The following is a 127674-nucleotide window of genomic DNA, read 5'->3' as shown; positions in this document are numbered from 1 at the left end:
AGTCCGATCCATGGAGGCCCCACCTCGCAGCTTACAGGACTTAAAGGAACTGTGTAGTAACTTTGGACATTTTGGACACCACAGTAATGAGTGATCATTACTGTGACACATGAAACGAGAAACACAACTTGTAATTAGAAAAAAAAGTACCGCTTCAGTAATTTACTTTTCATTCTCGAAAACTATATTTAGAACCCAATTGCAGGAAACGATGACGAAAAAACATGATTTTTGGCAGATCCATCAAAGGTTGCGTGCTGAACGTGCTGTCATAGCTTGGAATGCAAATGTAGTCAAGGCTCTGAGAAAATGGCTTTGTTACTTTCGTTCCGCGTTACATTTGCCCCGGTTCTCCCCTATGCGAATTGGGACGCAGGGATTGTTTGATTGGTCACTCCAGGTGGTGCCCCAAAATTTTAAATTGTGATCACCCATGGCAACAGGTGTATAAAATCAAGCACTAGGCATGCAGACTGCTTCTACAAACATTTGTGAAAGAATGGGTTGCTCTCAGGAGCTTGTGATTTCAAGTGCAATACGCCCAGTGGTGAATTTTCTTCACTATTGAAAATTCGACGGTCAACTATTAGTGGTGTTATAACAAAGTGGAAGCTATTGGGAACAACAGCAACTCAGCCACGAAGTAGGCCACATAAAATCACAGAATGGGGTCAGCGCATGCTGAGGCGCACAGTGCACAGAAATGGTCAACTTATTTAAAAAATTCCAAAAATGAGTTCATGCTAACTATTATAATTATGTACATTTATATGAATTATTAACATATTGAAATGAATGAGCATGGATTCAAAGAATAATTGCTTTGTCTATATCATGCACTTATATAATCGCCATATTTTGGCCTTTTTTGCATTTTTGACACAAATGTATGCCCACCCAATCTCTCTCTCCCTCCATTTTGGCATCTCCTCTCTGTTACTGCCAGTTCATAGAGAGAGCAATCTGCTGATGTGCTTCTCTATGGCAGGAGCCAGATGCCCTCAGTGACAGATTGGACGCCAGTGACCCGCAGTGACTGGCTCCAGTTAGGCGTACGGGAGGGAGCAGCACTGGCACGCTGAGCCGTCCGCTGCGGCGCACTGGCATCCTACCACCCCCCAGCTCAGTAAGCCCCTCACAGCCCAACGCTTATCGCAACCATGCCACAGCATCCAAAGTTGCACATGCACCCAATAGAACATTTAACCAAGTAAGTACAAATGCCACATGAGATACACAATAGCAGGGAAACGTTTTATGCTGCTTCTGTGCACTGTTAACCAAATCCATTAGAGGCTGTACATACTGCTGTGTTTATCCAAAAGCAAGGTGTTTTTTTATGCAATTTAATAAATAGAAATGCATCTCCCTTGTACAGTCCAGAGCTATATAAATTCAACATGAAAAGTCTTACAAAGTTTTACTTTCTTAAAACATTTTCCTACTCTTATCATAAATGATTAATCAGTACACTCCATTTGAAGGGGGAAAATGTAATCTTTCTAATCAAAATTTGTTCTGACGTGCCTATTCAGGTGATTAACAAGCTCTCATTGTTCAGCCAGTTCCCTCCCCCGCCAGAGAACACTTCAATACAGTATGTTGGTACCAGTACCAGCATATTGGTGCTGTGGTATCTGGCACCAAGATGTTAGCAGCAGATCCTATAAGTCCGTTAAGTTGCGAGGTGGGGCTTCCATGGATCTGATTTGTTTGTTCAGCACCTCCTACAGACGCTCGATTGGATAGAGATGTGGGGAATTTGGAGGCCAAGTCAACACCTCAAACTCGGTGTGCTCCTCAAGCCATTAACTTAACCATTTTTGCTTTGTGGAAGGGCGCATTGTCCTGCTGAAAGAGGCATAGCCACCAAGGAATACAGTTGAAAGAGTGTGCATGGTCTGCAGCATTGCTTAGGTGGTACATGTCAAAGTAACATCCACATGGATAACTGCACCAAAGGTTTCCCAGCAGAACATTGCCTGTGCCGGCTTGCCTTCTTCCCATAATGCATCCTGGTGCCCAAGGTCCCAAGGTAAGTGACGCACACACACCTGGCCATCCAACCCGATCACATGTAAATTGTTCCTTTGACCACTTTTGATGGATACTGCAGACCGGGAAAACCCCACAAGAGCTGCAGTTTTAGAGATGGATGGATGGATGGATGGATGGATAGATAGATATTGGTATATGTACATCATAATGTTGTGATGTCTAAATTCACTTTATCTCTTTTTTGTTTTTTTGTTTTGTTTTTGGGTGCATCATATATTACAAACTGGTTGCAAACACTTACTTTCAGCTGTACAAATACATATACGTTTAAATAATAATCCAAAGTTAAAAAACAACAAATAGCTCTCTGCCAGGATTTGAACATTCACACTTGTCTTCAATGCCCTTTGGTGCCCTTTTCCAGGCCATTTGCACAGCAGTCTCCCAGAGCGCATTGCTCTCGTAAAAGATTTCTGTCATCGAATGCCTTTTCTGTGCATCAGAGCACAACCTCTTTAGAGATTTCCCAATGAACAGTCAAAACTGCTCCTAAATGGCTCTATTATGTCTGACCTCAGGTTCCCCAGATGAAAAGGTTTGAATCGTTGCAAGTCAAACTGGGTCAGCACACCATTTCTACTTAGCTGCTGTTCTTTTATGATGCGTAAATGTCATCTGTGAATGTGTGCTAGGCTCTGGGATATGAAAAAGTTCAATTACATTAATCCCACAAACCGGTGATTAAAATACATCTGTGAATTCAGGGGGTGGTAATAGAAAATGATTAAAAGATCATTGTGATGCTAATTTGTTCCTCAGAGGGAATTTTCTGCTTAATCTTATTTGTGAAATGTGCTAAATTGAAAGCACGATAGTTCAGTCACTGTATTGCTATTTTATTATTATTATTATTATTATTATTATTATTATTTATAAATAACCATGTTAGTTAGTTAACATTTTATTTAAGAATATTTTCACTTTGATAAAATTAAAACTTTTATACAGCATAGGCTACTTTAAGATAGAATAAAATAGTTAATGGAAATCTGTAAAAGTCATGACATTTTAGGCCTTTTTAATCTTGAAACATTTTCAGGTTTCAAAGTAAAGATGTAAGTGTTTTATTTATGCATGTATTACATTATGTAGCTGTACTATGTTTTAAATATTGATACCCTGATTTTGTTAATGCAGGAACCCAATTTGCCTTTCACAGGTTCTTTGTTTTGAGGATCAGCTATTATGAATTATACATGTGTGAAATGTCCTTACCTCACAAGATACAGAGAACTGATATTATTAAAGTGAATTTATTATATCATAAAGAAAGAAATATCAGTGTTACATTTTTCTTATTAACATTCAGCATTAACATTCCCAATTTCTCTCTTTCTTCCAAAAGGATTTTGAGAGGGTTATCTATCCATATCAACAGAAGATAATGTTAAATATTCCAGAATACTGTCAGCTGTGCTAAATTTATATTCTCATAAAAACACATAAAGAAGATAGGAAGACATATAGGATCAAATGTCACTCGTGGGGGTCTAGATGAATCACACTGTGACTTTGTGACCATTTTCAAAAACACTATCGTCTATTGGCAATGCATCAAGATAAAAAAATGTAGATATGTACATATCTAACTTTGAAGTAATCGAACAAACCGGTGATTAAAATACATCTGTGAATTCAGGGGATGGTAATTGAAAATGATTAAAAGATCATTGTGGTGCTAATTTGTTCGTCGTCAGCATGAATTTGATTCTTGTTTGAGAAATATTTGAAAGTACAATTGTTCAGTCACTGTGTTGCTATTTATTCATCTTTGTTAATGTTAGTTAATAAAAAGCTTTGATTCCATTAATTGTTCATGTTAGTGCACAGTACATTAACTAATGTTAACAAATACAACATTTGATCTTGATAATGCATTAGGAAATGTTGAAATTAACTAAGATTAATAAATGCTCTAGATGTATTGTTTATTCTTAATTTGTGTTAACTAAAGTAGTTAACTAATATTAACAAGATGTAAAATACGTCTCGGATGATCCCAGACTGTGTATGTGAAGCTTTAGCTCAAAATGCCCCACAGATCATCTTTATAGCATGTTAAAATTGTCACTTTTTGAGGGTGATTTGTTTTTTATGTTTTTGTGTGTGTCCCTTTAAATGCAAATAAACTGCTGTGTCGGCCTAGCCTGACAAGCCAGACCCACATTAAGATGTTTGGTCTAGAAACTCACCATTGATAGGGCTCAATCCGAGGGGTCGGCAAAACTCAGAACACATCTTCCCTTTTTAAGAATGACTTCAGTGCCGTTCTTTGTTTTCTCAGAGAAGAGCTTAACTCCAAGTCTTCCAGAGTCGCGGTCAAAGCTGATTCCAAAGACCGCCGTTCGCCAGTTTCTGTGTTTACTAGAAGCACGCAAGCGCAACTCGGCGGTCATTATGTTAAGCCCCGCCCACCAACTCTATACACGATGTGATTGGCCCGTCCAGAGTTTGGCTATTACAGCTCAGAAGTGTATTGAGAGTTGCTAGACACTCGCGGCAAATTAGATTTGCTGCCGCTAGGGTGCGTCTAGATTTCTAGGCTAGTGCCGGCCCCCTTTCTAGACACTGAAAAGGTCAGAAAAAAATAACTATAACTGTTCAGTTAACTATCTTCAGGTCTTTGATTAGCATATTCTGTCATGAATCTATGCATTACTTGTGTGGAAACTGCTGTAAGATGCCTAGATGCCTAGAGCTATATATGATCCATGAAAACAGAACAGGTATAGTTTCGTTTAAAGGGTTAGTTCACCCAAAAATGAAATGTATGTCATTAATGACCCTAATGTCGTTCCAGACTCGTAAGATCTGCGTTCATCTTCCGAAAACAGTTTAAGATATTTTAGATTTAGTCTGAGAGCTTTTCTGTTCCTTCAATGAAAGTGTATGCACACTATACTGTCATTGTCCACAAAGGTAATAAAAACATCATCAAAGTAATCCATATGTGACATCAGTTAGTTAATTAGAATCTCTTGAAGCATCGAAAATACATTTTGGTCCAAAAATAACAAAAACCACGACTTTATTCAGCACTGTGCATTTGTTTTCAAACCTCAAATAAAGATTCAAATGGTCATGAATCAGCGGATTGGTTCATGATTCGGATCGCGTGTCAAACTGCCAATCTGCTGAAATCATGTGACATTGGCGATCCGAATCATGAATCAATACACTGATTTAATTTCCGTTTGAATCTTTATTTGAGGTTTGAAAACAAAGAGACGGAAGAGAAGAGAAGACAATGCTGCATAAAGTCGTAGTTTTTGTTATTTTTGGACCAAAATGTATTTTCGATGCTTCAAGAGATTCTAACTAACAAACTGATGACACATATGGACTACTTTGATGGTGTTTTTATTCCCTTTCTGGACATGGACAGTATAGTGTGCATACACTTAGATACGCTGTCGGACTAAATATAAAATATCTTAAACTGTGTTCTGAAGATGAATGGTCTTACGGGTGTGGAACAATATTAGGGTGAGCCATTAATGACAAAAAAATTTTTGGGGTGAACTAACCCTTTAATTACGGTTAACTTGTTATATAACTTATATTGTCATTTTGCTTTTATAACATTATTGCATTAGTTACGTACAGTATTGCAATAAATGTGAAAGGACTGATGTGACAGCTTGAGAAGACAGCTCAAGATGATAGCATTCAAGTTTCAAAATGTGCAATTTTTACCTAGGAAACGTACTCGGTTACTTTCGTAACCTCGGTTCCCTGAGAGAGAGGAACGAGTATTACGTATGGGGAAAAACTCCTTTTCTCGAGAATGTGAAGCAAAACTTTTAATAAAGGTATCTATGTAAAGCGCAGTGAGCTGCACGGCCATAGCCCAGCGCGAGGAGCGCTCTGATTGGCCGGGCTGCGGCAACTGCAGGAACCTATGGTGAGGCGGCTGAGAGGAACGAACCAATGGGGGGCGTTCCAGAAGCCCGCCGAAAAAGGTGCTTATATTTGCATACAGGAGGCTATATAAGACCCTAATTCGCCATAGGTGTCAGGTTTTAAGATCGACTGAAGCGATACCTGAGAAGCATAAACACGGCACGGAACGTAATACTCGTTCCTCTCTCTCAGGGAACCGAGGTTACGAAAGTAACCGAGTACGTTCCCTTTCGAGAGAGGTTCCTCGTATTACGTATGGGAACACAATGTAAAGCGCCGTGTGTGCTGACTGACCCAGTATACCCAAAGCACATGTTATAAACCCCCGAGACACCGACAGAGGCGGCTTATAAGGGGAATGAAGAACCGGAAGAGTCGGTTCGTTTGAACAGCTGATCGGACATAGTCGGATCTTATGATGAATGAATAGTGCTTAAGGACTAATGTGTACAGGCCAAAATGTAAGGCAATCTGTTTGCCAGGGTCAAGATAGAGCCTAGATGGAGAGAAGCCCTGCTTGTAGAGCTGGAACCTCCAACTTGTAGAATCTGATAAAAGTGGACGGAGAGGCCCAGCCTGCCGCCGCACAGATATCTTCCAAAGAAATGTCACACGACCAAGCCCAAGATGAGGCCATGCCTCTAGAGGAGTGGGCTTAAATGCCTGTAGGACAGGTTAGGTCCTGGACCTATATGCTAGTGGGACTGCATCCACTATCCAGTGTGAGAGACTGTTTCATGACAGCACAAACTTTAGTGCGGCCACCGAAGCAATGAAGAGCTGATCCGACTGCCTGAAGGGGGCGGAGCGCTCTAGATACAATCTCAATGCTCTGACTGGGCAGAATATGTTTGCGTCTTATTCTCTCTAAGACGCGGGTTAAGCAGTGCAAAGACCTGCATACTGAAGGGGTTGATAGCACTTTCAGCATAAAACCATGCCTCGGTTTGAGCACAACCTTGAAGTTGCTGGACCCAAACTCAAGACAGGAAGGGCTCACCGAGAGTGCAGGTAAGCCACCCACTCGGTTAACCGAGGCCACAGCCAGCAGAAAAACGGTTTTGAGTGATATGTGCTTCAAGCTCGTGTTCTGAAGTGGTTAGGAGGGGGAACCCTTCACGGCCTCCAAAACCATGGCGAGGTCCCAAATAGGGACCGAGGTAGGGGCAAGGCGAGCTGAATCTCCTGGCCCCTTTAAGAAAACACACAATAAGATCACTTTTCCCTAGTGAATGTGCCGCGATAGGAGCGTGGCTAGCTGCTATGGCGGAGACACACACCCCGAGTATGGAGGGGGGACGACCCGCATCCATTAGCTCTTGGAGAAAGCGAGCGGTTCCGCCAGTTCGCATGAGTGTGCGTCGATGTTTCGCGTAGCACATTGGTTAGAAAACCACTGACCACTTCAAGCAGAGCTGCCAGATAGCAGGGGCTCTAGCTTCCGAAATAGTGTTCATAACTTGTCAGAGAGGTTCCCGGATACCGTTGATGGGCCATACGTGGAGGGCCCACAGCTCGGGATTGGGATGCCAGACCTTCCCTTTCATTGGCAGAATAGGCATGGGGCTGTGTCTGACAGCTGAAACAGTATGGAGAACCATGTGCGGTTCTTCCAAAGTGGGGCTATTAAAAAGCACCGGCTGCAGCTGGATCGCGATCGGAGGGAACATATAGAGGGAGTCTGGGCCAACATGGGCCAGGGCATCCCTGCGTTTGCAGAAAAAATATTGGGCAGCGTGTGCTGTGCAAGCTGAATTGTTTGCGGGTAAAGGGACCATCCCCCTGGGGACATGGGTCCTCTGGATAACATGTCCGGACCCTGATTCAGAATACCTGGCACGTAAGCCGCCCTTAGGGAGCTCAGATTGTGCTCTGCCCATAAAAGGAGATGCTTAGCCATGCAGTGAACAGAGTCTGATCTCGGCTGCCCTAGCGATTTTATGTACATTATCAAGACGTGGTGGTTCTTATGCCGTAAGTCTTGAGTCTATGACAATGACTGTACTGATAAGCCTGCCCCTCGAAGGCGAATCTCAAGAATGGCCTGTAGTGGGGGTGGGGGGTTATCGTAACGTGAAGTATGCGTTTTTCAGATCTATTGAGAAAACCCAATCCCCGGGGCGAATGTGCGCGAGGATTTGTTTCACCGTCAGCACCTTGAAACGAGCGTGTCATAAGTGCTTTGTTCAGATGCCTGGAAAATGGGCCTGAGACCGCCACCCATTTTCGGCATGAGGAATTAGCGACAGTAAAAACCTGACTCGCTAGCGTCGGGTGTACTGTTTTCGCCGCTCTCTCCTTTAACAGTCTCAATGCCTCAGCGAGAAGCACGTGACTGACACTGCTTCTTACAGAGGGCTCGACCACGGCTTGAATCGCGGGGTCTGCGAGCAAAACTGTAGCGAGAACCTCATTTTATATGTTCAACACCCAATATTATATACCAGGAATGGCCTGCCAGGCCTGGGCTCGTAAAGCCAGGGGTTGAATTAGATTCGGGGGCTGGCCGCTTAGTAATAGGGGCCTGTTAGCCGGGTTGCTTGTGCTGTAACACTGCTTGTAACACTGTGGGGATAGTGTTAGTTTTGGCGGTGCAGGCTTTGCAGTGGGCGCACGCCTCACATTTATATTGTGTGTGCGAGAGTGAACTTTGTGAAAAGTGCTTGGGTGCAGGAGTGCAGACTGTAAAGTGGGCACATTTCCTACATAGAAAGCTCTTTTGTGTGTAGTGTAAACAATGTGCAGTGGCGCACAACCTACGTAGAATACCCACGGTGCAAACCAGTGAGCAAATCCACAGGGGTAAACGCACACAGCATTAGTGTGCAGACGAGCGTGTTTAACACAGGCTAGTTGACTGCAATATTTCATCTCCAGTCACTTAACTTAAGGGAACTGGGAGAATGTAAGGAAGTGCGGGTGGTATGTGAGCCATTCCACAATGCCGTTATGCTCTAGTCTAGACTGAAAGCGCGCATGCAGACAAGCGTGTTTGACCACAGGCTAGTTGACTGCAATAAGGCTAGTTGACTTTATATGGTGTAATCCGGCCGCGGCGGGATTTATTTGTGATTTTGTGAGGCTGAATTAACAGTGCTTATGTAGGGGTGCACACTGTGTAGTGGACACTTTGTCTACAGTGTAAAAACCTTTCCAGCCGCCTGAATAAAGGGGACTGGAAGTGATAGAGTGAAAAAAGGGCTTAGCTTGGCAGCCATTTTCCGACGCCCTTATGCTCTGACAGTGAGCGCGTGCTATGACGTAAGCCGCGCTCTAGTCAGCAACGCGCTGTGGAAGGGGCGCGCGCTATCATGACAAGGCAGCCATTACAACTTCCTTGGCAGTAAGCGCGCGCTGCAGCGACATTGTTCTTGACATACCCAACAGCCCGAGCTCGCTCGTCTAACTTACTCCAGTATTCTCTGTCCGCAGCGCTTCAGCACGGCGGCGGTAGAATGAGCACGGCGAGAGCTTCGGCTCGAGTTTGTTTATTCACTCTATTATTCTCTGTCCGCGGCGATAGAGCGACAGGACGAGAGAATTGGAAGCGTGAGGAAAAACTCTGTCCGCGGCGCTTCTAGCACGGCGAGAGCTTCGGCTCGAGTTAGTTTATTCACTCTAGTATTCTCTGTCCGCGGCGATAGAGCGACAGGACGAGAGAATTGGAAGCGTGAGGTAAAACTCTGTCCGCGGCGCTTCTAGCACGGCGAGAGCTTCGGCTCGAGTTTGTTTATTCACTCTATTATTCTCTGTCCGCGGCGATAGAGCGACAGGACGAGAGAATTGGAAGCGTGAGGTAAAACTCTGTCCGCGGCGCTTCTAGCACGGCGAGAGCTTCAGCTCGAGTTTGTTTATTCACTCTAGTATTCTCTGTCCGCGGCGATAGAGCGACAGGACGAGAGAATTGGAAGCGTGAGGTAAAACTCTGTCCGCGGCGCTTCTAGCACGGCGAGAGCTTCGGCTCGAGTTTGTTTATTCACTCTAGTATTCTCTGTCCGCGGCGATAGAGCGACAGGACGAGAGAATTGGAAGCGTGAGGTAAAACTCTGTCCGCGGCGCTTCTAGCACGGCGAGAGCTTCGGCTCGAGTTTGTTTATTCACTCTAGTATTCTCTGTCCGCGGCGATAGAGCGACAGGACGAGAGAATTGGAAGCGTGAGGTAAAACTCTGTCCGCGGCGCTTCTAGCACGGCGAGAGCTTCGGCTCGAGTTTGTTTATTCACTCTATTATTCTCTGTCCGCGGCGATAGAGCGACAGGACGAGAGAATTGGAAGCGTGAGGTAAAACTCTGTCCGCGGCGCTTCTAGCACGGCGAGAGCTTCAGCTCGAGTTTGTTTATTCACTCTAGTATTCTCTGTCCGCGGCGATAGAGCGACAGGACGAGAGAATTGGAAGCGTGAGGTAAAACTCTGTCCGCGGCGCTTCTAGCACGGCGAGAGCTTCGGCTCGAGTTTGTTTATTCACTCTATTATTCTCTGTCCGCGGCGATAGAGCGACAGGACGAGAGAATTGGAAGCGTGAGGTAAAACTCTGTCCGCGGCGCTTCTAGCACGGCGAGAGCTTCGGCTCGAGTTTGTTTATTCACTCTATTATTCTCTGTCCGCGGCGATAGAGCGACAGGACGAGAGAATTGGAAGCGTGAGGTAAAACTCTGTCCGCGGCGCTTCTAGCACGGCGAGAGCTTCGGCTCGAGTTTGTTTATTCACTCTAGTATTCTCTGTCCGCGGCGATAGAGCGACAGGACGAGAGAATTGGAAGCGTGAGGTAAAACTCTGTCCGCGGCGCTTCTAGCACGGCGAGAGCTTCGGCTCGAGTTCGCCTATTCACTCTAGTATTCTCTGTCCGCGGCTGTAGCGCGACGGAATGAGAGAAGAGTGGGAACAACTCTGTGGCAGCGGCGGAAGAAGAGCCGCGGCGGCGGCAGAGTGAAGAGAGCTTCGGCTTGAGTGTGCTCATGTCCTCTAACATTCTCTCTTTCCGCGGCGCTATTCAGCGCGACGGGACGAGAGCAGAGGGAGAGTGAGAAGAGCTCCGTCTTTCCGCGGCGCTTAACGACGCGGCGGAACGAGAGAGTCCTCGAGTAGAACAAGCCTGTAAGCTCTAGAAGTGGCGTTGCAGCGGCAACACAAACACATATAACACTCAACATAGACACAGTTTAAAGGATATATAACGCCGGATGGCGTAGCTGGAACGGCAGAGAAGGCGGAGAGGGAGTCCGTCGTCCTCAGCTGCAGGTTCCGCTGGTGCCTTTTCAACGGCGGTGCTTCTTCCGGAGACCAGCGAAGGTATCGCTGAAGGAGATAAAATCTGACACCTATGGCGAATTAGGGTCTTATATAGCCTCCTGTATGCAAATATAAGCACCTTTTTCGGCGGGCTTCTGGAACGCCCCCCATTGGTTCGTTCCTCTCAGCCGCCTCACCATAGGTTCCTGCAGTTGCCGCAGCCCGGCCAATCAGAGCGCTCCTCGCGCTGGGCTATGGCCGTGCAGCTCACTGCGCTTTACATAGATACCTTTATTAAAAGTTTTGCTTCACATTCTCGAGAAAAGGAGTTTTTCCCCATACGTAATACGAGGAACCTCTCTCGAAAGGGAACTCATATTTAATTCCGAGAGCATGTAAAGGCAGCATAAGTATAGGTATACTTTTTACTTCTGTTTTTCATCAAATATTTTGTTTTTAATTTCCCTTTATTTCAGTTACTGAAATTATTTTTTATAGCTTTAGTTTTAGTTACGATAACTATGGAAGTAAAACTGTGCCACTGGATTTTGAATTCTAATTTTTAGCACTGAATTTTTTTACATCAAATTTTTAACACTGAATTTTATTTTGCATCTAAATCAGACTTTGAATTTTAAAAGCCATCGAATTTCTAGCACTGTTTTTTTTGCCTATGACATTTTTTCAATGTTTTAAAAAAATTCAGTGTAAAAAGAAATTCAAAGTCTCAAAAAATTCAGTGTAAAAAAATTCAATGTCTCAAAAGATTCAGTGTAAAAAAATTCAACGTCTCAAAAGATTCAGTGTAAAAAAAAATGTATGTCTCAAAAGATTCAGTGTAAAATAATTCAACGTCTCAAAAAATTCAGTGTAAAAATATTCAGAGTCAACATCCGGGTAACCAAGGAAAAGCAATCGATCCCTGTATCAAATCATCCAACATCCAGCCAATCATTTACGCTCCATTGGTCATGTGACGCTGAAACAGGAAGGTGGGGAACAGGGCCGTTTCTAGCCTTTCTGGCACCCTAGGTGAGATTCATATGTTGCACCCCCCCACTCCCACCCCCACCCCCCCTTTTTTTTTTTTTAAACTACAACTTATTAAGTAAATATGACTTCCTTATTTCATGGGCATATTGTACATGCATTAATCGAATAATGTAGCTAGGTTTATTATCTCTGAGATCACAGATGTTGGGGGGTTCGGGGGCATGCTCCCCCGAGAAAAATGTGATTTCTATGATCTACAAATGTGTATTTTAAGATGTTCTGAAGGCCAAAAAATTAGATAACAATAGCTTGAAAACCATGTCACTCGGCGCCGCTGCGGATTGAAGAACACAGTGACACAAAGACTAAAACACGGGACGAAGCCGTAGCCGAAGCCTTGCGCCAGTTTCATGTTTTAAAGGTTAATCACATATTTTTTTAGGGGGGGCTGATCCATAAGTTCATAAAAAAGGGCCTAGTGACGCCCATGGTTATGACAGTATTAGCCTACTTGATCAATTTACACTAAACAGCTATCTCTGATGTAAAAAAAAAATTATTCAAATTAACTGCTATAATGTTCTGCACCTGAAATGAGCATGGCGTGTGGTCCGTCCAGTACTAATATTCAGTGTAATGTTTTGCTCAACGTTATGATAGAGGGACCAGCTTAGTAGAGAACAAGTAACCAATAAGTAGGCTATACCTGTATATTTCGCTTTCTTTTTACGATACTGAGCCCCTGATGGCTTTGACCTTTTCATGATGATGAAACTAAAGCACGCTGTAACGAGTAGAAATATAGTGTGGCCCCTTTAAGAGTTGCGCGCGCTCCCTGCAAATTTTGTGTATGTGCGCACTGAGTCTTGAGCTCCCATGTGTGGGGATTATTTTCTGTTTTCTGTTGCTAACAGTTATTTTGTTTTATTAAGTAATGCTGTGGACGGAAAGGGAGTTTGTGATGAGAGTTCAGCGGGGAATAAAGTGCGATCTGTTTGATGTTAATCGCCTCCGTGTTTGCATCCACTCCAGTTACATTAAGTGAGCTATCCGCATTTTTCACTCGGACACAAGCGTTACAACGCCACGGATGACGCCGTTCCCTGCCGCCCTCTACATGATCTCATTTCATTACAGCAGCTCCACTATCACCATGGCGACTTCACTCCAATAATCGCAACTAATCATAATGCCTTGAAATAGCAAAAGTACGAAATATTAATAATAAAATATATATGAAATAACTAAAAAATCTTGTTGGGGCGGGGACTCATTGACGCCCCCCAGCTGTTGGCGCCCTAGGCGACCGCCTAGTTTGCCTATGCCTAGAAACGGCACTGGCGGGGAAGTTCACTTCAGGTGAGCTCCAGAGCTCAGCAGCATGGCTCAGAACACACACGATGGCGCTTCAGTGAGTTTACTCATGACCAATGGAGCGTAAATGATTGGCTGGATGTTGGATGATTTGATACAGGGATCGATTGCTTTTCCTTGGTTACCCGGATGTTGACTCTGAATATTTTTACACTGAATTTTTTGAGACGTTGAATTATTTTACACTGAATCTTTTGAGACATTTTTTTTTTTTACACTGAATCTTTTGAGACGTTGAATTTTTTTACACTGAATTTTTTGAGACGTTGAATTTCTTTTTACACTGAATTTTTTTAAAACATTGAAAAAATGTCATAGGCAAAAAAAAAACAGCTAGAAATTCGATGGCTTTTAAAATTCAAAGTCTGATTTAGATGCAAAATAAAATTCAGTGTTAAAAATTCGATGTAACAAAATTCAGTGCTAAAAATTAGAATTCAAAATCCAGTGGCACAGTTTTACTTCCATAGATAACAACACTAAACTGTAGAGGCCAGAAATGAATTAAAAGTGACATGCCACATGCTTGTATTTTTATATTACACACATTTATATAAAATTTTATATTATTTTATATAAATGTGTGTAATTTCAGGATGTCATTTTATATTTATATTTTAGCAATGTCATTTCCATTCACATACGATCTGCTTGTGTCCCACTGATGATTGGGTTTATGGGTTGTGTTGCACCTTCAAGCTTACTTTTTTTTCTACAAATCATACGTTTCCATACAAATCACATCATGTGAAATTAATACGCTACCTTGTAAAATAAAAAGAGCGAGAATATTTTGTTATGAGATTGTGTTGGAGACATCAGGCTGTTTGTGAACACATGGCAACCAATCTGAAAATATGTACGGCAAAATAAAAAGTCAAGTATGTATTTGCAGTCAAGAATGAGCACAAATGACCATGAAATGCTCTGCCGTGTGATTAAAGAACGGGGACGCTGCCTGATGAATGTCCAGGCAGGAGAGAAATTGGAGTGGTGAAGATGAAGGTGCACATCAAACCCTGTTCAACAGACTGATAATATGTGAATGCGTACTCCAGTCCAAACCCATGATTTATTCATATAGACAGCAAGCGGAGAGCAGGAAATGGCAATGGTGGGAGCTGACTGTTGAACGGCTCTCAAGGACGCTGTTGTTTAGCGCAGATCCAGAGAGCGTTCTTTTACAGGGCCTCTCTGTATGCGCAATCTCGCTGTCGGTCCCCTAATTAATTCACACACAGCTCTCCCTTCACACGCCGCGTTCACACTACCAATGGCTGTCTGGCCCTCAGGGACCCCGGCAGAAACACTGTGGCTTTTGAAGAGTTCTTTTGGCTCACTTTGTGTCCTCAAAGGTGGGATAGATTAAACAGACTTCTGAATACAGAAAAGCATGGGGAAGAACCTCTGTAAGGTCCTTTGTCATTCAAACACAGACTCAATCTGGCTGTCAAATGGGTTTGATTTGTCAGGATAATGGATCCGTGCCACGTGGAAAAACAATGAACCGATGGCAATTCTCTTGTCACTGTGTTACCGTTAATCAAAAAGCTTTCTACCTTCAAGACAAACCTTGCCTCCGAAATCTCTTAATCTCATAGACTTTAAGATGGATGACACATCTTTACTCTCTTTCATTGTAGTAAAGTGAAGCCGCCAATGTCTCAATATGGCGCTGAAATCTTGTGCTGATTCTGAACCTGAGTCAGCGCAGTAGCGAGTGTGAAGTTGAGCCGCATCACATTATTACAAAACAGCCGTATTACCTCATTTCAAAACATTTTGGACAATTTCATGCTCCCAACTTTGTGGGAACCATTTGGGGATGGCTTCTTCCTGTTCCAAAATGACTGCGCACCAGTGCACAAAGCAAGGTCCATAAAGACATGGATGCTTGAAGTGGAGCCGCATAGAATTAAAAAAAAAATGCAAAATAAGCATTATCAAGTTCCCGCCCACACTCCAATCTAGAAAAATATTTGTTCTGTATTTTCTCCAATCCAGAAAAAAATCAATCATGACATCATACCTTTGAATTTACTTTGCAACTTAAAAATAAATCTACTCTAGTATAAGGGTATAATGTGAATGAAATGCAGATGTATCTGCCATGCTGCTACTGTTGCCATATTGTGGCCTCACAGCAGTGTTAATTTCGTTGACGAAGACTATGACGAAAAATATTCGTCAACTAACCTTTTTCACGGACGAAAACTAAATAAAAACTAAATAAAAAGTCAGATATGATGACGAAGAACGTGACGAAATATAACTGGCACTTTAGTCAACGAATAAAAATGAGACGAAAATATATGGGAGGGACGAATGGAGAAGAGATCCAATCATAAGTACTCTTTTTGTGGGCCGTGTTGGGCAGAAATCCAATCAGAGCGAATCTTTGAGGGTAGGTTGATCTATGCAGAAGCAGCCGAGAGCCATTTAAAAAAGCCGCGACAAATGCAAGCGCAACAGCTAAACAAACGCAGCAGCAGTTACACAGAAAAGACAGAACAGAAATGTCAGAGGCACATGAGTTACATGCCAAAGCACGCACGCCAAGTTTATTTTATCAGATAAACCACCGTGTTTCCGCTAGCTGCTAAACTTGGAATAAAATAGAAGCTAAAGAAAACCACGTCTGACCTGTATTGATTAGACCAGCGTTTCTGACCAGCGTGCGTGTAAAGGCCGGAACACACCAAGCCGACGGTCGGCCGTCGGGCAGTTTTTGTGCGTCGGCCAACTAAGTTTCCTCGGTGTGTTCCACACAGTTCCACGCCGTCGGCTGGCGTTGGTCCTCGTCGGCTGTTTTTCAGCCGATTCGACATGTTAAATCGGCGTCGCGGCATGTCGGGCAGTCGGGACATATGATCGTTCTGATTTGCTGTTCAGCTAGCGAACCAGTGCACGAGAAAATAAAACGGAAGTGACGAAGCAAGTAAACGACAGAGTCAAGAGGGAACACAGAACGCCTGTCTCCTCCATAGACAGTAAAAGAAAGGTGTCGTCTCATTTGATTATATTCCTCATTCCGATACATGTTAACACATGTTAATATATATGGCTGTGTAGACCGAGGCAAGTGAAGACAAACTGATCAGCATGATCCAGCAAAGGCCAGCTTAGTATCACACTACGGGAAAATGTTAACGTTATGTCAACTGTGTGGCGAAAGCAGAACTGTGGCGTGAGATCGCAAATTAACTTGTCATGTCAGGTAAGATTTCCTTTTTTGCAATAGTTTTTTCTTCTTCAGTAGTCCATATTTTTTTAAAAACTGCATGTTAGATTGTTGTGTGCAACTTTAATCTTTGCACAGCAGTTAATTTCACATTCAAAACGCACTAAAGATATCAAAACACTTAATGCATGTCTTCATGTCCAAAAACGCACTTGCACCGCAGTCCATCTTACATCTGATGATGACGCATCTTTGATATGGGTTGTAACTTGAAAATAATGCTTTATGTATGTTTCTGTCGATGGATACACGTGCTGGCTCCTCAGTGATAGGCTACACTACAACAACGATAATAAAAGAAAAACTGGCAAAACGGTTTCTCTTTGTAAACTGTGTTCAATGCACGCGAGTGCTGCCGTTTGTCCAGTCATTTCGCCTTAAACGGACAAACTCATACAAAAAGTATGTCAACATGTCCATCTTGTTAAGTATCCAAGCAGACATAGTCGGAATATGCCTTAAGAGGACTTTATACAGTCGAGAAAGACGACGCATACCCCTGTCTTAAAGGGGCAGCAACCTTTAATGTCAAAGAAAATATGAGGACTCACTGCTCTTGATTGAATAGCTTGTGTAAGTTTAATAAGGATTAATCTTTCATTTAAATAGTTAAATAAGTAGTTATTTTACATTTGATTATTTATTCTATTTCTCTACCTAAAACTAACGTTAGACCTACCTGAAAAACAGGAAATGCATTGTTCATTTTATCAGTATCTTTGCTCAATAGAATTTATTTGTGCTACTGCTTGTATTTAAGTTATTTGCTCTTATCTTTTTTATTTTTAATAGTCCTTTATTCTGTGAACATAGCAAATACCGAACCGTACTGAAACCGTGAACCTAAAACGTTATACAAACCGACCCGTGAGACTAAGACTAAAACTCTTATGATATTTAGTCGACTAAAACTAGACTAAGACTAAAAGATTTCAGATGACTAAAATGGGACTAAGACTAAATGTTGTGTTATTCAAAAGACTAAGACTAAGACTAAATCTGAATTTGCGGTCAAAATTAACACTGCCTCACAGGCAGGGGCATACCTAAGGGGGGAACAGTTAGGATGATTCTAAAGGGCCCATGAACTTTTGGGGCCTCCAGAGATCGCTTTTAGCCAGCGATTTTGTGAAGGATCATGTGACACTGAAGACTGGAGTAATTCAGCTTTGATCACAGGAATAAATTACACTTTACTATATATTTACATAGAGAAGTTATTTTACATTTGAATAATATTGCACAATATTACAGATTTTCTTGTGTGCTTTAATAACATAAATGCAGCATTGGTGAGCAGAAGAGACTTCTTTAAAAACATTTTTAAAAATCATATAGTTTTTAAACTTTTGTTTGAGTAGTGTATATATAATTAAATGGCTGACAACGATTTGGGATCGCTATAGGTTGGCCTGTATGTTTGGTACGAAAGGGATGCCCAACCTCATATTCTTTCATAGGGCCCAAAATTGCTACGCCCCTGCTCACAGGGATACTAAAGTGTCCATCAGATCTAATGGTGTATCCGAAATCGTGCACTGAGTAAGTACTACGTTTGAATTTGAATGTTCTATATAGTATGAATCTATGAACATATTACATCCACCATTTTTTCATTATCATTTGACTTCTTGACATCTTTTGCTTACTTTTTTGAATACAATGTATTCAGACTAGGGGTTGCACCGACTAGTCGACTAATCGACCTTAAAGGTGGGATAAGTTATATCTGGTAACCGTTGTTGTTATTTCAAATTACCAAAACAAACACGCCCCTACCACCAAAAAGGGTCTCGGCCCTATAGACGGTTTCAACGGCAGCAACATAAACAAACGCTACTGCGCATGCGCGCTTTTGTGGCCCAAACTTAACTTCCGGTAGACATCAATAACACCAGAGGATGCGTTATCTTTCTTATGCGTTAGCATCTTTAATTTTAATTGTGCACCATTATCTTAATGTATATATATTTTTTTGTTTCAGCATGTTTATTATAAATAATCTCCCATTTATGTCTTTAATATAGAGTGGGAAAACGCCCCACTTAAAGGGTAGGTCACCCAAAACTGAAAATCCTGTCATTCATTACTCACCGTCACGTTGATCGATCCCAACCCGTAAGTATCTTAAATTGTGTTCCGACAATGAACGAAGGTCTTACGGGTTTGGAACGACATAAGGGTGAGTAATAATGACAGAATTAACATGTTTGTGTGACCTAACCCTTTAAGGACCATATGCCGTTTTCTGTACAGTAGCCTATATAAATGCCTGCGCACTCGCCTTTCAATTATGCAATGCGTCGGAATAACATGTTTCTTTGTTTCATAATATAAGATTAATGTTGGGAAACTTGTGTCATGTGCTCTCTGCTTGATTTTTAATATTTATATCATGTTAACCAAGAATAGTACGTCAAAATGTATTTCTACTGAGTAGTGCGCCATACTATCCACTTGCCAGACCGATAAACAGACACAGACACAGACCGGAAGTTAACTTCGGGCCAGGCGCGTAACCGTAGCAACGCGCGTGCGTTCGATGAAACCGTCTTTGATAGCTCCGCCCCACACATACGTAACCCAGGCAACGACTATGGCAGAATCTGTGTGTTACTAATCCAGGTCGAATATTCAATGAAAAAGTCACCCCTTCCATCGCAAAAACACAAACCGTTCTCATGAACATGAGCCGACAGTCCAGCTAATGACATATTACAATTATGACAAGATTAGAGTTATAGCGATCACAAAACACAAACAGTTCTCATGAACAACTCGATAAAGTTAGTAGGCTATACAACCGGATGGGTAATATGTATGTAAAAAGGAAACAAACATATCGGTATATTAGGAGTATACGTATCTTACCTGTCGAACACATTTTGTGAGCTGACGCTTGAAACCTTGAAACACTGGGGGGATTTATATGCTCAATACGGTGTGGAAATGAACGGGTCTTTATCATCGCTGAAGTGAGCCCCAATACGATCGCAAATGGACTAACAAGCGAATATGACAAGAGCAAAATCAAGCAAAAGCCAGCATATAGTTCTTTCTTGGCTAATGTCCATCCTGTGTGACTTGAATAATGACTTGCACTGGGCCTCTCTTCTCACCATAGACACGCCCCTTACCTGCTGATTGGCTACAAGTTTGTTATTCCACTCGGCCTGAGTCCTTTGTCTAAAACGGGTTTGAAATAACACTTATCCCACCTTGCTTTAAGCTTGACGTCGGCTAGTCGCTGGCCTATAGAGGGCGCAACAGGATAAACAATTTCCTGACACGCAGCCACGCAGGCTCTGTTTTGAACAGTTGTTGACAAAATGACAAATAAATGCATACTTCAAGAGCCTCTCCACAAGACATGTTTGATTACCATCTGGATGCTCAAAATTGATCAGGAGAATGCAGGCTTATTGTACACGTAAGTTAATCATCATTGCAACGCACACACATAGCCTGATCACGCGGAGATCGCGCGCGCCTCACACAAAACCATTCAATAGCGCAGAAATGTATAGACCATTTCAGAATGTTTGTAAACAATCGCCTCAAGATACTTCCGGGTGGCAGAACGCGAGCGGCTTCTACTGACAAACTGAAGAGATCAGCCGGCTACTGTAAATAGTAACATAGTTAAGAACATTGCTGTTGTTTAAAGTTGAAAGTATGACGAAAACGTGTTGTGTTTGGGGTTGCGCCGTCAGATACACAGCAAAAGGTGTAGGATTTTATCGATTTCATTCAGAAAGAAGTAAATATATGCAGCAAAACCTGTGGGTGAGGAGGCTAAAGCGAGTGGACGTCGTCAAAAGTGGCGCTACAGAGAAGTATTCTCAAAATTGTCCATCTACAAAATCATAGCAGAGCATAATTATCTTCAGCTGGGGAATTTCGAGACTAATATTTGTAAACTTTAGATCTCTTTTAACCCCTTACGATTCAAAGATCATACGGCCTCAGATTACTATTGTTCAACATTCACTGCTCATCACACATTATCTGGACAAACTCAGTATCATCAGAAAGATTAAAGACTCCAGCTTTGATATTTGAACACTGTTTATGATAAAACTGGGTTGCAGTGACATTCAATTCTTAATTTATGTCAGGAGTGCATTATTATCGATCCGTTATGAACGATATTTTGAATAGATTATCAGACGCACTTTATTCTCTCGTCTTCACTGGCTCATTTGTGTTCACAGAGATCGCAAAGAACAGCTTGCAGTTTAGCTCTTAGTTTAAAAGTCCTCATATTTGGAGAAATATTGACATATCACGTTTGCAAAATATTTCGTCATACAGAATACCATTTCTATTCATTTCTCACGGAATTATTCGATATAAAAGAGTTAAAACATGCGCAGACCTCTCTCCCACTGTCTCGGACATTTCCTCATTCTGGCTCGAACGGGCCTATTCTAAATTTCTACGCGTGAACTAAGAAGCTAATAAACACACGATAACTATGGAATAAGGTTTTTGTGTGATTGTTCATGTGATTTCGGCTATTTTATATCAATAATGGATGTTTACATGACTGCTAACAGGTGTAGTGATTAGTTCCATATAAAATTATAAATATAACATATTTTAACATCGGGAGTTTGTGAGATATTGCAGATGCCACTAGTCATTAAAGTGGATCATTGCATCAAATCAGCTGGGAAACAGCATGACTGCACCGCGAGCCGGCCGCAATCACACAAGGTTTCGTGTTAAACACAGACACCGGAACTTTCAATGTTGCTGCTATAGCTTCAGATACAAAAAATAAAGAAAAAATGTGTGCAAAGGATTTGTTGAAAAGCAGAGAACAGGGAAATAGACTATCTACGATAGCCTAACATATTGTAATTCAAACAGCAACAGTCACTAAAATAACTACTCAATGGTAGGCTGAAGCTCATTTAAAAATTGTGGTATTAGACTAGCACTACATCTACTAGACCAAGGTTAGGCATTTCATGTATTGCTATCTCCTGAATTAATTAATCGGTCCCTCAATAATCATGTTAACTATGTCTGAATACTAGCGTTGCCATAGGAACGCTTCGGCTTTTGCCACCCGGAAGAACGTTTATTACTGTTGTGACATCATGGTGAATTGTCGTATTGTCAACACAGTTCTGGGATTTATCAAAAAAGCTTAGAAACTGAAAAGTTCTAGCATATATTTATTGATAACTCACAGCTTCACTATTAGTAGAGAGACGCTGCCAGGTAGAATTAATTCACACACAATCACTTATGCATTAATATACATGTAATCTTTATTGTGCTACTTTATCTGTATCTTATTCAGAAGGAGCAGAAATCTGTGAGAAAATAACGACCATAAGACAAAAGAACTGATACACAAGCTGTTGTGTAGGAGCAATAACCATATGGGCAGAGCTGTACCATAGCTGTCCTGTGCCCAAGCCCCGTGTCCGCGTCTCAGTTCGCCATATCATCAGCGACTAGTCGACGTCGACTCGACTTTCATCACAAAAATGTCGACTTAAAAAAAAAGTCGTTCAACCACTAATTCAAACATATACTCTTTTGGTGTACTGTTTTTGCATACTAGAAAGTAGGGAAGAATACGAATTTGGATGCAGCTGAAGTCTTCCTTTTGTGGTTTTAAAGATCATAAATATATGTTTTTGCTCATGGGAAATCCCCTTTACAGAGCACTGTTATGTAAAACACTTTTAATAATTTGCAGGATAGTTTGATATTATGACAGAATTGCACTTCTCTAGCAAAAGCAAAGTACACCTTTGAGAAAAGGAACGAGAGGAGAGAGACTCTGAAGCCATATCATTAGTGGACATACCAGGAGTGTGCTCAGCATATAAAGGTCTCTTGTGTCTTTTGTCTCACAATCTGGTTTTAACCCAGCTATTGTCAGGAAATTATCTCCCCTTGACTTACTATTAACAGGATACTGAATTTAGTAATGTGTAATGAAATTATGAAATATAAAAATATATATTTCTCATTGATTGTTTGTCATCTACATGTTAATTTAGATGAAAAACAATCAATGAGAAATAAAATGTATTTTATATTTCATAATTTCATTACACATTACTAAATTCAGTGCACCAGACCACACACCCCCATTTGGATGGTCCAATCACTTCCATGGCCAAAGGTGTATAAAATCAAGACCTATAGGCATGCAGACATTCTTCTTCTACGAATATTTGTGAAAGAATAGATTGCTCTCAGGAGTTCAGTGAACTCAAGCGTGTTACCCTGATAGTTTGCGACAATAAGAATCCTTATTACTAAATATTCTACGGTCAACTGTTGGCAATATAACAAAGTGAAAGCAATTGGGAACAACAGCAACTCAGGCAACTTTTAAAACTTTAGCAAGGCAAAACATTTTGGACAATTTCATGCTGCCAACTTTGTGGGAACAGTTTAGGGATGGCCCCTTTCCTATTACAATATGACTGCGGTCCAGTGCACAAAGCAAGGTCCATAAAGACATGGATGAGCGAGTTTGGTGTGGAGGAACTTGACTGCCTCAACCTCAGTCCTGACCCCCGATTAATTGAGATGAAATGAGTGGAGACTACGAGCCAGGCCTTCTCGTCCAACATCAGTGTCTGACCTCACAAATGTGCTTAGAAAAATGGTCAAAAATTTCCATAAACACATATTTCTAAACCTTGTGGAAAGCCTTCCCAGAAAAGCTGAAGCTGTTATAGCTGGAAATTGTGGACCAACTACATATTAAACCCTACAGATTAAGAATGGGATGTCATTAAAGGTCATGTGCAAAGGCAGGCGTCACAAAACTTTTGGCAATATAGTGTATGTTGCATCTTCCGCATCTATTGCATCTAACCATATTATGCATTTACTTTACTTTTTGCTCTTTTGTTTTACTGTATTGTATGTGCATTTTCTTTTTTATATAAATACATTTCCTTTACAGTCCTTATTTGAAGATTGACCTTTTCAAGTTCAATAGTTATTTATGGAAGGGGTATTGACCTTCCATTTTATTTGTTGACCACTAATCTGAATATTCACATCTTTCCACCCTACATGGTGGAACTCAGTGTTTATGCTGGTTAAGTCATTGTTTTATGGTAAGATTATGATTTTTTAAAGTTCATGAGTTCATCAGTAACCTTTTCCAAAGGGAAAAAAACATAAAATAGTGCTAGACCCCACCATGTTTATCCTCTATATGCTCCCCCTTGGCCATGTCATCAGCCGGCATGAGATTTCTTTTCACTGCTATGCTGATGACACTCAACTTAGGACAAGTTCATCCACCTCTGCTGACCTCACACCATCCACTTTGATCTCTTGCCTGGATGAAATAAAGGCGTGGATGAAGCAAAACTTTTTGCAGCTAAACAGCTCCAAGACTGAAGCTATCCTAGTCGGCACTCCACTTCAGGTCCAGAATTCTGTTATCACCAGCATTGCTTTCTCTGATCAGGACATTCCACTTTTTACATCAGTCACCAACCTGGGGGTCAGAATGGAATCGCAACTCACTTTTGAAGCTCACATCAAACATCTGTGTAAGACCTTCTTCTTCTACCTCAGAAACATTGCCAAACTTCATCCCATACTAACACTGGCAGATGCCGAGAAGCTTGTCCACGCCTTTGTCTCCTCCAGGCTGGACTTCTGCAATGCGATCCATTATCGGCATAATATCTCCAGAAGCTGCAGTGTATTAAGAACACCGCTGCTAGGATCCTCACAAGGGTGCGAAAATACGACCATATCACTCCCATTCTCAAAACACTCCACCGGCTTCCTGTCTCACTCAGAATCGGGTATAAGATCTCCATCCTTACCCACCAGTGCATCCATGGTGACGCACCCACCTATCTCAAGGAACTTTTCAGCACACAAATATCCACACGTAAACTCCGCTTCGTACTGTGGGAGATCGGGCCTTCTGCTCAGCAGCCCCCAGTCTGTGGAATGCTCTCCCTGACCACTTGCGGATCCCACAGACTGTAGATGCTTTTAAACGTGGTCTTAAACCCCACCTTTTTAGCAGAGCTTTTGATTGATTTGTTACTTCTTAATTTTTTCAGTTTTATTTAATTTATTTAATATGTTTATGCTGTTGTTGATTGTTTTAAATCTGTAGCACTTTGAGGTTTTGTTTATTATAATGTGCGTTACAAATAAATAAATAAAAATATTGTATGATTAAAATATTCAATAACATAAGAATAACCTGAGAATAACCCAAACCTCCAATTTGCTCACATCTATGATTACAGAACTGGGAAACTGTAGACTTCTTGACATTTAACACTGACATTTTTAATTAAGTCAAGAAGGGTAAATCTTGACTGTATGCTCACCCACCTAATCACAGTGCACAAAAACTAACATAGGCTACCTGTGTGCTTTCTCAGCTTCTGATTTCATAAAACAGTTTAATTCCTTTGTGCTAATTAAATGTGGCCACAGCTGAGAGTGAAGCAGGCCAAGTGATATGAACCACTTAACAGACTATATTTGATGATGTTGTGGGGTCTCAGGCTTAAAACAGCTGAGTTGGTGTGTAGTGTAGCCTATAGGTGTGTGAGTTTCAAGTCATCCCTTTCCTTTCTGCTTCTTTTGATGGCAGTAGTAAATGACCATGACACAATCTAACGAAGTCCGGAATCAGATCAGTCGAATTCACAAATTAATAATTCAAAGCAACAACAACAAAAAATCGGCTCAAAAGAATCATTTGTGCGATAGCGACATTGAGGAATGGGTCACTTGAAATCAACAAGGAACTTTTATGGAAATGTAGTGGAGTAAACAGCCTATATGATCAACAAAAATGTATAATACTTATATGCTTTGTCCCTCGTGATGATGTTTAATTTCCTCAACAAAGTCCCATTTATCCACTTGTTAGCAACCGCCTTTTTCAAAACATGTAACAGCTTAAAAAACTCACTTTCACGCTTTAGCCTACAAAGTGATGTCATACCTGCTCTATATCGATAGCGCAACACCAATATTATATGAGTACACCTAATGTCAAGAACAAGCATATACATGGAGAATTTTGAGCAACTATTGCTGTATGAGGATCAGATACGCACATTGTTTAGTTCACTCCATGTGTGAAATTGAATTCTCCCTTATACAAACGTAGTTTTACCTTGGCACAGGTTTATTTTTGTAAGTGTTTTTACCTTTCCCAGATGTATAATGTATCATGTAACGTTTTATGATTTACTGCAGCTGATGTGAACTGTTGTTGCTGGTGGTGGTGATGTAAGTTTGTTGTGGGCGGGAAGTGCACTGCTGCTTTTCTATTAAACTGAGCGTCCATCTTTCCCTATGTGGCTGTTCGTTGTGCTGACAGAAGAGAAGGGCATGGTGGAACATGAATAATTTTTCTTTGATAAATCAACCTAATTTTAAATACATCCGACAGTCATGTGTAAAGTGGACTGAATACAGTTTTGCCATCAGTCCTATGGTCATTGGATTTATTGAGTGAAAAGACAGTTGCTTGAAGGGAGATTTTGAGAGTTACTGTAAAGGTGAGTTCGTTCAATAAAAAGATTTTAGATGAGGACCCCCCTTTGAGCACTGGAAGGGCAAAAACAAACATATTGATCACCCTCCTGTTAACTTTGAGCAAGTTGTCTGGAAGGTTGAGACTGAGGCCACACAACACACAGCAGCGCCATCTTTGATTTTTCACAGGAATGAAAACAAGGCTGTGGGGACCCATTTCTTCAGTGGATTGTACTGCTATTTAAAGGGGTGGTTCCGTGGTGTTTTTTTAGGCTTGGTTGTGTTTATGGGGCGCATGTCTTAATATTCCTTCTTTTTTTAAAACGATGTATTTTTCTTATAGTTGACCTTTATTCCACACCGCTGTCTCCACGGCTCGTTTGCTTCCTGCTTCTATGAAGCCCATCCTTCTAAAAAATCCAATGGTCTTAAATTGGTTAGATGGCCAAATGTAGTTTCATGTATTTTTATTGGCTAAAGTGCCAAGCACAGTTTGTCCGGAAACACCACGCCCCTTACCATTACGGGCAGAAGTCACATCGGTGTAAATAATGGCGTCAATATTGCCATACCAATTTTTGTTACTGTAGAATGTATATAACCATATATGTTTTGCAAAAAATAAAAAATGATGAGCCCGTTACAACACCTAACCATGCCTCTACTAGTCTACTGCCAAATGAAACACAAACGTGTTTTATAAATAAATAAACGATGTTCGCGGGTGTGATTACATATAAGTTCGTTGGTGATTGTAGTTCGTGGCCTGTCACGATAACAAATTTTGCTGGACGATAAATTGGCCAATAAATTATTGCGATAAACGATAATATTGTTGTTCTGAGACCATTTTCATCTAAAATAATGATAATGGCATAAAAATGCAGGTACACCTTTTTAAAGATCAATAAACTTTAATTTCTAAAGACTATTTAACACTAAAAAGGGAAAACATTTTAAATAACCACAATAAATGAACAAAACAACCACAAAAAAATGCATTTAAATAAGTACCAAAAACAATAAATAAAATGGATGAAAACTGCAAATGATTGTGTTTTAGGGGCGGCACGGTTCACAAAACCCACGGTTCGGTTCTTATCACGGGTTTAGGCTCACGGTTTTCCGTTCTGTGCGGTTCTTGTTTTTTATGTTTTTTTTAAATCCAGAAATGTACTTCAGCATATGATATATTAATTATCCACAATTAGGATACAGTATTAAAAAAAAAAAATTATATCATAGCCTAATCATGCACAAACTGAACTTGACCATTTCTGAGGAAAGTTGATACAGCAAGAGAGAAGACATTGACATGCTTTTCATTTATTTGGCAAAAAAGGAGAATGTGTATTGCTATCTCTACAGGAACTTATGTGCCTTTTTAGCACACAAAGATTGAACTGAAGAATTAACTTGCGTTTATCAAACTTCAGTGTAGCTTTAAGCCTTGTTTATACACAACGCGTCCGCTGGAGCGCGAGGGTGCGCGCGGCAAAAATGACGTCGACGCGGAGTGCGCGAGACCCCATTTCGCTTGGCGCTGTGCACGTCAAATTTCGTAAGTTTGCGTGTGGCTCCGCAACCGAAGAGCCATGAGTTCCAGACGAATCTGGCCGAGAATGACGTCTCATCACGCCGCACCCGGTCTGCGCGTCGAGTATAAACACCTCCCCAAACGGACGAGGCGCGCGCAGTCAATGAGAGAGACGAGGAAAACAAAAAAGCATGCAAATGGCAATTATCGCGGCCGGAAAAATTTAGCTCATTTTTTTTATTGTGCGATTAATTGATTTATCGACTATCGCGACAGGCCTGCCTTTTTTCGGAGAAGTATGAAACAATTTAGTTAACTGCCTAGCGTAGCCAAACCGCGTTGGTCTTGATGCAACCAAAACACACAGAAACTACACATTTAAAAGACAGCAACTTCTGCCTTTAAAGTGGGAACTGCTTCATCTTTTAGTACGAGCCTTTGAGCAAATCCAGTATTGAACTCGTGAAGATTCTTGAAACTGTCTTCCTTGAAATGTGCCGCACACTTGGCTAAATTTAAATTGTAAGAAGCAGGAACTGAATTAAACACAAATGGTAACCATTGCTCCCGAAGTCCAGCGTTTTGAGGAAGGCCGAACACAGAAGTCGTGCACTTGGGATGAAAATAACATTGTTTCGATGCCATGTCTGCAACACTCAAGCCTACTGCAACAGCTTTCTCTCTTCCGTAACGACTGCGACGCGGCCTCGCCCACTTTTTTGCGTGTTCGCGGGGCAGTGTTTATGTTAATAGCAAGGGTTTATTATGTCACAAACCCGGAAAAGAAGTTCGTTTTAGTAGGCAATAAACTGCCATAACTTTAAAAGACAATCTCTCCGTTTGCATTGAACCTTCAGCGCTGTAACTTTGCAGAGTCCGTTTATGCTCAAGCAGCAACATTACACACTAACTAAAGTAAAAAAAAAAGTGAAATCGCATGCAACCACCCCTTTAATGTGTTTTTGAATTGTCCTGCTGACGAAACACTGCAAACTTTTTCAGAGAAATTTCAGTAGACAATATGAGCTGTGGAAAATTATAATGAATCTAAACGCTTTTTCCAGCAATATTGAAAATACATCGACATGCTTGTTCACAACAATGATAACTAGAAAGACAACATGATAAGTGTCCACACCAGAGGACGACATTGTTCTGTTGATTTCTGTTTGCTTTTCTGCCACCTTAAATGCTCGAGCTTTTTACAGCAAGATGGATTCTGATTGGCTGTCAATGTTTTTATCGTTCTGCAAAATGATTCCAACGATATCGTTTATTTATATCGTTATCGTTATAGCTGTGATGTGAACTCTCCTATTATTTCATATTGATAACGATTTTTAGAACGATGTCTTTATTGTTATCTTTATAGTTGCTAGGTTTCTGTACTTTTAGACGTTCCCTCTGCAAATCGTTGTCAGTGAACGACCTCGTAATGTGAAACACCCCTGCACCCACTGATTAAGCTTTTTTTTTATTAGTGGTATAAATAGAGGAGTAACTCTTTTATCTGATACCCTAGCAAACAAATTGGAGCACGAACACAAACTCAATTGAAGAAAGATACCGTACTTATCTAAGGTAAGTGTTATCCTCTTTTGTTTTAATTTACTTTTAGCAGAGCCCTCGCCATTACTGTACACGTTGTGCACATACAAGTTAGGATGGAGATTGGAATAATCATTTTTTGACATAAATAATGAAACTGTTACATTTTCTGAAGAAAAACTTTGACCGTGGTGGTATTCTCTAGAACGTATTGTTCTATATTGTTCACATTAATTGCTTGCATGTATGCATGTTCTCATGTGTCTGTTTGTGGGACAAATATTGATTTGTGCTCAGGCAATAATATTGTTTGAATTGCTGTAGCACAGGATTTAGTGCTCTACGGTCACAGCAGGAACAAAGCTTACTGCTTCCTTCCTTTCCCCCAAGTGAGAGCCGAGGCCGGTCCAGTAATAATGAAGGTCCAGTTGAAGCTGGAAGGTTGCACGGTCAGCTGGGACCAGACCTGCTGCTCCCTAATACACTACATCCCATAGCCTGGTATGACCTCAGCACAGTTTCTGCAGACCCAGCAAACTTTACACTCCTTACTGTTTCTGGTTTGATTGATCTAGCAAAGTCAATAAAGAAAGAGGGAACACAGGGGATTTGAAAAGAGGCAAACTAAGATGTATGTTTTAGTATCATTTTTAGTTAAGAAGCAAAATTGCAGCATTTTGTACCATTGCTGTCAGATTTTATTAAGATTTATTTGAAATATGTTACTGAAACATAACCTTAACAAATCTGAGCATTTCTGTCTTTTCTCATTTAAATAGATGGTGCTGTTCATGCCAAATTCCTACATGATAGCCTCAAAGAGGTGTTATTCCAAACAAGAATAACTCATGGGTAAGTTAAGTTTTTTTTATTTACATTGATACAGTGGATAATTGAAAGCGTCACATGAAAATACGGGTGAATAAAAGCCAGTTTTAAAATAAAAATTATACATTTCCTAAAATAAAATTACATAAACAATTGTATTAAATTATAAAGTATTTAACTATATATTTATAATATAATTAAAAAGATTACATGTTAAAAGTGCTGTAAGTTTTTAACTGTACTAAAGCATAAAAATACCATAATATGTTTGCAGATATTTAGGAAACAAACTCATACTAATTTCTCCGAAAAGCAACACTACAGCCATTTAATCTACTTTGAAATGTGAAAACAATTTTAATGTTCCTTGTCTGAACGTCGATGACTCATTTAGTCATGGGACGCATATTGTACCACTATATATTCATGTTTATTCCGGTTATGTGCCATTCACTTTCAATGTTGCTAAAATATGTTACTTTGCACACTTATTATACTGTTTCACAGTCCTGCTTATATGACAAAACATTTACTCGCATTTGCTGTCCTGCAGCAAAACATGAGAGCAGTTTAGACTATGATGTTGAGTGAGTGTTACCTGGACGCATTGAGATATTTTGCTAAAAAAAATGATTCTGCCAGAAGAATTGCGTGATAGATTTTTTTTTATGCCTAGTTTCATCTGATCTTCTCAGTGAGCTTTTATAAGGGTTTATTATGCATGCGCAGTACAGTGAATTTTGTGTTTTCTGATGTTTCAGCATGGACAAGAAACTTTTAGAAAACGCTTGACAACTCTAGTGTGGACGGATTTTTAAATGAAAATGCCGTTTGCAGATGTATCCAGATTAATGTAGATGTAGCCTCAGACTTATAGATTATAGAGGCTTTCCTTCATTACTCTTCCTTCTTGTCTCTCCTGTGTCTTCCTATCAAATGACCTTCGGATCATGTTGAACACGAGTGTGTTCTGCGGCTCATCTGGGGAATCTGCCCCGGGTTCATCATTAAAGAATTTCTCAGGCAGAGAATACAGCAGCTGCGTCTCAGTGGTCCAACATCTGGGGTCTGTTGAGGAAGGAGGGGGGAATGATGGGTTGTGAGGAGAGGAAAGATAATTAGTCATTAAGTAATTAGCACAACACTATGCAAAGAGAGAAGTGGTAAACGTGATTTTCAGAGGTACAAATTAGGCATGGAGGCTATTTCTGGTTGTCAATACCTGCCATGCTCAGTGTTGACATCCAGTTAATAAACTCATGGTGGTTGCTGGTGTGTTAGTGGTCTGCTGAGATGAATATAGAAAAGGGAGAAGAAGCAATATCAACGGAAAATGGGTGAGAAAAAAGTTTCTGAATAGTGACAAAGTTTGAGCTCTCAGGAAACCTTTCTGTCTGATTACATCATCTAAAATTCATAATCTTCCAACATTTTTATCTGAAAGATAATAACTTCATCTCCATTCATAACCTGCACACCATTCAATCGCAAGTTGCATCTCCTGCAAGACCTTATTATCATGACGTTCTTGGGCTTCGTACAATATGTGAATATAAACAACCTTCCTGTTAGCAAACAATACCCATGACTATATACTGTCTTCATTCGCATCAGTTGCTTTTCTCTCACAGTAGTTTCTCATTTAATGAACCTTCTCCCTCTGCCTTTTTACTACTATTATTATTATTTATAATAGTTTTTTTCTATGATATTCACATCTATGCATACATCAGATAATTCACAGAATGCTTTTTATGGAAATGTGACCAAGCCAGGGCCTCCAACGTATCAAAAAAAAAAAAAAAATGGACAAGTCACCCAACTGCAAGACTTTGAAATCAATATCAGACTGCAGTTCCTGGCTCTGTCTTTTCTGCACTAAATATTCATGCAGAAAGTCCACAGAGTGATGTGGTGGCCAGGGAGTTTGTCAGTCAACCTTCACTGTGAAATGCCCTGTCTATATATAGCTCTATCGATTCTAGATGTTCCTCCTCATGCAGTGGCTGTGGAGCACTAATATGCAAAAGTATTAAAAAGCGGAAGGAAAAAAAACATATACCTGTGCAAACTGTTCTACAGCTTAATATTTCACTAGATACCTCCGATAACAACTTCAGTTGTCATAAGGTCCATGGCTCTAGGGAAATGGACCCTGTATAAGTGAAATGGTGTCTACTTTCCTAAAACAGCCCCGGGGCAGAGAGAGAGAAATATGGAAAGCGAGGGAAAGGTTCGAACGCATACCAATAGACAAGCTAAAACCTCATTATTCCAGCTGTCACTAACTGAAGAGATGACATAACCAGGTCTCTATTCTGTTCGTTGGCAATTTACAAAATGCCTTTTTCTCATTTTTTTTCACCAATCGTCAATGTCTTGGTTGCGTGCCTTGGCCTTTGTGGAGTATTTTAAGCAGTTTATGAAGCCATCTATATTTTATAACATTGTGACAGTACATCTACACTGACAATCATAGGCTGTCTGCTGGTTGCTTAAGCGAGTGCTTGGTCAGCTGCCGCGCTGCATAGAGCAATTAGCGGATGTTGTGCCTCTCAGGGACACTGTAGTTCAATGGAAAAAGTCACAATTCAAGTTAACCAGGTGCTAAATACATTAAAATAATGCTTTGTCTTGAGTATTCAAATGAAGTCATTAGTTATGTCCCAAATGATATACTATACACTATGCATCTATACAATGCACTCTACCAGTTAGTGTATACATTTTATAAGGTTAATTTGTCATCCAGCATTAAAGTATTTTATACAGCATGGACTCATTAATCAAAAGTGACAGTAAAGGCATTGAAAATGTTCCAAAAGATTACTATTTTAAATAAATGATGTTCTAGTAAATGGCGGGGGGTCTAATTTCATGCATTCTGAATTATTTACAATATAAAAGAGCTAAACAAGCCCGAAAAAAAGAGTATTTCTGTGTCAAATACACCCCTTCAGGAGTCAAACAAGTTTCGTAAAGTCTTTTGTTTTAGTATGGCCCTTTATGATGTCATAAAGGGCGGAATTCCCTGTATGGGGAATTCTCTGATGAGTGTGTGCACACGTCAACCAGAGCGAGCTTCATTCGGGTTACGGAAGCCGTCCGCAGAGTTGTCATTTTGTCTTTAGAAAGTTGTCTTAGTCTTTTACATTTTAAAAGGATAGTTCAACCAAAAATGAACATTTTATGTTTGCTTACCCCCAGGGCACCAAAGTGTGTTTGTTTCTTCAGAATTTAAATTAAGATTTTTAGCTCCAACCGTTGCCGTATAATGCATGTCAATGGGGTGTTTTCTATGACAGCCGTTATGAGAGTAAATAGACGTACGAATCCATATTAAACCCTGTGGCTCGTGGCGACACATTGATGTCTTAAGACCCGAAACGATCGCTTTCTTCAAGAAACCGATTAGTATTTGTGTTATTTTGATCAGTATTTGTGTCATTTTGTTACCTCATATCAGACAAATCTCATCTAGTACTCCAAATGCCATTACTTCCACCAGAAGAAGGTCAAAACCTGGCGCAATAATAGAGATATATCCATAATTCGACCGATCCGTACAGGCACTAATGAGGAATTTATATATATATATCTATGATCGCGCCAATTTTTCGTCGGAATTAATGGCATTGGGAATACTTGATGAAATTTGTCTAATATGAGGTAAAAAAACAAAAAAACATAAATACTAATGGGTTTCTCGTTTTGTGTCTTAAGACATCAATGTGTCACCATAGCCACAGGGTTTAATATGGATTCGTATGTCTGTGTGTTTTTTACTCTCATAGAGACTGTCATAGAAAACACCCCATTGACATGCATTATCCGAGCAACGGTTCTTCATTTGTGTTCTACTGAAGAAGCAAACACACCTAAATCTTGGATGCTTTGGGGGTAAGCAGATAAACATAAAATTTTCATTTTTAGGTCAACTTTCCCTTTAAAATGCATTAGAATACAGTTTTTAAATTGTAAAAAAGAAAATCACAATATTGCTGTATTTTTGATCACATGCAGCCTTTGTGAGTATAAGATACTTTCAAAATAAAAAGGACTGACTGAACCCAAATGTTTAAATGGTAGCGTATAATTAACTAGATCAGTATGGATGTCAGTTTGGTTCCCTGACCTACATTAAGGTCTAGATGGCATGCCTCCATATCTAGCCGTGTGAAATCTCAAATTATTATATCTGGTGAAGGCCAACTCTCTGACATACTTTTATGTCTCAGGTTTATTTCTACCTAGTTTCTTGAAGTGTCAAGATGTAGTTAGGGGGGATGCTTCAGTTTTTGGTAGCATGTTTCTCATAATGTTGGAAATGGATTTCATTGGATTCCATTAGTTTGGAAAAAAACTCCCACATAGAAGCCATTCAGACTGAAAATTGCTGAACAGATTGATCACGATATTTCTGGTCTATTACACATATGTACATGTATGAGGTTCAGGATGGGAGCTCTTTTTCTGAAAGGGAGCCACAAATCCCATTAAAGGAAGGAAATGAGAGAGAGATGAAGGTGGTGGGAATGCTCATAAAAAAGAGAGGTCTACTGGGACGCATAGCCTCTCTGTGTTCATTAGCACGGCCCATGGAGTTGGGATGAATTACCTGTCCTGCATGATTCATTACATTTGCCCTTTACTTATCTCTCATCTTATTTTATTTTCCTCGGGCCAGCTATGTCCCAAACCCTGTCCCTTGGCTATTACCTATTTAATGGTGTAAATGGTATTGTTCACAAAACATATTAGGGCGTGATTACAACTAAACCCTGATTGCATTGTGCACCTGCTGCTGTGAGCTCAGGGCCCTGATATATAGTTTATCTATAATCAGAATCTCTAGAAGAGTCCACTGTGGTGACTTTGCTGTGGTTAGACTGGAGTAAGACTTCTATTTTGGTCATGCTTTTAAAAGGATTGTTGAATTAAATTCTTATGATGTTCCAAAACTTTATTTTTTGTTTGGTTTTTTAACTTTAATTTATTAACTTGTATTTTCAAGTAGTTTTCAGTTTTTTTCATATAACTATAGTGGCATAGCTTCCAAAAAAAACATTGTAAAAGTGGTCCATGCAAGAGCTATGGTGCAAAAGATGCAAGTACAGCTTTCCAACATAGAAAAACAACTGAAAAGCAGCTTGATGCAAAACGTTCTATGTGAACTTAGGGCTGGGTGATAAATGATAACAATAATTATCACAATATAATTTAATTTGATAACTGTTCAATATATATTGAACATTTATATCTGATTTTTTTGGGGTTAAGTGACCAGGTCAGACTTCTTCAAAGGTAGTGTGAACACTCAAATCTAGCCCAGATCTGATTTTTTTTCAATCAGATTTAGACCACACACACATGTGGTCCTGAATCAGACCCAGATCTGTTTTTTTTTTTTCAATGCGGCCGCAGTGTGAACAACCAAGATGCATTTGTGACTTTTACGTCAATCTATGTCGACGGTGTCACAATTATGCACCGGCGAGTTAGCCCTAGACACAGCAGACACAGACAGTAACATGAAAAACTTGACTACAGGGGGTGCAGAATTATTAGGCAAGTTGTATTTTTGAGGATTAATTTTATTATTGAACAACAACCATGTTCTCAATGAACACAAAAAACTCATTAATATCAAAGCTGAATATTTTTGGAAGTTTTAGTTTTTAGTTTTAGCTATTTTAGGGGGATATCTGTGTGTGCAGGTGACAATCACTGTGCATAATTATTAGGCAACTTAACAAAAAACTAATTTATACCCATTTCAATTATTTATTTTTACCAGTGAAACCAATATAACATCTCACCATTCACAAATATACATTTCTGACATTCAAAAACCAAACAAAAACATATCAGTGACCAATATAGCCACCTTTCTTTGCAAGGGCACTCAAAAGCCTGCCATCCATGGATTCTGTCAGTGTTTTGATCTGTTCACCATCAACATTGTGTGCAGCAGCAACCACAGCCTCCCAGACACTGTTCAGAGAGGTGTACTGTTTTCCCTCCTTGTAAATCGCAGATTTGATGATGGACCACAGGTTCTCAATGGGGTTCAGATCAGGTGAACAAGGAGGCCATATCATTAGATTTTCTTCTTTTATACCCTTTCTTGCCAGCCACGCTGTGGAGTACTTGGACGCGTGTGATGGAACATTGTCCTGCATGAAAATCATGTTTTTCTTGAAGGATGCAGACTTCTTCCTGTACCACTGCTTGAAGAAGGTGTCTTCCAGAAACTGGCAGTAGGACTGGGAGTTGAGCTTGACTCCATCCTCAACCCGAAAAGGCCCCACAAGCTCATCTTTGATGATACAAGCCCAAACCAGTACTCCACCTCCACCTTGCTGGTGCCTGAGTCGGACTGGAGCTCTCTGCCCTTTACCAATCCAGCCACATTAATGTTATGGCTTCCATTACACAAACATTTTTAAATAAAAGTGAAAATGCTTAGGCTACTTCCTCTATAGCCTCCCGAACTTTAGTGCAACAGCGTGCTGCGTCTGATGCCATTGATATTGTTCTTTTGCACATGCGAGTTAGTTTGAACTTCACACTGGAATCAGATATAGGCAACATTTTAAAAGGTAATGTGAACATCCAAACAGAAAATCAGATCAGAGCAAAAAATCAGAATTGAGCATTAAGACTTGCTGTGTCAAGGGGGCCTAAAGTCCCAACAACCAATGCAAAGACTGACGGCCTGTCTGGACAGCAAACCCAAACAAGCAGAGTGATATAAACCTTGAAAGATCCTGGTGCTCGTGGAGAGTTTCACATTCTTTAAATTCCACATATGAACATGAGGCTGAATAAATAATGATGATATATGTTCATTTTAAAATGAATCATCCCTTTAAATACTTTTTTTTCCGACTTGAATTCTCAGGCTTTCTGTCTTGTGTCCAGTGTTAATTGGCAGCTGGGTAAAATCTGTTTATTCTGGGCTTCTACTTTATTTATATTTCATCAGTGACACATCAGCCCTGACAGTGTCTGCCACATATGCATTCAGACATGGCAGACGGCGCCCGAAGGGAGAATGCATGCTTTGACCGAGGCAGCTGTGATCCTGTCCTCTTGGACACCTTGTTTCCAGAATCAATTTACTTTCATTAATCCACATTGAATCATCCATTGTATCTGGAAATCCCCAAATGGGCTTGCATAGGTTTTGTTTCAAAAGCTAATTGTGCTGTCATCTTTGTTTCAGTACAGAGCCTGTCAGACAAAGTGGGTTGAGATTTTATTATGCTACTAGACAATGTAGCATTGTCACGTCCTCTTTACAGGAGAAAGCAACGGTTGATAAAAAGCTTTTTTTTAGCATTAGGGAAAGTAGAAGTCTCAACTTCAATACCCAAGATGCAGTACACTGTCCCCTTGATTGTATAGATGGATCACAGCATCTACTAAGAGCTTGACACACTAGTTTTTTGTCATCACTTCTTTATCCATTCATCACAATCAGCTACTGCCCTTGCTGTAGGGATGGTCATGAAAATGGAGATAAGGGAGGATCACGCTCATCCATTCTGAGCAGCTTCACCCTCTCTTTCTTATATATTTTTAAAGGTAAATCTCGGCGGTGATTTTCAGATGTGCAGCAGTCTGTGGCTCCAGGGAAGATCTGTCAAGTCCCGCAATGCTAGCAACTTCACCTGATAAATAGCCAGATGTAGGACTGCACAAGTGAACGGAAAAAAAAATCTATATTGCGATGTACAGCTAATTATTGTTGAGCATTCTTTGACACTACAGTGCCATTGTAAATAATCCAGGGATGTGAGCCATTCAGAATTTAGAATGCCTTTTGAATTAATGAATTTTAACTGAGGCAACAACAAAAAAAGGATACTGAAGTGCAATTTGATTATTCAGAATACAACATAGATGACATATCAAATGTTTAAACTGAGAAAATTTATAATTTTAAGGGGAAAATAAGTTCATTTTAAATTCCTAAGTTGAATTTAAAATTTAAATGGCATCAACACATCTCAAAAAAGTTGGGACAAGGCCATGTTTGCCACTGTGTGGCATCCCCTCTTCTTTTTATAATAGTCTGCAAACGTCTGGTGACTGAAGAGACAAGTTGCTCAAGTTTAGGAAAAGGAATTTTGTCCCATTCTTATCTAATACAGGCTTCTAGTTGCTCAACTGTCTCTTTTCTTTGTCTGATCTTCCTCGTTGTGATGCGCCAAATGTTTTCTATGAGTGAAAGATCTGGACTCCAGGCTGGCCATTTCAGTCCCCGGATCCTTCTTCTACTGTTCTGGAACTTGGATATACCTTTCAGCATTGATGGTGCCTTTCCCGATGTGTAAGCTGCCCATGCCACATGCACTAATGCAACCCCAAACCATCTGAGATGCAGGCTTCTGAACTGAACGCTGATAACAACTTGGGTTGTTCTTGTCTTCTTTAGTCCAGATGACATGGCATCCCAGTTTTCCAAAAAGAACTTTAGATTTTGATTTGTCTGACCACAGAACAGTTTTCCACTTTGCCACAGTCCATTTTAAATGAGCCTTGGCCCAGAGAAAACACATGTGCTTCTGGATCATGTTTAGATATGGCTTCATTTTTGACCTATAGATTTTAGCACAGAGATTGTTCCAGATTCTCTGAATCTTTGGATGATATTATGCGCTGTAGATGATGATAACTTCAAACTCTTTGCAATTTTTCTCGGAGAAATTCCTTTCTGATATTGCTTCACTATTTTTCGCCGTAGCATTGGGGGAATTAGTGATCCTCTGCCCAACTTGACTTTTGAGAGACTGCCACTCTGAGAGGCTCTTTTTATATCTAATCATGTTGCCAGTTGACCTAATAAGTTGCAAATTGATCCTCCAGCTGTTTCTTAGTACATTTAACTTTTCCAAAATTTTATGAATGTGTAGCTCTCATGAAATCCAAAATGAGCCAATATTTGCCATGACATTTCAAAATGTCTCACTTTCAACATTTTATATGTTTATATTGAAATCGATTCAGTAACTTTTTAGCCAAAAATTTAAATCAGTGTGACTGTTTTATTTCAGCCGAATCAAATCGTTGTTAAAACGAATCGTTATACCCATATATATATATATATATATATATATATATATATATATATATATATATATATATATATATATATATATATATATAAATATAATTTTTGCATTCCTTTATTTTTTTACAATTTGTACCGTGTCCCAACTTTTTTGGAATCGGGTTTGTATGTTAATATATCATTTCTAGTGTCATTTCATTTTTTTAGATGTGCTGAAAATATTCTAAGATTCTGTTTTTTGACATAATAAGATGTGTAATTCCACTGCAGAACTTCAGAGATGAGAGTCTTTCTTCTCTGACATGGCATTTATTTACCTGCAGTTTATTTCCACTAGGAGATCATCCAGTCATGATGAATAAGTATTGCACACAGATGTTCACATTATCAAGGGAGGTTGTCCGATGAAAGATACTTTGAATTTGTTATGTCACACTTTCAGACACTTCACATTGAGCTTGAGATTCCTTAGCGTCTTCTGGTATTAAATCCATCTGTTGCCAAAAGATTTAATTTGAAAGTTTTCTTTTTAACTCAGCCAAAAATGTATTTTATATGAGTGCTAGTTGTTCCACATGCTGTACAGCAAAATCAAATCAGCAATAAGAACTGTTTAAGCGCTTCTTTCCCCTGGTGTTCACTGCTAAAGAAAATAATTAAAATGGCAGTACTCCTGGGATGTGGGAGAAACTATGCCGCCTGAAGGCAGCACTTGAGTTTCAGCTGTAAGGAAGAACTGTTTGGCAGCCGTTTACCTCAGGCAGAGATCATCACAGTGCACTGATGCGTTACAGGGCCTTGGAGACAGTCAGCAAGCTTCTCGCTTTCTCCAGATAAAAGATAAGAGAAAGTGCACTCTTATGTGTGTTCAAAGGAAAATGGAGGTAGAATAGATTTAGTGTATGTCAAAGATCAGGAAAGTATGATGGCATCAAGTGAAGTGTGTGCATGCCCTAGGAGAGGATGCAGGGACTTGTTTCATCTGTCAAAGAAGAAGTAGTCTCCTGAGACGCTGCTTTACTCTATCTTTCTCACACACACTCAGACCTCAGGCGTCTTTGACTGCCTATGAAGATTACAGCTGCTCACTGCTTCATGTAACTCCTTAAAAAATTTGAATGATCAGAGACCAAAGCCAGGTTCACTTGACTAAATTTTACATCCAATGAAATTCTAGCACTGTCCGAAGATTTGATGCACAGTCCTCTAGTGTGGCTTCTTCTAGGACCTATGACAAGCATTAAACCTGATGACGCTATTAGTGAGACAACAAAACAAACCACCACTTGCTCCACACACATTGGCTATATCCAATATTGCATACTTTCCGACAATATAGTAGGTGAAAAACAGTAATGCGTTTTATGTTATTATGTGGAATTGTGGATGTATAGTATTGTCAGCATCAAAGATTAATTTCTGTCCAGAAAACTGAAGACAATGAAGTATAACTCTAACTCTACTCTACTTCTTCCAGAGAGATTCTGAAGTGTACATACAATGTACACTTTACTAGGCCACAAAAGAGGATTTATGAATGGAGGTGAAGCAACATAACTGACGCTGGTAGGGCATACATATATACATATATTGATAATGACAACATGGCGATTGTAGTACGTCCAGATTACATTCATACTACACACATTCATCCTATATAGAACATACTTATAGAACCTACTCAAGAGAGTATGCGATTTTGGACGCAGCCTCTTTTTCAAGAGAAGCCATGATCAAAATTAATGCTAGAGATTGTTTATGATTGGTAGCCAACATTTCAATCCAGCATGTAAAAATAGCTCACAGTCAGTGACCTTGTCACAGATTAATGACGTAAATGTGATGAAGTAATTGATGGCATGTATTCATTTTTAATGCATCTTTACTGCCTTACAGTTACATATTACATAGTTATGTACTTACCCTACAATATAAATACCCTACAGTTGTACATTTGGTATGGAACAACTAAATTTGTACTTGATGCACTATCTGGAGGTAGTGCTGAGGTTCAACCAAAGATATGTGACCCTGGACCGCAAAACCAGTCATAAGGGTCAATTTGAGATTATACATCAGCTGAATAAATGAGCTTTCCATTGATGCATGGTTTGGATAGGATGATTAGGAAATTAAGTAAAGATCATGTTACATTAAAATATTTTGTAAATGTCCTACAATGTGTGTGTGTGTGTGTGTGTGTGTGTGTGTGTGTGTGTGTGTGTGTGTGTGTGTGTGTGTGTGTGTGTGTGTGTGTGTGTGTGTGTGTATATATACACACACACATTGTAGGACATTTACAAAATATTTTAATGTAACATGATCTTTACTTAATTTCCTAAAAATTTTTTGCATAAAAGAAAAATAATTATCCATTGACCCATACAATATATTGTTGCCTATTGCCACAAATACAGCCATGCAACTTATGACTTATGTTTTTGTGGGTCACTCCGGGGTAACATATAATTAAGTATTAAGTAGCCTACTTTAGCGATATGTCAGTATGTTAATGATTTGTAGTCAGTGGTGGGCCGTCAGGGCCAGCAGGGCCTTCTCTGCTGGCCCTGTCAAAATCATTATTTATATATATATATATATATATATATATATATATATATATATATATATATATATATATATATATATATATATATATATATATATATATATATATATATATATATATATATGATTATATTTCTAGAAAGAATGTATTTATTTTTGGTGTATTTTCCATATGTCATCATCTAAACGCATCACAGCCCCAAGGACCAGCACAAGTAGAATAGCTTGCCTTCCATTGAAGCTGCTATTTTCCATTGGACCATAGCTTTGACTGACGTGGGTCATTAGCCAATCAAAATTTGATGTGTAGTGATAGAACGGCCCAGAGGCCCAGCGATGTGTCGGTGTGCTACCCCCTGCTGATGTCATCAGCCGTCTGAACTTTTCGCGGGTTGTGAGAATTCTGTGTGAAATAAACTATGGCCGCCGCGGATGACAGGCTGCGTGCGAATGATCGATCCTGATGTCAAGCCGGTAATGTTAGCTAACAAGCAGTGTTTTTTCTGTTTCTTTGGATGTTCTGTTGGTCCGTATTTTTGTTTGTTTAAGAGTATTTGTGCCAGCTGATTTTGATTCTTTTCACCATTTGCCTAAACAGTGACACGTGAGTGCAGTATCATCAATAAATAGTCAAATTGCCTTTTTGTCTCGCGTGTACTTTTTGCTTGCCCCCTTCCCAACGAACACTATGAAAGCAAAGTTCGTAGTAGTATTGCGTACAGTGCATTATTGTATTTTGCGTGTGTGTGTGTGTGTGTGTGTATTATGACACACAGGAGAGGGTGAAATATGAGGACATTGGCCATGTCACTTTTCAAAATGCTTATAAATCATACAGGATGAGGGTTTTTTTAGAAAGTAAAAATGCATAATGTTTCCTGTGATGGGTAGGTTTAGGGGCTGTGTGTGTGTGTGTGATGGGTAGGTTTAGGGGCAGTGTAAGGGGATAGAAAATACGGTTTTTACAGTATAAAAACCATTGCGCCTATGGAATGTCCCCATATGTCACAAAAACAAACGTGTGCGTGTGGGGGTGTGTATGTGTGTGTGTGTGTTGTTATGGCGACGGCGTGGGGCTTGTTGATCGTGTGTGTGTGTGTGTGCGTGTTGTTATGGCGTGGGGCGTGTTGATCGTTAGTGAAGGCCCTGACTGAAACCCCACGGTACGCTACTGTTTGTAGTGTACTTTGTATGAAATAAATGCATTTTTAAAAAAAAAAATGGTGGTTTTTCTCTAGGGTAAAAATAAACAAAAATTAGACTAAAATCTTTTTGTTCCATTAAGGGGGAAAATGTTTTGTGTATTTGAGACAGCTGTGTAAATGAAAAGCTTGAGATGTGATGTGTGATATTTTTATTCTGGGTCATTTCCATTCAAGCTGTAATTTTGTTAGATTTTATGAAAATACTATTTTATTTATGCATAAAATATTTAAATACTGGTTAGAAACACAAAGGAGCTCGCCATTTTATTCAAATCAAAACATTAAAAAATAAAGCAATGACCCAAATAATGAACAAAGAACAATGACTGCCATTTTCCACCACAAAATAATAAATAAAACTGCTTTGTTGCCTATGGACCTTACTACGAGACAAATTAAATAAAATAGTGAAAGTATAATGACATTATACTATTATACATTAAAGTTTTAATAAAAATAATATTAATTCTAAACATATTAAAAATATTTTAACTAGCCTATTGGAAATTTTTCAAAATGCAGATGATTGTGGTAAAATATCCTCTGCTGTGACTAAGATAAATGACAGTTTATTGGGGGAAGCTAATAAGATAAACACCAAAATAGTTCAAGGCTGACAGCAAAATAAAAGCCATCCATCAAGCGAAGGCTGCTTGGATGGCCTGCTGTGGCATCAGAGGAGTGCCATGGACTGTCTGTACCTGTCCCATCTGTACACAGCCCAATGTTACACATGCTAAATAACATCTACAAACACTACCTTGGTTCTTAAGTTAAGTTACTTGTGCAACTATGGATGCTTGTTATTTATAGGCTATAGTCTCAGCCTCAAATGTCACGCCCATTGACCATTGACTTCTGCTGTCAGTCTGAAGGTCTGGCGACACGGGACTATATATATATATATATATATATATATATATATATATATATATATATATATATATATATATATGGATGCTCGCCTTGTACAAAAGTGTATTTTCATGAAATGCTCATGCAGCATCATAAACAAATCTAATCATTTTCCAGCTTGTCAGTCAGACCTTCCCCAATTTATCTCCTTCATGATGATTCATGTGCTTTAAGACCACAAGAAGATCTGCCATGCATGACCTCATATCACAGCAATCAAATCCTAGTGGTGCTTCTAGTGACCCATTGGTGCTTTTACAGCAGCATTCACGTCTATCACAGCAATGTGTTTGTGAGTCCTGCATTAAAGACGCCTCTCACCTAATTACATTTAATAAATATCCCCTAAATACTGAAGAACAACCCAGAGAATTATAGTGGATTAATTTTCTTCTGCTCTCCGGTGTTTGAATGATGTTTCCTCCAAATGATTTTCATAAAAACTTAATATCTGGGATTTGAGAAATGATCTGCCATGCTGCCATAAATCTTCATTAAAAACCAGCGCAGTCGCCTTCCTCATATCATATGTTAGGGTGACCAGACATCTTTGTTTTCCGGGGACAGTTCCCATTTTCGGTTGCTCGTCCACAGGTGGAGATGTCCTTTCCTCGAACATGTCCCCATTTTTACTGTCTCAGTGTAATAACCCTTAAAAACAGAAATTATGTGAAATAATACATTGTGTGCTAGATATTGCACATTCAAAATGTAATTTTAATCATTTCATTAAAAAACATCATGACATAGTGTAATTTCATTTCATTTTAGTCAATTTATTCTAATTTCCCTATGTAGTATAATAATTGTCCTCAAAGTTGATGTGTTAGAATCAGGAAAAAGGGGCAAGCGTAAGGATTTGAGCGAGATTGACAAGGGCCAAATTGTGATGGCTAGAGGACTGGGTCAGAGCATCTCCAAGACTGCAGCTCTTGTGGGGTGTTCCCGGTCTACAGTGGTCAGTATCTATCAAAAGTGCTCCAAGGAAGGAACAGTGGTGAACCGGGCAATAGGGTCATGGGCGGCCGAGGCTCATTGATGCACGTGGGGAGCAGAGGCTGGCCCGTGTGGTTTGTTCAAGAATTTGCTCAAATTGTTCAAGAAGTTAATGCTTGTTCTGAAAGAAAGGTTAATACACAGTGTACATCATTCAAAATTTCAATTATATATTAAGCTTAGCTAGTAATGTAAAGCCTGGTTTTCATTTCCGAAATGTGGTCAGCCTATCATATGTCTAAGCCTCTCAGATGTAAAGAGTTCATAGGTGATTGTTTACAGAGACTTTCGTTAAGCCAATCATTAGAGGTAAGGAAGAGGAACTTACTGAACACGCTATTTGATCAAACGTTAATATCGCTGGCACACACTGAAATGTCCCTAATTTTCATGATTTCATCCCCATTTATGATTAAAGGGATCAAGGGGTCATTCGGCTAATGTTTATCCAATAGCAAGCTCTGTTTGCACTAACTAGCAGCTGAGCTGTCTTCAATGAGAGAGAGATAGTCTTTGACAGGCTTTGGGAACTTTTCCTCAAACTTCAGCCTGACAACTTTCTACCTCCAACGATAGTCATTTAAAGTTACACTTTCAAACTGTTTATTTTGAAACATGGGACATCATGAAAACCCATTTTCAACTGTAACTGCATATTTTTCCCTCCCGAATGAAGCTGTCATAATCTAATAAACCCCTCAGAGTATTATTCCTCCATTACCTGTATAATCCAATTCTAGAGGTATCCTTTAGAGCTGCAAACAAGCAGCCATAAATTGACTCTAACTAGGCATATTGGAAACCTCTGCAGTAGTAAGATAAGCCTATTTGGTTTGCCTTATACCATTCATGGCTTTTCCTCCTTGCACGTTTTGCACCGCTGGGTTGAAACTCAGATTCCTCATTTGTATCCATGGTAATCGACGCGCACTTGTTTACATTTTGACTGATTAGTGGAGTAGGAGTGTGCCCTGAATGATCTCAATGATGACTTTCCCTGAAGATGCATATTATTTCTGATTGCAAAAGCTGACGGGTTCAGTAGAATGAATCTCCTTAAGGTCTCTGAACTAAATATAGAAAGAAAAAAAAATCAGGTTAATTACTTGGCATGATGCTTAATACTTACATTTAATGCTCCAATTTTCTCTTTTTGTTTGGCAATATAAAACTTCTATACCAAAACCGGCTCTAAAATGCTCCTCTAAATCTACATTGCTACACCAAGTCAGTATGTTTCAATGGTCATGTCAATCTGTATATTTTGTAAATATTATCTTTTTATTACTCCTTCGCCGTAAACCGATGCGTATGGTCATCTGTCGGAAGCTAGGTTTAGTTTATAACATTTTAAATATGGATATTTTTCTTGCACAAATACATCGCTTCACTTCAGTAGGCCTTTATGAATCCCCCAGAGCCATGTAGATTACATTTATAATGGATTGATGCACTTTTTTGAGCTTAAAGGGGGGGGTGAAATGCTGTTTCATGCATACTGAGCTTTTTACACTGTTAAAGACTTGGATTCCCATCCCCATAGACAAAGTTTCAAAAACTAAGTTGGACGTTTGATGGAGTATTTCTGTGTTAAAAATACTCCTTCCAGTGTCTCACAAGTTTCGGAGAGTTTTTTCGAGTATGGGTCCGCTTAACGTCGATAGAGCGTAAGGTCTTTGTATGGGCCACACGGCTCTTCTCCCGGAAGGGTGCGCGCGCGTGACTAGAGCGAAAGAGCAAATGCACGCCCATAAACACTCTCTCAGCTGCAAATCCAGTCGTCCGTGCAACACTTCTGTCGCACCGCGCTTCACTTTATTCCTATGGGTGACGTCAAGCAACTTCAGCATTCCGGGAAGGCAGCGCTGCATTTTGAACCGATTTGAACGGAGAAATGATGAGAAGCGGCACAACATCACGCTTCAGTCGCGTCGCAAAAGTGGATCTCCACGGTCACTGCTGTCACAGGACTTCACCAAATCAACAGTTACCAAAGAAGTGTGTTTTTGATGGAGCGGTGATGATAAAGGTTCGCGGTCGTGCTTTAGAAGCAGGGGGTGAGTAAAACTGCTTCAAATGTCCATGCTGTTGGCTATCTTCGCGTAAGTAAACATCAGTAAACAACACAATCGTGTATAACGTTAGTTAATTTATCAATGGAGCATGCAATCTATGGTGTGTGTTTAAATACATTTGTTTAGCTGAATAAAATAGGTGCCAGTTTGTTTATTGTAAAACCACCCAAACATAAACCTAGTGTTCTCACAAAGCGTGCTTCGTCATTCAAATGCGCTAACGTTACTCCATTGTTGTTCTATGTATACCGTTACACTAGTCTGACATGCAAAACCGTTTTGCTTGCTACTGCTAAGGTTTAGTCGCATACAATAGTCCATAAACCGAATCATGTCCTCAAACTGTGAGTAAACCCGCACAAATGTTGACAGGCCACTAAATACAGTACATACCACAGAGACGGACGTCCTGCTGTTGCTTCCCCAGTTCAATTTATTTCAGCCTCCGGATCTGATTCTGGATCATATATGTATTAGTTGAATCTGATTTAGGATCAGGACGTCTTTTTAGGACGTCACCGCTTTGTGTGCGCTCGTCATTCTTTAGCTCCGCCCACATGATACGCCTCCAGCTGCTCGGTTTTTTTTCCGGAAAGACTAGGTACAGCCTATCTTTCTTTTATAAATATAATAAAACTAAAGACTTTTCAGAGACATGAAGGATGCAATACTACTCTATAGGTACTCAAGATTCACATGAGATTGACTGAAACTGAGTGTTTCACCCCCCCTTTAAAAATAATTTTGTCTTCCAATTACTGCAATTATAAAGGCTGGAAGAAGCAGGATTTTTTTCAATATATCCATATATCTGTATTTCTTTTAAAAGAAGAAAGTCATATACACCTAGGGTGGCTTGTAAGTAAATCATGGGATCATTTTTATTTTTAGGTGAACTATCCCTTTAATTTAGAGAATTACTTGTGTATCAAATATGATACAGTAGCCTTTGAAGGGTTAATACCCCCCCCCCCCCCCCACACACACACACACACACACACACCTGGTTTGTATGACTGACCTATTATGAGTAATTATTGATGAAATTGAAATCAACTTTTCTTGCTCTCACCACAACTAATGTGTTCATACTGCTCACACCTGATATCCGCTTAAACTAACACAGTAGTAGATCGATGGTGCAGATTTAAAGGTGAAATAGAAGGACGATTATTCATAGTCCTGACATTTCAGCAAACATTGTTTTTCCAAAGTATGTTGGCATTTTATAATCAGTACAAGCTATACAATTAGTTCGGTGAAGTGTCAGGTGGCGCATAGGGAGCTGTGTGAGATGAACACTGACCTTTTACAGGACAACTGAGATGGGAAAAGCCGAGAATTTCCTTCTTTTCTAATGTTTCATGTTTTAATGAAGCGTCTAATTAACTCCGAGAGTCCTTATAAAGACCTGGAGACTCTTGCACTATACGTAATGGCTACATTGTGCATTATGACAAAAATACAATGTCCATTGAGCTCTGTTGTGCTAAACTTATCAAGGTAGCATTTTGATTAGAAACCAACCAGCCAACAGAACTACATTTAACATCTACCGTATAATAATCTCAGTCCTTTTTGTTAGGGTTGTCATGAATAATGTGTGCGTATACATTTTAAAATGTGAGTTCTGTAGGGTTGTCAAATGTTTTTGTGTGCTCACCAAGTCTGTATTATAAAAACAAACAGTAAAATTGAGAAACTAAGTACATTTTTCATTATTTTAATATATTTAAATTAATTCCTGTGATGGCAAAACGAATTTTCAGCAATCTTCCATGTTACTTGATCGTTCAGAAATCATTCTAATAAGCTTCCAATAATTATTTGTCTCATGTACACTTTTTCTATAAGTAACAATACTTATATTAGCCACAAGGTGGCACTCTATGATTAGATTACAGAAGTTCCCCGTTCTCGTGTTAGCTCTATTTGAGAATTGTATGGCTGGATTCCAAACTAAATGAGTTTAACTAGGTTAAAAGACAGTAGTCTCCTCCATCTCAACTTCTGAAATAAGCAGACCCTTCACAATATACAGAAAGCTTCTAAAGCAATCAGATAACATATTAGATACATACTATTAGCTATCCATGTCAAATGTGCACTAGCAGGCAGCAGGAATTAATCATTCAATCAACAACAATAAATATAGAAAACTCACACAGTCTTATTTGAATGTGATAGTGTGACCGCTTGTTTAATACCAACAGCTGCTTTGGATGTCCAGTCAGATATTTTTAGGGGTGACAAGCACAGAGTCTTGTACAGAAGATCTCAAAAGGACAACAGCTCAAGCTATCACTCCAAAACGCTGTATATGACTCACTCTTGATGACCAGGTAGGACATAACATGCTCGTATATTCCAGAAATATTATGTCTTTACTTATCTAAAGGCTATTTCACTGTAACGCAACAGATTGATCACATGGCTCTTACAATGAAGAGTGCATGGATAGCTGTGCTTTTTGTGATAATGGCAGCCCGACTGGGAGTCTCTCAGGAGGAGAACACAGAGCTGACTGAGCCGGACAGCAGTGAGCCTTGTGCCCGCTGGATGAGGGGTGTTTCTGGAACCCCAGGGTTCAATGGAATGCCCGGCCGGGATGGACGTGATGGGCATAAGGGGGACAAAGGGGATATTGGAGATCCAGGTGATTCAATAGCAGACTCTTATAGTATTAAGTGCCCATGAAAGTACACTTTGTCTAATATAAAAATAGACTCTAATTTGTTTTAATAGGCCTACAATTCACTGAAAATCACACTATGCAAAACATACAAAATAAGTCAGGTAAAAACAATAAATATATAAAAGCATCTGCCAAAATGCATACAGTAAATATAAATGGGAACTTGAAAAAAGGGTTGTTGAAAAATGAACTTTACAAAATGCCTCAAATGTTGTTGTTTTTTGGGCCTGTCAATTTAATTAGTTTTCCGAGAATGTAGTCCTGAAAATGTACAGGTTTGGTTATGCAGTTATCACTCCCGTAAATAACTGGACTGTGTGTGAACGTAACCATATTAAGGACTCAAATTCAGGACTGACAACCATATTCTGCTGTCAAGGTTCCAAGGGACCGAGTGGAGAGCCAGGTGAACCAGGGGACGAGGGACCTGCAGGCAAAAGAGGATTTCCTGGAAACCCAGGTCTGAAAGGAGAAAGTGGAGAGGGTTCCTTCCCCTACCACTCGGCTTTTAGCATGGGACTTACAGGTAAAATCAGCCCCGCTAGTGGAGCTCCCATCCACTTCACTAAGACTTTCTATAATGAGCAGCACCACTATGATGACATCTCCGGAAAGTTTCGCTGTGCAATCCCTGGGATCTACTACTTCACATATCACCTCACTATCAACGGAAAGGAGACCAAGGTAGCTATGTTCCAAAATGGCCGGACTGTGGCCTTCACTCTTGACCAGTTTCACAACGGAAATCTGGATCAGGCCTCCGGAGGGACAATTTTAAATCTGTCTGCTGGAGATGAGGTTTGGCTTCAGTTGTATGATGACATATTTGATGCAGGGATTTATGCTGATACCAACAATGACTCCACCTTCACTGGCTTCCTTTTGACTCCTAAAATCTTAAGCAACCCATTTGACAACCGCAGACGATGACATCTTATTGAACAGTCAGTTTAATGCAGCCAGCAGATATCATTTGCAGATATTCACATATCCTCATACCCACCCGCTAAACTGGCTTTCTTTCAACACAGTAGTGTAGTTTAGCACACATCATCCTAGCAGATATTTTAATCAATGTTCAAGGTCAGTATATGTCACCACACATGCTAAGCCTATGAACTTATAATTATATTTTTGTTTAGATTGTGTGTTGGGGTGTAAAATGCTTGCGATCCTGTACATTACAACAGCTCTTCAATCGCTTTACTGAAATAGTATCACAGCTGTTGAGAATTGATATTAATTAATGTTAATTCTAAATATTTTAGGCTAATGGCGGTCACAACTTTAAACTAGAGTTCTAGAATTTGAAGTAACTGCTTCATTATGGAGTGTTTCATCTCTCTAAACTCCCAAGACAGTTGACTGAGAAAAAATGCAAATTATGTGTCATATTAAGTTAAGATAGCTAACTTTAAAAGCATGTATTGGTGGGCTGTTTGTTATTAAAAATGTATTTGTATGCTAATTTGGTGCAGACTATCTCATTGTGTGTGTGTGTGTGTGTGTGTGTGTGTGTGTGTGTGTGTGTGTGTGTGTGTGTGTGTGTGTGTGTGTGTGTGTGTGTGTGTGTGTGTGTGTGTGTGTGTGTGTGTGTGTGTGTGTGTGTGTGTTTGTTTATGGGTTTTTTAAGAACACAAATTTGTATAACTACATGGGTATTACACTGGTATTACACCATAAATGTGGTTTATGATGATATTTCAAATGTCCTCATATTTCAAATAGCTTTAAAAACATACTAAATTATGTTTTTTTGAGAAAGTAAAAATGCAGAATGTTTCCTGTGATGGGTAGGTTTAGGGGCAGGGGCAGTGTAGGGGGATAGAAAATGCGGTTTGTACAGTATAAAATCCATTACGCCTATAGAGAGTCCCTGTAAACCACATAGACCAGTGTGTGTGTGTGTGTGTGTGTGTGTGTGTGTGTGTGTGTGTTTTACTTCAACTGAAAAACGATTTGTTTAATTAGGTAGTTTGTCTGTACTAATCATACATTTGCAGCCAAAAAGAGCTCAATATCTTTTAAAGCTTTTATTTGAAACATTCAAAGTAAAACATCATTTCAAAGATGCAAACAAATCACAAAGCATCAATTTGGCAATTTAAAAAAGAATACAAATAAGCAAGGGCCCAGAAGTTCATTAAATATTCATTTGATAGGAGATTGTCCGATGAATCTAACCAAAATGGGAGAGGTGAGCATGATTACAATATATTCAGGTACACTATTGATATTTGATACACTTTGTTTTGGCTTAATTTTTTTCCTCCACATAGATATGGAGAGCTAGGAAGATTGCTCCTCTGTTGGAAAATAGAGTTGAAAACACTCTGTCTATAAGTCAATATCCTAGAGAAGCTGCAACACACAATAAGGTTACATTGGCGAAAAGAATCAGCAAAAAGTCATAAGAAACAAAACAACTTTTTTCCCTATACAAGTGCTCCAGAGCTAGGAAATTTCAGCAGCTCTTAAAAAAAGATTGTGTGAAATCCTATGAAACTGACATGTGCACCTTTTCTACAAGTGTGCATTTTAATATTTATCTACAAAAAAAACACACAAAAAAACACATTCTGTCCTGATCTACAATTTTTGCCATACATTGTCACATGTATTTATTTATTTATTTCTGTAGTCTCCATTGTAGGCACGGTGGTCATCCTGGCCAGGATACCGACCACCATATCCTCTCATTACATCCTGAAAACTAGCTGCTCCTGGTTCCTGGGGGCCATATCCTGCATATAGATCTTCTTGTCCGCTCACATAGGGCTCGTATTGCTGTTGGTCATAGCCTGGGGTCTCAGGGTAGGACTCTTCTCGATGCTGGGGGACCTCCTCGTGTGATTGCTCCCGGGCTGGATGCTCCTCTTGAGGTGAAGGACTGGCGGGTTCGGCCAGCTCGTGGCGGCGCAAGCGGCAGTTTCTGTCGTACTCTGGGTCGCAGTCTGGATCGGGCTCGATCACCCCGTTTCTAGATCCATCGGCGTTCAGATGGGGCTCGTAGGGTTCGGTCGGGTAGGACGTTTGTCTGTGCACAGCAGGACGGGGCTCGTTTTGGGAACCCAGTGGGAAGCACTCTTCATCATACCCGATGAAACAGTCATAGCCCTCTTTGGTCTTCCCACGAGGTCCCAAAGGATGTTGAGCTTCCTCCGGTTGGTACCTTGGAGGTTGGAGCTGTGGAGGCAGGTGTCTTCGCAGGTCAGCCCCAGCAGATGCATCTCGGTACATGGCATAAGGGTCTTGACGAGGGCTCGGAGGAGCCCGCATGGCGCCGGCTTCAGAGGCGGGGTCGTCTTTCAGATCTTCAGAGGCCAAGCTGCCAAACCTTGTGGCTGTCAGAGGGTTGCAGTTATTATCATAGAGAGGGTTGCAAGGTCTCTCCAAGCCAGAAGGTGGGGCTTCATGGTTCTGCGAGGAAGCCAGAGCAGCAGCATAAGCACAGTATGGGTCAACCCGAGGGTCACAATGGGGATACCGCATGTACAGACTAGATGGTGCCTTCTGGACCAGATGGGGGACGCAGTGAGGATCTGTCTTAGGGTTGCAGCCGAGATGGGCGTAGGATGGGGCCAGGCCAGCAGCAGGCTTGTATCCGTAAGCAGCACGGAGGTGGTACTGGAGACACTCAACATCTTCCGCGTCACAGATGCGCAACAACTCTGCTCTCTGCTCAGCTGACAGGAAGGGTTGCACCAACGGAGAGTGGTAGTAGTAACCAGACCGTGGATCCTTTACCACAGGAGTGTGGAGGTAAGCTGGGGCTTTTACTGGAGCAGGTGCAGGGGCTTTGACAGCAGCTGGGGCCGGGGCCAGGTATGGGTAATACGAGTATCCCTTCGAGTATAAGCAATATGGGTCTCTGTAAGGGTCACAAGACTTGACTGGTGCAGGTGCAGGTGCTGGTGCCTCAGCCTTGGGTCTGTTGGTGTACGAGGCCACACAGTTTGGGTCCTCAGACTCAGAACAAGACTTGTAGATGTCACCTAGGTGCTGCAGGTACAACTTGTAGGAACGACGTGCCTCAGCACGATTCTTGTTCTGCAAGTACGCCAGATAGACGCGATCCAGCTCTGCAACCTGAAAAGTGACAGCGAATGATCTTGATTCAGTACTTGGATTATACAACCAACACAAAATACATAACCCTTAACCATACCCCAGTTTTATTTTATAGTATTACAATTCCAGTAAGTTCATACATGTGATGGCCAATAACTGATAAGTGGTCGATATTTAAAAAATTGGTAATGCTAGTTTAGGGTCCAATTCTCACTATTTACTAGTTGCTTTGGATAAAAGCGCCTGCCAAATGCATCAATGCTTATTAGTATGCATATTAATAGGATATTGGCTGTTTATTAGTACTTATAAAGCACATATTAATGCCTTATTCTGCATCCTTAATCCTACCCTATACCTAAACCATCGTACTTTTAAAAAGGCGTAATTAGGAGTTTATTGAGGCAAATGTCATAGTGAGAATTTGACCCTAATCTAAAGTATTTTTTTGTATAAATTCATTTAAAAAAAAAAAATCAAATTATAATAAAACACTAAAAACAAGTGAATATAGACGCTATATAATATCAAATATATAATGTGCAGAATGAAAATGAAATTATTTTTTAAACTACTTTTGCTTAAAAATATATATATATTAAATTATTAGTGCTTTAAAGATTAACTTTCAGTGAGCATTAGAAGATTAGAAGCATTAGAAGATGTCAATCTAAATGTAAAAATATTAGAAATGACCATGATGTTTAAATACCATTTTCGGTTACTGATCAATATATAAAAAATATCAGCCAATAACCAATATGGTACTGATTATATTGGGTGTTCCTCAGATTAACCAATGCAAAAACCATGAGCGGATGTTGTAGGTCCAATTTAGTTCACAATATGCTGTACTCACTCCCTCTTGGTTCCCATTATCAGTGAAGTACTTGTACCAGCTCCAGAAATCGGAGTGCTGCTTGTACCAACTGATGTTTCTCCTGCTGCGGATTAGTTTCTTTGGGCCTGCCTCAATGCCTGCCTTTTCATCACTTCCATCTGGCAGAAACATTACATGTTACATCATTGTGCATATCTAACAGATTATACTGTAGCTATACAACAGATATATCAATAAAGACTCCGACAGAACGGGACAACAAGCTATACTTACCGTCTCCTTTTAAACGCTGGGTAACAGGGCCAGCCAACAGAAGCTCTGTTAAAGAAGAAGAGTAGAGAGAAAAGAAATTAGGGGGTCCAAGTCTCAACCAGATGTTGTCAAAGACAGAGTAGAAAATGCTTACAGAGAGTAAAGACCCAATGAGCTGAGGGCAGCAGGATGCAGTTTTACAAGTTTTGGGGAGAGGGAAAGGTGGTAACATACAGGGTTTTGTAGGAAATTAATCTTCAAACAGCGCACATCAGCACTTTGATGCCTGACAGCAGGGGGCTACAGTAACTGGGCTCATACAAGCAAAAGCTATAAAATCTACAAAGGGAAGGAGCCTCTATACCTACAGGTGAACCTAATTATCCCAGCATCAGAAAAATGTCTGAACGGACACTTTTTCCATCTCATTTCTCTTAAGGTAACGTTAATCTCTGCTGTATTGGAGACGAGTGGATCATGGATGTGTAGTTTTTACTGTGAGGGACTGGACAGAAGATCTGTGTCTTATATAAGGTAAGTAAAGGAAATTTTGCTCTTTCAGAGTATCAGCAAGTTTTTTTTTATGAGCTTGTAAACTGCTGCCACATCTGGAAACCTGGTGCACTTGGTGGAGTTTTGCTGACAACCGTTAATCATTTTATCAGTTGCAGAACAAAAAGCAGAGCACCCAGAAACCCAATACCCCCTTGTTCACTACAGGACTTTAGGGAAATTTCAGTCAGAAGATACAAGGTCATGAAGCTTCTAACAGATATGTTATCATAGAACTACTAAAAAATAAGGATGCATGCCTAAATTATTTAAAAGAATAATTCAAACTCTCTCACCTGGTAATAGTAATGTTGCAAGCAGCAACACATGGAAGATGGAAGATCCTCTGAAACAAGCCATTCTTAACCTTCCTGACTCCTTTGGATAAACAACATTCATTATAGCATTTATTTGCATTTTTATAAGCTTTCATATCCATTATTTAACATGATGAAGCTCAATCAAGATGCTAATGAGAGTTGTTATGAGAGATATATTCCTACCGTTGATATTGTATTATCTAAATTTAAAAGTATTTGAAATTTTAGATCTGAAGAATTTATCAAGTAGGAAAAGAACACGTTTAATTATGGGTGATTCGATAACTGCAGGTACAGTTGGTATCTAAAGTATTTATTTTCAGGTTTTTTCAAATGGTTATTTTTGTAATTATTTTAATAATTTGAACCATGAGTCACAAGATGTTACAGGCCATAATATTATGTCTTATATAGCTGAAAATCATGATTTCTTGTTTCCCGTATCGTGTAATAAAAATATTTTATTAATACAAGCCTAAAATAGTAATTTTCCTAATTCTACAATATTAAGTTGTTTAAAAAATTACTTTTATCTTATAAATATGTGTGCATAAATCCTTCATCAACTTTGTTACAGTAGCATACTTTGCCTTTAATTTGATGGAATTGTCTCCCACTGAATGTAAGATGCAGGAAATTGTCACTTTCCCTCACTGATATGATCTGAAGCACTGAAAGGTGTGTGCTCTCTCTGAGAAAATATTTGAATATCAATAGTTCTTACACCAAGAGTTATTTTGTTAAATGTCAAAATTGTTACCACAGTATCAAAAAAACACAAAAAACAGAATTTATCATAATCACTGTGGGTTGTTTAAGTCTTTTAATCATGATTTCAGTGCCATGTGCTCTTAGCGTTTATGCTAAGTAAGTGGAGTTTTTGGCTAAAAAGTTTGAAATTGTTAATCCACTTTCCGTCAAAATCTGATACCAATGTTATTTCTACACATTGTTTAAATTATAACACCGTTGACAATGCTATAACGAAATTACTTGTTTCATTAAAAGTAAAAAAATAATAATTATTTAACGTGAACTTTGACATGCTGAATGTATCTTAATTTATAGAATCACTCATATAGACAGAATTCGACAAACAAATCACTCCATATGGTTGATTACCTGCTAATTATTTGTTGTTACATGTTACAAATGCCTGTATACAAAGAAAATGTATGTTTTTTTCACCAGTGAGATGTGTGGCATTTGCAATTTTAAGGTAAGTTCAACAGACAAGCTCTTTAAACTCATAATAGTCCTGTCCTGTTTGCTGGTCCTGCTTACAAGATGAACAAAAACGAAACACTTGAAGTATTTTCTTAATTACATACATTTCTTATGATTTTTTAATTGTGCATTCTGTAAGCATAGTAAATATTGGTGCACATCTGCAGTTTTTTTATATACATTTTGAAACAGAGGACATACAAAGGGGTCTGAGCTGTGTCTTACCTGTGTTAGGATGTGGTGACGTGAACCTCTGAAGAGAGGCAGTCTGTGACAGCCGACTGGGCCTTGAAGTTCAGCTCTGCAGCTGACTGACTGGAAGAGGAAGGTGAGCCAATCTCCTCGTGTACTAGTCTCAACACACCGACTGTGCCACCGTTGACAACCTGGCCACAATTTAAACCCAACCTTGATAATTAAAAACAAAAAAGGTGCATCCCATGGGGCCAAGTATGCTGCTTCCAACACTACCATTGGCCTTCTCTGGCCAAGAAAGCCAACCAATCAGATGTTGTAATTAAAGACAGACACGGGAGGAGAGAAAACGGTTTTACATCCAGAAAGCATACAGGGATAAACGCAAAATGCAAAGAACAAGAATCAGGACACACAAATTCCATTTATTAGCATGTAAAAAAGGTATTTAGTAACTTTACATTAGCTTTCAGTTGCTAAATAAGTGTTTTTTGCTTAATGAGAACCCTGTAAAAAAAAAATCTAAACTAGTTTTTAAGTTGAATCAGGCCAATGCAGTTTACATTTAAGTCCATATAATAACTAACACAACTTCTGGGTTGTCATTTGCAACTGGGAACATAATATACATGTCTTATCATTGCTGAGTAAATGGGGAGGACATTCCCATAAATGTTTTGTCAAGCGACGATTATCTGGTTAACTGGTTATCTTCAACTAACAGAATAACGGACATTAAACAAATCTCTGTATACTGAATATTGTGTTTCATGCTCCCAACGCACTGAACCGCCAAGTGCAGCAAACTTTGTAAAAACCTCTCATGGGGAATTTTATCATGCTCACATCTGCCAAGTACCAGCTCAATCCATCATCCCATAATTAACTGCACAGAATGACATAAAAAGTGATTATTCACAATTAAAACCCTATTTGTGATGCAGCGATACAGATTAAGAGTTAAAGGGATAGTGAAAAGGGAAATCTTGGGGTCATTTACCTCACATTGTTCCAAACCTCTATGAATTTCTTCCTTCTGTTGAACACAAAAGGAGATCTTTTAAAGAATGTCGGTAATCAAACAGTTGATGGTAGCCATCGACTTCCATAGTATCTTTTCCTATTATGTATTATGGAAGTCAATGGCTACTGTCAACTGTTTGATTACCAACATTCTTTAAAATATAGATTTATTTGTGTTCAGCAGAAGAAACTCATACAGGTTTAGAATTACTTGAGGTCGAGTAAATGACAAAATTTGCATTTTTAGGTGAACTAATGCATGTATTATCGTCTAACCTGAATAAAAACTGATTATGATGCGAGTTCAGATATATGTACAAAAAAATATTTTTATGTCAATGTCAGAGTGTAAAACATCTGTGCTTTATGTTAACAGCGGATCGCACATGTAATTATGCACACTTACAGGTGTTCAGGAATGTGCAAAAACCTACAATCAGGGCTAGAAACAGATTTCAGCCTAGGGAAAAAGACGTTTATAATAATTCCAACTTTTGACGTGGAATGTCTGGGATTTTTAACATGTGAAAACATCTGGCCAAGGGAAGCGTTTGTATTGCACACAAGTTTATTAATGAACTGAAAAGTTAACAATGCAACATCACTCACTTAAATGTACAACAATTAACATTTTATACAATGGAGAAATTCCTCCTGTTCGTCCTCTTCATCACTGAATATCATCGTCATCAAATAGATCTTCAAAATCTGTGGAGAAAGAGAAGCGTAAGGGAGCAGCTTAGAACACAAAAAAGATTTATTTTCTCTAATACAGTACTTTTTTTATTTAGCAAAATAAACCTGAATATGAAGAGCTTTTTTCAATTAACATTTGCTTTTTGGATAGTCTGAACAAATACCTGATCTATGACATGCTGTTCTCAGGTAAATAAGGCATTATCGGGATCTCTGGGTTATTTTCCATAAAGCTTTCAATAACAAAAAATCTGATAAAACGGCCCCAAGTGACACGTGTTCAGCTACTTCAAGCGCTGCAGATGCATACAGAGCCCCTAAAGAGGGAAGACCTGCTGTGCTGGAGCCAATGAAGCCCAATAAAAGCGCTTTACATGGGCTCAGTTTCAAACCTCCTTTACTCTTTAACTGCCTGCTTTTTAGGTCATCCTGTGCCTGAAACTACCTTTACTGTCAGTATATAGAGCCGGCGGAAAAGTGTAAAGAAAAGAGTATGCATGCTAAAGCACTTTGCAATATTCCGTTGCCAAGCAAACAACCAAAAACAGCCATTTAAAATGGAAAGAATGTTTTTTAGTTTTTTGGGGGGGATTTTCCACAGAAACAACACACATACATATTAAAAAGATTTAAGTTATTTGAAATAAAGATGACAAAATAAAAAGTTATACTAGTTGAATAAAATATACATACACTACTTTATTGCCGAAGTATTGGCAAATTATTAAATTCAGGTGTTTCAATCAGTTCCATAGCCAAAGGTGTATAAAATCAAGCACCTAGGCATGCAGACGCTTCTAAAAACATTTGTGAAAGAATTTTCTGCAGAGTCATTACAGCTACAGAAGTCCAAACTTCATGTGGCCTTCAGATTAGCTCAAGAACGGTCAGCTGCATAGAATGGGTTTCCATGGCCGAGCAGCTGCATCCAAAGCCACGTTTTCAACGCAGGAACTTTCCGCAGGAACTAGGAACTTTGGGGTGGTACTCTGTGTGTTTTGACCGCAGGAACTAGGGTCTAAATGAAGTTCCGGGTAAATATTCCCCCTTCCAAACGGCCCTGCTCGCAAGGTTATTACTTTTTCAAAGTTCAGGAACTTTCGAGGGTGGGACTTGTGCGCTGAACATGCTGATTGGTTTAGCTCACACAACATTTTATTTCAACCGGCTTTTTTAAAAGACTTCTTTTATCTTGCTCTTTCTGTCTGATGGCGCACGTTTGTCTTAGCCATCTGACGGTCAATGTCTGTAATAGCTTATAACTTACGTTGTCATTTTAAATATAGCTTTACAAGCTTTTAGAATGCGCTTTAGTATCAGTGCTCTTTTCCGCCATTTTGTGAATTACCTCTTAGGTAAACCAATACACAACCAGCAAAAGCAGCACAGCTTGAATCTCCTCCATACTTGATATAGATGCAGACAGTGTCGCGCAAAAATGATTACTGTCCGTCGCTGACTAGGAGCAGCAGTCGCGTGCAGTCCTACATCACCGGACTAAATTCGCCTAATCTTCACGGTACTTTAGACCGCAGTGGAAACACAGACAATAGCAGTTTTTTGGGGAAAAGTTCCTGTAAAAAAAAGTTCCTGGTACAAATTGTTCCGGGTAATTTCAGTGGAAACGGGCATAAGCTTTACATCACCAAGTGTAATGCAAAGCACTGGATGCAGTAGTGTAAAGCATGCCACCACTGGACTCTAAAGAATTAAAGACTTGTTCTCTAGAATGACGAATCAATTCTCTGTCTGGCAATCCGATGGCCGAGTCAGGGTTTGGTGGTTGCTAGGAGAAAGGTACTTTTCTGACTGCATTGTGCTAAGTGTAAAGTTTGGTGGAGGTGGGATTATGGTGTTGGGTTGTTTTTCAGGGTGTTGGCTTTGCCCCTTAATTCCAGGGAAAGGAACTCTAAATGCTTCAGCATACGAAGACATTTTGAACAATTTCATGCTCCCAACTTTGTGGGAACAGTTTGTGAATGGCATGCTGAGTCCTGACCTCAACCCGATAATATCCCCAGCATTTATATATAGTAATTTTTGAAAAACTTAAACTAAATGGAAATTAGTAATGTTGCCTTGGTAATAAACTGAAATAAGTTGAAGTACTACAAGTATCACCTGAAAATAAATAAAAACTAAAACAAAACTAAACTAAAACAAAAATTCATTAATAAAATGACAAATCACATAACAAATGCTCAAATTAACATGAAAACATATACATATATATATATATATATATATATATATATATATATATATATATATATATATATATATATATATATATATATATTTATATATATATATATATATATATATAAACCAATTCAAAATGAATAAAACTAAAATACACACACATAACTGATTTAACCTAAATACCATAAGCACTAAAAATTGTGCCAGACTAAAGAGACATATTGAGATCTATAACTACAGTGGTAAGCAGATAAAACACCTGCAATGTAAAATCTTGCCCAGGAATTTCCAATGAATCATTTCTAGTAATCGCAAACCATTGGACATGTCAAAGAAAGTAAATGGTCATTGTATTGTATCAGATAGTTGGAGTTTGAGAGTCTCACCATTGAAAAAGTCTGAGTGCACTGCCTTCTCATTGGCGGCCAGATCCATCAGCAGTCCAGTGCTGCCCCCTGCCTGTCAACACGCACACATAGCATTACTAGAGACCTGTCCAGTATCCACGCATTTACTTTTTTTTTTTTTTAGAACAAATAACACACTCCAAACATTTATTGAATAAAAATTAACGAGATACAGTGTTTATCTGAGGAAACTGTACGCACTTTCTGGAAGAAAGATTAGCAACACATAATACATAGCTACGTTAGCACATATTTAAATTAAGTGGCACACAAATCTGCTCGGATACATATATCTTTTACTGTCTATGCATATATCTGAGATTCTTTAGTGTATGTTAACTTAAAGACATCGTCTTATCTTATCACATGCTAATCGTGCAGAACAATGTGTAAACACCAACCTCATCCAGGTCAACATACGGACCAGCTCCCTCGGGAAACATCTCATCAACTGCTGGCTTCATGATTTCAGCTCGAGTTTTTATAAAAAAGCAGCGATAAATAAATGTTAAAATTGTGTGTTTTTCAGCACACTGTCAAATCCACCAAAACAACCCGTTCGTTTTGTCCTCTCTGTTTCCGGTAGTGTTTCGATTCGCAATGTCCGATTCGTGAAGAAGTGTTCTTTTGAGTCGGATCTTTTTTAAATGAACTTGTTTGCAAAGTCGATTTGAATCATTTGTTCGCGCAAACGTTTTCAAGACATCTGCATGAATGCAAACTGTATTTTAAAATGACTATAGTAAATGTAATAAATGTACACATAAGTCGTATTAATAAATTGTTTGTTTAAAAATAAACAGCATAATAATAATAATAATAATAATAATAATAATAATAATAATAATAATAATAATTAAAAAAAAAACAACAACAAAAGCAATCAACAGCCATATTTGGCTATACGTGGTTTTATTTGAATGTTTAGCATGAAAGGTCCCGTGCCACACCAGTCGCTAGGGACCACTTGATGTCGTAAAACACATCGAATCGGTTCTTTATAATGAACTGGTCGAAAGAATCGATTCGCGTTTTTTTTTTTTTTTAGGCTTCACATCACTAGTTGTGTTACGTCAAAATGTGACCGGCTGGAAAACGGGTCCCACTGGCTCAGTTGGAGAACTGGTCCTCAGATTTTATTAGTGATGGTAGTCTATTAAAATCACTTCTGTGCATCAGGATGATACTTTTGTTTTATTTCTTACATTTCTTTTATTTGTAACTCGTATAATACATCAACAACAATCATGCACTCTGAAGATGATAATCACACTACAATGAAAAACATTAACAGTGAATCCTATATGCATTTTTATTAGTAGCCTAATAATATGGCACAAGATTCATAATTTTTAGTTATATTTCAGTAATTATATTTAGTTTCTAGTGACAGAAACTAAGCTATGATTGATGAACTAGCTAATGACATCCACTTAATGATCATGTTGCTCTGCCACTTCATAACCCAGCGTGTCTCCCAGATGCTGATGGGCGAAGAATGTTCTGGCCATTTCATTGATCTGCTCGTATGCCCCAATGCTGCGGAAGTATTCCACATAGTTCCAGAAATCTGAGGTGGAATATGACCAGTAGGGCACAGCCGGGGGCTTTTCATAGGGTACTATGTGTGTGAGAAGGAGAGAAAAATAGAGCTTGTGTATTTCTGCTGAATTCTTGCATTCCAGAATTCCAGATGATGTATAACTGCAGCAGTAATGTCTAAATGTGCCTCTTTGTGTCCTCAGACAGGCAAACACAACAATACACTTAAAACAGCACCAACATTTTATACAATCCAATTATTTGTTCAAACAAAAGCTTCATTGTGCATTTTTTAAATTATACTACACTGTAAAAAATTATTAAGAAAAAAAGTTACCTGGTTGCCTTAAAATTTTGAGTTCATTGAAATTAAAATTTTGAGTTAATACAATGAACATTTTTTGAGATTCGACAACCTTTATTAAAATATTATTAAAACATTTTGTAAGCATATTGGGTAATTATGTGTGTGTTATTTCTGATGATGCAGTGAAACATGCCAAATTGTGCTATTTTCATGATTTATCAAAACAAATATGTGGTTCAGATACAATAATATTTTGAGTTTCTATTTATTAAACTAATTTCCTTCATTGTATCAACTCAAATTTTTACTTTCAATGAACTCAAAATTTTAAGGCAACCAGGTTACTTACTTTTTTAAGTTAAACGAACAAAAACCACCACAAATTTTTTACAGTGTAGTAATACTGTATTTACTGGGGAAAGTGTGTAAATAATCTGTTTACCCCCTTCAGGAATGAATCTGGCACCTGTGGAAGGAGAAAGTAGAGGAAGAGTGAATGAAATCCCTTACAAAGAGCTGATTCAGACATAGAGACCTGAGGATCTCCCGAGGGATTCAAGAAATGTGTGCGTTTCCTCCTCAAATATTATTCCTTACTATGTCCTGATGAACACAACTCAAGCTCAAGTTTATGAACATGTAATATTAACATGTGGTATTTCATTGTTTCCCTTTAAATTTGTTTATTTGACAATAGCGAGTGTGTGACTATTAAAATCAGTCTTAAAGTTCTCATATTCTGAAAATCATGAAGCAGCTTTAAAGCAAATATCTAAAATGTCCAGAGATTATAATAGTTATATATGAGGAATATGGACTACTTACTGCTGAGATTATTAGCAAGAAAACACAGCAAGAAAGCCCAAAAAAGCATATTCCACTTCATTATTTCCTGGAAATAAAAAAGAAGAGACTTTTACCTATTAAAATTGATGGTTAAAATATAAGCTTGTAAAACAGGAAAACTTGCTATACATTCATGCATTCCTCATAATAGTTTTGGAAATAAACAACATTACCTCCTTTGCTGCACTGATTGTACAAGGTCCGTCTGTTTCTGAGAGCTAAAAGATTTTGTGCTTCACAGGTTCTGCACAAACTGTACCCCGAGTTCAGGAAAGTTTTGTCCCCTCCCAAACTAATCTACATCACTGAAAACGCCTCAAGATCGTCTATGATATGCATTTCAAATCAAGTTGGTTTATGCATCATTAGATTCCAAAAACATAATTCAATTTTTAATTATTTCATATTCCAATAGAAATCTGAACAAAAACCATTCCGAAAGGCAAAATACCATTTTGTGGATCAACGCACATATCAACGAATGCAGAATAGACAGGACTCTAGTATATTCACAAAATAATCACCTGTTCATTAAAATCATTATTCAGGAATGACATGACAGAGAACTTCATAAGCAAAACATCTTTGTCAAAAGGTAATGCTTTATTTAGTTTTTAAAGAGGTGTACAAATATGTATAGAGCAATATATTATGTGAGTAGATGATAATTCAAGTTTTCATTCGTAATAGAGATAGTGAAGGCACTTCAACTTTTCCGAAGCAAAAATATATATATTTCAGTCTATTTTAGACTGTTTACAAAGGACCATCACATCCTTGCTGATCTGTGGGTAGCATTTTGCTCACGTCGATGTTGTCACGTGAGAAGATCTCTTTGGCATGGTAGACGGCCTCTGCGGGCAGAATGCGCGAGCGTGAGAGGATCCATGCGTAGTCCACGTGAAACAGCCTGAGAACATCAGTGCACGAATAAACAAGAGCAATGCTGTTGTAGTCAGTGGACAGGACCCAGTATGGGGCGTAGGGTGTGACTGTATATGAAAAAGAAGAAGGTGTAAAAAAAAAAGAGCTCTTCACAATTGAAAACAATAGATTCTGGAATGTTCTAGATCTAAATCACACAAAACACTGATGGACTTACAGTAGGAGAAACTGACTCCAAGCTTAGCTGGCTCCCTCTTGTTCTGAACGACTGCCGTGCCTTCTGCTTTTCTAATTTTTCCTTTGCTGTTTTATATAAATACATGGATAAATGATACGGACATAAATTATATTAAGAGAAAATATAATCAAAAGACTTGATTTGGTTGATAAATTACTCACTATGTCTGAACATTGAGAACTTGAATGGTGTTGTCAGGTCTTAGGGCATAGTTTGCCTCAATACATTTGCCTTTCTCAAAGGATGCTGGGAGCTTTTCGATCTCATACCACTTTCCAAGGTACTTGAAGTGAAAAGAGATCATGTAAGCAGGCAGTAGACTGTTAAAAAGACATTTACATGCCAAACTCATTATTTTTCACCCTCAAGTCGTTCCAAACCAGAATTTTGATTTGGAAATACATCAGGGTGTGTAAATAATGATACATTTTTTGAGTGAACTTTATTTGTATAGCTAGTCCTACCTTGTTTAATTCAAAATTTGGCTGGACCATTGGTGTTGGGCAGGGTCCCCAACGAAACGTCTGAGCAGAGACCAAGGGAAGCAGAAGAGGCAAGAGCAACACAATCACGGCCTTCATTCTGTCAAGAGATGCTGCCTCAGCTGTGACGAGAAAGTTATGGAGTCATGAGCTCAAGAAGATGCATTAGTCATTTTCATGTTGTGACAATGTCACAGTGTTAAACGGATATTTTGTCTACAATAAGTGCAGGTAATATAAGTTTTTAACAATAAATAAATAAATCAGCCTATGTAATGACATGAAAAAACAGACTATTTTCCTGACTCTTAAAGTAAATTGGCTTGTCAAGTTTATTTCTAAAATGGCTAGAGACTGTCAAAAAAGTTTCCATTTTGCTGTATGTCTCGTGTGTTTTCTGTATGAACAGCTCATAATTCACATAACAGTGGAATGTAGCACGTGAGGAGTTTTTATACGCCTTTGTTTTGAATGGCATAGGTATTTTTTTCTCCCTAAAGCTGTCAGACCTGCTGGACTCGTTTGCAAATACGCACAACAAATCAGTGGTGTACACGTGCAAAAGCTATTTTGTGTTACAAAACCGTGTGGTCTCGAAATATTTTGAATAGTTATCACTTATTGATGAAATTATATTGACTGGGACACTTTTTCCAAGCCATCACAATGGCAAAAAGTCTCCCAATCACCCTGAATTCACCCTATATACTAATATGATAGAGAATGATGTGATAAAAACATTATAGGCTATATAAACACTGTAATGGTATCGTTAAATAAAAGGTTAGATTCGATCATATTAAATCCAGTAGGTATAGCCTAACATCATTACTGAAGCTATCTGCTTCTTTTTTAAAGATGTTAGCCCAACAAATAATTTAGACCAAACAAAGGTAGCCTACACAATACGAATTATAATAAAATATCATAAAACATAATATCACAAAAACAGGCATAATGCAAAGTAAATGGATACCTGTCTGAGATGAACCTGTTGTTAAGCACAGAGCTGAAGGTGTTGAGCGTGTGATGGAACACTGAAAGTGAGCTGTCAAGAGCGGAGGAGATGCTCATAACAGACTGAGATTGTTTTGTAACGAGAATCAGCTGATTATGTAAATAGATATCATGGGAGCAGTAGCTACTGGAGAGACAAGGTGTGTGCTGTTTCTGTCCCATTGTCATTTTTACTTAGACCTTTTTATTAAAACTATGACTAAATGGTTTATACTAATGTGGGCTTGGTGAACACAATCAATTATTTAGTCATTTATTTACAAAACTGGCAATGAGAACCTGGGCTGTAGCCAGAAACGAATTGTCTTTCTTGAGTTCAGTGACATAACCTGTTTTAAAGAGATATAACCATGGTAAGCAGACATAATTACAAAACACATATCACTAATATTGTAATAAGTTAGATTAGTAAAAGGCGTACGCTTATCTCAGTATAGCTTCGCCTTGTCTGGTTCATTGTCACCTTGATGATATTTAATACCCCTGAGTAATTGCTTGATCAAAATAAAGAGCAAATTTACAAAAAAAATTATTTTAATTTTAAAACCCTGTATTAAAATATACGTTTTTAACCCTGGGTTAAACATATTAAATGTAAAAGTAGCCATCCAGGTTTCAGGAGTCTCCTGCATTGTATCTTCTCAATGGCTACAAAATAATACAATTTCCCAGAAATACATTTTTTTTCAAGGGGGACCAACATTTTGAGGTTCCATTTGTGCCATCAGTAAGTCGACTGCTTAGTGCTTTGTACTAGGCCTATACATCCTTCTCAACAGTCTAGTTGTTCAGATAAATTGTTGTTGATGCTATTAAGCTAAAGATGGACAACAACAACAAAAAATCAAGCAACATTAACAACAGTTAAACTATCAATATCCCTCCCCACATCTATAGCCTACTATATCAAAAAATATATATGTTGTAGGTAACATATGTTGCAACATATTTACACTTTGTTGTATCGACTTGTTCAGACAATTCCACAAAATCACCCCACAAACTGAAATACCACCACTTAAACAGTTTTGAGCTTTGTCCGAGATCTCTGTTGACTAAAATTTAAATCCCCTATAAAGTTCTAACCCCGCTTTCTATCTTTGTAATTTCTCCTTCAATGCAACAGCGCTCCATTCTGGTGTGTCTCTTTGGCTCCATCTAATGGTTACAGCTGTTTTTTGTTTTGTTTTTTTTGCTCGTTTTTTGTTCAACTTCAAACACCGGAAGGAATTCAGACAGGAGGATATGACGTCACCGACCAATCCCCTTGAAGACCTCGAAAATGGCCGTCAAAGCAAAGAGATTTTAATCTACTGTCGAAATAACGTGAGACCGTAATTTTTATTAAAAATTCGCATTTAACTCTATATTTATTAACCACATAATTTAAATAATTATTGCACGTCTCAGTGTTGTGTTTGTAACACATATACCGAACCTCTGAACTGCGGCTCGCGCTCTACCGGATCGAGCATTTTCGAAATAAGAGCCCTTTGTTTTGCATGTCAAAATTACAAACATTCGTCTGTGCATTTATCCCGAAGCTAATGCATTTAGCTGTTTTTAATGCACATTTACAACTAGAATTATTTGATGCATTCGAATATTTTGGGTAGCCTTTTAACAATGATAGTTTGTCATCAAGCTCGTTATTTCAGACAACTTTTGAGTAATGGGCGGGAACTTTTATTTTCCTTAACTGATGGTGCCAAGTCTAGACAATCGCTAATTTTATATAGCGTTATAGTTTATTTTATATATGCACCTGTTCTTTATTATTTTTACATGCATGTCTGTTTCATTTAAATAGGTTCTTGGCTGTGGTTTAAACCATCATAAATTTACGTGAGGTAAGTTAATTATTTTAGTTGTTTATTGCTTAAACTATATCATGTAAAAATCGCATCATAGGTCTAGTTCACCCCAAATTATATAATTTATTCACACTTCTGTTGTTCCAATCCTTTATTGCTTTGCAGAATTCACCACTTTTATTATATATATATATATATATATATATATATATATATATATATATATATATATATATATATATATAATTTCTTTTTAAGAAGATATTATAAGATGCTCTTGCCATTGCAGGTTGGCACTCTACACGTCATGCCACATATCACTCACAGTGAGTTTCTTTTGGAGCAGCTGAAGAGGCAACGTGAGAGAAGCTTTCTGTGCGACTGCACAGTAGCAATAGGACAGGCACAATATCAAGCTCACCACAATGTTCTGGCAGCCTTTAGTGAGTATTTCTCCACACAATCTATTGATGCCGGAAGAGAGGATGCCACCATAACTTTGGACCCAGAGTTGGTGAGCAGTGCTGTGTTTGAAAAACTACTGACATATATTTACACCGGGGAATTGAATATGGACGGGTGAGTTCATGGGAATCTAAATATATACGTTCATCTTCTATGTATAGTCTTCCTACTGGCATAGAAAACCTGTAAATTGAAAAAAAAAAAAATATATATATATATATATATATATTAGTTTTTTATTTAATTTGTTTTATTTGCATAATTTTAAAGCCTGAAAAAGTAATGTAATCTTCATTTTATATTATAATATTCATTATTCTAAGTATAATAAAACTTTTTTTTCATATTATTAATAATGAATGTTAAATATTCTGTTATAGACAAAACTATATAATTTTATTGTGCTGTGACATTTTTAATTGGCTTAATATTATATCTGCTAAATCTTTACCTCTGTTCATTAAAACTATATATATATATATATATATATATATATATATATATATATGTATATGTGTGTATATGTGTGTGTGTCTGTGTATATAAATGTATGTACATACACACGTGAGGAAAATAAGTATTTGAACACCCTGCTATTTTGCAAGTTCTCTCACTTAGAAATCATGGAGGGGTCTGAAATTGTCATCGTAGGTGCATGTCCACTGTAAGAGACATAATCTATAAAAAAAATCCAGAAATCACAAATGATTTTTTAACTAATTATTTGTATGATACAGCTGCAAATAAGTATTTGAACACCTGAGAAATTCAATGTTAATATTTGGTACAGTAGCCTTTGTTTGCAATTACAGAGGTAAAATGTTTCCTGTAGTTTTTCACCAGGTTTGCACACACTGCAGAAGGGATTTTGGCCCATTCCTCCACACAGATCTTCTCTAGATCAGTCAGGTTTCTGGCCTGTTTCTGAGAAACATGGAGTTTGAGCTCCCTCCAAAGATTCTCTATTGGGTTTAGGTCTGGTGACTGGCTAGGCCATGCCAGAACCTTGATATGCTTCTTACAGAGCCACTCCTTGGTTATCCTGGCTGTGTGCTTCGGGTCATTGTCATGTTGGAAGACCCAGCCTCGACCCATCTTCAATGCTCTACCTGAGAAAAGGATGTTGTTCCCCAAAATCTCGGGATACATGGCCCCGGTTGTCTTCTCCTTAATACAGTGCAGTCGTCCTGTCCCATGTGCAGAAAAACACCCCCAAAGCATGATGCTACCACCCCCATGCTTCACAGTAGGGATGCCGTTCTTGGGATGGTACTCATCATTCTTCTTCCTCCAAACACTTTTAATGGAATTATGACCAAAAAGTTCTATTTTGGTCTCATCTGACCACATGACTGTCTCCAATGACTCCTCTGGATCATCCAAATGGTAATTGGCAAACTTAAGACGGGCCTGGACATGTGCTGGTTTAAGCAGGGGAACCTCCGTGACATGCATGATTTCAAACCATGACGTCTTAGTGTATTACCAACAGTAACATTGGAAACGGTGGTCCCAGCTCTTTTCAGGTCATTGACCAGCTCCTTTGGCGTAGTTCTGAGCTGATTACTCACCTTTCTTAGGATCATTGAGACCCCACGAGGTGAGATCTTGCATGGAGCCCCAGTCTGAGGGAGATTAACAGTCATGTTTAGCTTCTTCCATTTTCTAATGATTGCTCCAACAGTGGAACTTTTTTCACCAAGCTGCTTGACAATTTCCCCGTAGCCCTTTCCAGCCTTGTGGTGGTGTACAATTTTGTCTCTAGTGTCTTTGGACAGCTCTTTGGTCTTGGCCATGTTAGTAGTTGGATTCTTACTGATTGTATGGGGTGGATAGGTGTCTTTATGCAGCAATGGACCTCAAACAGGTGCATCTAATTTCGGATAATAAAGGGAGATGGACATTTTAAATTATGATTAAGTCTCTCACAGTGGACATGTACCTATGATGACAATTTCAGACCCCTCCACGATTTCCAAGTGGGAGAACTTACAAAATAGCAGGGTGTTCAAATACTTTTCCTCACTGTATATGAGAGTCTGCTAAAAGCTCTTGTGCTTTGTTGTCCACAGGGAAGAAATTGAAAGTGTTCAGAAAGCTGCATCATATCTTGGTATGCCCGAGGTTGTAGCTCGCTGTACCCTGTCCCAAGAAGATCTCAAAACTAGTGGCTCGCCCGCAAGACCAATGGAGTATGCAGATCCACATTCCCCCCTGAGCCCAGATGACTATGAACCTTTAGAGCCGATCTCAGAGGTAGAGGAGCGGATGTGGTTAAGGGGAGAGAAAGAAGATGGGTCTCAGGATGATCCAGGCTCTACAGATGAAGCCCAGTGGTCCAGCGAACAAACTCCGCACAGAGTCGGCAAGAGAGGGAGGAAGCCCAAAACCAGGTTGTATGAGGATGGTGCTGAGCGGGAGGCCATTGCTGCTCAAAGAGGCAGGGGAAGGGGAAGGGGGAGACCGAGAGGGCGCCCACGGGTGAGGCCGTTGACTTTCGATTCAACTGATCAATCACCAGCAGAGCAAACTATGAATCCAAATAGCAGCTCTGTAGGGAGAGGATCCGGAAGACCGAGAGGCCGCCCACGGATCAGGCCTTTGTCCACTGATAGAGATGATTCTGGTAATGCTGAAGATGATTCTGTAGCAACCAAAGATCAAGAAGGGGAGAACTCTACCCGCAAAAGAGGACGTCCACGAATTAGACCACTATCATCTGAAGCAGATGGAGAAAAAGGAGATGATGAACAAGGAGACACCCAAGAAACAGAGGTTGTTGAAGACGATGCTGTGAATGCTGGTGAGGAAGATGACCGTAAGGAAAAGACTGATACAGAGAACCCTGGCGAAACTCCTGCTTCCAAACGAGGGAGAGGAAGACCACGGATTAAGCCGCTATCCACTGAGAACCAGACTGCAAATGCTGAGACTGCAACTTCAAACACAGAAGATGCCTCAGAAACTGCAAAATCAAAAGAGAACGAAGGCACTGTCCGTAAAAGAGGAAGACCTCGTTCTAAGCCCCTTTCTTCCGAGGGACCCGAATCTTCAAATCCAATAGAGAACAGTGGAGAAGAAGCTGGTGAAGAAGCAAACCAAGACTTTGAGAAACAAACGGAAGAAGGCTCATCTCAAGGTACAGAAGATTCAGAGTCGAGTGCTGCGAAGAAGATCCGTGCCAGCACCAGAAAAAGAAGCTTGAGTAGAAAGCTGAAAGAAAGCCAAGCTAGTAATGAGGAGGAAGAAGACGACGACGAAGAGGATGACGAATTTGGCAATGACAACGAGGACTGGGCGGGAGAAGAGGAAGTGAAACCCTTGCAGGACAAACATAGGCCTATTTGTAACATCTGCGGGAACCTCTTCTCTGAGATGAGCAGTCTGCGCAGACACATGCGCATACACAAGGGCCTCAAACCCTATCAGTGCCAGCTCTGTACCCGCTCCTTCAGACAGGGCAACCAGCTGAAGACGCATATGCGCATACACACAGGTACGTCTCTCACATCAACTTGTTACACTGCATTAATACACTAAATCACTTGGATTAATTTTTAGTCTTGATGACACAAAATGTGCAACCACACTTCGGTACAAAAGTTTGGGGTTGGTAAGATTTTTGAACTGTTTAATGCTCACAAAGGCTGCATTTTTTAAAATCAGAAATACAGTAAAACAGTAATATTATGAAATATTACAATTTAAAGTAGCTGTTTTCTCTTTTACATTTTAATACATTTAAAAATGTAATTATTTAGGTGACTGCAAAGCGGAATTTTCAGCATCATTACTCCAGTCTTCAGTGTCACATGATCTTTCAGAAATCATTCTAACATGCTGGTTTGGTGCAGATTTCTTATCAATGTTGAAAACAGTTGTGATGCTTAATATTTTTGTGGAAACTTTTTTCATGATGAAAACAGTATTTATTTAAAATAGAAAATATTTTGTGATTATTGTATTTAGTGTAACTTATGATCAATTTAATGCATCAATGCAGAAGATTTTCTTATCTAGAAGATTTCTTACTGACCCCAAACTTTTGAAATGTAGTGTCATATCTTTGTTTATAGGTTTATGTGGATTGATGCATATTCTGTGCTGTTTTCAGGAGAGAAGCCCTTCAACTGTACGTCTTGCGATGCACGGTTTGCTCAGAAGTGTCAGCTGGTCTATCATTGCCGCATGCATCACGGAGAAGAAAAGCCGCATAAATGTGATTTCTGTGGAGCGGCTTTTGCCACATCTAGCAATTTAAAAATTCACATAAGGTATGTGTATTGCAATTTGTGAGAATAATTCAAGTTCATTTTCATTGATAAAATTGCACATGAACATGATTGTAAGTTGTAGTGCTTCCACAAGGACACTGATTCAAATCCGGTCCAATGAGTCGTGGGTGGATGAGAAATAAATCATTATGTTTGTTTGATAAAGACGTTTACGAGCCCTGTCTGCGGTCGAGAGAATCATTCCAGTTGCCACTTTCAAAATAATCCCTCCCTCATGTGAACTGACAGGGGCATATATATGGCAGGGGAGCTGAAGCTCATTAAATATGCAAATATTCTCCAATCCTTGCCGTGGGCATTTACTTCCAAGTCTTCAGTGCGGCACGCCCATCAAAACCCAGCGTTCAGGAGAGAGCCTCAAAACCAGTGTAGAAAATAGCCTATTACTTATTAGTTATGATGTTTTTGAATGTAAAAAACACACAAACGTCATTAGTTGATCTCAGACCACAGTATTTTTTTTTTAAGCCAGTTCATGACACCTTTAACCAAAACAACAGGCAACAACATAGCAGCTACACACACATACGTAGACTATACTGGACAAAGGGCTGAACTAAACTGAGTGCTTTAATATACAAGACATAGGCAGAGTTTATCTCCGCTTTTAGGCATACATTCGCAAACTTCCATAAATACTTCCCCCTCAACAAAAATTCCTGTTGCCATTTTGAAGTGAATTCAACTTCAAGTGGGGAGGGAAATTTATTTGGATCCACGACCCCTTGATTTTTATTTAAAAATATGTACATTTCAGACAGATCCATAGATCTTAAGACCTCACAGCAGATCACGCTTAATTTTCCCCAACTCTACTATTGGAGTTATGACATTTAACCGCATTTAATACTTGTAGGTACCTTACGCTGACTGTCTTTTACACCGTTATTGTGTTGTTATAATTTCATTTTTTAAATATTTTCTCCAACAGTCCAAACATCCATACAGGCCTATAGAATAGTGCATAAGCATATCATAAAGGAAAGAAAGAAATGTAAATAATAAATATGCTCCATGGGGATTCCAATTGATCAAGGGCTTAGGGCGTTCCTAGCCATTTAAACTCATTGGAAGGGTTGTACCAGTAGTGGGTACTTTTGCAATGATAGCAATGACGTACATGCGAGGGAACGAGATTGAGGGAAGTTAGCCAGGGAAGGGCATAAATAAAGTGTGTTTGGGGCTGTGTTTACATGACACATTTTCAACAAAACTTTCTGGGCCTGAATGCAAACTTTTGAAACCGGTTTCCAAAGTGCAAAAACGTGACTAAAATGACGACATGCGTGACGACATGCGTATTCAGTGTTCAGTAGGTGTGTAGTTTTTCAACTATGTGACAAACTATAAATAATACAGCGTTTTTTGGTTGTTTAGTTGTCATTTTGACAACATTGTCATCTCTATGTGAAAAACGCGAAGGAAAAACATTTCCAATTTTAGTTGTCTCACAGTAAGTACATCGTTGTCTTGTAAATGTTTCCTTAAACAGCCATAATGAGGAACTAAACTACACACAGGTGCATGGAATCAGAAACCATTGAAACAAATAAGAAACAGGAATATGCCAAGAAAAATTTTGTGTAAATCAAAACTGAAACTAGACTAAATGTTACAATAAAATATTCATAATGAAGGTTTTATTGTTTTAATCTGGTTTATCTTCATTATTATTTTTATTATTAAATAAAATGCAGAAATAAACCTGTAGCAAAACTGGTTCTTTCAATTCATTTTTGGACATTTAAACATTAAAAATAATGATTATAGTATTGGTCAATAAGTTTCCATGAACATTATTAAATCTTTATTTCCCATTTGCTCGTAGAAAGCACAGTGGTGAGAAGCCGTATGAATGTGGAGAATGTGGGAAGCGCTTCACACAGGCCAGCACTCTAATGTATCACAAGCGACGGCACACGGGAGAGAAACCATACATCTGCGATACCTGCGGCATGGCCTTCGCTGTGTCCAGCTCTCTCATCGCTCACACCAGGAAACACACCGGTGGGTTTGTGATGCATTCGTAAAAGCTGTCAGCATTTTCTGGAGGGTTTTGCTAACATGCCGATGACACTGGGAGTCTTAATAAATGTTTAATTAATTCCTTTTTTTTCTTCTTTTTTTAAATACCCTCTATTTTTAGGTGTGACTCCATATATATGCTTGGATTGTGGAAAACCTTGCATTACTGCTGGTGAACTTCGAAAACATATGGACATTCACAATGGTAAATTTAGCGAGTTGTGCGTTTTCCAAATGGAAACATTGTATGTCCAAATATGGATTTATCTACCTCCTTTTTGCCTTTAGGCTCGAGAAAAGTGAGGTGTAACATGTGTGGAAACATGTTTTCGGACGCATATAGCTTAAAGAAGCACACCATTTTGAAGCATAATGGTAAAAAATAATAGTTATTTCTTGTTCAATTGTATATGTTTGCTGAATTAATATATCCAGGACCATTAATCTAAATGTCAATTTTTTTTAAAACAACATACTTTTCAGTTCTTCCTGAACAAGAGCAGACTCCATCTGTGAAAACCGACCCGACGCAGTGTCCACTCAACATCCCCATTGACCACCAGGGCCTGATTGCACGTGTCCGCTCTGCCCTTGTCGATTCACAAGACCATGAAATTCAGATGGAGCCCCCATTGCCAATTTTGCCCCCCGAAACCCAGCTCATTATCCAACAGTCAGAGCCGCAGATGATCATACAGCACGCAGATGGCACAGAGCCCTCCATGATCTTTCAGCATGCGGAGTCGTCCGAAGCGCCAGTTCTCATCCAACATGGAGAATCTGGCGAGCAAGTCAGCTATGTTGTGGAACAGTACGAAATCCCAGCAACTGCTGAGATGGAGCACACTCAGATTGTCATCGTTCAGACCATTGATTAAAATGCCAGGTTTTACTTCCGTTTTAAGTGTATTTTCTCCATTAAGTGAAGATAGGGTCATTTACACCGGTGCGGAAGCAATTCATTACGATTGTTTTCTAGTCATCTGAATGGCAAACTCTCAGCAGATATCAGTTATACAAAGCTATTGTGCGAGCGTGTGAGGCTTCTCTCTTTTTTTTTAATTAAAATCTACAGAATCTGGATCATTAAAGGCATAAAGTATTTTCTAAAATGAAGGGAAGGCCAAACTTAGGTTTAGCTGTAATATAAAATGCTGTGCTTAGAAAAAGCATTTTGGTTCATGTTTAAAAGTACTTTTCTATTTAATTGAAAAGAAAGTGCGGCTATACGTTACAACTGACTTGGTCATTCTGATGTTTTTGAACTATGCTTTTGTCTTTTAGAAGTATGACATGTAAATACCTATAATGTTATATGACTCAGTCTCTGAACAATTTCATATATGATATGAAATAATTTGGATCCTCTAACAAACTGGGCAACTTTTATAATAAATCATCTCACATCTGAATATGTGTTGTGGTTTATATATTTTTGAGGAATACTTTGATGTAATTCATCTAGTGAGGTGAAGACCCAGACGTATTTTCCTCAGTATTAGTCTGCATAAGGGTGATTCAATTCAACTAGTGGACATTTTCTGTCCCCTAGGAGGATTTTAAAGAGGAAAAGACAGAACATACAAAAACATTTTAGTTTTACAAGATAGATTTTTGTCTCTTTATTTACATTTGCTTAATTTTAAATTTAAAAACTCTTATTATTATTTTTTTAATTATGTCATTACCTAACATTTGTGAATTTTAATTTAGAAGCAGTCCATTTCTTTTTATTTATATACACAGTCACACTTAAGTTATAGGCTCCAATTCTCACTATTAATTAAACTATGACTTTTGCCTCAGTAAAATTACTTATTATTAATAGTAAGGTAGTTTTTAAGTTTATGTATTTTGTGGATTAGGGGATACAGAATATAGTCAAGCAGGGCATTATGTGCTTTTTAAATACTAATAAACAGCCAACATCCTAGTAATAGCATGCTAATGAGCAATTAATTCATATTGGGAATTAGATTCTAAACTTAAATATTACCATTTACACTAATATAATTTAAGGTGGCTACGTGTTTTTTTATTTTTATTATTTGGCTAATATTACTTTAGAACCGTTTTTCCTAGATTTTAAATATAGTTAGTAAAAAATGAAGAATCGTTCATATATTTTTGAGTTCTCGTGTATTGCATTTATAAAGAAGATAATCAGTGAAGATTCAATAGGCATATTTCACTTATTCTTAGGGACATGTAACATTTTTTGTTACCACATTTCTATATTTTTCTCTACATGTGTTATTGCAAGATCATGGAGATCTGAAGATGTCGCCCTTGCACAAGCGCGGTCCATGTTGGCATAGCAACCTCAAAGTTATAGCCTCTCGCAGCGTCAAACATGGTGGACATAATGAATCGATATTTGTCTGTATGTGCTGAAGTTCAGCAGCCCCCAAATACGTGTGTTTTGAAAGTTTTGGAAGAGAGCAGGTTGGTTCGAAAAGTAAAATATTACGTTATTTCTCATTTTCATGTTCATATGTTTTGTTTTTTTATTTAGCGATGGCTCACTCAAACTAGCAGGTAATGATCAACTGAATGGAGACAGATTGACAGATGACGATGTGCTGGTCTTGTCAAAAACACTCGTGGGAAATTCGGCTATAAAGGGTAAATATTAACTGGTCCTACCCAGAACAGTTTCAGGTTAGACATGTAAATCATAAACCACTGCAAATATTAGAAAGTTTATTGTAACCTTAACCTGATTATTTGTGTATTGTTTACCATGACTCCAAATCAATTACAAAAACGAGTATTTTAAAAATATGATTTATAAAATAATGAACTAAACGTAAACCTCATTGCAGGTTTAGATCTTCGATACAACTGTATCACAGATAAAGGAGCTGTTTATGTTGCGGACCTCATTCAGGTGAGTTATATATCATCCCTGTTCCGTTATCTTAACTTATAAACTTGAGATCTTAAAGAAATATTGTCACCTTAACAGGAGAGTGAGTCCCTTGAATCTCTTGATCTGATGTGTAATAACATTGAGGCAGATGGTGCAGAAGTGATTGCAAAAAGTTTGCATGTAAGTGTGGCTATTCTGGATGTATTTATGCATTAATTATAGATTTAAAATGAATGCCAGTATATTTTGCATAATTACAGCACACTGTAAAACAATGATATAAGCAGTAAGTCATGGCAATAAATTATTTTAATATTTAAACTGAAATTATTATACTTAAAAATGTAACAATTTAATTTAAAGCAGCAAATTAACTCAAAATGTTAAGTTTAAATAGGTGGATTTTAAAGTGTATGTATTTTCTGTTAATTTTACAGAAAAATAAAAGTTTGAAGACTCTCAAAATGACAGGAAATAAGATTGGAAATAAAGGTGGCATGACTCTGGCTGCCATGTTGCAGAGTAATGCTACTTTAGAAGAAATGGATGTCACAGACTGTGATCTGGTATATATCCCGAACACAAGTATAATCACAAAATAAATGGAATTTGCATTAAACTATTGTGTTTATTTACTAGGATACACAAAGTGTATTAGCATTTGCCATCGTCCTGAAGAACAACAGGAGAATCCGTGCCATTAATATTAGCCGACCTCTTATTTTCAGTCTTCAGGTATGTTTTCAGGAAAATTGAGCTTCAATAAACAAAATTTTTGATTAATATATTTGGTAAAGAAGTATTTTTTACGGTTTAAAATGTACTGATTATCTTAACTTAAATGACAGGAGGAAACAACAGTCCATATGGCACAGATGCTGGTAGTGAATAAGACACTGAGGGAGCTGCACATGGGAAAGCATGGCATGACTGATACTGGTGTAAAGCGGCTGTGTGAAGCTCTGAAGTTAAACACCTCTCTATGCTACTTGGATCTTCGCTGGTATACACTCACGCACATAATTCTCATAATTCATAATCTTAAAGAGAAAGCTCCCCTAAAAACAACAATTCTGTCATTGTTTTCTTGCTGTCACAATTTTTTTTTTTTACTCTATATGCCTTACTTTCTTCGGTGGAAAGCAAACATAGTTTTTATTGTAGCTGTTTTTTGTTTTGGTTTTTCAAGGACCAGGGTTTTCGAGCAAGACTTTATTGTTCATTTCGGAGTCAAAATATAAAACGAAATTAAACTTTTCAGTAAAAATAAATATTTAGGGATGTTTTGATACTGATTATTATTTATGCAATAATTATGATTGTTCCCCATTGAAAAAAACTAAATAAAACTAATATTTTTAATATTTTTTTAGTTAAAGCTGTTTTTCATGTTAAAATTTTGATACGGCCTTTAAAATACAATTTTTGAAGGCAGATTAGTGCCATCATTCTTTTTTCATATATTTCCCATTCATTCTCATTTTTGACCGTGTTATTATTATTTTTCGTTCGACCATTTAGCTTTTTCCTCTAATCTTTTTTCTGTGGTCACATAGCGACTGTCACAAAAGTCACAGTTTTGTACCATTTCAATGAAGTAGCGATTTCTAAAAAACTCCAAACTTGTTTTTTTCAAGTAAAAATAAATAACAGCAAAATTGTCTGGAATTGTATGATGCTTTTATGATGTTTTCTTACTGTCACTATATGGCAGAAATCAACGCATGTCACTCCTTTTGTGCTCCACAGAAAGAAAAAATATATATTTTCTGAAATTTTTTTTTTTAATAGTAATAGAATTACACGGGATGGAGCAAAATGCTTATCAGAGGTTTTGAAGCAAAATTGCTATTTGGAGATTCTAGATCTTTCTTCCAATCGCATTGAGGATGATGGTGCGGTGTATCTAAGTGAAGCTATCAAGCTACCAGACAGCAAACTCAAAGCGTTAGTGTCCTCCAATTTATTAAACAATGCTATTATCTAAAATCTCAAGTTTACACAACACTATTTCCATTCTTTAAACTTATCTGGCATAATTTTTACCTCCTAGATTGTCTGTTACCAGCAACAACATTGGAAAAGAAGGTCTTATGTCCCTCGATGAGGCAATGAGAGTGAATTCCTGTCTCACACACATTTACATCTGGGGGAACAAACTCGAGGAGCCAGTTTGCATGGTGAGATTTCATTTCCAATTATGAAATGCAGTGTTCAACATTCAAATCTTGATGTTCTCTTTGCCTGCACAATCAGGCTTTCTCTCGGCTGATAACCAGCGGGCGGCTGTTGGAGGAGCACACAGATGTTTCTCCCTATGAGGTGGATGGTCATGTTTTCTTGGCAGAAGCATCTCATGGTTTACGCAGGCATTACTATTGGACGTCCAGATATGGGGAGTATGGAGACTCGAGTAATTCAGCACTGGCCCTGATGGCATCAGATTCATCGGCTCGGCAGATCTACCCAGATTCATATTCATGATATATTTCATGATATTCGGGTTTGTCTGAAAGTGTGTGTGTGAGTAAGACACATTTAGATTACATTTAAAGGCATAGTTCAGCCAAAAATGGTGTCATTATTTACCCACATTGTTTAAAACTTGTATGAGTTTCTTTATTATGTTGAACACAAAAGATATTTTAAAGAATGTTGGTTACCAGATATTTGATGGATGCTCTTTACTTATTTAGTTTTTTTTTTTTCTTCTACTATGGAAGTCATGTTCAACAGAAGAAAGAAACTCATACAGGTTTGGAACATGAGGATGAGTAATTAATGACAAAAATCTTAATTATTGGTGAACTGTCTCTTTAATTGTAACTTTTCGTTGTTTTTGTCGGTAGTTGACAGGCAAAATAATCAACAGGACTCTTGGTTACATTTGGATTTATTACAGTTAATCACATGGTGTGTTTTAGATAACAGCCTACATCTTTGTGTCCATGTGTCCAGTGTTTGTAAATGTCACAGTCTGCCATGATGTTTGCGAAAACACGTCATATGTAAATGATTTTCTCTGACACTTAGTCTTCGCTGTATTGGGTGTCACATGCAAATTTTCCACAGTTTTGTCAGGAGGCAGGATAGATAAAAGCCAGAGAGATTTTGTTGATTTAGCAAGTTCAATCTAAAACAATCTTTTTTTGTTTTATTTTATGTACACAAATAAATATAACAATGATTACTTAATTAAAAATGATCAAATGCTTAGGAATGCTTTGGAACAACACTTAGAGTAGTATTTCCCCAAAACACTTAAATTTCATTTTTGGGTGAACTATTATTTTAACTGTGGTAATGAGTCAAATTTTGATTTTCAATGCTTTATATTAATGATAAAAAACTTTTTAAATATGATAATTTGTGATGTAATCTAGAAATACATAAAATAAAAAATGGGTATTAAAAAAACTAAGCTGAATGCCTTTCATTCTTCTCATTAACATCTTGATTTGCAACTTTAGTTACTTGGAAAACCCTAACTGTCAAAGCGGCTGAACCGCTTCTCTTTAACCTGCTGCCTTTGGTGTGGGCGTGGCCAGTCTGTCGCATTCCATGATTACGTTCTTCTTGCTAAGAACTTTTTCTAGCTTCTCTCTCTCAGCTGAACTCAGAGCCCAATGCTGCAGAGACAGATGGGTGAGGGAGGAAAGATGCGTAAAGGCCTCCAACAAGGCAGGCAGCCAGGGGGACACAGAGAGAAACGCAGAAGGACGCAGACTGACATCCAGCTCCTCTAGTCCCTTTAGACCAGCAGCCTTCCCAAAAAGAGCCGTCCAACCGCCATCTCCGACGCTGCCATTGTAGGACAAATCCAGCTGCTTCAGCTGGGATAGAACTCCACGCTGGCAAGCAGATTCTGTAAGATCGCAATGGTTTGCAAAAATCTTGTTAGATTACGCTACACGACTTTTCAGATCTGAACAGATTAAACGAGACATCATACCATTTGCTGACACTGTAAATAGTTACAGAGAAACTGTGAATCATACTCTACCACACACAACCAGACTGAGAAGTTGTTCTGAGCACAACAAATAGATGCATGACAAATTAAAACAATATGACCTGGTTTTACAGACAGGGTTTAATTGAAGTCATGATTAGGCCTTAGTTAAATTAGAACATTTAAAGGAACTGTATGTAAGAAATGTATTTTAATGAATCATAAAATGGCCCTGAGATGTCACTAGACATTAAGAAATCATGCTAATTTAAAATACTTATAACACTGACAACAGTAGCCGGGCAGGATATTGTCATTTAAAAGTTGTTAACTGATGTTGATGTTGACATGTTGTGTTTTGGCCTGAAGCTCCGCCCTCCACCGATCTACCAATCACGAAGTCAGTAGTGTTTCAGCATCCGGGTTGCCAGATTTGCTCTAGTTACCACAGCTGCAGCTACAAACGTTCCTGCAGCCTATCTGGCAACCTTGAGCCAGGGGGAGGGGGAGGGGGATACACTGCTCTACAGTCATTTGAAAGTGATTGTAGTACTAGTTTTGGCCACAATCTTACATACACTTCATTTAAAGGATTGTTATAAAATCGGCTTAAATATCAAAAATGTTTGATATCCTCCAACTGGATGGAATCATAAAGCAAAATAAAAAAAATTGCAAAATGTCTCTGATTTTTGGCAACTAGCCTAGACTCGTTGTGTAGTGTATTCCAGCCTTAATGTTACAATTGAAAACTTTGACCAAAACTGACCTAGATGTAGCAAATCCTCAGTGGTTAAATTACAGCTACTCAGTCTGAGTTCTTGTAGTTTGCAATCAGGCTGTAAAGGCTCCAGAAATTGCCTCAGATTTTCTCCCACACCCTTGTTCCACGACAGGTTCAGACTTTCAAGGTGTTGCAGCTTCTGCATTGCGTTAGCTGTGATAAATTCCAGACACATACATCACATTTTCCCCCCCATTTAAAACACAAGTTCATCATTTTCTGAATTGGCATTGGTTTCATACCAAGAGCGTGGCATGCAGGTGTGCTCAAAGCACAGTTGTTTAGTGGAAGTTTGGTTATCTGAGAAAGAGGGAGGGTTTGCAGGAGAATCTGGAGTGTATCTCCAACGCTTTTATTAGATGACAAATCCAGCTCTCTGAGCTCTTTGAGAGATGGAGCTACCTGGACTGAGAAAGCAGTTTCAGAAGAGAACACAAACATGTTTCTTTAAATCAACAGTAAGCTATGTTTCCATCCAAAGCTGCAAATTTAACTGGTATGCAAATTGAAATATTGCAAATATTAAACATTTGCTAATAACGCACAGATATTTGGCACAATATTTGTGTAATAAAAATGGAAGTTGCTGCAGTCTGGGAAGCAACTGTGGCTCTTTTCTTGCTTCATAAATGACCAAATGCAATAAACGCTGTCATGTTATCTTGTGTTTGAAAGCCAGAATCGTTTGAAACAGGTAATTATTTCCAAGTTTGTCCATGAAATTTCATTGCACACCGAGGGATTTACACTGCGTTCATACCAAGTTGTAATTACTTAAGCTGTTCACATCATCAGAATTATGCATTTCTATGGCAACACTTTTAATGCCAATATGAATCTGTAGAGGTCACATGGTAAAAAGTCGGAGCTCTTCCAAAATTCCCAAGTTTACAAGTTGTAATTACGAGTTCTACAACGACCAACATAATTTATGCACGTCTTATCAGAATATCCGATTTATTTTTATCTTTTTTTTTTTTTTTTTTATGTGCGTTTTTAGAATATATGTCTATGAAACCGTGTTCCCGCCACTGAATAAAAAAGGTAATTGTGAGATTATAGTGCAATTATTTTTCCTTACTTTCCTTTTTTTCCGAACAATGCTTTCAGAAAAGACATGTCAACTCCAAATTGAAATACAAAGTCTTTCTTTTTATTTTCTAATTATTATTTTTAAATGTTATTCTGTGGTGGAAACAAGCTTCCATATACCTTTGCTTTTCCATGTAGCATTTTTTTTTTTTTTTTGATATCCCAAAATCTGCATAATAATTAATAGCTGTAGGGAAACATAGCTATGTGACAACTTGTCTTACCTAAAGCCAACACGTCCTCCTTTGTGAGACAGCACAGATGCATGTCCAAACATCTCAATTGTGTAAGGTGAGCTAGGTTAGTGGCCAGTGTGGCAAGACTTCCACCTGCTTGCTTATTGCACGACAGATCGAAGACCTCTAGTGCAGGGATGAACCTGAGTGCCTGGCCTTGAACATTACACAAAACAAATCATTGAATTATTATCCAAAATCATAATTATTAAAATGGTTAATCTCTCTTACCCAGGACAATGAGACTGTCTTTACTGAGTCCACACATGCTCAGTTTTAGCGTCTTCAGCCGAGGAGTCGAGCCAAAAGAGGAGGTAAGGTTCTCCAGTCCCTTGATCGACAGCTTGTTATTGGACAGATCGAACTCCTCCAAATGAGACAACATGGGAAGAGCCTCAGCTGAAGAAAAATGTCAGTGCTTTTAAAAGTGATTGAAATATGAAATACCACATTGTAAACCAGTCATGGCTCATTCATTTTGAAATTATTCTGAATCCCAGTTTATAAGAACCCAGAAGCAAACACTTCTCTCTTTAAATAGGTGTTTTAAGCTAGAGGAATAATAAACCAAAAAAATATTATTTGAAGTGGGAAGCGGTCAAGAATGTCATTTAACCGTAAAATAAATACATAATTTATTTGCATAAAATAAATTCTATATTACATTTCATTATATAAATGTGAAAAATATTTTTAAGGACCTTTAAGTTTTTTTTTTTTTTAACATTTAAGCACATTTCCCCTAATCATCCAAACTTTCCTCAAGTAGACCTTTAAAAGAAGTACTTTCACTGGAGTTATATTTCATCAAAGTATGTATAATTAACTCAAGCACTGGATTTGTGTGCCTAGTCCAAAACTGTCACAAAAAATAAACTTTTTAGTCTTCAATGTCACATGAAATCCTAGCTTCCAATTACGAGCATTATATGAGGCTGTCTTACACAGAGCTGTGATGTCTGTCTCAGAGAGCTGACAGTCCACCAGGCGGAGTTCTTTCAGTGTGCTTTCAGGTTGGAGGTGTTCTGTGAAGTGTCTGAAATTTCCTGCACCAACGCCAATATTCCAGGACAAATCTAGCACCTCTATTAGAGGAATGCAGTCAAGAGCCTCACCTGGAATATCATTTTAAGAGAGGTTTGCCAATTGGTTAAAAATCATTTCAGCCTTAAATTTGACCAATTTCAAGACTTCAACCTGGAATGTATATGATTTTGCAAAGAAAAGTTTATATTTCAATTTTATTTGTATTTCAATTTTAGATTATGCATGTGTGGATTCAGCCTTGATAATATTTGTAAGGTCTTTTAAAGGAATAGTTCAAACAAAAATGAAAATTCTGTCATAATTTACTCATCCTCACGTCGTTTCAAAGCTGAAGGACTTTCTTCTGTGGAAGATATTTTGAGGAATATTGGTAACCAAAGATTTTTGGATCACATTGCATGGCCAAAAAAATATAATGGAAGTCAAGGGAACCAAAATTCTTTGGTTACCACCAGTATTCCTCAAAATATCTTCCACGGAATAACAAAGAGGTGAGTAAATTATGACAGAATTTTCATATTTGGGTGAACTTCCCCTTTATGATGGATGGATGGATAGACAGACAGATAAATAAATACTTCGTGTACCAAGAGCAGTAAGGTCTTGAGCTGTTAATCTGCAGTTACACAGCTTCAGTACTCTCATCTTCCCTACGTGGTGCAGGTGGGCAGTGAGTGCCTTCAGGGATCCTCCAACCAGATCATTCCAGGACAGGTCCATCACCTCCAACTGAGCCAGAAATGGAAGTAAGGTGGCTGAGGCAACGTCAAAATGACAATTAGTGATCCAGACACATGCACGGTCTTCTGTGTTACTGTGTGAAAACTATTGTCACTACAACACCCACCTAGTTCCACCACATCTGTGGCTGTCAGATCACAGTGGCTCAGGCTCAAATTCTGACTGTGCGGGGTTTTCCCAAGCTTCTGAACGAATTGCTTCACCCGACCCCAGCCCACAACAGAGTCGCCCTCATCGTCCGTGTTAACGATCTCTAAAGGAAAACAAGGGTTTGTTTATTCATGTTTACATTTTTACATCTTCTAAATGCATCTAATGACCACCTTTCTTAGAGTCGTTTTCTTTTCCTTCACTGGCCTCTGAATCCTTTATTTCAGTTATGCTGCTGTTTCTCTTGTCACTGCTCTCTGATGGGCGAAAAAGGCGGCCCATTGCCGGTTTCTTTCTCTCTGTGAAAGAGGCTTTCCTTCTGAGCTGGTTCATAATGAGATCCAGAGGAGACCTTTTCTGAACACTCTCTTTCCCTTTGGTAGCCTCTGCAGTGGGATGACAAAAATGAATTAGTAGTTCAATCCAAATGTATTATTTATTTGTTAAAGTGTTTGTGTGTTGATCCAGGAACATGACTTTATTGACTTAAAATCACATGGAAGATGCCTCCCTTAAGAACAACCTGAATTTACTTTTAAATGGTAACATATTTGGATATAAGTTTAGTACACGGTAAAAAATAACAAATAATGTCTCCAATTGAAAATTTTCAAGTGACTGATCATATCTAAAGTTTTCAGTTGGCCAAATTTAAAATCTGTGAATTAATGCAATTGAATTCACAGAAATTCAATTCAGCCAACTGAAAACATTAGATATGATCAGTCACTTGAAAATTGTCAATTGGGGACCTGATTTGTTTTTGTTTTTTGTTTGTTTGTTTTTTTACAGTGTAGGCATAAATACGGTAGACATATATAATGTTATATAAAAAGAGGGCTAAGCCATAACCCATACCCATCTTAACCCTATATCCTTTTTTTTTTTAAATCAATATATTCTGCATACGATAATGGAATGGGGTTCATTCTGCTTACCTTTGAAGAAATTGAAGTAATATAAAAATGGCTTTAAAAATAAATGTCTCTCTCTCTCTCTCTCTCTCTATCTCTATCTCTCTCTCTCTCTCTCTCTCTCTCTCTCTCGATATATATATATATATATATATATATATATATATATATATATATATATATATATATATATATATATATATATATATATATATATATATATATATATATATATATATATATATATATATATATATATATATATATATATATATATATCATTGGCCTACCTGTTGAATCCATTGCTTTTTAAAAGAAGATCTTGTCTTATCTGCAGGAAATGTATGCACGCTTATTCGGTCCTTTTCCAAACTGAAATATAAATACACAATTATATTTAAAACAATATGACTGACAAGTGACAATCGGTTTATTTACTTTACTTTGTCATGTCCTGCTCATTGTCGTTAAAACTAGACCCGTTTTAAAATTATTGAGACAAAATTGTTAAATGACAGTTGTTCCTACCTTGAAATGTTTCTTGAGTCTATATATAATGAATTCATCAGTGCGCGATGATTTTAATAAGCAGATTTAGTCCGCATTTACACCTGTTACATGCATCTCATTCACCGGATCCCGGAAGTTAGGCTGAACTTTGGCTGTATAAAAACACTGTAAACAAAGAGCTGTCACATGAATCCGGCCATTTGAAATCCACACTCATTGAAAACAGGGGTTATTCATTTATGAAAATTGCACAAACCCATGAATCTGCTGAGTGGACCCCGGAGGTGGTTAAGCTATCAATTTACTAAAAAATTACTATGGAAACCGTGAGTCTCTGCTGAAATAATATCATTCCTACTTAGTGCTTTAAAATCTGGAAGAATCTCCTCCAAACAGTGTAAGAAGCTTTACATTTTATTTATTTCTAATGACTGTGACCAAGTTACCATGGTTTTATTGCAGAATATCTAACATTGAATTTCATAACGATATCTATATTCAAATGTGTTTTCTTATTACTAGACAAAGTGAAGTGAATACGAGCATTTGAAAATATACAAGCCAGTGTATATAATTATATATAATCATTTTTATTATTTTCCCCAACAGCACATTAATATATCATTTCCTATGATTTGTTGTAGAAAGATGACATACAAAAGTTGGTGGGTGATACAAAGTGTCTTGATCACAAGTGGAGGTAGGACAAATGAGTCATGTCATACGATACACACAAAAGATGGCACTGGCAAACATACAACATTTTTGTGAAATTATGTTTGGCTTGAAGGTTAGGAAACAATCAGAATTTATATATATATATTTATATATTTCTTCAATTTCACATGCATATTTAAGTCAACTGGAAAATGAAGAAAATCATATTTTAAAAAAACATCATAGCAGCAGTACAGAGGTATTTATCAGTCATACGCCTGACTACTCCATCCATTTACTTCTATACACAAGTTATATTTTGTTTTTATACTTATATATGTGTTTGTTTGAGGTAGCAACTATATAATTCATGTTAAATTCTGGATATAAAAGCAATTACAGATAAACACGCTGATTGTCATTTTCAGCAAACAATATCAACACATCTTTTTTTTTCACACACATAAGAAATAACCTCTCTCTGAGCAAAGTACACATAGACCTGTTTGTCTAGATGGTTTATAGAATGTAAAGTACAAGTAGCATTTCATATACCTAAACTGTAATTGAGTGATTTCTACCATCACTTTTAAAATCTTTTGGTGTTAGAAGTCCTCAAAATAGAGAAAGAATAAAATTCTGGTGTTCATTAAAGGAGGCAAAACATTCACTGGAAATGGCAACATTTTCTGTTATATCGGAAACTTCATACCACAGTGTAAACATATTATATTTATCCATATTTTATGAAAGTACACATGCATATATTTTGTACATTCATATTGATAATGAGCACTACCTACATAAAATTTAAACAAAAAATGGCAAAAAGAATGTTAAATATGTATAATTTGACAAGATTGTTCACATAACATTTATCAATAAACAATAAATATTTTAAGAAACAATATCATGTATTTTTAAACAATTCCAATATTCAAGAAATCATTTTCCATTTGATATCAGTAGTCCTAGAAGTGATGAACCAAAACGGATGGTGTTGATTGTACGCTTGCAGGGTTAGTGCTTTGCATAATGTCTCTTAACTATTTTATAAATCCTTATTAATGTAGCAGTTCAACTGAATAGTTTTCAAAAAATTCACAGCATAAAACCCAAACCTACTCAGGACGGCCCATAATTGTTGAATTGCTCCGTAGAACTGTAATAAAAACAACTTTGGCATCCATTTCCAAAATGGCGACACCATTCCAAAACTGAATCTCGATCACAGAAGTCAGGCTGCGGGTTGGTGACCGTAGATCACGCTAAGGTGTTGGGGTTGGGATAAGTGCGTCACTGGAGGCTGAAGACGTGGGACTATCCATTGAAGCCGGGTGGGCGGACTCCCTCATCTGTTGTTTGAGCTCAGAGATGGTACGTTCAAGCCTCTCTCTTGCTTCTCTCTCCCTGCGCAGCTCTTCCTGCAGCTCCTCGCGGTCTTCTTCAGCGCGGTCCAGCCTCTGACGCAGCTCTGATAACTAAGCACAGGAAGCCATTGGTCAGCTAAAGTGATGCACTTATATACATTAACATATAAAAATGATGGCTTTTGGATATTAAACTCTGTCAAGGACTTGAGTGTGGGTGTGTGTGACTGGTCGATACCTGTGTGGCATAGATAGTTTCCTGGTGGGGCTCAGTATTCAGTTCTTTGCATCTGCAGCCTTGCTGCCTCAGCTTGTCGAGTCGGGACTTCAACTTTCTCTGTTCCTGCTGGACTTCTCCAAGCCTCTGAGCATGCTCAGTCTGAACTGCCTCCAGCTCCCCGTGTAGGTCACAGCGGTCTATGGCTTCACCTTGACGCAGAGCCTGCAGCTCCTGTTCACGAGTATCAGAGTGAGAAAGAGTCATCATAAACACCTTCTGGCGAACGAAAAGGAGGTGCTAAAACAGACATTATGTGGTGTGTACTGCATCGTAATCTCGTTGGGGTAAAAACCTTTTCAAGCTGTTTTTGTCTGCATAGTGTCGACTGAAGTTTTTCGTGCTGAGCACTATACATCTGAAGGAGTTCCATCACCATGAAGTCCTTACTGTGCTCCACAGTCATACCAACCGACTGCTTACTAGCTGACGAATCTACTTTCTGCCATTCATCTGGACTGGAATCGTCTAACTGGCCACTTTTTTCTTGCCCTGTATCAATTAGATCTTGCGTTTAGAACATATACATTTATTATTGCAGTGCCACATATGGTGGATGCAAACTGACCTGCAAAGGTGGCCGTCTTTAGTTCTGTGTCGTGTGCGTCCTGGTTCTTTTCGTCGTGAGTATCGCCTAGCACCTCTGTTTCTGTAGACCCGATTTCCTTTCCAGGCACACACTCAGAGTGTTGTGCCAAGCCATTACCTGCCAGCTTGTCAGGCGTGTTCTGGTTCCAGCTGGAGAGGAAAACAAAAAAGGAAGTTACTTGCAATTGTGTATTAAAACTAGATTTACTGCAGTTAATATATATATATATATATATATAATTTTTTTTTTTTTTTCTTTTTTTTTTTTTTTTTTTTTTTCTTTTTTTTTTTACAAAATGGTAATTGTGAATATGATTATTATTATCATTAACATGAGATCTGAGTGTTTAACATTGTCCTATAAATCTACAGTATACAGGTCACTAAGAATTACCGTGAAAGCTAAATGTCCAGATCATATTTCACCCCAAAATCACAAAATAAATATACAATTTTATTTCACAGACAGCAAGGTATGGATGCCCGTTTCCACCACTAAATAAAAAAAAATATAAAGGCCTGTTTTAGGGCAATTAAAATTATTTACATTTACCTACATTTTTTTCTCCAATACAATTAAGTATATTACCCTAAACAATAAAAAAGATGTTAAAAAAAGAAAGAAATGTAAATGTAAAATATACAGATGTATTCATTAATTTACAGTAATTAAAAATCCAAAACATATCACAATGACAATGCAAACAAATCTTAATGTTCCATAAGATTTTTTTTTTTTTTTTTTTTTTTTTTGCTTTGTGTATCATCTTTTTTTTTTTTTTTTTTTTTTTCAAAATGAAATATTGCCAGGATATTTTTTCATCTGATTTGTATGATCTCTCTCTCTTTTGGCTTGCCCCTTTTTATCAGGGGTTGCCACAGCTGAATAATTTGCATTGGCGATTTTGCACACGATCTGATTTTTCTTATATATTATTGAATAATGATGAATACTGATGAATATTTGTGATTGAACTGAACCTTTGCCACATCAGGTCGTCATGGTCAGGGTCCTCTTTGAGACTGGCAAGCAAACGCGAGTCAAACACAAAGGCAGGTGAAGATACTCCCTGAAAGAGAGAGATAAAAAGATCTCGTTAGCCTGGTTTCACTGACATAAAGTGATTGATTAACCCATTGTGTGTTAATGCATATTGCTCCTGACATATTACAATCCCTTTAGGGTTTCACACTTAGAGAACATTGATTTGATCCCTTCACATGCCGAGCAGTTCCCTATGTCATTTCTGCACGGCTTTATGGACACACACAGTTAGCTCTTGTAATTCATTCTAAAGAGAAGCCAGATGTGAAATCTTTGCCAGGATCAACACTCGCATTGTGACATTTCTTACATTTCAGACGGAAACATGCATCTGAATACTGGAGGAAATGCGGATGCTTCTTCCATCAACAGTCAGTAACGTAAGCTGCTTTAATTTAAATAGGCCATCTGATCTATCATAAAGCCTCAGTGACCAGATTGCACACCACACGCACGCTCAGAGCATGTACGAACTTAAACAAATACACCCACACGATGCAGAGACAAAAATTTCCTTCATGGTCATAGCTTAACAATTCACACTCAAAAGTCCCTCCGGGCTTTGGTTAAGAAAATGGACCTGATGCTTCACTTGATACTTGTGAGGTTCTTCTATGGAAATAGAGCTTGTCTAAGCATATGATTGTTACTGTATACCAGTGGTAAAAACGGTGTCTCTTAGAAACAAAACAAGCAATACAGGTTTATTAAAAACACACACGCTTTCATACATTTACATGTGAAGTCATGTGCGAGAGCTCCAGACGAGTCTTTGGGGGAAGGGTGAGCTGTCTGGGGGCCGTCACGTGGCACTCATGGCACGAGGACTCTAATCTACACTACTATTTACAACGCGACATGATCTGGACGTCACTCTTAATGCACTACAATGACATGATTCATTTGAGACCTTGTGAAATAGCACAAATGACCCAGATTTGACTATAACGGTCAATCTATCTAAAAGATAGACAGACAGATAGACTGACAGACAATTTGAGTATATTATATCTAATAAGTATTCATGTATTTTTATTAAATGTAAACAGGAAGTCCAGTCTGCATCCGGACAATGGGCTGTCTGAGAACAGCGGTTGCTGGGGATGTTTTTGAGTCTCTGGCTAAGCATTATATAATGAGATGGGAATTCGCTGAATGCTCTTAGATTTGATTGGCTGAGAGGGAGGCTGGGGCCAGGGGTCTACTCTCTGATTGGTTGGTGATGGAGGTCCTGCAGGGTGAGTGCTAGGGAGTAAAGGGGGAAGCAGTACTCTGCAGGCACATGTAACAGAATGTCCCAGCCACTCTCTTTCACTCTCTCTCTCTCTGTCTCTCTCTCTCTATCGTTTTGCTCATTCTTTCCTCATTTTTTTCTTCTCTACCCTCCCACCCACCCAGTCTTTTCTCTCTGTTTCTCTCCCCTGTTGCCGTGGCTCCGGCTGTTTGTGCAGACTCTGTCAGAAGGAGTTTGAGAGTCTAGTGACCCGGCTTGAACCACATTCAGCCATTTCCTTTGGAGGGAAACATCTGGTGTGGGTTGAGAGCTGGATTCAGCTGACCCAACATTCGATTTTCTGTTTACTTTCCACTTGAAAAATTTGGGACTGAGACATACATGGTCTTTCCAACATGTTCTCGGCTGCAGACTTGCTTATAGGGTCAATCTCACAAAATTTCATATTTTCATATTTCACCTTAAAATGAAAGAAAAAGAAGATATAGCTTCCCTTTTATCTTGAGGTAAAGTGCTTTTTTAGACTGACTGTAAAGGTTTAAGTAAACAAACTTAAAAAAACAACAACATTAATCTATAATAGCTGATAAATGCAGTGATTTTTATTTTATTTTATTTTGCTGTACTGTAATACATGAATTGCTTACTTTCTTTTAATGAAAATAGATGACATACAAGAGATACTCACTATATGTGGCTGCCTCTTCTCCTGCTGGAACTTTGCCTTCATATCCTTCAGAGACTGCTTTAGCTTCTCTTCATCTGCTGTTCCCAGGTGTCTTTGTGCCAGCTGCAGATAACAGGCCCACTTGGCTGAATCGAAGCCCCAGTGACAAGTGCGTTTGTCTGGCTGTCGATGGGAGTGCATAACAAAGCGCTCCGGGCAGAAGAGCATCCGGCATTGGGAGCAGCGGATACAGGGCGCATCCGGGCTGGAGTAAAGCTGGGGTACAAACAGGCCTTGACATTTGCCAAGACACTGGTGTTCCACCCAAAATCTTCCAGATTCCTCACCGTCTTTCTCTTCCTCCTCTTCAGTGCCGTGCCCTTTGTGTGAATCACTAGATGGTTCCTCACCTGGATGCAGCAGGGTGTAGCAGAGACGTTGAGCATCGGTCAGCGTGATGAGACCGCAGGATGGAGTCCCTGGTGGAAGGACGCCCAGCACTTTGAGGATGTGTAACTGTGTGGCATCGCAGCGGGAACAGTACAAATACAGCTGGTCACACACAGAGTTGATCTGTTGCAATGAGAAGTCCCACAGGACAGTGTTTAGCAGCTGGGGCAGACAAAGACGCAGTTCGCCTCCCACAGAGAAGCAGGAGATGGACTCGCCCTCCAGACAACAGACGCTGAGGTCTGTAGAGCTGTCAGGGGGGACTAGTAGGGGCCCCCCTGCCATACCTCCTTGGGCCAAAGGGGGCGCCAGCTTATACTGACCATGATGACCAGTAAACGCAGCCGGGCCGCCGAGGGAACATTGGCTGCTCAGAGAGAACTGCGCTAGAGTGTGCTTCAAACCAGGGCTCAGATCAGGAGTCGCCTCTATCCTATCCGTTGCTTTGGATACCTGAGAGCCGAGAGAGGTTTCTGGGATTTTTTTGCAGGATAGATTGAGAGCAGCCATCACACGTTTCTTTATGGGCGCACCGTCTTTGACGTTGTCTCGCATCAACCGCTTTAATGGCACTTTAAGAAGTGCCTGCTCTTTGGGGACGTCTGAACGCTTGTTCTCAGTAGTCGCCATAATCTTGTTTATGGATATCGCTAAGAGGTCTTCAGAGACCGGAAGATACACAGAGGAAGTCTCAGGAATGCAATGCTTTTTATATGTTGATCATAGTAAAGTCTTCAACACTTCCCAGATTGCTGAAAAGTCAAAACAAGCATCAAAGATGAATACATGTAAAAAATAATTTTAGGTAGTAAAAGTAACATTTTAAAAGGCATCTTTTATAAAATGTTTTTAAATAAATGTAATAAGATGGAGAATATTTTGAAATATAATGCATTATTGATCATACAGTCAAAGCAAACATTATTCAGACACACCAGATATTTTTTTACTAGTGGGGTCAGGACACTATGGTTTAGTTATGTAAGGATAGCAAAATATAGTAAACTGAGACATCATATACCCAAAATTTCTTCATACAGTGGACTACCAGTAAAATTTATTCAAATTTGTTACCAAAATTATTCAGACACTTTGACCTGACCATGTTTTGCTTAAGTGTTTTTTCTTAAATTGCTGATGCGATCTTTTACACCACACAAGCATTGCTTAGTCATTGGTTAACCTAAATTGTGTACTTCAATTGAACAGCTGACAGCTGATTGGTTGATTGTAATCCATTACATACCTTTCTATCAAAGTTATCTCACATTATCAAGATGAATTTGTTCTGACACTCTGAGTTCTTGTCATGTTTTATTACCATTTTCTAAACTGTAGTGAATAAACTGTGAAAATGTTGAAGGTCTCCAAATAAGTTTTGGTTTGACTGTATATAAAATAAATAAAATTATAAATCAAATAAAAAAACGCACCTGGAAAATTTCATTAACATAAAAAGAAAACCTTAAGAAAAAGCATTTTTTAAAAATATATAAATGTTAACTGGAATAAAATAAGATTTTTTTTATTTTATTATTATTATTTCAGCTTCTTGCCAAGGAAACATTTTTCTCATTTTCATTTTGGTAAACTTGATGCACTAAAATAACTAAAAAAATAAAAATGAATAAAAACTATACACGTTTAGACAAAAAAAAAAAAAAAAAACGATTTTAAAACATTGTTAAAACTGTAACACTATAACAGCATCTCAGTGATACTAAAATAACATTAATGTGACCATCTAAATCTGGGAAATTCTATTCATTCACAAAATAGTTTCATTTCAATACATAACCTACATAACCGAAAATCTATAATTTTCCAGGAAGGTTAATGGTCCTAGTTTAAAGGTTAATAGCCTAGCTGTTTCAACGGGTTTTGTGTTTCGTCAGCGATAGCGAAATCTTGCCACAAATTAATCATATCTGTAATGTGTTTTGACTGCATGTCAGATAATAAATAGACTTTCCACCCCCTCACAGACAGAGGCCCCGCCCACCGCGTAAAGGCCCCGCCTCTCTGACCGGTCTTATTCACACAGCCAGAGTTCCGCCCCTCCCCCCTCTGCCGTGGTAATGACATTCACTCGTGCGAGAGACCTCTGCGGGACTACCCCCATATGTTCCCACACACCTATGACACTTTCACATCTCACAACAAACTGTGAAGGCACCCCTCGAAAGATTTCATTGCGGAAAAGATAGTCGGACTTCTAGATTTAGAAGTAATACAAATATTTAGGGTTCTGCGGCTGCCCATTTGAAATATGAACACGATGGTGAAAGACCCATACATTTTATTTTATCTAATAGCACTGAACTATAAGTCGATTGTCAAGTGTCATATAGCCTACATTAGCATTCTTAAAAATCTATAAAAATAGATTTTTAAATAGCTATAAAATACATCTGAAACAGTCGAAAATAATCCTACACTAAAGGAGCCGTTTAATGTAATGGCACGGTGCAAAAATCACGAGAAACTGGATATATAATAACCATTCCAAATATTGAAAATACATTCTTTCGTTATAGACTAGAGAATGTAAACCGACATAAAACTACATATATTCAAGCTTACCTTTACATCTGAAGAGTCCATTAACGTTGTTGGGTTTTTATGTGAAATACAAAATTATAATATAAAAAAGCGCGTGAAATATTTGTATTTTTATATCACGGGATTCAGTCTCGGAGTTCACAGTCGAACGAGCGCCCGTCGCCCTGACACTGATAGCACTGGTGCGGACTTCATGCTGATAGACTCGCGACGTCAATCCACAACCCAACAACCTACGTCACCCGACAGGCTGCCACGGCTAGACGGCGTGATTTAGCGGAGGAAGTCTGTCTCTCAATTTGGGGGGCGTTACCAGCATTTCTATAAGTTCCGCCCTTAACCTAATCACCGATTGGTTAAGCTTTCTGAATGACTTCCCAAGTGTCCAATTGCAGATTGCCTGTCGGTCGCTCCTACCAACTATAGTCATAGCAACCGCAGCAAGAGTAGGAAGTCTGTCTAGCCTAGCGATCTAGGATTCTAGGGTTTACGTGCGGTAAACATTCACCAATTATTGTGAACCATGGTAAAGGTGTGCAGAAATTTAAAAAATTATAATTTTATATTTTGAAATATTTTCATGTTGAAAAAAAATAACATGTCATACCACTGTTTTGAATAACAAAAATAACAAATAATATTAAATTGTATACTTTTGCTTTAACACGTACCCAAGAGCTATAGTTTAATGGAAGCACGATGGTGCTAAAATTTTTGTTTGGAAGACAGAATCCACAAAATATGAATATAGTTCAAGACTACTGTCTTCAAAACTATAGTTTTGAACTGTATTGGACTTTTGACTCTAACGCTTATAGTTTCTGACTGAGATAGCCTTTGTGACAACTTCCCAGTCCGATAACTAACCCATAGTCTCCTTTATGTGATTTTAAAAAAATATATTACTTAATTATTTACTAGATTGCTAGTTTTTCTATATTGCTAGCTATATTTTTCTAAAAACTTTGTATGTTATATCCATAGAGTAGGTTGTTTATTCGACCATATATTTAGTTCAAGCTCTAATTTTAGTCCTGTCATTCAGCATATTTTACTGTGACTAACACACAGCGCAAGTTTCTTATCCATTCTTTGGCCTTTGTTTACATAAATCAGTTGTTTTTCACATTATGTCATTGTGCTTAGCATTCGTCAGCTGGTACTGAGTAAACATTAAGAGCTTTTGATTTACCTTCAACCTCCAGTATTTATCACTTGATAACAAATCCTTTTTTAATGTAAATATATATTTGATACAAGATGGTTTTGTGAGTGGATGGAGTGGCCATCACTCAATGTTTCTGAGCATGAGCATTTCTTTACTTTCTGTTTACATTTTGTGTAATGATTCCTCCAGACATCCATTTGCATTTTCTTTCTACTTTGTGTCCTTTTCCATGTGGACATTAGCATAAGGCAAATGGCTCTAATTTGACTTTCGTGTGTGTCAAAGTTTGCATTTCTATAGTTTAGCTGCTAACATGTTGTAAGTTCACACCCTGACCTATGCCTGCATTACTCAATTCAGAGGAAACACCCTCATGATTAGACTTCTGTACAACCTTGTGTTAGAATGAGAGTACAAGTGTCATAAAGTTATGATCCTTAAGTAAATAATTTAAGGGTCACCATTACGAAAACGTCTGTAACACTAGTTGGCTGCCTTGCATGTTTTCCAGGAAAGCTATTTTGTGTTTGTTTTTTCTTCAGTTTGAGACTAATTTAATGTCCTTTTGAGGCCTTTGGCTTTAAATTTTCATTACTTCCAGTCTATCAGAGAAACCTTTTAAGAGTGTCTCAAAGCACTGGAAGAAATAACAACAGTTTCTCTGCTATTTTGAGAGTGAATTGGAAAGTTGCAAGGGTAGAAAAGCAATAGGTAAAGAGGCAGACCTGGAGTTTAATTCAACCTATCCAGAAAGAGATCCATGACAGTTTAAAAAAAATATATCTTTCAGTTTCTGAATTATGTGTACTCAAAAGTAATTAAATGTGTCCAAAGAAACAACATAGCTGAACAGTACTGGCATAGTGTTTCCTTAGAGAATAGATGTAAAAACTGTATTTTGCTGCAGATGATTGATAAAGAGACTGAGACTCAATTGGCTAGATTAATTTACCAGGGATTTTAATCATTTATTTGATTCATTTATTTGCCCTCACCTATCGTCTACCTTCCATTATGTTGTCACTCTCCCCTCGCCAGGCAACAGGACCCTGATTCGTATTTTTAAAAGCTTCAAAGCAGACGGCTCCCAGAATATACTCGGAGGACAAAACAAAGAGCGAAAAATCCTTGTTGCTAAGGAACAGAAGAAAAACAGAACACCAGGAGGACCGCTTGCATGAAATAATAGACCAAATTAAGCTGCATTACTATAGCATGCCTCGCAATTGTAATAACTCAATGTGTTTTTGTCACTTAAAACATTTTAAAAAATAGAATGAAAAAAATATTGTAAACTTTAGTAGTTTGCATGCGCAGAATATAAAAACACACTGCTATTATATTCTGTAAATTATTCTGTCATTTTAATATACATTGTACAGTATATATATATATATATATATATATATATATATATATATATATATATATATATATATATATATATATATATATACACACACACACTGCATTTAAATCACATCTATAATCAAAACATCTTCAGCAACCTAAAAGTCATACAGGTACATTTCTAAATATACATTTAGAACATAAGGTCACATCAGGAAGTCCATAGATTAGCTGCACTTTTAAAGTTAAAAAGCAACATGAATAATGTTCATCTGTTGTCTGCAGTATTGTAAGCTTTATTCTTGCACTACTGAAGAAATACATTTTTAACCTGGAAGGGGGGAAAAGGCACTCATGAGATTATTGTGTTTATTATATGGAGAATGGATATCATTTTGCTCTTATACCTGCTTTTGTCTTCTCTTGATTTGCATTTCTTGCTGTTGTTTTGCCCTGACCTCTTCCAGAGTTAAGCATCCACCTGGTGAAATAGTAGACATTAAACCAGACTCAGAATGATAATATTCTATGAAAATGATTATTATTTAATTGACACGTATAGAAACAGATGTCTGTCTGATAGAAGTTTGCTGTGTCAAATGTTTGCTGTGTCAAATGGGTTGCTGGAATGTATAGTATTTTTAAGTTTCCACACTCATCAAAGGAATCGTTGATCCAAAAATGTAAATTCTGTCATCATTTACTCACCCTCATTTATTCCAAACCCGTCAGCTTCTTTGTTATGTTAAACACAAAATAATATATTTTAAAGAATGTTGGTAACCAACAGTCAATGGCACCCATTGACTTCCATAGTCTTTTTTTTCTACGATGGAAGTCAATGGCTGCCATCGACTGTTTGATTACCAACATTTTTCAAAATATCTTCTTTTGTGTTCAACAGAACATAAACACAACAGGTTTAAATCAAATTGAGGGTGAGTAAATGATGACAGAATTGAAATTTTTGGGTGAACGATCTCTTCTAATGGTTTTACAATTGTGTAAGACCTATCCAGGGGTGTGTTTCCCTAAAGCATCATTAGCCAATGGTTGCAAGTTCTGTTGAACTCGGTTGGTAACGACGGAACTTGCGCAGGGTTAGGGAGTAATGAAATACATTTCAAAATTTGACAAACTGTGTTCATTACGGCTACATTTTAAATAGGTGTTTATCAAATTACAATTACATCCGACAAGTATTTTAGATCAGTGATTACTTTGAATTTTAATGCCATTTATTTCATTTAAGCATTATTGTAAACTGTATCAGCAATTAATGTAAACAACAATTGGTCATTCTCAAACTCTGACAGCCTGCAAAAGCATGCTAAGCTACAAGTTTTCATAACCCTTGCAGAATATGCAAAATTGAAATCATTTAAACAAAATGATCTGGGATCTTATCTGTTACTTTTTTAGTACTTGTGCTGAATAAGCTATATTACATAATATATGTTTACATGTGATTTAATACAAATTGCCACATTCAAAAATGTACATACCCTTGAATCTGAACTGTCTGTCATTACCTGGATGATCCATGTCTGTTTTCATGTAAAGTAAGTTGTGTAGGTAATTGTGACTTTTTATCTCTCAATCTGACTTTATAACTCGCAATTAAGATAAAAAGTTGCAATTACCTTTTTTTGTGTTTATTTAGTGGCGGAAACAAGTTTCCATGAAACAATGCATTAAGAGCAGGGGTGAACACTTTTGAACATAATACATATGTGAACATAACACTTTTGAACATAATTTTGAACATCATTTTTTTTTCATTTAGTACTGCCCTTCAGATGCAAATAATTAGATGTTTCCTAGAAGAAAAAATAATTACAATTTACCCTGTTCATCCCATTCAAAAAGTATACACACCCCAGATCGGCATCAATATATTTTGTTTCAATAAATATTGTGTTGTTCAAAATAATATGCAGAGGAAAACCAAGTCCTACGTTTGGTATTCCCATTGTGTTACACACCTTATAATTCCAAAGTATTTTAAAGTATTTAGATTTTGTGCTGAACTTTTGGTATCTAACAAAATATACTACAAATTACCTTTTAAACAGATTGTAGTTTGTGTCTGTAGTGGAATACATTTTATAAGTCTCCTTCCCAACCCTGAACTTCCATCCATAGTTGCTTTTGGGAAGCACACCCCTGATGTCCATAAATGCCACTTTATCTCCCCCTAGTGGTGATTTTGTTTTAAATATTTTCAAAAAGACTCGAGACTTCACATATTTGCTTTCTGGCATGGTTGGTTAAATGACTCACCCACAGTGCTAGGAAATATGGAAATGTAACCCATGGCCCGACTCAATCGCAGATCCTCCAGAGCTGCCAGTTCTGCTTCTGCTTCTGTTAAACAGCCAAGCATTCAGACAGCTTAACCTTCTATAATTTCCTTTTAAACTAAAAAAAAAACTAAAAAAAAAAACGGAAATATCGCACAGCCTATTTAAATATTGTTACCTACAAAAATATAAAATGCATTCAGTATAATAACCTATAAGGGTTATGTGCTCTTGTTACTTTGAAGTAACTATAAAAACAATTACAGTACATTTTTATCAAATATAAACTTTTTATTTTCCTTTAAAATGGTGTGAAGATAGGATAATTGGAGACATTATTTGTTGAAAAATTAAGTTGGTATTTTTTAGGAAAAAGTAACAAATGTTCCCCTTAATATTAGCACACTATAAAGGGATTTAGTGGGGTAGTTTACCCAAAAATTAAAATGATCGCATAATTTACTCACCTTCAAGCCAAGGTGTATATGACATTCTTCATTCAGACGAATACAATCAGAGTTATATTAAAACTTTTCTGGCTTATTATAAGCATTTTAATAGCAGTGAATGGCAGCTCAAAATTTGAAAACATCCATCCATCCATTATAAAAAGGATTCCACGTGGCTCTGGGGTTTAATAAAGGCCTTCTGAAGTGAATAAATTGGTTTGTGTAAGAAAAATATCCACATTTAAAATTTCATAAATTAAAATATATAGCTTCCGGCAGCCCGCCTACTATATTCAACTTATGAAGAAAGTGTATTCGTCTAAAATAAGACTGTCATACACCTACGCTTGAGGGTTGAAATCATGGGGTAATTTTCATTTTTGGGTGAACTATCCCTTTAAATTTTTCAGTCCACTTAACATGTTTAAATAAATTGTAACTTGAATCTTAATTTTTGAGTTGAGTATTTTTTTAATTGCTTAACTTATTTTGATTAGTTAAAACAATGTAAAAACACGTTGACATACCTTTTTGATCATATAATTTTTTACAGTGTTACTTAAATTGTATCACTTTCTTACTAAGGAGAACTTAAAACGTATCAGTAAAGAAAGAAAAGAAAAACACTTTGAAATTATGAAACGGTATTTAAAGACAAAGTGAAGAATGCTGTAAACTTTGGTTTAACTGGAATGATTTTTAAAAAAAATCATCAAAGGTTGACTGAATTGACGAATCACCTGTTCAGTGAGAAATACAAAGTAAATCAGATGCTGAAAAGCAGTATAAACCTACTTTGCTGAATGTCTTGTCTTTTCTTTGGGTTTGGTGCAAATACTGTAAATGCTTTTTGACTGTCACACACACACACACACACACACACACACACACACACACACACACACACACACACACACACACACAAAGAAAAGTAATTATTTGAGTGAAAACAAAACAAGTTCTAAACTATAAAGGATTTACTTTGGCAACTATTAACTACACAGTTTAATGCTGATGCTTGGATTAAGACCTGATCCATCCACCATATGTTTCTGGGGCCTCTCACACTGTATTCCTCCTACCTGTGGGTCTCATAAAGAGCATGCGAATGTGATTTTGGCATTGGTTGTTCCTTCGATGCACATGTTGCAGGTTTTGACCTCGATAGAGTCTCGGACTGTTTCTCCTTTATTGCTTTAGTGCTTCTCTCCGTTGCTTTGGGTTTGTATTCGGCGTCATGGGTGAATCTCGGGCAACTTGAAGCCCTGTTTTTGCGGTGACCGACACTGACATCTCTGGTTCTGACCGCAGGTCTTGTTTCGGCGGTTTTCTTGTTTATATGCTTAGGTTTCGTTGCAACAGGTTTCGGCTTTATGAGTCTCGTGTCCGGCATATTGACAGTGTTATATTTCCATTTAAGCAATCAACCTCTCACCGATCTGCCACTTTCCTTATTCCATCGATTCAACTTTTTCTTTAATGCCTCAGTTTCCGCCAGCACGAAAAAATAGACATTTTCATTCAAAGGGTCAGCTGCAAATAATAGAAAGTCAAAGTCGTGCGTGTTAACTTCAGTGGACAACCGTAAACAGCGCAACCGCGTGTGATCCGATTAATGAGCACAAGGTAGGCAGTCACATATGGTGACCTCGCGGTATCCCATAGTAACCATAACAGTGCAAAAACTAGCTACTAATACTAATTAATAATAGGCTCATAATAATGAGATAAATATGCATGTTTTTAGTGATTGTCCTTTACTTTTGAAAATTATTTATTTATCTGTGGGTGTTAAAATCAATATATTGCTAAATAATCACAGTATATTTGTGTTTTGTGGATGTACGGACGGTCCGGATAGACTAATGTGATCGAGGCAATGCCTAGCAGGATACTGTTGCTATGGTTACCACCACAGTCGAACGCGATTTCTGAAAGCACATTTTGAAAAGAAAAAAAGGTAATTTTTAAAATATTGTTCTAGGTATTTGCTAAATTAAGGTACATATTTTAGTGAATTTCTCTGACAATATACACGTCAGTTTTAGAGCACATTCAGGGCTTTACAGAGATACAATTTGTTTTGAGGTTTCAGGACGACAACTTCTCCTTGGTCTTTAAAAATGACCGAATTATCAAATTTAGCCCTCTTATGGAAATATATATATATTTTTTTAAATCAAATTGTTTGTTATAAATCAACATCTCAGGAAAATGTTATGGGGTTTCTAATCAAAATATGACGTTCTTTCCATGTAACTGAGGACACGGAGCGGGAGGTTTATCAGGCATTTTTGGAGACACAACAAAGGGAAATTAATTTACATATCAATGCTCCTATGAAAATCTTCTAAACTAAAGTTACTAAAACTTAAGGCTCCAGTTCACTGGGAAGGTTTTTGTTAAGATCAAAGACCTCTTAAGCCCATGTAATTTTATGTATTTTAGAGGCAGTCAGTGAGATGCAACATTAAAGGGATAGTTCACCCAAAAATGAAAATTCTGTCATCATTTCGCCTACTTACCCTCAAGTTGTTCCAAACTTGTAATTTCTTTATTCTGTTGGACACAAAAGAAGATACTCTGAAGAATATGGGGAAGTAAACAGTTGATGCATTGACTTCCATAGGGAACAAAATACTATGGAAGTAAATGGGGTCCATCAACCATTTTGTTACTAACATTCTTTAAAATATCTCCTTTTGTGTTCAGCAGAACAAAGAAATTCAAGCCTTGAACGACTTGAATTAAAAATGTTGGGTGAACTTATTTTGATAATGATCATGCAACTTGAGAGTGTCACATAAAAATTTAATGAAAGTCAAAGACCAAGCATATGTGCTTGTGCACTTTTTTGTGTGTGAAAGTGAAACATTTCCAACCCTTAATCCAGGCCTTTTCACAGAGTTCACTCCAAAACAAAACATGGAAATGTATAACCAATGGCTGCTTTCCACAAAACCATTTTCAAGGATGGAAAAAAATTGTTAGGCCTAATCAATATCAATGGGTCTCTATATGTTTGTGGCCGTACATTATAGTAGCCTAGTCTATGTAAAGAAAAATAAAAAATAAATAAGAGAGCTCTGTGGTCATTTACGCAGATTCTGGAAGCTTGCATTAGCTTATGGTCAAGCGAGTAAAATATCATACAGACACACGTGCACACAATAGGCCTAACAATTGGGTTATGACATGAGGACAAATAAGCCTTTTATTCCTGCTGCAAAATGTAGGCTATATTTCCTCATATATTTTTCGAAGACAGAAGCGTACGGTCCTCCTACACTGTAAGCGGTGCTGTAACACTCACCGCCCTGATGAATTTCTATCGCTCTCTACTTTTACTTTGACGCATTAGGACATGACGGGATTGTAGCAGTCGCTGAAAACGGTCAGTGTGTGATGGGAGAACTACCCCGTTGACTTCGGACAGGTAGGATTACCTTGATATCATTAATCCCACGTTAAAAGATGGATGTTTTGGAAAGGTCTGCGACCGGCTGGGTTTGGAAGGGATAGCGCACGTTCGCGCACAGAGCATCATCATTTTCCCTTTTGACTTTCATTTTGTGTATTTCGATGCGCAGTAACTTAAGGTGAATTGTAGCCGTGTGCATTTCATATGCTCGATAAAAGGTAGCCGCGTTTAGCCTATATATATCACGTCGCGCCATCATTTAGGGAAGTGCAGGTCTTCAGGGACGTACAGGGGCTCTAGCTGTCACTGCACGAACACACGCCCATTTTCAATATATGACCAAAATAATGACCCGCCGAATGAACATTAGACGTAAATGCATCGGCTCTGCGAGACTCAATCGTATTGAGCGGGCTTTTTGTTGCACAAATGCATTTGCTTTTATTGCGATTTCACCCTCTCTGCTATAGGCCGTCGAAATGTTATGACAAATACGGGGAGGTTTTTTGAGATTCACAGTGGGTGTTTATTCACAAATGACTGCGGCTCGTGCATAAACATTGAAAACACGCGTGGCATTCTGGCACCTGTGCGCGCGGCGCTTCCTGGTATGTGTCCATTAATGTCGTTCGGGTTTCACACTTATTGCACGGACAGTGGGTTAAAAGCTTGATGTACCACAACTATACGAATTTTTCATTTTCTCTCTGGAATTTTATTTCTATGGCTCGTATGAAACAAAGGGCAGCGCATTACTCTGGTCTTCACGGCGCAGGCATGGCGCGATTTCACATTATTAATGGAGCCGATTTGTCTTATTTTAAGCATGCTCAGATGTTTCGTTTTTTTAGCTACAGCCTAGTGTGAGTTATAATAATAATAATAATAATGCACTGTACAATTTTGGTCACAGGTAAAATAATTTAAATTTTTTTTTGGCAGATTTGGTTTCTAGAACTTTACCGTATATAACTTAGTGATATTACAAGGATTACGGGAGATGTGTTGGTTATTGTATACAATATTTATTCTTCCTAACTGTGTACATATTATTAAACGATTTACTGTTAACATACCAACATATTTGAGATATTTTACATATGTGGCCACTAGTAACAGAAAGACATAAAGCACCAATACATAACAATAAATTAAGACAATTCAATTAAAATAAAATAAAGCACTTATAATGTATATAACTTAATTCATAACGAAAAATATTACCTGATCAATTCCAAACAAATGTGATGTTTGTTGTATGGACTTCTTGCTGCTTTAAATTACAAGGTGATTTTGTACATTTTACATATCAAAAAACATAATTTTATCATTTTGCAGTTAAAATATAGGGTAAATGTTGCTTTTTTAAATGTAATTTTATTATAATTATTTGTGTTTTAAAGTTTTCATTTTTATGTATCATGTTTTGAACTATGATATAATTGTTTCGTTTTTTTTGTCTAATCTTTCAAAATATGTACTGCATTATCATTTGTTTAGCTTATTTGTTTATTTTATTTTTTACACACAGAAAAGATAAGGATGAGGATGGACCACACATGCATAAATTCGTTCTTTCTTAGTTTAGTGTAGGTGTCATCATGGGCATGATGGTATAATTTATGTATATGCATGAACATGATTATTTTATTATGCAGCGTTATGCATACAGATATACTTATTAATTGATCACTGTTCTGCCTCCCCTCTCTCCGTTCATTGATTGAATTCAGTATACCTCTCTATAAGGTTGTTTCCGCATCAGTCATGGTTTTCAGTCTTGTGCATAAGCTAAGTTGGTTTCAGACTCTTTGGTTGACTTACGTCTCACCTTACATAAATTTAGAAGACAGGCCCTGTAAGCAAATACAAGAAAACTGTTGGAAATTTGCATGTTCAGCATGAGTATCTAGATAAATGCCCTGCCTGTGGTTGACATATATGAACTTCTCTAGGAAGTAAATAGGTTACTTCATTCAGTTGCACTGGGAAGCAGATTTTACAAATTGACAATAGATTTCAAGGTTGATATTATGGCATAAGGTAGAATTTTAGTATATGTATTTACGATCAACTTTATTTCAGCTTCTTGTGTCCAGATTCTGTGGAACAATGGACAAGGAGCCCCAAACTAAAGCAGAACCTGCAAAGAGCACAGTCAACACCACGACCACCACAGCAGTGAACCCTTCCCATCAGGCCAATGGCACCCCGAAAACTCCCCCTGCACTCACATCTGTAACCACCTTCCACAATCAACCCACCCCAACCAACAGAAAAGTGGTGCAGGTATGTTTGTTCAAGCTTGTTCATTTTTTTGAGTTGGCCCTTTTTAGTAATTATATGTGTTAAAACTCTATACTTAAATATAAGTAAATAGCAAATTAAAAACTGCAACTTTTGCAACTACAGCTAACTAAAGTTTTTGAAATATAAAAATAGACATTCAAATATAATCTATTAATTGATTAAATTCTCTAAACTTTGTTTTGTATTACATGCATATTGCAGCTGGCTAGTTTCCATCTAGTTGGGGAAACAACACTTAAAATGAGTGTCCACAAGAAGATTTGTTTACAGACTTTTTTAGAGACAGGACAGGAGATATGATGATTTTCCAAGCTCAATAGAACATGAAGTTTTAGTCCAACCCAAACGGATCTGAAAAAGCAGTGGCCTGTAAACATACAAGGTTATTTTATTACATGTGCTCACCACAATTTCAGACCGCATGATTAAGACAGAACAAAGCTTTTTATGTATTAAATGCATATATTGTCTTTTTTTCTTTTTTTTCTTTCAATTATTTCACTATATGTAAATTACATGTTTATGCTAAAATTCTATTCAAAGTAGTAGCGCTGTCTACAACCTACTGAGGAACTTTAGCATCATTGCATTGCATTTCTTTAAGGCATTTACAGGAACAATTCAGTTAATTCATGTTAACACAGAGAACATGATTTGTTGTTTTAATCAATTAACATTCCTAAAAAAGTATCTTATGAGTATCTCATGAGAACTACTGAACCATAACTAGTTTTGAAAAGTCCAATTTAATATAATATAATATATAAAAGAATACTGCACTGTACATAACACTCAAAATAATTAATTGGTATGAGTAGACCCAACTCAAAATAAACAAAGTAGTTCAATCAAATTAACTTTTATGAGTATTTATAACTTTTTTCCTTTTCGAGTTCTCAAAACCGACACATTTTAAGTTATGACGCATTTCTAAATTGTTTCATTGTTTTGACTTTTATGAACTTTTTTTATGTACCGAAACTGGGCTGTTTTTGTATTTCCCAGCATGCTTTGCCATGACTCTCAAAAGGGACAGTAAATTCCAAAATTAAGTGTTATGTTTGTTTGTGCAAGATTAACATTAAGTAGGATATTTAGTAGTGTTTAATGTTTTGTTGTGCTAGTTTAGAAGAGGTTCTGTTATGTTTGTTTTTTTAGGGTTATCATCATGGTGACGAGTAGATCATGTGCTTAGTTTGAGAACAGATCTATGTGAAATGTATTATATTGCTGTCCTGCTGTGCTATGCTAATGCTACCAAAGCATTGTGTAACCAATAACCAATGTGGCATTTATTGAATTAGCTGGTTAAATGTAGTCAAATTTTTCACTAGTAAAAATTTGAGATTAAATATTTGTAAGTTAAATGTATGAATTAGCTTAAAAGACACTTCAAGTTCAGAGTAATTGTATGATTACAGAATAAAAATTAGCAAATTCTGCTTGCTTAAACTTTACATTTCTTAACTTAAAAAATTGAGGAATTACTAATTCGGGTTTAAAGTGTGTCTGTAACTATTGTTTTTAATCATCCTACAATAAAATGAAGCACTGTCTTCTGTTACCATGAAACTTCCATCTCTTCCTGCAGGTCAATCTGTCTGGAGACCGACTGGCACCTTCCTTTTCACCCAGTGAGAGAGTGAACCAAGCTTCATCTTCGCAGCAGACTCCAAAAACGGTGTGTGTGACATCCTGAGAAATAATGCTTGTTTTATTGATGGTGTCATGAAATTTATGGTTTCTCTTTTGGCGCTTCCATTGTTTTGATCAATTTCGTAACCATCAGGTTTCTTTGACTGCTGGATCAACACCGCTTGTAAGAGGAAGTCAGAATCCGATCGCTGCTACTGCCGCCCGTAAGATTTCCCCTCAAGCTCTTCTTCTGGGGAAGAGCCCAAATACGAGTCAAGCTCAGATGCTCCTGAGGGCCCAAATGGTAATGCGATCTGCATCACGTTCTGTTCTGCAGCATTTTTAAACTTCAGCTCTTCACATGCACTTTACACATAATATTTTTACCCAGACGCCATGCCCCCTTTCACACTCTGATAGAATCTTTGTTGGTTTCTTGACTCTAAGTGATTGCCAGTCTGTCCTGTGATCCACTGTGCTGTTTACTCGCAGTCCTTGTTAATATTGAATTGATCTGCTTCAGAGTGAAGCATGTATGTGCTGTGCAGACATAATTGCTGTCTACAGGTTGTATTTCTTTTCAGCTCATGGTCTATTGTGACCAGCTGGTATGTTGGAGGGTTAGTGTCTAGAGGTCTGCACTCAATGCATGCTTGCATGTCTCTGATGAGGACAGATTTTTACCAAACCACATCAAAAGCTTTTCACTATGCTGTGAAATTCACCATGACACATACACAGCAAAAGCACAACAGGCAGGAAATAACAGCCTTCTATTTTGCACCTCTGGGACTTTTTCTTTATCTTTTTACCTTCTCTCTTTTTCTTCCTCTCTTTCATTTTTCTCTTTCTCTGGGCTTGCCATCTGGCAGTTGATTCTAACATCTGCTGTGAGGCCTGATGTACCTGCCCTCTCCTCCTCTTCCTCCTCATCCTTCTCCTCCTCCTCCTCTTCCTCCACCCCTTCCTCTTCCTCACCTCGATTTCCTTCCACACAGGTGAGCTCAATTATGTATGGTCATGAAAAAGATGGCATCTATTCTTCTGAATTTAAAGGGATAGTTCACCCAAAAATGAAAATTTGTCATTTACTTGCCCTGACTAAGTGCCACACTTATTTCCATGCAACACAGAAGGGACATTTAGGAGAATCTCTGAAATATTTTATACTAGACAATGAAAATGAATGGGGACTGTTCCAAAAAAAAAAAAAGCTTCCCCTTCGCTACAGCTCTCAAATCTTATTCTCTTTATTGACATTAAAACATTTCTCATTAATGTGTCTTTTCATTTAGCGTTTCATGTTTTTATGTCAATGATTTTGGTTGGTTTTTCATTCAAAATATGACTTTTGAAGGCTGTAAGAATATTATCTTTTATTTTGCTTTTTTGTCATTTTTGAAAATATGGAAAGAGCAACTCAGACATTCTGCTAAATATCTCCTTACACTGAAGAAATGTTTGGAGCGACAAGAGAGTGAGTAAATTATGACACATTTTTCATTTGTAGGTGAACTATACCCTTTTTCTATGTCAATTTAATGTAACGTATATCTTCAAGAACAAAAGACAAGATAATATTTGATGTTTTTCAGATGGTTTAAATCTTTGTTTGGATAGCTTATGCTGCATGTGGTGTTTTTCTAAATGTATGCCATCAGTATCTCTCTCATTCTGTTCTATTCTGTTCTTCAGCTCCAGAGTCTGACTCTCCGTCCACCTCCACCCGGCACCCTTACCATCCCTCCGAACTTACCACTGAAACCCACAACGTCAGGCCAACCTCCTCCTCTTTCGTGCCCAAGATTACCGACCTTCCATCTGAGACCCAGCCAGCCAGCAAATGCTCCAGGGAAAGAGGGAGCTACTAAGACAGAAAGCCAAACCGCTCAAACGAAAGCAGCACCTGTTCGCCACCTTACAGTTCCACCTCCATGTAAGCAGCCACCTATGTATCTCTCTCTTCTTAATGCAAATATTTTATTCACATTTAGGAAAACGTGTTCAAAAGGTTTTTAGAGTACATCATATTTTTTTAATTAATACTGGTAACACTTCAGTTTAGGATCCAGTTCTCACTATTAACTTGTTACTTATTAGTATGCATATTACTAGGATATACTGGCTGTTTATTAGTACTTATAAAGCACATATTAATGCCTTATTCTGCACAAACACATTCTACATTTACATCACATTCTACCTTTAATCCTACCCAGCCTAAACCTAACTACTACCTTACTAACTATTATTAACCAGTAATTTAAAAACAGTAAAGTTTATTGTGGCAGAAGTCACAGTTAACATTAAGTTAATAGTGAGAATTGGACCTTAAAGGGGGGGTGAAACACTCAGTTTCAGTTAATCTCATGTGAATCTTGAGTACCTATAGAGTAGTATTACATCCTTCATAATATTCTTTTATGAAGAGTCCGAAAAAGTCTTTAGTTTTATTATATTTATAAAAGAATGATAGGCTGTACCGAGTCTTTCCGAAAAAAAAAAAACGAGCGGCTGGAGGCGTATCGTGTGGGCGGAGCTAAAGAATGACGAGCGCACACAAAGCGGTGACGTCCTCAAGCGTGGAGAAGAAAACTCTATCCTAAATCAGATTCAACTAATACATATATGATCCAGAATCAGATCTGGAGGCTGAAATAAATTGAACAGGGGAAGCAAGATCGTGTTGTTTACTGATGTTTACTTACTCGACGATAGCCAACAGCATAGACATTTGAAGCAGTTTTACTCACCGCCTGTTTCTAAAGCATGACCGCGAACCTTTATCATCACCGCTCCATCAAAAGCACACTTCTTTGGTAACTGTTGATTTGGTGAAGTCCTGTGACAGCAGTGACCGTGGAGATCCACTTTTGCAATTCGTGAAGCGTGATGTTGTGCCGCTTCTCATCATTTCTGCGTTCAAATCGGTTCAAAATGCAGCGCTGCCTTCCCGGAATGCTGAAGTCGCTTGACGTCACCCATAGGAATAAAGTGAAGCGCGGTGGGACAGAAGTGTTGCACGGACGACTGGATCTGCACCTGAGAGCAGTGTTTATGGGCGTGCATTTGCTCTTTCGCCTCAATCACACGCGTGCGCGCACCCTTCCGGGAGAAGAGCCCGTACGGCCCACACAAGGACATTCCGCTCTGTCGACGTCAAGCGGACCCATACTCGAAAAAAACTCTCCAAAACTTGTGAGAAACCGGAAGGAGTATTTTTAAAACAGAAATACTCCATCAAACGTCCAACATTAGTTTTTGAAACTTTGTCTATGTTTAGGATGGGAATCCAAGTCTTTAACAGTGTAAAAAGCTCAGTATGCATGAAACAGCATTTCACCCCCCCCCCCCCCCCCCCCCCCTAATCTAAAGTGTGACCAATAATTCACCTAGAACACATCAAATTGATAAAAGGTGACATTTATATAATGTTACAAAAGACTTTTCTTTTTTCCGAACTTTCTATTCATCAAACATTTCACAAACAGTTTTTAACATTGATGATAATAATAAGATAATACGTTTCTTGAGCACAGAATCAGCATATTAGAGTAATTTAAAATGACGACTGGAAACTCAGTGTTGCCATTATAGAAATAAATTACATTTTATTTAAATATATTGAAATAGAAAATTATATTTTTTTAAAATTAATCATATTTCAGAATATTACTTTTGTCTGTTATTACAGTATTTTTATAGTCAAGTAAATGCAGTCTAGGTGTGAATAAGAATAAAAGGCCATGTTTGAGATATATGCTGGAATAAAAAGCCGACTCCTGAATTTTTCCTTAACTTTTTCTTATTTTTTTTGTTTCTCCAGCCCTGTACGCACCTGCACAGGCCCATGCCTTAGCAAAACAGAAACTGAACAGCAGCGGTCTCAAGAGACCTCACAGCCAGATCAGCATCCCCCAGCACCCCTTCAATCAGAGGCATACACCCCCCAACTCTCCCCCCGCCACACCAAAGAAGCCTCTTCCAGAGTTAAAGCGCTGCCCATCCACCCAGCCATCCCAAAGCATGTCGGCGCAGAGCGCTTCAGTGCCAATCACAGTTCCTTCCCCATCGAGGTCTCACCTCACACCCCCTACCCTGACTTTGCCCTTGAGATCTTCTTCACCCGGTGGGTCCTTACTGGCTACAAAACAGCTGCTGAGGATTGCATTGTCTTCTGCATCTGCCCAGTGCACCAATGGCCAATCAAAGACAGCCACTGTGTCGCCGCCCCACGATCTCATCCAATCGAAGCCGCTCGTCTCACCTGTGCTCGCTAAACCAGAGTGCCCTGCCCAGCCACTACGGACTACAAACCCATGCCCACAGCTGGTGCAGCTGTCACCCTCCAGACAAACTACAGCGGCCACACCCCTCATCACCACCCCTCCGCTGGCGTCTCCTCAAAGGGCGTCCCCTCCGTCTCCAGTGCTGCCCCTGGTGTCCACCAGCAGCATTCTCGCGCCTCCACAATCCCCTTTAACCTCACAGAGCCCCACACAAACAGCCGTGATGTCGAAAGACCCAAAAGATAGAAAGGAAGAACAAATGGAGAAAAATGTACCAGACCAGACTCCTAAAGATCTGAAATGTCCAGCACCTCAAAAGAAAATCACCCAGGCTGTTGCCGTAGATCAGCCGTCAAGTGAAACTTCAGAGAAGGTTCGGAGAAGCACAATGCATGATCTCTAACATCTTGGCCAATATGGGTTATTCAGTGGCTGATATGATGTTTAGAGAACAAGATTTAATGATGGCAAATGTTACATAGACAATCTGAAACAAATTTAACTTGAAATATGCTCAAAGCTAGAAAGATACAAAGGGAAACCCTATAACCCTAATAATCAGGAAGTAATCATTCAATGCTTTTAATCTCAAAATGCCAGATGTGGGCTGATTATTACTCATGTCCAATATTTAGGTCTGTCATAACTTAATATGTAACTTATTTTTGCCAGGGTTTAATAGTTAATTAATACTAATCGTTTTTTAAAACAAAGTATAAAAAATCTAAATGAAATTCAAAATGTTAACAAAACTATAATAGTATATCAATGATGACACCACAGTAACACTGTTTTACAGTAATGCTTTAATAAGCATATTTTGAAATCTCTGAATTCTCTGAAGATGACCGTCTGCACAGAGGATTCGAGGACTGATGTCCAAATGAAGACGTCACAGAAGAATGAGACACAGTCGTCCTCCGTCGCACCATGGCCAGCTGAAAAAGACGAGGAAACGTCCACCCAGTCAGACAATCACTCAGGTACATTGTCACTTATTTGTTTAAAAGAAATATATATATTTTAAAATAATATGAACATTTCTCTTAGACAACGGTTAGATGAAAGGGAAAGGGATACTTAAAAATTCTGTCATCATTTACTCACCCTCAAGTTGTTCTTAACCTGTATGAATTTATTTCTTTTGCTGAACACAAAAGAAGATATTTTGAAGAATGTTGGTAATCAAACAGTTGATGCACCCCTTTGACTTTCATAGATCTGGGCCTGTTTGGTTATCAACATTTCTTCAAAATAACTTATTTTATATTCAGCTAAAGAAAGAAACACATACAGGTTTGGAACAACTTGATGGTGAGTAAATGATGACAGAACGATCCCTTTTAATGGAGATTTTAGCTCAAGTCTAATGCTTTCCAGATGTTTCTGCTGAGAAATAACCTAACTGTATTACACGTATCTCTTGTATAGATTTAGAAGAGAAACTCAAAAATGTCTCAAAATTAAATTATCTCAATATGAACTCAAACGTTTCTCCTTAAATATGTCCAATTTATCTAAATGTTTTAGGAGAAACACCTGAGAATATTGGTGCTTTAATATATAACTAAAAACTCCATAACGTGTCCTGAGATATGAAGGAGCATTTATAGATGCTGTTGGTAATATAACTGTCTTCACTTTTCTAGCAATCTCCAGCCTGTCCTCGGACATGTCACCCATCCAGTCCTTCATGACTCAGCCGTTAGATATGTCCCCTGTGGACAGCTGCTTTCCTCCAAAGTTTCTCCCTGTGCTGGACAGACCACCAGTTCAGCCTCCCACCATCAGTCAAATGATAAACACAGAGGTCCAGCAACCACCAGGAGCGGCCAAACCTTTGGTTCTAACACACCTGGTGGAAGGATTTATCATACAGGAGGGACTGGAGCCATTCCCGGTAAACAAAGCATCTATCAACCCTTTCCTGAATAACCTATATTTGAACTTTCCATTCATCAAAGACTCCTGGTAATATGCATCATGCAAAAATATTAAGCAGCAAACTGTTCATCATCGATAACAATAATAAGAAATGTTTCTTGAGCACTAAATCAGCATATTAGAGTGATTTCTGAAGGATCATGTGACACTAAAGACTGGAGTTATGATGCTGACAATAAAAAACAGTTATTTTATATACTGATAATATTTTACAATATTTGTAGTAATGTTTTCTTCTGAATCCCACAGGTGAGCAGGTCATCGCTGATGGTGGGTCCTGTCCTGGAGTCTGGGGTGAATGGGGTGAGGGACACAGAACTTATTCCTTCTAGTTCAGAACCTCCAGAGGACTCCACAGACTCAGATGAAGAGGATGTGGTTACAAACAGTAAGTAAAACACACTTCTTCTTTTTCAGGTTCATTGCAGCATCTTTTATTACAAAAATACTGTGAAATCTTTAACTAAGCAACTTGTGACTGCCACAATTAAGGATTTGTAAAATTAGAATAAATCATCAAGGGCCACATCACATGCAAAACACCATTAGCCTGTTCCAGATCTTGCATACAGTAATGGAAACCCTGTTTGAAGAAAAAAAAAAACAGAATATGCTGGTTAGGTATGTTTTGAAGCTGGTCCTTAGCTGGTCATGAGCTGGTTTAAGCTGGTCAAGTGCTGGTCCTAAGCAACTAGCTCCAGTTCAGGACCAGCTTATAACCAGCTCAGGACTAGCATTGCACTAGAATTTGGACACTGGTAAGGGCAGTAAGGAGCCTGGCTCTGATGACTATTTCCAGCAAGTTGACTCATTGTGCAACATCACTCACTACTGGTATTTTTAACATCAGAGCTGAGATCTTTCTGACATTGTTTTAATGTTATTTGAAGTACATTATGATAAATACTTTGTGTGTTACACAGGGTTCCCATGGGTCCTTGAAATCCTTGAAAGTTTTTTAATGAAAAAAATCAAGGCCCTGGAAAGTTCTTGACATAGATACAGGTCATTGAAAGTGCCTGTTAACAGGAAAAATCTGTTACCCAAATATTTTATTTAATGTAATTTTGAATTGCTTTGCTTGTTAAGATAATGTAAACCCATGAGGTAAGAAAAACCTACAAGTATACTTGAAGTATAAAGTATATAGTTTACTAAGAGTATACTTTAAAGTGTACTTTCATAAACTAAAAAACAAAAACTACAAATATTGAAATAGTAAACTATAAGTATACTTATAAGTTCACTTGTAGTATAGATGCAGTACAAATGAGAAACATAGTTGTACACTTCTTTTACACTTATAGCACACTTAAAAGTATACTTTTATATTCTTATAAAGTGGGACAATCTATACTGCGTTCCACTCCGCTTTTAGACACACACTTGTGAACTTCCCTAAGCACTTCCCCTTAGGGGAATCCCTGCCTCCATTTTGAAGTGCGTTCCACTTTGTGAAGTGGACAAGGGTGTGTTTATATGGACAGACCCTCGCTCCCTCGATTTCTACTTCATATGTACACTTAAGGCAGCTCTATATGCCACAATGCAACACGATTGTGTCTGCATATCTTGTTAATTTACCCCACAAAAAACAACTTTGATATATATATATATTTTTTTTAAATATAAACACACCTATGCACACATATAATACTGCATTAAACAATTTCATAAAGGAAAAAATAATAATAAATCAACTCCATAGTGGATTAGGACGTTCCAGTTCAGTTCATTGCAAAGGTTCTGCCACTCATGCAACGCAAGCGCCATCCAAATGAACAAGACAGAATGAAGTTAGAGAGTGAAGGGCATAATAAAAACTAACTGGAACGAACTTAGTCCAAAGCAGTATTGAAATAATACACCTACAAGTTTATTGCTAGTACATTATTATTATTATTATTATTATTATTATTATTATTATTATACTTACTACATAAAGTATACCTAAAAATATACTTGAACTTCATAAAAGTAACTTGAAGTGTACATCTTTTTTGTAAGCGTGGGCTGTTAGACTATGATATTGAATGGCAAAATAACCTTAGTGTATAGTGTAGTACATCTTTTAGGACACGACTAAGGTTTAATCATAAATAATATTGCAGCATTAGAGTTAGCATAGTAGCACACAAGGTTTTAAGCTGAAACAGCAAATTATATTTTTACAGGATTTTTTGTTAATAAAAAATCTGTTTTTCTCATCTCAATTCTCACTATAGATGGTGTCGGACGGGCCCACAAGCTTGTTCTGCAGTGCCAGTTTTGCAAAAGGAAAGGCACCGCCCAAACATTCCCACGCTCCAAGCGTTTCTGCTCCAAATCCTGTGCCAAGAGGTACACCTCCCTTACATGACATACAACATTGACAGAGTAAAATAAACAACCTGTTAGTATGGCTGGCACAATGATGAATGGGTGCCTAACTTGTATTCTATGCACATACAACTGCTCCATCAACACAATTGCAAATGTCTCTCTTGCTTGGTGGAGTCAGAAACCACAAGTGGAAGGACCTGAGCATTATTTCCTGCATGCATCAAGAGTTCACTTCAAGAATAACAGAGGTGTGCATGACTTATTGACTCATATTTCGTGTGGTGTTGAAAAGGGTATTTCCATCAATAGCTTAACAAATTAATATGAATGGCCGCGAAAAGTGTTTAGACACTTTTAGACACCGTAAAAGTATATGAATAGCATTGCATTCTGTACGAAAAATATTTAAAAAAAGGGGTAACACAGTTTCAGCCAATCTCATGTTAATCTTGAGTACCTATAGTGTATCATTGCATTCTTCATATATCAAAAAAGTATTTTGTTTTATTAGATTTATAAAAGACAGATAATGTATTGACAGAAGCTGTACCGACTATTTTCTAAAACAGCCGAACTTGTGAGAAGTGCTGTGGGCAGAGCTAAAGAGACACACACACACACACACACACCTATGACAAACACACGCACACACAATACATTTGTGGCATTATCTCTTACTGGATAACTTTTGACAAACTATACGTTTGTGTTGTTTACATTATATGCATTATATCCCAACCAAACAGGCATTTGATGCAGTTTCGACTTGTGACCTGGCACAAACAGACACACCTTGCAAAAACTCCGTTGCTGCTCGGAAAAACAAACTGCATTCAATGTTTCCTTAACACTTTGGTTATTTGGGAAGCTAAACAAGGTTATCTTTCCCTCACAACCAGAAACACACTTTTTTAGTTACGTTATGTTGTGGTCTAAAAACAAGCGCTGCCGACAGCTCCCGTAACTCGAACAAAGCACGTTGATTGGCGCACTCTTGCTCTCTCTCGCAGATGCTCTTCCTGGAGAAGTGCCCATACAAGAATTCCACCCACTTTGACATAATGAGTGGCCATACTTGAAAAAAATATATATAGTTCAAATTTAACACAATTTAAGTGTTCTGGTTGTCAAATGTTAGTGGAACTAACATAGTTAATGTGGTGAACTACATCTGTGGTTACTGCACTAGTCTAGGACACCTATGTGAACTTGAGGAACTGACTTCATACTCAAAAATGACACCACCTGGTCAAGTGAAGTTAGTGCAGAGAAAAGCAGCATCATTTGTTTGCAGATGCCGCTTGGTTTTATATATTGTGCCCACATCTAATTGAATGACTTTCATACTTTTTTAAGTGTACAACAGTGTTCATATACTTTTTTTAGGGTCACTGTATACAGTATGTTTGAATAGTGAGTCATGCACTCAAAGCTAGTCACTAGCATTGTCCTAAAAATACGTTCACACACATACACACTGTGACAGGATGTGGTCATGGTTTATGATAAACATCAACCCTTGACACACATTACGAGCTGCAAGGCTGACTTTGGTCAGTTTGTTGGGTTGACTTTAAAGACAACCTGTGTTTACATCCTCGTTCTTTTGCAGGTTCAGTTACACCAAACGTTTCCGTGCGCTCAGACGCTGTGTGAGCGAGGGGGGCCATCGGTCTGAGCTCAATGGCACCGGGGAAAATTTCCACCAGGTTTGTCCGAGGCCTGAAAAACAATGAGCTTGTTTGTGATCTATGTGCATTACTAAATTACTACATCTCCTCACCACTTCCTAGGCTAAACATGGGACCACAGAGCAGTGGAGAATACTTCAACAGCCACCACACGAGGGGGAAGATGGAACGGCCGCTCCAATGAAGACCAGGCTCCGCAGACACACGGAACAGGAACGGGAGCGAGAGATTAGAGTCAGACAAACAGTGGAAGAGACGAGAAGTGCTCCCACCTCACCCATAGACCCTGTGTCTCCCACGGATGTCCCCCCCTATCCAAAACCAGCACAGTGGTCGGTGGATCAAGTGTCAAGCTTTATATCTAATTTACCAGGTAAAAAGTAACACTGTGAGGTGCCACATCTGTTTCCTGTCCATCCTTCTATCTATCTATCTATCTATCTATCTATCTATCTATCTATCTATCTATCTATCTATCTGTCTATCTGTCTGTCTGTCTGTCTGTCTGTCTACATGTCAGTCTGTCTGTCTGTCTGCATGTATATCTATCTATCCATCCATCCATCCATCCATCCATCCATCCTTCCAATCTATCTATCTATCTATCTTGCAAAGGCCAACATCAGAGTTTGTCTAGTTTTTGTCTAGTTTTTCTTGATTATATTGATTATATTTAAATTTGAACACTACTGTTTTTAACCCATCTAAATTATCTCAGGGTGTCAAGACATTGCAGAATCCTTCAGAGCCCAAGAGATAGACGGGCAGGCCTTGCTTCTTCTGACCGAAGACCATTTGATGAGCGCCTTGAATGTCAAACTCGGCCCTGCTCTCAAAATATGCGCCCGCATCAACTCCCTAAAAGAAGGTGGAAGATAAAGAGAATGAAACAGAGACAAAAGAAAAGAAGCTAGGTATATCCTTGTGGACCACAAGAGCACTTGCCAATAGAATAGAGCCATTTTGTGCACTTTAATCTTCAGAGATTTTATGCGATAATTTCATTGTTATGAAAAAGCTTACATGTATTTGCTTGAACTAAACTAGCAAAACCTTACATTTCTTGTAAACTTAGCCTCTGTCTGAAAGCATGGTAGCAATATAATGGTCTCAGTCTGTGAGCGTTTTACAGGATGTGTATTTAATCGCAGTAGGAGGGAACTGTTAGCATCTCCTTTTTTGTATGGGTAATCATGATCAGGGTCAATGATTTTATATTTTTGACTGAGAGCAAAGGAGATCACTTCCTGTGTCAGCGCGTAGAGGTTCGACAAGAACGGAAGTGCTGTTATTGTGTGCATGTCCCATTGTATATATTTTCCTATCGTATTCCATACCATGTATACATGTATAACAATGCAGTGTTCTGTGTGTATAAATTTAAAAACAATGTTTTGTGAAGGATTTGTAATATTTAATATATTTGTCTTCTAAGGCTCTAGAACGTTCAAAATGCGAATCATTTCAAGTTTATAAACATTTTTAAATGACGTTTGAGATACTGACATAAATTACATTTTGTGAATCAGACAAACTGTCAAAGAATAAGACAAGAAGAAGGTACCCAAAGGCTATCGTTTTCAATCAAGGCAGTGAAAAGGTGCCTTTTTTATGAGACCTTATGAAACTACTGTAGGCATTTTGCTGAGGCAAACTATGTACTAGATTGTGTCATCAAGTGTTGTTTCTCATTGTTACATTACCTTTCTTGTGCCACTTTTGATTATTTAATTAAACCAACTACATTTTGTTATGAAACCTTGATTTGGTCAGTTTATTGTACCTTTTGCGCACACACAAAAAAAAAAAAAAATCTTCTGCAGCTGGCAATGTGTCTTACCCAATTTTGTGGGTTACCTTGATATGTACAATACAGTTGAAAATTATTGTTCCTAATATTGTGTTGGTCCCCCTTTTGCTGCCAAAACAGCCCTGACCCATCAAGGCATGGACTCCTCTAGACCCCTGAAGGTGTGCTGTGGTATCTGGCCAAGATGTTAGCCCAGGTAAGTAAGGCACACACACCCGTCATCCACGTGTTGTAAAAGAAAACGTGATTCATCAAACAGGGCCACCTTTCATTACCCCATGGTCCATTTCTCATGCTCACTTGCATACAGGGGTCAGCATGGGCACCCTGACTGGTCTGAGGCTATGCAGCCCCATTCGCAACAAACTGCGATGCATTGTGTATTCTGACACCTTTTTATTAGCCTGACAAGCCAGACCCACATCAAGATGTTTGACTCTTGCGGGCAAATTAAATTTGCTGCCGCTAGGGTGCGTCTAGATTTCTAGGCTACCTTTTTATAAGAACCAGCATTAACTCTTTGAGCAATTTGAGCTACAGTAGCTCATCTGTTTGATCGGACCACACAGGCCAGCCTCTGCTCCCCACGTGCATCAATGAGCTTTTGCCGCCCATGACCCTATTGCCCGGTTCACCACAGTTCCTTCCTTGGACCACATTTGATAGATACTGACCACTGCAGACCGGGAACACCCCACAAGAGCTGCAGTCTTGGAGATGCTCTGACCCAGTCGTCTAGCCACAACAATTTGGCCCTTGTCAATCTCGCTCAAAACCTTTACACTTGCTCACTTTCCCTGATTCTAACACATCACCTTTGAGGGTAATATGTTCACTTGCTGACCAATATATATTCCACCCACTAACATCTGCGGTGATGAAGAGATAATCAGTGTTATTCACTTCACCTGTCATAATGTTACGCCTGATTGGTGAATGATGTATTTACAAGATATTGTTGATCAAATATTCAAGCTGTGTGTTTTATCTGATTTGGTACAGTTTCACTGAGCTTGGCATTAGATAAAGCGCACAGATTTTCATGATTTCAAAAATTTGTATTGAACAGCATGACCCACTAGATGGCATTCACACTACATTAGAAAGTATTTTAAAAATAATTACAGTTCTGTTATATTTTGTAAAATATAATCATGCTTATTTTATTTGGTAATAGGCCGAATAACTATAACACTGTACAGAAAAGAGCACAGACATATTAATGCTGTAATAAATCAAAGGATGTTATTCGCAACGTTTTGAGGGATTGCCATTGTTACGTTTCTGCCAAGGCTTTTTTCTGATTGGTTGAAAGTTCTGTTGGGCACGTCCACTATAAAAAGTAAATTTACCGAATGGATTGTTTTACAGTCCATACTCAAACTGTTATACCAATCTTCTCCGGAATGCGTTTTATATAGGAGTCGGGATCTTTACATATCTATTAATGTTTTTGGCTTGAAGAGCTTATTTCAGTCATTTTCTTTTACATTCAGTCAGAATGTCTAATAGCTGTCGCCTGCTCAGTGGGTTTTTAATGAGCTGTATCGGCTGGACTGGTATTATAATAGCGACCTCAACAAACGACTGGGTGGTGACCTGTAAGCACGGCATGCACACCTGCAGGAAGATGGATGAGCTGATGACCAAGGGCTTGTGGACAGAGTGCGTCATCTCTACCGCTCTCTATCACTGCATGTCACTTAACCAAATCCTCATTATACCGGGTGAGAAAGATTTATTTATTGAAATATTTTGTTTGTATGCATTCATTTTCTTTTCATGGATGGATTAAAACAATTCACTATTTAGTTTATTTTGTACATTATGTGAGGCAATTTAAAAGTTATGTCGCATGCATTTTAAAAACATAATGTAAAGTTTCGTGTATGATATTTTGATGTAAGCTTACACCCTGACGTCTCGCGCTCTGATGGTGTCCGCCTCTCTGCTCGGACTGCCCGCTCTGGCGCTCCTGCTGCTGGCGATGCCCTGCGTCAAACTGAGCCAAGAGACCGAAGACACCAAACACAGACGCGCAGTCCTAGGAGGACTACTTATAATGTTCATATGTGAGTTAACTGTCTGTTTGTGTGTGTGTATATATATATATAAACTTGGAATTTCAAATGTTATTTCTTAAAGGGATAGTTCTCCCAAAAATTAGCATTCTGTCCTCACCCTCATATTGTACCAAACCTGCTGTATACATTTCTTTGTTCTGCTGAACACAGAAAATATTAGCCAATGGATGCCGAGATCTGCTTGGTTACAAACATTCTTCCAAATATCTTCCTTTGTGTTCAGCAGAAGAAATTAATTCATACAGTTTGGAACAACTTGAGGGCGAATAAATGATGATGACAGAATTATCATTTTGGGGTGAAAAAAATGAAAATTCCATCTTCATTTATTATTGGTTTTCTTTATTATTATTATTATTATTATTATTATTATTATTATTATTATTTTTATTTTTTTTTATTTTTTTTTATAAATAAAATAAAAAGTTTTTACAATTGCTATAGGACCCAATTCTCAATTCTCAAATTACAACAATTTTCTCACTTAGACACAAACACCACCAAAACGTACTAAACAGGCCAATTTGCGCATGTTTACATGCTCTTTTCAAAACTGTTAAACTTAAGTTCAAAACCTAACAAAACATGAAAATGAATGAGACTTAATAAAAATTGTTTTACAGTAATATCATATAGAGATGTGGACTGTGTAACATTTACTGCAGTGAATTATAAGCAGTAGAGAGTGTCTTTCTGGTTTTGTAAAGAATTTGAAAAAAAAAAAATCATTGATATTATCATTGAAATCATTAATGCTACCTGATGTTTTTTAGGTCTGTGTTTTATGACTGACAAAGTGCGTTTGCTGGTTGAAAACTTTGCTAGTGTTACGAATGAGTTGATTTGAGAAAAGAGTGAAGTGTTTTGGTAGTTATTGTGCATTGTGAATGTAAAATGAACGGCTGTGCCAAGCTGAAAGTATTCTAGACTGACTAAAGAATTTTGAAAACGTGAACTATTGAGAAATGGGTCCTAGCGATTGTAAGAAGGAGGAAAAAAACCTGTATTCGCCTTCTTCTAAAAAGAAGAGAAAAATGTTTTGCTTTCTCCTTTGAGTTCTATAATTCAGAAACAATGGATAATGTGCTAGTATCCCACCGCCGTTGGAATCATTGATTCAGTGAATTAACTTGAACTGGATTAGTGAACTAATTTTGGATTGTGAACAAATGAACTGGATCAATCGATTTAGGCAAATGCTTAAAAGTCTCCATCCACCTCTTAATGGAAAAGCATTACAACATTTATTTCCATCAAGAGGTGCATCAACTTTTGGTCAGATTGTAAGCACTCTGTAAAGTCTCCTCCAGCACATCCCAAAGATTTTAATCTTCAATGAACTCAAGGTCTGGACTCAGGTGTCAGTTCATGTGTGGAAATTATTCTTAATGCTCCCTTCCAACCATTCTTTCACAAATTGAGCCTAAAGAATCTTGACATTGTCATCCTGGAATATGGCCATGATGTGTCCTCCTTCATGGTTGTTTAAGATGAAAAACTACACACTCCATCTATTAGGGTTAAAAGAACTGTTGCCAAACATATGCTAGATAGATAATCACTGCAATACTGATACAATGATAGACTTTTGGCATTTGCCTATTTAAATCCAAACAGCAACTTTTTTTTTGTCCGGGCAGTGTATGTGGATTCAACATTTTAAAGTAATATTTACCATCAGTAACACTAAGCCTACACTCTTAAAACTAAAGATTGCTTTCATAAAGAACCTTTAACCTTTAACATCCATGGAACCATGAAAAAAAAAGTTTTAGATCATTCAAATGTTATTTCATTAAAGGTTGGGGGGGGGGGACCCAAAATGGTCTTTGCTTTCCTGCAAAAACACAAACCTGCAACCTTATTTAAAGTGCTACACTTATTCAAACCCATCATTGTACTTTGAGGGTTTTTTTTTACCAAAAATGCGTTTAACCGATTACAATTGTGTACCATTCCTAGTATAGTCATCGGGACACATCCAAATGAAACCATTTCCTGTAAACAACCCACTATAGTGTATTACTCCAGAATCTAAAATACAGGAATATATTTGCTCATATCCTCCCTGAAATCGTGCTTTCAACATACAGGGCTGAAAATGTCCTTGACTGAAGTAATGGTATAGCATCCAGATTTCCTACATCCTGTTGAAGAGCAAGTCATGGTCAACTGTCTGACCCCTTTTTACAGGTGTTTTGGGGTGGTTTGCAATTCTGCAAACACTAATAAATCTCCTAATCTTATGCTTGTAAGTCAGTCTGTAATTCTCCATGATGGTGGTGCTGTCATCATGAAGCTAATAGTGCCCTTCCTTTTGTTTCAGCTCTGTGTGGGATGGTGTCGACGGTGTGGTTCCCTATTGGAAAGCTTCATGAGGAAGGCCTGATGTCGTTTGGATTCTCCCTGTACGCTGGCTGGGTCGGTTCAGCCCTCTGTTTTTTTGGGAGCTCGGTGATGGTTTGTTGCTCAAGGCGCGACAGCCCAACTCAGGATCCTGAAAACCGCTACTACTACTCAAAACACAGTGGAGTTACCAACTCCGGCCCTCCTATAAACAGCCATGCCAAGAGCGCACATGTGTGAGAGCGAAGACACACTGGATAAGACGAGCTTACCTCAAGATTTGGACACACACATGCTTGCAAGCTCACACACTCCAATGAAATATGTGAAGAATTTGTTTTCTACTGCCATGGTTTGACTGCAAACGTGATTTGGAGGGAACAGAGAATTCGGTGCTCGCAGACGTTTGAACATTAAAGGCTTTGTTTGAACAGACGTTGAAATGAATCCAAAGGGAAACTTCTATCAGTTCCCTAGGCATGTTTTTTCATCGATGTTTGTGAGTCAAACTAATCACACAGTATTCATTTTGCTCCTATATTTTATTTTCCAGTGGTGTTATTGTAACACGTTTTTTACTTAACAAGTTGTGCATAAGCTTGTTAGTTCATGCCAACATTTAGGACAGCATGTACACCCAGACAGACAGATAGACAGGAAACGTGTGGTAAAATGACCAGATGTCATCTGCACTGTTTTCCTGAAGAGCGTCTCACAGCATCCTGCACACAACTTCCTAGGAATTCAGCATATGAAATTTGAGCAAAAATATCTGTAACAGGAAACAGCGTAATTATTTCGGCCTCAAATAGTCGGTGATTGATTTACTGTGGTAATGTATTATTTTATGCGTTCTTTGGGAGTTTAAGGGCATAATACGTTGTGTAATCTCCAAAATGTTATGCATGTTGAATGAAATCTCATGATTTAATGCCTGAATGAAAACACAAAGCCACAAAGTATTCTTTTTAAAATGCATATTACTTTTGTTATGGCTGATGATGACAAAAAAAAGACACCATTTGTGCTTGTAAAATATATTAATTTTTAATATTTCATATGAAATATATTCATATATTCTTCTCAAACATATAACTCTTGATCTCTGTGTATTTACATGTGTTCTGAATCAGAAGGATTTTACGCACATAGCAATAGGGAAGAAATGTAAATATCTTCGTGCAAACCTAAACAAGGGTGAAACCACAAGAGTGAGACATTTCTACAAACCAACATAGAAAGAATTTGATATCGATGTCGCAAAATATTTTGAGAACTATTAAGCTTTCACAGGGAGCCAATCATAATATTTCCCCTTGAAATTCAAGGGAGTGCTTGAGATTTTAGATCAAACACAGCTGTGAAGATGATGTAAGGTGAAAAGTCCACTCAATGCATCTTTAAGGGGTTTCTGCTCATGTAGTAACAACTTGCATTGGATTTTGCTTTAAAAAGGCATCTTGATTGTTTTATATGGAGGGCATTGGTTTTAGGATCAAAGTAATATTTCAGAGTAAAAGAATACTGTGCAAATTTAAACCCAACACTGAAACAGCAGCTCACTTCAGAAAGATATTATATTTGATTTTTGAATAATATTAAGAAGGTATGAAAGCTTGTTTCCGCCTCAGAATAAAACATTTTAAATGTAAGAATTGCGTGATATAAAGTCACAATTCTGACTTTATAACACCCAGCTAACTATATCACGCAATTCTGACTTAATAACGCGCGATTGACTATATCACGCAATTCTGACTTTATAACACGCGATTGATTATATCACGCAATTCTGACTTTATAACACGCGATTGACTATATCACGTAATTCTGACTTTATAACGCGCGATTGACTATATCACGTAATTCTGACTTTATAACGCACGGCTGACTATATCACGTAATTCTGACTTTATAACGCGCGATTGACTATATCACGTAAT

The 127674-nt window shown here is 38.2% G+C and overlaps 12 protein-coding genes across 25 annotated transcripts in view; 5 read left to right on the top strand and 7 right to left on the bottom strand.

Moving 5' to 3' along the window:
• Nucleotides 1-20187: 20187 nt before the first annotated feature.
• Nucleotides 20188-51227, top strand: adipoqa (adiponectin, C1Q and collagen domain containing, a). Of its 6 annotated transcripts, none has more exons than XM_067435047.1 (7): nt 20209-20227; nt 29373-29431; nt 29789-29899; nt 30178-30250; nt 49295-49406; nt 49486-49720; nt 50139-51227. In XM_067435047.1, the coding sequence occupies exons 6-7, from the start codon at nt 49495-49497 to the stop codon at nt 50687-50689; spliced, it is 777 nt and encodes a 258-aa protein (XP_067291148.1). In that variant the 5' UTR covers nt 20209-20227; nt 29373-29431; nt 29789-29899; nt 30178-30250; nt 49295-49406; nt 49486-49494; the 3' UTR covers nt 50690-51227. The 6 variants fall into 6 exon arrangements, with proteins under 6 accessions (XP_067291149.1, XP_067291148.1, XP_067291147.1 ...); XM_067435046.1 differs by lacking the exon at nt 20209-20227 and adding an exon at nt 27848-27874; XM_067435048.1 differs by lacking the exon at nt 29373-29431 and having other exon boundaries at nt 20188-20227.
• A 670-nt stretch (nt 51228-51897) lies between these two features.
• On the bottom strand, nt 51898-57381 carry and1 (actinodin1). 2 transcript variants are annotated; one of them, XM_067435338.1, is made up of 5 exons: nt 57248-57381; nt 55772-55853; nt 54945-54989; nt 54690-54829; nt 51898-53848 (listed from the first exon to the last, which is right to left on the bottom strand). In XM_067435338.1, exons 2-5 carry the CDS (start codon nt 55833-55835, stop codon nt 52385-52387), a joined length of 1713 nt encoding a protein of 570 aa, XP_067291439.1. In that variant the 5' UTR covers nt 55836-55853; nt 57248-57381; the 3' UTR covers nt 51898-52384. The 2 variants fall into 2 exon arrangements, with proteins under 2 accessions (XP_067291439.1, XP_067291438.1); XM_067435337.1 differs by lacking the exon at nt 57248-57381 and having other exon boundaries at nt 55772-56246.
• Nucleotides 57382-57622: 241 nt separating this feature from the next.
• On the bottom strand, nt 57623-62146 carry cops9 (COP9 signalosome subunit 9). Its single transcript, XM_067435339.1, has 3 exons — nt 61947-62146; nt 61525-61597; nt 57623-58948 (listed from the first exon to the last, which is right to left on the bottom strand). The coding sequence occupies exons 1-3, from the start codon at nt 62007-62009 to the stop codon at nt 58911-58913; spliced, it is 174 nt and encodes a 57-aa protein (XP_067291440.1). The 5' UTR covers nt 62010-62146; the 3' UTR covers nt 57623-58910.
• Nucleotides 62147-62778: 632 nt separating this feature from the next.
• Nucleotides 62779-64467, bottom strand: otos (otospiralin). The gene is made up of 4 exons (XM_067435570.1): nt 64414-64467; nt 64220-64286; nt 63837-63860; nt 62779-63166 (listed from the first exon to the last, which is right to left on the bottom strand). The coding sequence occupies exons 2-4, from the start codon at nt 64278-64280 to the stop codon at nt 62979-62981; spliced, it is 273 nt and encodes a 90-aa protein (XP_067291671.1). The 5' UTR covers nt 64281-64286; nt 64414-64467; the 3' UTR covers nt 62779-62978.
• A 307-nt stretch (nt 64468-64774) lies between these two features.
• Nucleotides 64775-66953, bottom strand: apodb (apolipoprotein Db). Of its 2 annotated transcripts, XM_067435096.1 has the most exons (5): nt 66822-66953; nt 65828-65967; nt 65525-65646; nt 65343-65428; nt 64785-65232 (listed from the first exon to the last, which is right to left on the bottom strand). In XM_067435096.1, the coding sequence occupies exons 2-5, from the start codon at nt 65942-65944 to the stop codon at nt 64997-64999; spliced, it is 561 nt and encodes a 186-aa protein (XP_067291197.1). In that variant the 5' UTR covers nt 65945-65967; nt 66822-66953; the 3' UTR covers nt 64785-64996. The 2 variants fall into 2 exon arrangements, with proteins under 2 accessions (XP_067291198.1, XP_067291197.1); XM_067435097.1 differs by lacking the exon at nt 66822-66953 and having other exon boundaries at nt 64775-65232; nt 65828-65947.
• A 1145-nt stretch (nt 66954-68098) lies between these two features.
• mynn (myoneurin) lies at nt 68099-76873 on the top strand. Its single transcript, XM_067435160.1, has 9 exons — nt 68099-68188; nt 68673-68712; nt 68966-69255; nt 71214-72637; nt 73256-73415; nt 75265-75443; nt 75583-75666; nt 75750-75836; nt 75945-76873. The coding sequence occupies exons 3-9, from the start codon at nt 68984-68986 to the stop codon at nt 76337-76339; spliced, it is 2601 nt and encodes an 866-aa protein (XP_067291261.1). The 5' UTR covers nt 68099-68188; nt 68673-68712; nt 68966-68983; the 3' UTR covers nt 76340-76873.
• Nucleotides 76874-77778: 905 nt separating this feature from the next.
• lrrc34 (leucine rich repeat containing 34) lies at nt 77779-80942 on the top strand. Of its 3 annotated transcripts, XM_067435461.1 has the most exons (10): nt 77779-77906; nt 77977-78086; nt 78287-78351; nt 78430-78513; nt 78771-78899; nt 78973-79068; nt 79182-79336; nt 80125-80280; nt 80387-80513; nt 80590-80942. In XM_067435461.1, exons 1-10 carry the CDS (start codon nt 77815-77817, stop codon nt 80815-80817), a joined length of 1242 nt encoding a protein of 413 aa, XP_067291562.1. In that variant the 5' UTR covers nt 77779-77814; the 3' UTR covers nt 80818-80942. The 3 variants fall into 3 exon arrangements, with proteins under 3 accessions (XP_067291562.1, XP_067291563.1, XP_067291564.1); XM_067435462.1 differs by lacking the exon at nt 78430-78513; XM_067435463.1 differs by lacking the exons at nt 78430-78513; nt 78771-78899.
• A 192-nt stretch (nt 80943-81134) lies between these two features.
• lrrc31 (leucine rich repeat containing 31) lies at nt 81135-87917 on the bottom strand. The gene is made up of 11 exons (XM_067435460.1): nt 87778-87917; nt 87540-87621; nt 86509-86721; nt 86292-86438; nt 86032-86199; nt 85342-85512; nt 84629-84796; nt 84386-84553; nt 83312-83476; nt 83055-83222; nt 81135-82198 (listed from the first exon to the last, which is right to left on the bottom strand). Exons 2-11 carry the CDS (start codon nt 87550-87552, stop codon nt 81849-81851), a joined length of 1731 nt encoding a protein of 576 aa, XP_067291561.1. The 5' UTR covers nt 87553-87621; nt 87778-87917; the 3' UTR covers nt 81135-81848.
• Nucleotides 87918-87964: 47 nt separating this feature from the next.
• Nucleotides 87965-121249, top strand: si:ch211-230g15.5 (polyhomeotic-like protein 3). Of its 5 annotated transcripts, XM_067435456.1 has the most exons (15): nt 87965-88156; nt 88404-88459; nt 107386-107589; nt 109202-109291; nt 109400-109549; nt 110118-110243; nt 110941-111181; nt 113072-113907; nt 114379-114517; nt 115184-115434; nt 115728-115866; nt 117704-117818; nt 119413-119509; nt 119594-119864; nt 120210-121249. In XM_067435456.1, exons 3-15 carry the CDS (start codon nt 107413-107415, stop codon nt 120368-120370), a joined length of 2793 nt encoding a protein of 930 aa, XP_067291557.1. In that variant the 5' UTR covers nt 87965-88156; nt 88404-88459; nt 107386-107412; the 3' UTR covers nt 120371-121249. The 5 variants fall into 5 exon arrangements, with proteins under 5 accessions (XP_067291557.1, XP_067291556.1, XP_067291558.1 ...); XM_067435455.1 differs by lacking the exons at nt 87965-88156; nt 88404-88459 and adding an exon at nt 105140-105315; XM_067435457.1 differs by lacking the exons at nt 87965-88156; nt 88404-88459 and adding an exon at nt 105793-105908.
• skilb (SKI-like proto-oncogene b) lies at nt 88466-96859 on the bottom strand. Its single transcript, XM_067435459.1, has 7 exons — nt 96631-96859; nt 93619-94799; nt 91633-91721; nt 90632-90801; nt 90359-90555; nt 90025-90237; nt 88466-89897 (listed from the first exon to the last, which is right to left on the bottom strand). Exons 2-7 carry the CDS (start codon nt 94675-94677, stop codon nt 89685-89687), a joined length of 1941 nt encoding a protein of 646 aa, XP_067291560.1. The 5' UTR covers nt 94678-94799; nt 96631-96859; the 3' UTR covers nt 88466-89684.
• On the bottom strand, nt 99255-103749 carry zgc:194621 (uncharacterized protein LOC795037 homolog). The gene is made up of 5 exons (XM_067435176.1): nt 102962-103749; nt 102675-102733; nt 101411-101494; nt 99535-99608; nt 99255-99458 (listed from the first exon to the last, which is right to left on the bottom strand). Exons 1-5 carry the CDS (start codon nt 103270-103272, stop codon nt 99435-99437), a joined length of 552 nt encoding a protein of 183 aa, XP_067291277.1. The 5' UTR covers nt 103273-103749; the 3' UTR covers nt 99255-99434.
• Nucleotides 121250-122684: 1435 nt separating the features above from the next.
• Nucleotides 122685-127674, top strand: part of cldn11b (claudin 11b) — a 5604-nt gene continuing 614 nt past the window's right edge. Inside the window, exons 1-3 of the mRNA XM_067434946.1 lie at nt 122685-123028; nt 123209-123373; nt 125712-127674. The exon at nt 125712-127674 is cut by the window's right edge and continues 614 nt beyond it. Coding sequence (XP_067291047.1) covers nt 122803-123028; nt 123209-123373; nt 125712-125971 — 651 coding nt within the window. The 5' untranslated portion in view covers nt 122685-122802 and the 3' untranslated portion in view covers nt 125972-127674. The remainder of the gene's footprint in view (nt 123029-123208; nt 123374-125711) is intronic.

The sequence above is a fragment of the Pseudorasbora parva genome, chromosome 24, assembly GCF_024679245.1.
Source record: "Pseudorasbora parva isolate DD20220531a chromosome 24, ASM2467924v1, whole genome shotgun sequence".
NCBI classification, from domain to species: Eukaryota; Metazoa; Chordata; class Actinopteri; order Cypriniformes; family Gobionidae; genus Pseudorasbora; species Pseudorasbora parva.
This window is presented reverse-complemented; position numbering and strand designations above follow the sequence as displayed.

Coding starts and splice junctions, on each gene's coding strand:
- apodb (XM_067435096.1), bottom strand. CDS start 65,944: ATGAAGGCCGTGATTGTGTTGCTCTTGCCTCTTCTGCTTCCCTTGGTC. Junction 65,429..65,524: donor GTTCTCAATGTTCAGACATA/GTGAGTAATTTA, acceptor TATATAAAACAG/CAAAGGAAAAATTAGAAAAG. Junction 65,233..65,342: donor TGGAGTCAGTTTCTCCTACT/GTAAGTCCATCA, acceptor TTTCATATACAG/TCACACCCTACGCCCCATAC.
- mynn (XM_067435160.1), top strand. CDS start 68,984: ATGCCACATATCACTCACAGTGAGTTTCTTTTGGAGCAGCTGAAGAGG. Junction 69,256..71,213: donor GGGGAATTGAATATGGACGG/GTGAGTTCATGG, acceptor TGTTGTCCACAG/GGAAGAAATTGAAAGTGTTC. Junction 75,667..75,749: donor ACATATGGACATTCACAATG/GTAAATTTAGCG, acceptor TTTTGCCTTTAG/GCTCGAGAAAAGTGAGGTGT.
- lrrc34 (XM_067435461.1), top strand. CDS start 77,815: ATGGTGGACATAATGAATCGATATTTGTCTGTATGTGCTGAAGTTCAG. Junction 78,900..78,972: donor ATGTCACAGACTGTGATCTG/GTATATATCCCG, acceptor TTTATTTACTAG/GATACACAAAGTGTATTAGC. Junction 80,514..80,589: donor TCGAGGAGCCAGTTTGCATG/GTGAGATTTCAT, acceptor CTGCACAATCAG/GCTTTCTCTCGGCTGATAAC.
- cops9 (XM_067435339.1), bottom strand. CDS start 62,009: ATGAAGCCAGCAGTTGATGAGATGTTTCCCGAGGGAGCTGGTCCGTAT. Junction 61,598..61,946: donor CGTATGTTGACCTGGATGAG/GTTGGTGTTTAC, acceptor GCGTGTTGACAG/GCAGGGGGCAGCACTGGACT. Junction 58,949..61,524: donor GCACTCAGACTTTTTCAATG/GTGAGACTCTCA, acceptor CTTTCTCCACAG/ATTTTGAAGATCTATTTGAT.
- and1 (XM_067435337.1), bottom strand. CDS start 55,892: ATGCAAATAAATGCTATAATGAATGTTGTTTATCCAAAGGAGTCAGGA. Junction 54,990..55,771: donor TGCAACATTACTATTACCAG/GTGAGAGAGTTT, acceptor CTTCTTTAACAG/AGCTTCTGTTGGCTGGCCCT. Junction 53,849..54,689: donor ATAATGGGAACCAAGAGGGA/GTGAGTACAGCA, acceptor GTCACTTTTCAG/GTTGCAGAGCTGGATCGCGT.
- si:ch211-230g15.5 (XM_067435454.1), top strand. CDS start 107,359: ATGTATTTACGATCAACTTTATTTCAGCTTCTTGTGTCCAGATTCTGT. Junction 109,292..109,399: donor CGCAGCAGACTCCAAAAACG/GTGTGTGTGACA, acceptor CGTAACCATCAG/GTTTCTTTGACTGCTGGATC. Junction 109,550..110,117: donor TGCTCCTGAGGGCCCAAATG/GTAATGCGATCT, acceptor GCCATCTGGCAG/TTGATTCTAACATCTGCTGT.
- adipoqa (XM_067435048.1), top strand. CDS start 49,495: ATGGCTCTTACAATGAAGAGTGCATGGATAGCTGTGCTTTTTGTGATA. Junction 49,721..50,138: donor AGGGGATATTGGAGATCCAG/GTGATTCAATAG, acceptor TCTGCTGTCAAG/GTTCCAAGGGACCGAGTGGA.
- zgc:194621 (XM_067435176.1), bottom strand. CDS start 103,272: ATGCCGGACACGAGACTCATAAAGCCGAAACCTGTTGCAACGAAACCT. Junction 102,734..102,961: donor GCTCTTTATGAGACCCACAG/GTAGGAGGAATA, acceptor TGTGTGTGACAG/TCAAAAAGCATTTACAGTAT. Junction 99,459..99,534: donor TCAAGAGAAGACAAAAGCAG/GTATAAGAGCAA, acceptor CCCCCCTTCCAG/GTTAAAAATGTATTTCTTCA.
- lrrc31 (XM_067435460.1), bottom strand. Junction 85,513..86,031: donor TCAAGACCTTACTGCTCTTG/GTACACGAAGTA, acceptor ATGATATTCCAG/GTGAGGCTCTTGACTGCATT. Junction 83,223..83,311: donor ACCTGCATGCCACGCTCTTG/GTATGAAACCAA, acceptor AATTTATCACAG/CTAACGCAATGCAGAAGCTG.
- otos (XM_067435570.1), bottom strand. CDS start 64,280: ATGAAGTGGAATATGCTTTTTTGGGCTTTCTTGCTGTGTTTTCTTGCT. Junction 63,861..64,219: donor TCTTGCTAATAATCTCAGCA/GTAAGTAGTCCA, acceptor CTCCTTCCACAG/GTGCCAGATTCATTCCTGAA. Junction 63,167..63,836: donor CAGATTCATTCCTGAAGGGG/GTAAACAGATTA, acceptor TCACACACATAG/TACCCTATGAAAAGCCCCCG.
- skilb (XM_067435459.1), bottom strand. CDS start 94,677: ATGGCGACTACTGAGAACAAGCGTTCAGACGTCCCCAAAGAGCAGGCA. Junction 91,722..93,618: donor AGAAGAGGCAGCCACATATA/GTGAGTATCTCT, acceptor TCTCTCTTTCAG/GGAGTATCTTCACCTGCCTT. Junction 90,556..90,631: donor AAAGACGGCCACCTTTGCAG/GTCAGTTTGCAT, acceptor TAATTGATACAG/GGCAAGAAAAAAGTGGCCAG.